Source organism: Erpetoichthys calabaricus, chromosome 13, assembly GCF_900747795.2.
Source record: "Erpetoichthys calabaricus chromosome 13, fErpCal1.3, whole genome shotgun sequence".
Lineage (NCBI taxonomy): Eukaryota > Metazoa > Chordata > Cladistia > Polypteriformes > Polypteridae > Erpetoichthys > Erpetoichthys calabaricus.
The window spans coordinates 131311989-131456167 of NC_041406.2; the positions used below are offsets into that span (position 1 = coordinate 131311989).

The 144179-nt window shown below is 40.6% G+C and overlaps 1 long non-coding RNA gene and 1 pseudogene across 1 annotated transcript; both read left to right on the forward strand.

The window, feature by feature from the left end:
* Nucleotides 1–55382: 55382 nt before the first annotated feature.
* LOC114663839 (lanosterol 14-alpha demethylase-like) lies at nucleotides 55383–115920 on the forward strand (annotated as a pseudogene).
* A 16620-nt stretch (nucleotides 115921–132540) lies between these two features.
* On the forward strand, nucleotides 132541–143017 carry LOC127529994 (uncharacterized). Its single transcript, XR_007936559.1, has 2 exons — nucleotides 132541–132646; nucleotides 142774–143017. It is a non-coding gene; the product is annotated as an uncharacterized LOC127529994 (long non-coding RNA).
* The last annotated feature ends 1162 nt before the right edge of the window (nucleotides 143018–144179 follow it).

The window sequence follows — 144179 nt, forward strand, 5'->3', positions numbered from 1 at the left end:
TTGTGCCTCCTCCAGACCTCGAGGGGGTGACCGCCCTGGGGGCCACGGGTACAGAGCTGGGAAGCTCGACCCTGTAGGGGCCTGTGGTCATCGCCAGGGGAACCCCAATACCTGGAGGACCCTGGACCTCAGCACTTCTGCCACACCAGGAAGTGCTGGGGGGAAGAGGAACAGGGACACCCGGAGTGCTTCCGGGGATACAGCCGGCACTTCCGCCACACTGGGGCGTGTCGTTGGGAGATTGCCGGGGACGCACCTGGAGCACATCCGGGTGCTTATTTAAAGGGGCCACCTCCCTTCAGAGAATGACTTGAGTCGGGAGCGTAGAGAGGACGAGGTCTCTGGAGGAGAGAAGTAGCCAGTTTGAATAGAAGAGAGAGAAGACATTGTGTTGGCCTGGACTGTGAGGTATTGGGGTCAGTGAGTGACTTGTTATATTATGGAGTACCTCAATAAATGTGTGTGGGGTAATACAAATGTGTCTGCCTATCTGTGTCCAGGTCAAGTTCCACAATGGCACCCAACATGGGGCGATCCATCTGTTCCAAGACAGGGACCCCAAAACAAATATTTTGTGGACGGCCTGGAGCAGCAGGCACCCCCACACACGTTCTGAGGGTGCGGAGTGCTCACGGCCCCGAGACAACAAAAAAAACCCCAGATCGCCACCGGGAAGTGGTCAGATTCCTACCTGGTGCAGGAAAACATCGATGGGCATTGGAGGAGTGCAGCAGGCTCCTGTGAGTGTGCTGCCACTAAAGGCGTCTGGGATGGCGAGGCGTATCGGAAGACCATGCCGAGGCAGGCGCATCGGTCAGACAGGATCTGGAAAATACGGTCCCTGCGTGCCGGCAGCCAGCCCGGGAGGGCTGAGCTTGTTTTGTGTTTTGCAGGCAGGGGCTGCCGGGTCCACATGGATGGCAAACGCACGCCGAACCGCGGCGCTTTGTGGACGCAGCAGCAGCCGGGAGAACTGCCGGGAAGGAGACACTGCAACTGGAAGAGCCAGCATGTCGCCGCACCAGGAGGAGAAGATCCAAGATGGCCGTGAACCGGAAGTCCCTCCTTGAGACAGGCGCAGGGTTGGACAGTGTGTCTTGTGTGCCCATTGATGCAGGTGCTGAGTGCCCTCCGTACTGAGTTACAGGAGCTGAAGGGGAAGGCAGTCGCGTCGGTGATGTCACTGAAAACAACTGAACGACGCTACACTGGATTCTTTGGCCGGACAGGTACTGCGGAGACAGTGAGTGAGGCCGACTCCGTAAAGCATAAAGGAGAGCCCACCAAAAAGGCCCGTGATTCATGTGATTGGAACCAAGTAGGGGGTTCTCCGACACTGCATGCGACGGTGAGTGCTGTGTGCGAGGTGAGGGGAAAGACAGCGAGAGGGTTGGCAGGATGCGGGCTGATGAGTGCCTTGGGTCGTAGCGCCCTACGCCCCAAGCCCGCAGCAGTCTCACATCGCACGATAGGGAAGCAAACCAGACAGGGTCTGTACCTTTCCCGTAGGCAGACTCAAACCATTATAGCATCCCCGAAAAAAGGGGGGAATCGAGGGGAGAATGCCGGTTACTCCGAAAAGAGAGGCCGTCCTCTGTAGAGGCAGAGAGAAGCCCTGGAGTCAGCGGGGAAAACGACAGTGAGAGCGGACCCGTCGGGTCCAGTCAGATGAGCACGGAACCCGTGGAGGAGGTACCAAGAGAGCAAGTCGCGGGGTGCCGGATCAGGCCCCGGACATGCAGTAGGACCTTCTCCGTTGGGGACCTGCCCTCATAGAACGGGACGCTTCACTAGAGGATTCTTTGCTGGCAATGGGGCGTTGCTAAAATATTCAGTTAAAAGAACACACTTTTACTCAAATGAATTGAGTCCAAATATCTTTTAAAATTCTGCTAGTGCTGTTAGGGCTGTAGGCACAGAATTTTGTGGGTCTGATATATACAGTACCATATCAACCGCATATAGTGATATTTTCTGTTAAAGTCCTTCTCTAACAATCCCCTTTATCTCTGATGCAGGTTGAAAGTAAACAGCCAATGGCTCAATTGGGATTGCAAATAGCAGTGGTGACAAGGGGCATCCTTGTCTAGTACCGCATTCTAGTTTGAAGTAGTCTGAAATGTTGAGACAAACTGAAGCTTCTCGGCCAAACTAAAATTTATGGAAAGTGGTGAACAGGTAATCAAATTCAACCATATCAAATGCTTTTTCTGTTTCCAAAGGTATGATCTCTGGAGTGTTAGGCTTTATGAATATATTGCATTAAATAGGTATCGAAGGTTGGAAGCCAAATGTCTACCTTTAATAAATCTGGTTTGGTCTTGTGATATTACTGAACGGAGCACTTTCTCAGTCCTTCTAGCTATGGCTTTAGAGAGTATCTTAACATCATTATTCAGAAGTGAGATTGGTCTGTATGATGCACATTGAAATAAGTCCTTATTTTTCTTAGGAAAAATGGTAATTTTTGGCAAAGTTTGAGGTAGAATGTTATTGTCTCCAGCTTCCAGAAATCTTGCTAATAAGAGGGGAGCTAACTTAACTGATTTTTTTTTTATAAAATTCAGCAGGGCAGCCGTCAGAACCTGCTGCTTTCCCACTCTGAAGTGAGTTTATAGCGTCTAGTAATTCTGATAATGTCAGAGGTTTATCCAATTGCTATGGTATCTGTAATGTATCAAAAAATGCCTTAGATTGTGTCTTGTGTTCATTAAACTGAAAAGAATATAAGGACTTATAATAGTCTCTAAATGTGTGCATTATATTTTCATGGCCAATGATTTTATCTAAAAATAAGGAAACTTGAATTACTGTTTTTTAAGAATATGTTTTTTGGCTCTGTCACTAAATTTGCTTCTGCAGGGCAGAGGAGCATATATTCATAGGCTTAAAATCTAGCAGTGAAATTGTATTCTCCACTGCAACAGTACAGATGATTAAAAAAAAGTACATTTAAACTACAAAACTGGATCCAGATCACATGTTGTTGGTTGCATTTGATCTAAAGTTGATTATGGTATAAAAGCTTATTATCCAGACCAAATATGTAGTACAGAGCCAGTTTAGTCTAATATGGTAGCCTATCTGTAAATGCACTCCTGAATCATACATCAGAATGTCCTTCAAACTCCCACAGATTCCAGTTTAGCATTGTAGGGTAATTACCTGTATTTATAATAGTACAAATATTTCTCATAACTTTCAATAATATAGACTTGAAATGAGCACAAATTACAAATCGATCATATCCTCTTTGAAATGTAAGTAAACTGTCTAAATCAGCTAAATGTAGCGTTGGAAGATTTTGGATAGCTCTTTGTTTGCTCTGCCTCATTTCGCCACAATTTTCTATAGGGTCCCCATGTCAGACTTGCTTTTCTGATTAAAGACCTGGTGCAGCACATTGAATTGTATTGCCTTTGTACACACAGCCACATGGTTAGTGTGCTTGAACAGTTCTTGCTGACTTGCTGACAGTCACATCCCTTTTTGCAATAAAATATTAACTACAACGTACAATCTTGTCTTCATTAAACAATAATTTGGCTACCAGTGGACCAATTTATTTTTTTTTTGCTGAAATTTGGAACATCTATTCCTCAAGAATATTTTTGAGGAAACTTCCATTTCTGTTGTGGTATGTTGATTATAATACACCATACAAAGTTTTAAACTTTCAAAATCTCCAATTGAAACACATTGGAAAATTTGCAAACTTTGGCTTGAAATAAAGATTAGTGTACTGTGTTGAATTTACCTTTAGAGAAGTAATTTCAATTTATATTTTGTATATTTTGACGATTCTAAATTGGCCCTAGTGTGTGCTTGGTCTGTGGGTGTGTTTGTGTGTGTCCTGCGGTGGGTTGGCACCCTGCCCGGGATTGGTTCCTGCCTTTTGCCCAGTGTTGGCTGGGATTGGCTCCAGCAGACCTCCGTGACCCTGTGTTCGGATTCAGTGGGTTGGAAAATGGATGGATGGATGGATTTTGTATATTTTCCTCTTGGGCGGCATGGTGGTGCAGCGGTAGCACTGCTGCCTCGCAGTTAGGCGACCTGGGTTCGCTTCCCGGGTCATCCCTGTGTGAAGTTTGCATGTTCTCCCGTGTCTGAGTGGGTTTCCTTCGGGTACTCCGGTTTCCTCCCACAGTCCAAAGACATACAGGTTAGGTCCATTGGCGATCCTAAATTGTCCCTAGTGTGTGCTTGGTGTGTGGGTGTGTGTGTGCGCCCTGTGGTGGGCTGGTGACCTGCCCGGGGTTTGTTTCCTGCCTTGCGCCCTGTGTCTGGCTCCGGCAGACTCCTGTGACCCTGTAGTTAGGATATAGCAGGTTGGATAATGGATGTATATTTTCCTCTTTTATTCGTCTGACATTTGCTTCTCATGGCTAAGCGGATCCAAATCTGTTAACTCAGTCATTGATTGAACCTGAATGTTATGCCTATGGCATGCTTATATTTTGTAACTTGTTTATTTTATGGATTCTCATGTATACTCTGCTATATCCCATGGTAAGATTTGAATGAATGCAATGTGGAAATGCTAAAAATCTGGAGAATTTCTTTAGTTCTGTTCCTCCAAAAAGACATCTAAAGTGTGTCTAGTGATATCAGCAAATGCTTATTTAGCAGCAAGGAACCATTTTCTCTACGTAGTTTGAAGTCACAGGACTTGTGAAGTTGGTTTCTTAGTCAGAGCTAATGCATAATTAGTATCTTCAGGACAGAAAGGAACAATGTTACCTAGTGCAATTACTGAGTTGACCACATCTGTAAAAGTTTTAATATTCATAGATCATATAAATGGAATGATGAAAATAATTAAGACATGAATGTGCAACAGGCCACTCAGTGAACCATCTCAAGTTTATTATTGAATGGCACTGTCCAATTAAAATCATTTTAACTACCTAGTTTTGCTGTCTGCTCTCTTACATTTCTGCATTTTTCTGAGTATATTGCATATTCTTCGGCATTGTGATGACATTATAATTTTGGTATTTTAGTCAAATGTTTCTCTAAGGTCCATCAGAGCAATTTCTAAGGAATATGGTAAATAAGAGTGTAGCATTACACTCTGAAAGAATGAACTTTTTTTTCCATTTTCACATACTGAGATTCATCAGCTTGTGCTTTTACAAATAATGCTAATTATTTCTATTTTTTTGACCTATGCTATATTACTGCGTTCATTTTCACCACTTTCCTTAAGTCATTTTGTACAGAGTGCATATGAATTATTGTGGTTTTGTGTTCTCCTAAGCCTTATTGACGCTGCAGTTGATGCAGCACCCGAAGCATGTTTGTCTATACTGAGCATGAATAATTAAAATTCAAGCGGCAAAAAAAAATAGATAATAATTAAGCTAGGAGCTTATTTGTCTTGGGCTCACTTTCTGTTACTAACCCATGGCGTTGCTTCCTGATTTCACCCTACCTTGGCACTGAATCTTTTAATTTTATTCCAAAATATTCCTAGCAAGCATGGTGTTCTGTATCCAGTCAATTTGCTAATATCCTAAAATGCTATCTTTTCTTGAATAATTTGAAATTTTTATTGTTTAAACTGATCTCTTTTCCAATAAACTTTCTCATGGATGTGTAGTTTTCACTGGTCTGTTACCACCACTTGTTGTGTACTGTGACAGATTAAGGTCTCTCTCGACCCCTTGAATCCTCAGACCACTCTTCAGACACCAGGAAAAAGTCCAATAATTATTTATTCTGACACTAATAAAGTGCACAAAGCACCTACACTCCAAAATATTCATATAATAAATCATTAATCAATCACTACAATAAACAATCCTCCACTCCCAGACGCATTGCCACCCTTTCACCCAGCTCAGCTCACGCGTCTGGGTTTCCCACAGTCTTTTATAGTCCATGACCCGGAAGTGCTCCTGAACCCTTGTCCATGTGACTCGTTAGCACTTCCGGGTCGGATGAAAACTCTCCTTCTTCATCCCGGAAGTATGTCGTTTCCTCTGTCGCGGTAATTAAGACACACTTCTGGGTTATAGGGCACATGTAAGTCCTTGAGCCTCCCTGCAGCGTCCTCGGGTGTTCCCCACGGTGTCCAGCAGGGTTGGGAATAAAAACTCCATTGTCCAGGATTCCCTACTGGTCTTTGGGGCACTTCCATGCTACAGGGAGGGCTCCATCTAGCGGCCTGGGGGTATTGGCCGGGATGAACGACCAGCCATCTCCCACAGTACTTTTCATTTATTAGTAGTTATCATTAGTCCTTTGCACCTCTTCTTAAACTGCTTTTCAGTTTGATATTTTATATTACTGTGAAAGGTTTGTATGAATTTCTTCTGCCTTTGAAACTTTACACTTAGAAGTTGTTTGCCACATGTAACACTTATTCTATTGCAGTATCTTACAGAAAATTATACATTTGTGTGCATATTATTATAAACATGTCATTGAAAATTAAAAAGCATATATAGTTAAGGAAAAGTGTTCTTGAGGTTATGTATTTTTATTATAAAATGTATACATGTTTAGGTTAGGTTTAGGTTTAGGTTTATTTGTCATATATAGGTTAACACAGGGTGAACATACAATGAAATGTGTATGACGAGAAAAAAAACAAGTCACTCAGCCTAGATCCAATAAAGCTTAAAAAAAGATTACAAGTTAAAAATAGACAAGTCATATAAAATAAAATGTGTATGTTTTAAAAGAAGTTATAGAGCAATATGAGTTGAATGAGCAGCAAGTACAAATGACAGTTATTGCACAGATAATGTTTTATAAGTGCAGATGCATATTCCATAAAGTGCAGATGCATGTTCCAGTCAGTATTCAGAGTGTGTGCAGGTACAGTTTGTGTGTGAGTAGTGCAATGTAGATGTAATGTAAGTGTGTGTAAGTGTTCAGGTGTTGCTGTTGAGGAGTCGAATGGCCTGGTGGTAAAAGCTGTTCTTAAGTCTTGTAGTCCGAGCAGCCAGACTCCTGTATCGTCTGCCGGACGGTAACAAGGAGAACAGCTGGCGTGCTGGATGGCTGTGGTCCTTTATGATGCTGCTTGTCTTACGCAAGCACCGATGGAGGTAAATGTCTTCAATGGCAGGAAGACTCTTGCCCGTGATGTGCTCTGCTGCCTTCACCACTCTCTGTAGTGATTTCCGGCTGCTGGCAGAGCAGCTCCCATACCAGACGGTAATGCAGCCCGTTAGCAGACTCTCGACCACACTCCTGTAAAAGTTTGAGGTGATGTTGGCATTCATGCCAAACTTCCTCAGCCTCCTCAGGAAGTAGAGCCGCTGGCGAGCTTTCTTGACCACAGTGTCTATGTGAAGGGTCCACGAGAGATCCTTGGTGATGTTTACTCCGAGGTGATGTTTATAGTAATTTGCTGTCTTAGACTTATGCTACTTCCCTGCCTGAATGATTATGGAGCTAGTAAACCCATACAGTTCTGCTTGATGTCATCCCTCTTTGCACTGTTTTATCCTGTGGTGTTAATAAGTGGTATAATATTGAAATTGGAAGCTATGAAATTTTAGTGTGCTCTGTAATTCTTTTCTTTGTGCACTTCTATTAGACATTTCATTGTGTTGCAAAAACAAGACTACCTTGTTGTTGACACTTGACTTAAAAGTTAAAAATCAATGATTAAATAAAGTCTGAGATTAATCAGAATACAAGTCATATTGTAATCAGCCATAGCCAGGAATATGTGAACATTTCTTGACTGTCAAAGTGTCATTAATTTATTCAGATTGTGCTTTCTATCAAGGACTTGTTTTTCATTCAGCATTATTTCTTTCAGAACCAATTAATGAACATGTCATGCATTCAGTGTTTCTCATTTTTTAGATCTCCTTAAGGAGACAGAAGTTAATAAAGGAAAAGGTGGAAGTACAGCTTCAAACAGAAAAGGAGCACAGTGATCTTCTAAAATAAAAACAGAAGAAAAGGATAACAAACTTGTAGAACTACAGTAGGACAAGATTGCAGAAGTCTCTGACTTGATGCGGCACATACAGAACATTTTGGAATGTAAGGACTTAATTCACAATTTGTATTTTCTTAGTAAGTGCACTTAACTGAAAAAATATGATTTTATTATTTTCTGCTAACAAAATACTATAATCTTGGTAGCAATATTTATTCCCTATTATTGGCATGATATGACACTTTTATTTCTCTTTACGAATACATATAATTTATGAAAGAAAAAGTATATTGACTGGAAAAATATATTTTATACTGTTACAATAAGTGACCAACCAAAATTGATTTTTTTGGTTGAATTACTTAAAACTAAAAAATTTATATGCTAAAATAGTAATGTATCTGGAGCAAATTAGATGTTTTCACCCTTTACTCTTTTATTACATTTCAAGTGTAATTATTCCACCTTGCACATTCCACATACAGTAATTCATTTGTAAAGTGAAAAATGTAGAAATACCTTTTTTGCTTGTAAATAAGAGAAAAGAATTGTAAGTGTGCAAGGCAATCAGAAATGAATGATATCTGCAACTATCACCTAGATATGTACTTCATAAAATAATTAAAAGGGCAGGTTACACAAAGAAATAATGCTGTCATGTAAATATTCATGTAGCCTTTATTGTTATTGGAAAAGATAAACAGTTTACACCAAAATCACACATCTAACACTTAGCTACCCATATTTTGAATGACACCATGCTGTTAACAAAAAATGATACTTTGTCATGGATCAAGTTCAAGATTAACAGAGAAGATACAGAACATGTTAGAACATTTATATATTTGGGAAATACAGTAACAGAAATATGAGACAGAAATAAAAATGGAGAAACCTAGCGTAAGAATTTCCAAATGTTTTTATCTGCTCAACTTTATTATATGAATGTGTGCATCTTGGACACAAACCTCAAGAAAACATCAAGATAGAAACATTTCAAATGTGAGGGTGTAGCAACTTGATGAGGATACTTTGGATGGTGAAATTGGGAAGCTCTAAATCAATAAATGAAAAAAATATGTAATACAATCAAGAAGAAGAAAGTTGTATATTTTGGACATCTTGTAAGGTAATAAAACATGCACAGGACATTGCTTGGAGGACTTATAGGATACAAATAAGAATAAAATGGATGGGGAACATCAGAAAATGCACTGATATCAAAAAAATGTAAAACATTTCTAAGGAAAGCCGAAGACTATAAGCACTGAAGAAACACATTGTAAACAAGTTACAGAAACTCATGCTTGCAAAGTTTTGTTCAGTTTTTTTTGTACAAAGTGGAAATACATTTGGATTACAATTTAATGTTTGTTTTTGAAGTTTAAAATGAAGCAATCAGAAAATAACACACCACATGATCAGGGCCGGATTTTCCTATAGGCTAACTAGGCTTCAGCCTAGGGCCTCAAGATCAAGAGGGGCCTACATTCAAATTGTTAGCAAAATTTTATTATCTCTCATGTAATTTACAAACTTAAAAATGGAAGGTGAAAGGGCCTCATAAGTGGAATAGCCTAGGGCCTCTTTTCATATAAATCCGGCCCTGCACATGATCATCTCTTATACATTTTCTGTTTGTAAAATTCCAGCAATCTGTTTTTGAACCTGCTTAGTCTATTTCTGGTTTACAGAATGTATACATTTTAATTTAACTGGATATTTTAAGAAAAAACATTTTCGTTTCTGTAGAAATAGCACATAGATTGAAAAAAAAATGTATATGTTAGGGCTGGGCGATTAACCAATAAAGATAACTATCGTGAAATAACTTTTCCTCATTATAAATATAAGACATGGTTGATATAATTCAATAGAACTCATTCCATCCATATTTTGATAGACAAAATGGAAAGCCAATGATAATGAGAATAGTGCCATGCCGAAACAATCATGTGGCTGGAGTAGAGTTACAGCCATGTCAGGTTAGGTTGCAGCAATGAGCACAGGAGCAGCAGCACACATGGCATTTAATATTTGGACTACATTATTCGTTAACACCATTACGTCAAGAGTGGGAGCAGGATGAAAGAGAAATTGACGACAGAAAATGTTAACGAAAACTCATAAAAAAATCTGTGTTACCAAAGAAGACAACCCCAAATGACACAGCCCAAGGCTACAAGGACGTTGTTGAAAAGGGTCCGAGGAATTCAGTAGTATGGAGATATTTTGGCTATTTAAAGTCCAAGAAGTAGAATAATGTGCAAGTTTCGAATTTTCAAATTTTATTTTATTTAGAGGTGACAAACAAATTTAGTGTGTTGTCCTGTAAAACTTAGTCAGAATTGAGACTTTATTTTGGATAACCTATTTTATTTATTTTGACCAATGAATTTAGTTTTGCATTTTGTTTGTGCTCTCCTGTAACACGTGAAGCTTTTCACTGGTCATAATTAAGATTTTAGTTTATTAAAGATACCTATTTATTTGAAATACAGATATACGAAGGTCTTTCAAAAAGTGTCTGCACCTTTATATTTTCACTGGAAACAGTGAAGGCGGGAGGACTAGTAAATTGTCGTGTCTGAGAGTGTCATGTGACTAGTTCTGTCTGGCAAGCTGGCTGCCCTTGCAGTTTAGTATAAGAGTTGTCCCAGTGTGGCTGCGAAACTTATAAATTGCACCAAAGAGGGACAGTGTTCTGTCATACACTTTTAGTGGGCAGAAGGTGTGCCGGGAGCACAAATTCATCTCCGCATGTCTGCTCAGTATGGGGATAAATCGTCTATGAGTGGACTGAAATGTTCGAAAATGGCTGTACTAGTGTGACGGATGCAGAGCGCTCCAGAGGTCCAGCTACAGCCACGACCATGAGGAATGAAGAAAGAACCCTGAAGTGAAAGCAGCAGTGCATCAGTGGCTACATGCTTGACCAAAAACATTTTTTGCTGATGGCATTAAAAAGTTGGTATGACACTGGAAAAATTGCCTCGCAAAGGAACATGACTATGTAGAAAAGTGATGCAATTTGTTTTTGAAATTCTTAATAAATAGAGTTAAAAGCGTGGAAACTTTTTGAACATCCCTCGTATAATGTGCTACAGTACATTTATCATGTTCAACATCTGACAGAAAATAAATGTTTAAACCAAAATTAACCTTATCTTCACATCTCAGTTAAGAGTAAAAAGGAACCTTTAAGCTTATATACTGTATAATATAGAGATAGAGATATATATTGATAGTGACTGATATGAAAAATTTATCATGATAAGATTTTTTTTTCCATATCGCCCAGCCCTAATCTCAGTGATTTGGTATTCATAAATACATTTGGTTCATACTTCCATAGCCTAAAACTTAATTATTTCAGTATTTAGTAAAGATTTACCTAAACAATAACTTCATTAAGTTAATGTGCGTCTCTTATTTAGTTATTGTTATTTTTATAAAGGTTTGTTTTTGGTTTCTTTAAGACTGAGATTCTCAAGAAACTGCTCCAGCATAAAACAGATCAATGCAGTAAACTTCTTCTGAATGACCAGTTTCAGAAGGACATTCAAGAACATGATGAAGAGATTGACCAAATGAGTAATAGAATAACAAATGAAAAATGCTTTGATCAACAGTTTTGAAATGCTTCAGAAGGTTTCACTTTTATAGCAAATTCTTAAACTGTGTCAATATTTCTATCTGTCATGAATGTAAATCCTAAATTGTATCGAACTCAAAAATTAAAAAAAACTCCAAAAGCATTATATGTAGATGTGGCCCTATATTAATACTTTAGTAGCTTATAGACTGTTCTATGATTTATGGCAAGGATTTGATTGAGAATTAGATAATTTTGCTTGTAACTCTTATCCACTCTGATTTTTGTGATGTTAGTTTAAATGTTTAATCTTGGCTTGATGTTACATAGTAAAGCTGGTGGATAATGCATAGCAGCTGTCACAAATAATTTAAAAATGTCTTTTTGGGTCACAGTTGCATTTGTGCATGTCCCTATTTTATACAGTTTCTGTAACTGCCTTCAGAATGTTTGAATTGGTGTAATAATTCCATGAAAAACAGTGGTCTAGATTAAATTGTTGGACTAAAAATCAAGGATGTCAAGGACACAGTTCCAGTCCCTACCAGAGCTCTAAGTGCATTCATGAAGCAGTTGTTACATTTTTGTTCTCATAATTATATGAGATAATCTAGCAACCTTGAGGGGATCCCGCAAACCCTCAGCATGTCCCATAGGGCAGCTCGATCAACTGAGTCGAACGCTTTGTGAAAATCAACAAAGGCTGCAAGGAAACTCTGCCGATATTCGCATTTGCGCTCCATGAGAACCTTCAGTGCCAGGATGCGGTCGATGGTACACTTCTTAGGTGTTAAACCAGACTGTTCCGGTCGCTGGTAGGTGAGCAAGTGATCACGGATCCTATTGAGGATGACCCTAGCAAGGACCTTACCCAGCACCGAGAGCAGTGTTATCCCCATGTAGTTGCTGCAATCCAGGCGATCACCCTTCCTTTTCCAGATAGGGACAACAAATCCAGTTTTCCAGTCAGTTGGGATGATGCCAGTCTCCCAAATGGAAGCAAAGATTGCTTGCAATGCCAGGAGGACAGCCTTACCACCAGCCTGGAGAAGTTCAACCCGGATACCAGAAATCCCTGCAGCCTTTCCCCCCCCCCTCAGCTGGTTCACCACCTGTGCAATCTCAGTGAGATTGGGTGGTTCACAGCTAATTGGATGATCAGCCTCAAGGACTGTGGACCCATAGATATCCAACATCCTAGCCGGAGGATCAGCTTTGAACAACTGCTCAAAGTAGCCAGGCCAGCGGGTCACAACAGTAGTGTCATCCGTAAGGACCATTCCATTAGCCTCCCTGACTGTGGCTCTCCGAGGAACAGATTTAGATGTGCGTAATGCTTCAATGCCTCTGTAAGCAGGACGTGGGTCACTAGGCCACAGATGGTGTCTTACTTGCTAATTGATTCCTCTAATAAATGCCTCTTTATCTGCCCTCAGAGCCCTCACAGCCATCCTTCTCAGTTCCCGGTACGACCAGAGTTGCCATTGAGCCGTGTGCTGCGATTCCTCTCGATGATATCCAGGGTGCCCTGCGAGATGAAACATCTCCTTCTGGGAACACCGGTAACACCAACACAACCCTCAGCAACCTTCAGGGTCTTGTCACGGAAGGTCTCCCACATCACATTAGGATCGGCAGTCGTACCCAAATCTGCAAGTTCCTCACACAAACTGCGTGCAAACTCATTAGAAACAGCCTGGTCTTGGAGTCTGGCCAAGTCCAGGCTCATTTTCCTAGTATGTGGATAACATTTCCAGTTTAGAGCATTCATTTGCCTTTAATGAAGATTCTGCTTACAAGGTGAAAGTATGGGAAGAGGTCCTTCAAGAGAAGAAACTGTAACACTGTTAGTAATCCAGGCAGAAGTAAATGCAGTTGAGGAAAGTGCTAATTCTCATATAACCAACTTGGAAGCTAAATTGGAAGAGCTTGAATTTGCTTTTCAGAAAAAGGATACCGAACTGAATCTATACTGCACAACAGAAAAACATGTTGAAGACGATAATATTACAGCAATTATCAAAGTATTCAAAGTATTATTGAACTAGAAGAAACATTAAACCAGAGTACACTGTTTCCATCTCTAAACCAAGCATCACATAGCACTTTAAAGAATCAATCAAATATAAACACCAAAGAGCTTTATGACAAACTGGGAAAAAAATGCTAGAAATAGTATCAATAGAAATGCAAGCAGTTGCTGAAAGCAACTTGGTTGTAGATGGAGACTAACTAAACTGGACGACAATCAAGAATTGCAGGGGCAGTTATTCTTCAGTACTAAAAAAGACATACTGTAGAAGAATATGAGAAGTTAGCCAAGCTGACTATCGTCTTAGAAGTGATGAGAAAGCCTGTTGTGAAAAAAGAAAAAATGCAACCAGTTATGGGGAATGTAAAGGCACAGATATTTTATAGTATACTATGTACAGCATTATCATTATGTTGAAGAAATACAGATATTTTTCATCCATATAAAGAGACACTATTTTCAATATTGATGAGTTAAGATTGTGGGAATATGCTCTGTCTTGAATGAGTAAAGTCTAGACTCAACAAAGATTAGCTCAGTAAATGAATAGAAACAGAGTGTCAAGGGACCAGAAACCAGAAACAATGTATAATTGTCTTATTTTACATTATCCTGGGAATGCCATACTCTGTAACTGGAGCACATTATAGTTGCAAATGACTTCAGTCAGAGGTACAAATTTGTAGACAATGAGGTACTCTAATGCATGTTTTTTAAACTAATAAGTTTGATAAAGTAATATCACGTTTTTTATTGAATTGTAAATAATGTATTAGACTTGTGAATATTCTGTATAATGTTATATTTTTCTGGATAACTAGCAGGCTAAATTGAAAACATGCAGTTAAATCTCTAGCTGCAACTACAGAAGAACATCTGAATTCCCATGGAAAGCAAACAGAAGATTTTAAATGTTATTTAAAGGAACAGTATGGGCCCAAAAATAAATTTTGAAATCATTAAGCTTTGTTAAACAAATCTACATCTTGCCTGAAGAAGGGGCCTGAGTTGCCTCGAAAGCTTGCATATTGTAATCTTTCTAGTTAGCCAATAAAAGGTGTCATTTTGCTTGGCTTTTCTCTACATTAAACAAAAAAGAAATAAATGAATTCTGTACTTATTGTATGCAAAATAGGCAAAGAATACTCATTACAATTAAGGCCATGTCTACACAGGCATTGAAGTCTTGGTTAAATAAATGCACTCTGAGTGACCTAGGCGTTTAAGTTGCGTTTTGTACTGGCACTTAATTGATGTCAATATGATATTTCATTTGTGTTTTTTTGCCTCTGGTAAACAAGTAGATATTGCTGCAGCAATCAGAGACATTATGAGTGGATGGAAAACATCACCGCCACTACTGGGTTCACCCTCTGACTTCACAGTGTGGGTGTAATCTATGAAGAAATGTGAAATGCTGGTACAACACCACATTACACACTGGTTAACCAATATGCGAGTCAATGTTAAGCAAGCATACAAACAGTACTCGCTTATGCACCCTCCCACCAGCATTAATAATCCATAGTAGCTAAACTTGCGTCATTACAACAAACCTACAAACTGTTTCGAGCTCTTCATTATTATAATTATTATTTTGAGGATAATGTGTGTAAATATGTGTATGTGTATATTGTGGATACCAGGGGTGTGTACAAACACACTAACCCGACACAGACAGGCAGACAGACACAAGTTCCAGTCCAGCACACAGGCTTTTTTACAAATGGGGAGCTCTATTCCCCTGCTCCCCACAGCACAGTACATAAGCACCTCAGTACACAGTACAAGGCACACTTCTTCTTCTTCTTCTTCTCTTCTTCTTTTTGCCTCCACTCTTCCAGGCAAGCTTTGTCCACCTCCTCCCGACTCTGGCTCCCAATTAGGGGCTGCTGGCTCATTTTATAAGGTATCCAGGTGTGGCAGAAGAGCTGCTCCAAAGGGCTGAGCAGCAGCTGCACCCCTCCCTGTTGGCACCCTGTTGGTATATATATATATATATATACTATAAAAAAAAAATCCTGGAAAGCAAAAGCAAGGCTACGATACGTGATCTTCTCGGAAGACATTCAAAAGAACCGCGAGACAAAAGAGACTTGCCACAGTGCATCATCCAGGGGGAGATGTGTTTCCCATGCTTGCTCCCCTGGTCCATATGCTGCAGGGGCGTCCCGGCCAGGCTTGGGCCCCGGCCATCCGTCACATTGTGTATATATGTGTGTATATACTGTATGTATATATTGTAAAAAGGAACAGACTCAACACATGTAAAAAGGATTGGGGCAGCCACCCATATAATATACCTGGCTGCAAATGGATTTTTGAAATAGCACAGAGCTGTTTACAATACTGAGCCCAAAACAGAACTGACGAGGGTTGGTAAAGATGGCGGCTTTAAGGGATCAGACCGGAAGTGATGTAGGGGAACTGGAAGTGATATCCTTCTGATGTCAGCCTGTGCGCCAGAAATGACGTTCTTCTGGACACCGGAAACGGAAGTGACCTTCTTCTGGGTGCCGAAACTGGCATCGTCAGCACTGAATCAGATAGGTTTTCCCACAGCTGGTCTGTAGAGATAATCAGAGAAAGCTTAGTGCACCCTGCCACCTCCTGGCCTGTTGTGGAATTACCTTTGCTTGGTCCATACAACATCCCCGTACTCTCACATGTCAGAGGGGGACATTTTTTTTTGTGCAATGGGTGGTTCCATTAGGCACCCATTGTTGGGACTGGGGGGTGAGAAGTTAAAAGGCTGTCTGCAGGATGTATTTATTTGCTGTACTGCAAAGGAGTCACCACTTTGAAGTTTATGACTGGTTGAGATTTACAAACAATACCACGTGTGATAACAGAACTGCTGCTTCCTTGGAGGATCCTGGATAATCCAGTTACTGATTGTGTCAGGATTGTTTGTGTAAGTATTTGCTGTCTTGCACAGGAGTCGCCGCTTTGAAGTCTGGCCTTGGAGGATGTCTGTATTTACCTGACTTGGAAATATTGGGTTCTAATCAGCATATTTGTACTTATTCATGATTGGTAACAACTCCTTTTTTTAACTTGTGTTTTCATTAATTGTTAAACCCAGAAAATGCAGATGTACCATTGTTTAATCTGATTGTCCAGAACTGATAATGGCAGGGACTGAAGTAGATAAAAACTCCTGGCAGCAGAAGGCAGGGGGGACAGTTCACAGAAAACGCTGCCAAGGCACTCGGACAGAGCACAGGGGCTTGCAGGCAGACAAAGGTACCAGGCTGGCACGACGTAAGGCACAAGGACAGCAACACTTCCAGGGAGGAAGAGACAGTTCCACAAAGAGACCCCGGATGTGGGTTCAGCGAGAGAGGGAATCCGCATGAAAGGACCAAGTGAAGCTGACAGTCGAGAAATGAGGCGTGCCTAGGTCCCAGCAACACAAGGAGCCCAGAGTGAAAGAAAAAGGAACAACGAAGAGATGCTGACAGGGATTCAACAATTTGACACTTCTGTAGGGGAACGAGTGTCCAGGTAACAGAGTGCATCCATGGATAGTTGAACAATTAAGTGTTGCGGTAACACAGTGCACAAACTGGACTCTGCACCACTAAAGGTTGTATCCTGCAATTCTTATTTTTAACGGACTTTTAGAGGGTGAACTGTGTATTTTCCTTTTTAAAAAAGGGGAAATTGATTCCTGATATGTTTAGTTTTTGTTATGTTCGTTTATCTTTTTAATGTACCTTATATTGTTTTGTGTAATAGAACTTACTGTTGCTTTTTTCTAAATTACTGTTGTGTCTTTCATTGTGTGTTTACTCACCGCCCAATTTAAAGAAACCTGTGTGCTATTATTGGTAAATTTCAGGAGTTCCCAGTCTCTTAATAAAACTGGGTGGCGTAGTCGGATATTTTAATGGTGTCTAAGTTAGATTACCTATAAGTGTGACCAGACACCTGTGACACACATGTATATATTTGTATGTATATATATGTATATATATATATATATGTGTGTGTATATATATATATATATATATATATATATATATATATATATATATATATATATATATATATTGTAACATATAGTGGTGTGATCCACCTCTTGAACCCTTAGGTACCACTCTGAACACCAGGTGAAAGTATAATAATTCTTTATTTTATACTTAAACCGTGCACAAAGCACTCTCCACACCACACTACTCATAAACACAATTCTCTCAATAAACAATACTCTCTCCTCCTCGCCCAGACACTTGCCACCCTACCTCCCAGCTCAGCTCAGTGTCTGGGCTTTCCCACAGTCCTTTTATATGCCCAGACCCGGAAGTGGTTCCTGGCCAAACCCACAAGTCCTTATTCCCTCCGGGTCAGGGTAAACAGTCCTTTCTTCAGCCCGGGAGCATGTCGTTCCTTCCTGTCACGTGACTGTGATGTACTCCCGGGTTATAGGGCACATAAGAGCCCACAAGCCCCCCTACAGCGACTCCCGGTGGTCCCCAAGATATCCAGCAGGGCTGTGTATACAAACTACATAGTCCATGAGGCCCTGCTGGAACTCGGGGCACGATCATGCTGTCCGGAGGGCTCCTCCTGGCGGCCTGGGGGTGGCAACCGGAGTCTGTAGCCGGTCGTCCATCACAGTTCCCCCCCCTTAGCGACGACAACTGGGGCGGAGCGTCGATCCCCACGACGGACGTCCTCCTCCAGAAGGACGCGTTATCCGGACCTTGGCTAGGTTGTCGAGATCCCCCAGCGAACCTTGGGGGAACAGTGTATCTGCTATCCCACCGCTCCCCTGTCCTCCGGGGACAACTTCGCCAGACGTGGCCCGGTTGCCGACAGTTATAGCACCGCCGACGTCCTCCTGGTGGCCTCTCTTCCCGAGACCTGAAACATCTCGGGAATTCGGTCAGCTCCACCCTTTCCTCCGCTAAGGAGGGTTTTACGGCTGCTTTGCTGCTCTCTGCCCGTTTCTTTACTTTGTCAGGAGACCCGCGTTTTATTTCGGGGATCTCCTGCTTTCTCTGGGGCTTGTGCACAGCGTGAGGCTCTCTATGGAGAAGAGAGAACCTCTTTGCTGTTTGCACGCCCGTTGTCCTGTACTGTTTCGGAGGTGGCGTCATTAGTACAGCATCACTCCGGGTAACAGCACTGTTTAGCTGTACCGGGGAGATCGGCACTTCCCCTGCCCCTCTGGTAACTAACGACAACGCCCTTATTTCATCGGTCGGGGTCTGGAGTGGCGACTCGCTCCGGAAGGCCACGTCACACGCATGCCTCGGAACGATCGCTTCCTCCCCCGACCAATCAGTCATTGTGCCACACTCCAGTGTCGGGTTCACAGTGCTTTGGCAGCCACTACTTATTAAACGCTGTGCCGGCTCACACTGCGTCCCCTTATGATATACGGTACAGAGGGCACCTACCTGCACCGCCACATTAATCGAGGTCGGGGCTTCTTGGCCTAATTGCCACAGGTATCCCATTAGTCCCTGCAACGGCGCTTCGGCTGTAGCTCCCATCTCCTCCACACGCTCCTTTAGACTCTGGAAGAAAGTACATAGGGGCTCGAGATATTTCTCGAGCTCCTGCAAGTCTATAAAGTTAGTTATTTCGGCCGGAGGCAAGGTTACTTCCTTGTTTTCCTCACCCTCCGGCCGGGAGCCAATGAGCACGTCCGCTCCTGGCACGTGCTCTGCTGGGGCGCGCAAAGGCTTCTGGGAAATGGAGTCCGTAGAGGAACGGTTGGCTACTCCGAGCCGACTGGGATCTGCCTTTTTTCCTTTAACGGCAGATCCTTCAGTCACATGCCGCTCCTCTTTTCCTTTATTTAAAGTTGGCGCTGCTTCGCTCGCCGCCCCCTTCCCCTTCCCCTTCAGGGAGCTCCGACTTGTCGGGGAACCACTGACCTCACCAAAGGCTCCAAATTGACCTTCTTCCCGGTTGCCATCGCGCGAGGTCACATGGACGTTGTCAGCGTATGGGCTTCCCCTCTGCGGACTCCTAGACTGGCTCACCTTCTTCTTATCGCGGCCATCTTGCCTAGGTATGAGGCGGGCGTGCTCTTTGTTCGCTTCATGCAGACAGGCCTCTGCAAAACAAGAAGTAAATGTTCCCGGCGTTTCGGGCATTTTTCCAGCACATACCTCGGAACGTAGGCAATCTCGCTCCAACTCTCTGTAGTAATCTTCGGGAGTTGCCATCCGGCAACGTTCCGGCTGCCGCCCTGCTCGGGTTTGCTCGGCCTTAAACTGCTCCCAGTCTTCCTCACTGCCTGTCAGGTAAGTCCACAGCGTCTCCACCCCATCTGGGACTGAAGTCTTCTGGGTAGTTCCAGTCTTCTTCCCAGATTTCTTCCCCATTGTTGTCTGCTGTAGAGGACAGCTCACAGCTGCAGCGCTCTTTGTCGCGGGTGGGGTTTTCACCTCCGCGGTTTCAAGAGGGACCTTCCTAGGGTTCTCTGCTACAACACAATTTATATTTAACGCAGATCCTCTGCCAACGGACGGCCAGAGAATCCTGCCGACTACGCCAGTGTAACAGATAGTGGTGTGGTCCACCTCTTGAACCCTCAGGTACCACTCTGAACACCAGATGAAAGTATAATACTTCTTTATTTTATACTTAAACTGTGCACAAAGCACTCTCCACACCGCACTACTCATAAACACAATTCTCTCAATAAACAATACTCTCTCCTTCTCGCCCAGACACTTGCCACCCTACCTCTCAGCTCAGCTCAGTGTCTGGGCTTTCCCACAGTCCTTTTATATGCCCTGACCCGGAAGTGGTTCCTGGCCAAACCCACAAGACCTTATTCCCTCCGGGTCAGGGTAAACAGTCCTTTCTTCAGCCCGGGAGCACGTTGTTCCTTCCTGTCACGTGACTGTGACGTACTCCCGGGTTATAGGGCACATAAGAGCCCACGAGCCCCCCTACAGCGACTCCCAGTGGTCCTCAAGGTATCCAGCAGGGCTGTGTATACAAACTACATAGTCCATGAGGCCCTGCTTGAACTCGGGGCACAATCATGCTGTCCGGAGGGCTCCTCCTGGCGGCCTGGGGGTGGCGACCGGAGTCTGTAGCCGGTCGTCCATCACAATATATGTATATATATATATATATATATATATATATATATATATATATATATATATACTATACAGTATATTGTGATATGGACGCTGTATAGCACCCAACCCAACACAGACTCACACTGAGACATGTGTAAAACACCAAGAACTTTTATTTTTCTTCACCTGTGGGCGCACGTCTTCCCCGTGACCCACAGGCAATACACAGTCCCAAGCACACAAATAACAAAAGCACTTTCTCTTCCTCCTTGGCAGCAGCACCACCACCACTCCTACTCCCACTCCCACCCCTCCTCCCCCTCCTCCTCCTCCTCCTCCCAAGCAACCTGTCCTACTTCACTCGACTCTGGCCCTTGAGTAGTGTCTGCAGGCTCCTTTTGTAGCCCTCCCGGAAGTGCTCCAGGTGGTAATTGGCCTAATTAGGCTGCACTTCTGGGTGTGGCTGCATTCCAGCCCACAGAGGCTCGTTAAGCCATGCAGCTCCTCCGGGGGGTGTCCACAGAGTCCAACAGGTCTGAATCCTGAAGTCCCACACTTGTGGCCCCAATATAACCCAGGAGGGCTGCCACCACACATTCCAGGGAACATAGAGTGCATCCCATGGCTGCTCCCCCGGATCCAGTGTTGAAGGCCCGTCACAATATGTATGTATATATATACACATAAGTATGGGACATAGACATAAATGCAATACAGATGTTTTCTTCAAGCTCATTGAGATTTCGACAGAAACTGACACCAAGAAAAAGGTGCATGCAACATTTTTTGTGATGCAATCTGAACGCACATCCAACTGAATGCAAGTGCTGAAAGCCCATGTGGACGGTCTGATTTGCTACAAAGAGCAGAAAAACGCTCGGCATTTAATCCACGCTCATCTGACGCTACACATGGCAGAAAAACGCTAAGTTTCTACTTCCATGTTGACATGGTCTAACTGCTTATGGTACAAGTTAAAAGTCAACACTCATACACATGCATATTATGTGAGTGTGACCATGTACTTCTATTTTAACAAGGTTTAGGGCATACTTAATTGGTTTGCGTGCATGCAATATTGGTTTCTTTCATATGAACTATATTGGTTCGTGTTCATATATTATCGGTTTGTGATTGAACTATATCCATTTATATATGCATACCACTGGCTTGCATATGAACTATACTGATTTGCATGTGTATATCACTGGTTCCTATATGTTTGTTATTGGTTTGTGAGTGAACTGTGTTGGTTTACGCTCGTATGCTATCGGTTTGCCAATGCACTATATTGGTTTCATGCACATTATATACTGGTTTCATGTGGGTAACATGTCAGTTTTGTGCTTGAACTCTATTGGTTTTATGTGTGTGCTATGTCAGTTTTTCGTACGAAACATACTGGTTACATGTACACATCCGATCGCAGCTTTGTGTATGAACTCTCTTATCGGTTCCGTGTATGAACGATATTGGTTGTTCATGTGATCTTCCGCAGAAATGGGACGGACAAGAAACAGGAAATCAAGGGCTGGTAGATTCGTGAAATGTGAAGAGAAGTGGGTAGGAGACGGATATCCGTTAAAATGGCACAATATATATATATATTTTTTCTTCTGCAGAGTACGTTTGCTTAAGAACTTGGTGATAATTATTACTTTTTAACGGAATCTACCCTTGAGTCTGAAATGAACACAAGCCTGAAGTTAAGTACGCATTTGGCTGTCTTGTTATTCTCTCCCAGCTACATGCTTGCTTGCAAGCCCTGACTGTACTTTTTCACACAGCTTTTGCAAACCAGTTACTTTTTCTAAAGGCAAAATATTCTATATTTACGACTGATGCGTTTATCCAACATACAACATTTAAATACCACTGGTTATGTTTATTTTGCCCAGCAACCCTGCACTGCAGCACACAGACAGTGAAGTGACTTGCTCATGGTCGCACAGTGTCTGTCTCAGGACTTGAACCTATAAACACAGGGTTGAATGTGCAAAGCTGTAACCACAATGCTTGCCCATCTACAACGTGTATATTAGTTGACATAATACAAATGTGTCCATTCTTTAGAAAAAGCTAAATATTCCACAATTAGGACCTGCATGAGTGACTTACGTCATATTGGGCCACCTCACCTTTCACAGTTTTGTGACCAGACAGATGCAGCCGAGTTTTGCCCTACCCAGTGCAGGTACCCGAATGAAACTGACAAAGTATTCCCACTCCAATATCTGATAAGTGGGATTTACTGTGATATTTACTGGACATTGTAAAGGATTAAATCATGTTGGGCCACCTTCATTTTCACAGTTTTGTGACAAAACAAACAGATTCCTTTGTGAAATTAAAGTTAACTTTAACATTTTCGACCCGTGCAGGTCTAAAATGTGGAATGTTTATTTTTTTAAATAATAGATCAGTTTGTAATGTGCAGATTAATGTTCAAGCTGTAGAATATTTTGCCTTGTTGTTAAACTAGAATTAGAAGCTGGTTTGCAAAGGCTGTGTGAATAAGTAGCTGACTGGAAGCATATACTGTGTGCAGCTAGGAGTAAGTAAAAAGCCAGTTGAATGTTTACCTAACTTCAGTCCCAAAGTTCATTTCAGAATTAAGGGAAAATACTATGAAAACAAATTACCACCAACCCCTTTTACAAACATACAGTGACGTGCAAAAGTATTCAATCCCTCTAAAAGTCATCCTAATTTTCTGCATGACAAAAGCTTTGTCCACATATTTATCCATTCAGTATTTTTAATTTGAACTGTTATGCTGTAACAAAACATTTCCATAATCCAAATAAAACATTTTCTTTTGATATTTTACAGAAGAAGAATAACTTGACGTTAGTGTTTGCTTAGTGTTTGTGTAGGACTACTGGAGAGATTTGTTTCTAAATTTTCAGTCTGTGGGAGACATCAGTGATGATGGTCGACAAGGGTCTCATTCAGTTCTGCTTTCTTAATGTTATTTAGGTAGGTTGAACTCATTCACACACTATAGGAACTTTTTGCGTAATTACATTCGAATTCCAGACTATTACAAGTAGCCTTTACACTTTCTTTAGTTTTTATGAACTGTGTACCCTTGGCAGCTTTCCTTTTTTGGATATGTATTTGTATGTTTTGAGCTGTACCTATTGACAAGAAAGGCAGTGATGATTTGAAGGGTTCACAGCTGGATGGGGACCTATCAAAATTTGAGTGAAATAAATTAATTACAGGACTTTAAATTCAGTTGGGGATTGGTAGTAGGCTATTCTGCACATTATTTAGTAAGCAATCTCTTGCTTCTTGGAAGAATAATCAATGTCTTTGTAAAATTAATGTTGAAATAATTATGCCTAATTTGTTATTTAGAAATGTTTTTTTTTAATTGTCTTCATTTTGTTAAGTTCTCATGTGTATAAAGGATTTCACCTATGGAACATGCAGCTACTGTCTGATTGATTGTTCTGCAAGCATATGTATCTGCAGCCAGAAGCCAAATGTCAAGTGCGTTAGGATATACTGTATGTGATTGGTTGGATAAAGTTTTCAATAAAAAGTTTGTCACTCATGAAATTGTCAAAATTAAAGCTCGTCATTAATCCTCTGAAGTTTTCACAGCTTATACTAAATATAATAGGGAAAATATATAATTTAAATATTTAATTTAAACACAATCGACAGGATACACTCCAAGAAGAGTTAAACCATGTTCCCATAACAAAGACTTAGACCAGGAACAGCTAGCCTAAGGGCATGTTGAATTCAAGCTGTCATTTTTTTAAACTTGACTTCATCCATCCCAGTAAACTTCTGCTTTCCTTTTCAGCTTGAAGATGTAATACACTTAGCAGACAGTTCTTCAGATTCATAAGCTGACAGTTGAAATGCAGGCCATCCTTCCCATTAAAGGGGAACAACATTTAAATTACTTGAGTGATTTGCACCGTGAGCCTGAGCTGCCAGGTGGCCAAGACCTCTGGTGTGAAGTTTCTAGTTTTTACACATGAATCAAAAGATCATACAAGAATAAAGGCAAAAAAAATCCAATATATGTGTTTATTTATTTTAGCATACTCTTTACACAGGCGAATTCTGGGCTAGGATTTCAAGAGGAGTGCAAAGTTAGAAAAACAGATAGAGAAAAGTAAAATTAAACACATAGAAGGACAAACAGCAGGAAGGTGAGAGGGAGAACAGTACAGGAGCTTAAGGGGAGAAGGTGTAAAATAGCTGTAGCAGTTCTATAATCTATTTTCTTTGGCTAATTTTTTTAGTTTTACCATTTAAGTCATTTAATTTTAACTAAATAAAGAAAAGGTTAAGGCAGTTTTAGTAATACTAAATCAAATTTTAATAATGATGCCAGTCCTGTTGGATACTGAACTTTTTAGATGATGGCTTGGAGGAGCCAGTCGTCTGAGGGCTACATCTGCAGGAGATGCCAGCTGATGTAGCACCTTGAGCTCAGGGTCGCTGAACTGGAGGAGGATTTGGATGGCCTGCGTTGTAGTAGAGAATTGGCCCAGGACTCCTTTAGAGAAATAGTGTGCACCCCTTAGGTGGCGCGGGAGGGGATTCTAAACCAGGCAGGTCATGGTCACTAGGGGTAAGGTAAAGGGAGCACACAGTCTGGGAGCATCAACCCCAGAATTAGAAGTGTCAAACCATTTTCAGGTCCTTGCAGAGTTGGATGGTGTCTGTGATGATTCTGAGATGGTAGGCAGGGATGAGGAGCCCCAACAGGCCTCCTCAAAACCCATTCCTAGAATCAGAAAGGTAGTGATATTTGGGGACTCAATCATTAGAAGGATTAAAGTGCAAATTTGCTCCAGAGACAGAGAGTTTTGCACGGTGTGTTGCCTTCCGGGTGCACAGGTAGGGGACCACCCTGGAAGGGTGGATAGGCTGTTGGCCAGAGCGAGGGGGAATCCAGTTGTCATTTTCAATGTTTGAACAAATGACATACATAAGGGTAGTCTGTTAGTTCAGCGATCCAAATCCAATGCGTTAGTTACCACCCTGAGGAGCAGAACTGACAGGGTAGTCAGGCAAGTGAGTTGGAACTGCATGTATCAGAGCATAATTATGATATTATAGCAATAATGGAACCTGGCTAAATAACAAAGATAGGGATTAGTGTAACATAGAGGGATACACATTTTTGAGAAAGAATAGACAGAACAGGAAAGGAGGTGGAGTTGCTGTCAAACAGAATTTAAATGTAAGTCCTCTTCAGTTGGACAATGAGCCCCATCTTAGTGAGGACATGTGGCTTTGCCAAGAAAGCATTAGGGAAAGAGGTCTTATTTTAGGAGTGTGTTATAGACCACCCAATGCAGACAGTAATTTCAACATGCATATTTTCAGTAATATTAAAAAGGTAGGTTTACAGGGGATATTATAGTCATGGGGGACTTTCATTATCCAAACTGGGATAACCTTTCAAATGGAGAAGCATACAGTAAGAGCTGGAGTTTTTAGAAGTAATCAGTGACTGTTTTGTAACACAGTATGTTAAAGCACCAACGCGGGGTGAAGCCTGCCTGCATTTAGTATTTTGTAATAATCAAGATAGAATTGAGGGTATAAAGGTGACTGAACCACTAGGGTTAAGTGACCATAATATAATACAGTTCTCAGTGTTTTTGTAAGAGTTTGGATGCAAAGACTAAAATTGTTAAGTTAATCTTTGATAGGGCAAATTTTGAGCAGATGCGGCAAAGTCTAGGGAGGATAAACTGGGATAAGCTTATAAGTGTGATGACAGTCGAGGAGCAGTGGAACAGGTTTAAAAATGCTTTACATGCAATGCAGGACAGGTACAGAACTAAATTTGGAATTAATAGGAAATTTTAAAAAAGACAACAGTGGGTTAATAAAGAGTTAAAAAAAAGAAGCTGCAAATGACAAAAACCAGCTTTATAAGGTGTAATATGAGCGCTATATAGCGCCCGACCCGGCACAGACTCAGGCAGAGGCATGTACTTAATTAAAACAGTTTTTATTCTTCTTCAGCCGTGGGGCACGCCTTCCCCGTGTCCCACAGGCCCAACACAGTCCCAAACACTCACTGCAAACACAAACCACACTTCTTCTCTCCACCTCAGCACCACCACTCCTCCTCAGGCTTAGTCCTCCTCCTCCCGACTCTGGCTCTCAAGTGATGGTGGCTGGCCCTTTTTCTGCCCCATCCAGAAGCGTTCCAGGTGCTTGGCCACCTGGTCCTAATTGCCCTTCCGGGTGGGGCTGATGATATGACCAGCCAGGCTGCTGACTCCATGCAGCTCCCCCTGGCGGCCATCCAAGCCCCCAACCAGGCTGTGGAGGACTCCATGTCCCATGGAGCCATGCGCCAGGCTGGGGAATCATCATCCGCCAGGGAGGCTGCCACCAAGCGTCCCAGGGGAGGTATTGAGCTGCCTGTGGTGGCTCCCCCGGAACAGATGCAGCAGAGGCATCCCTGCCGGGCATGGAACTCGGCTGTCCTTTACAAAGGCATCTAAGATAACTCCAAAGTAAATCATAGGGCGTATGAGAACATGAGGGCAATCATTAAGAAGGATATTAGGGAGGCTAAAAAACAGTTGGAGAGGAATATAGCAGATAAGACAAAAGACAACCCTAAGAGATTCTTTCAGTATTTTAATAGTAAAAGAACAATCAAGGAGGAGATGAAGTGCATCAGAAATAGTAAAGGAGAGTTAAAGGATATAGACAGTGAAATAGTGGACACTCTAAACCTGCGTTTTTCTGAGGTCTTCACAAGTGAGCATGTGGATAACCTCCCAGTGGTAAATGGGACTACTAAGGAGGTACTGAAGGATTTGGAAATTGTAGATGGAGAAGTACTGTTCAGATTAAATAGGCTGCAATCAAGCAAATGATCAGGACCAGATAATAGTTCCCTTCACATTTTTAAGGAGACTAGCAAGTGCATATATAAACCCTTGATTCATATTTTTAGTAAGTCACCACAAAAGATTCCAAAGGACTGGAAAATGACAAATATTATCCCGTTATATAAATTGGGTGACTGGGTGACTGGGAAGATCCAAGCAACCGTAGGCCACTAAGCGTAATGTGCATCACAGGAAAATTAATGTAAGGAATTATTAAGGATAAGATTGAGCAACACCTGGCAAGTACAGGAGTTTTTCTGAACAGTCAACATGGGTTCAGAAGGGGGAGGTCGTGTTTTACTACCATGCTGGAATTCTATGAGGAAGCAACAAAAGGATGTGATCAAGGTGGAGCATCCATCCATCCATCCATCCATTATCCAACCTGCTATATCCTAACTACAGGGTCACGGGGGTCTGCTGGAGCCAATCCCAGCCAACACAGGGCGCAAGGCAGGAAACAAACCCAGGGAGAGCACCAGCCCACCGCAGGGCGCATGCACACACACACCCCAAGCACACACTAGGGACAATTTAGAATCGCCAATGCACCTAACCTGAATGTCTTTGGACTGTGGGAGGAAGCCAGAGTACCCAGAGGAAACCCACGCAGACATGGGGAGAACATGCAAACTCCACACAGTGAGGACCTGAGAAGCGAACCCGGGTCAAGGTGGAGCATATGATGTTATTTATCTTGACTTTCAGAAAACTTTTAATAAGGTGCCACATGAGAGGTTAGGCATCAAATTAAAAGAAATGAGAGTTCACGGTGTTGTATTTAGATGTTTGCAGAATTGGCTCAGACACAGGAAGCACAGGGTTATGGTGCAGGGAACCTTATCAAAATTGGCTGATGTTAAGAGTGGTGTTCCACAGGGGTCAGTGCTAGAGCCACTGCTATTTTTAACATATACTGCTCAAAAAATATTAAAGGAATACTTTTTAATGAGATTATAGCATCAACTCCATGAAACTTCTAGTATATTGATCTGGTCAGTTAAGTAGTAGAGCGGGTCGTTAATCAGTTTCAGCTGCTTTGGTGTTAATGAACTTAACAACAGGTGCACTAGAGGGGCAACAATGAGGCAACCCCCAAAACAGGAATGGTTTAACAGATGGAGGCCACTGACATTTTTCCCTCATTATCTTTTCTCACTGTTTTTTCACTAATTTTGCATTTAGCTATGGTCAGTGGCATTACTGGTAGCACGAGGCAATACCTGGTCCCTACAGAGGTTGCACAGGTAGTCCATCTTCTTCAGAATGGCACATCAATACGTACCATTGCCAGAAGGTTTGCTGTGTCTCCCAGCACAGTCTCAAGGGCATGGGTGAGATTCCAGGAGACAGGCAGTTATTCTCAGAGAGCTGGACAGGGCTGTAGAAGGTCCTTAACCCATCAGCAGGACCGGTATCTGCTCCTTTGGGCAAGGATGAGCACAACCAGAGCCCTACAAAATGACCTCCAGCAGGCCACTTGTGTGAATGTCTCTGACCAAATATTGGTCTGAGGGCCCAATGTCCTCTAGTGGGCACCTATGCTCACTGCCCGGCACCATGAGCTTGATTGGCATTTGCCATAGAATACCAGGATTGGCAGGTCCACCACTGGCATCCTGTCCTTTTCACAGATGAGAGCAGGTTCATCCTGAGCACATGTGACAGACGAGAAAGGGCTTGGAGACGCCATGGAGAACGTTATGCTGCCTGTAACATCGTTCAGCATGACTGGTTTGGTGGTGAGTCAGTGATGGCCCGGGGAGGCATATCCATGGAGGGACGCACAGACCTCTACAGACTAGATATCAGCACCATGACTGCCATTATGTATTGGGATGAAATCCTTGGACCCATTGTCAGATCCTATGCTGATGCAGTGGGTCCTGGGTTTTTCCTGGTGCATGACAATGCCCAACCTCATGTGGTGAGAGTTTGCAGGCAGTTCCTGGAAGATGAAGGAATTGATACTATTGACTGGCCCCCACATTATGTTTCAGTCCATCCGACACCACCAGGTTGCACCTCAGACTGCCCAGGAGCTCAGTGATGCCCTGGTCCAGATCTGGGAGGAGATCCCCCAGGACACCATCCGTCGTCTCATTAGGAGCATGCCCTGTTGTTGTCAGGCATGCATACAAGCACGTGGGGGCCATACAAACTACTGAGTATGATTTTGAGTTGCTGCAATAAAATTTCAGCAAAATGGATTAGCCTGTCGCATCATTTTTTCACTTTGATTTTCGGGGTTTCTCTGAATTCAGCCCTCTGTAGGTTGATAATTTTCATTTCCATCAAATGATGTGGTATCCTTTTGTTCCTAACACATTACCCAGACCATATCAGTATAGATATCCAGCATGTTTTTTTTCCCTTTGAGATCTGATGTGTTTTCAAAGTGTTCCTTTAATTATTTGAGCAGTTTATATAAATGATTTAGATAGGAATATAAGTAACAAGCTGGTCAAGTTTGCAGATGATACAAACATTGGTGGATTGGCAGATAATTTGGAATCCATTAAATCATTGCAGATGGACTTGGACTGCATAAAGACTTGGGCAGATTTTTGGCAGATGAAATTGAATGTCAGTAAATGTAAAGTACTACACATAGGAAGTAAAAATGTTAGGTTTGAATACACAATGAGAGGACTGAAATTCAAGAGTACACCTTATAAGAAGGATTTAGAAGTCAGTGGACTCTAAGCTATCAACTTCTAGACAGTGTTCAGAAGCCATTAAGAAGGCAAACAGAATGTTAGGTTATATAGTGCGATGTGTGGAGTACAAGGAGGTTATACTCAATCTTCATAATGCACTGATGAGGCCTCATCTTGAGTACTGTGTGCAGTTTTGGTCTTCAGGCTACGAAAGGGACATAGCAGCACTAGAAAAGCTCCAGAGAAGAGCGACTAGGCTGATTCCAGGGCTAAAGGGAGTGAATTATGAAGAAAGATTAAAAGAGCTGAGCCTTTTCGGTTTAAGCAAAAGGAGATTAAGAGGTGACATGATTGAAGTGTTTAAAATTATGAAGGGAATTAGTACAGTGGATCAAGACTGTTATTTTAAAATGAGTTCATCAAGAACACAGGGACACAGTTGGAAACTTGTTAAGGGTAAATTTCACACAAACATTAGGAAGTTTTCCTTTACACAGAGAACCATAGACCCTTGAAATAAGCTACCAAGTATTGTGGTTGACAGTAAGACTTTAGGGACTTTCAAAACTAGATGATGATTTTTAGAAGAATTAAGTGGATAGGACTGGCAACCTTTGTTGAGCTGAATGGCCTGTTCTCATCTAGAGTGTTCTAATGTAAAATCAGGATGTAATGATGAACAGTACTCAAGGAAAATTTTGAAGAAAATTGGCTGGAAAGAAGGCTATCTCAGCCTATAAATAAAGAGTTTGTAGGATTCTTTACCCTGTGATAGCACAATTCAACTTTACATTATTTTATGAACTTTTAGAAGTGACTTTTGGTTTTAGCAACAGTTCATGGCAGTCTCAAAGAAAATGTGTACAATGGCCAACTTATTGTCAAGTTACTCCAGTTCAGAGGAGCATTCAGCAATTAAACAGCCTAAAATAGTAGTACTAGGCACAATGCAGGAATATCACAGCCGTGATATTAACCAAATTAGCATGGGTTTGAGAATGTGGAAGTAAAACTGGAGTATCCAGAAAAAAAGGACAGAGACACAGGGAGAACATACAAACACCACATAGACAATCCAGTGCTGGACTTGAACCAATTGTGATGAATCTGTGGTAGTGCTAATCAATGTGTGTTGTGGTACCACCTAAGTTAAGGTTATATTAACTTTTTCTTTTTACTAAACTAGGGGGCTTTGCCCCCTGCTCGCTTCGCTCACCCACCAACCCAAACGCCTGCGCTACGCGATGTTGTGAAGAGGGCGGCTGAACGCACCCCAAGGAGATGCGGTTGCTCCTCCGAAACCCCTCTTAAACAGTGATACAATGGGAAACAAATAGTTTTTTTTTTTTACCTCCTCTTTGCTCGATCAGCTGTTGGCTTGCTGCTGCTGCCGTGCTGCGTGATCTGCATCTCGTGCGGCGCTTCAAACGTTGAAAAGCCTGTACAGCAGCTGTCCTTTTGTCTCACTGCCTTGCCTCTCACCTCCCCCAGACATCCTCAAACACTATTCAATCTCTTTTTGCTGTTCCGTTATTTCATCGAGTAGTATTTTCCATTTGTTTGTGCTAATGCGATTTTTTTTGAGACTTTCGAATTTTCCTACTTCCATTATCTCTAACCTGCTCTGCATGTGTATTGCACCAATGTTTTTGAATTCTTTACGACATTCTACTTTGTCATCTACTCTTTGTCTTTTTCCGGCCACGGGCGTGGTTAAATCTCTTGGCACAAAGTCTCATCTCGTGGGACGCGAAAATGTCTTTCTGAGAAGGTCACGTCTCGTCTCTCTGAACAGGTTTCATCTCGTCCCAAGTTTTTTTTTATATAATAGGGAGATATTGCAAATGTCTTAAATTAAGAACATTCACACTTACAGCCTTCTGTTCACTGCACAGTATGGAATGGACACAAAAAAATTAAATATTAATTTATCTTGATAGATTTTATTTTACATTATAAATTTCTTATATTGCTTTACTGAAGCATTTCTTTTCCTTTGCATGTCTGTTCTTTGGTTGAATATGAGTGGAAATTTCTGCATGCAGAATTAAACAATCATTTGTTTAAAGTTAAAAGAACTGGAATAACAAACTATTTAAAATCCTTGTTGATAACTTCATCTACTCAAAGATGTATTAACAATTGTAAATATCATTATTAATAATAATACTTTTTATTTATATAGCACCTTTATTTTAAAATGTCTGAAAGGTTAATAGCAGAGTGATTTTGAAACTGTGGGTTTTTGATCCACCCAACACAATTTCATTTAAGTCTGAAATCCCTCCTTGTGTTTAATTTCAAAAATGAATTTCAAGCCCTGAGTTAATTTAATGTATACTGATGTGTGTGTGTGTGTATATATATATATACTGTATACAGTATATGGGAGCCCACAGCAATATTCTTTCAGGGGACCGATTATTCATACCTGTGTCCCTGTTTCTGTGTGTGCTCTTGTTGGGGTTTTGGTGAGAAGATTAGTAACACCTGTAAATATTTGAATATTTTATTCTTTGCAGAGGGAGTTAGAGACTATGGTCAGAATGTGGAATAACCATCGGATCAGGCCAGGTGGGAGAGGTCGTGATTTCTGTCATGGCAGGCCTTTCCTCGTGTACCAAGCACCAGAACTTTACCAGGCACAGGACTACCTCCATTTAGTTGACTATGACAGACTTAATATAATTGTAGAATGGGGTTTGCATTTGGAAAATTGGTACTCGTTGTGATGCAGATCTTCATGAACTTCATGACCATGGTGTTTTGCTAATGGAGAAATTCCATCTTGAAGCTGGTCACACTGCTGTTGAGGCTGTACAGACAACTTAGGCCCTTGGTAAGAGAACAATTGTCAATATCGTACTCACACCAACATACACACTAATTTTATGTCCATAATGTATCTTGGATTCACAGTTTTGTTTATTTAAGTCTGTTTCTTTTCAGAGTATATGTTTCCTTTTGTTTTTATATTATTTTTGTGTTTTGCTTGTTATGTTTTAACCTTTTCTATTGATAGATATAGTGATAAATGGCTTAAGCTTGAAAGATTTTTCATGCTGAACATAAGTGTAGTGTATTTTGGGAAAGCTGAAAAGTGAAGCGGGACCTTAGCATGATTTGCACAGCCAGAATGTTTACAAGTTTGAGTAGCTTTTTGGAGTGAACATTTGCTTACGTGATAACTCTGGTAGTGGAATCAAAGCCAGGCGAGTATGTTTATTTCAGTGTCTGTTTTCCTTTTATTAGAACTCTTTTCAGTTTGGTTTTAGTTTGATTGCCAGTTTCTGTTAAAAATGGAGTGTTTAGTTCAGTTGCTTTCTGACACTTTTGTAAAGAGCCCAACTCATGGAGATTTAAATGAAGCTTGCTGTTTGAGTAACTGCTGGATGCCTGCTAAGGAGCTCTATCTCTAGTAAGACATCTTTTTTTTTAATTTTTGACTTAAGGCAAATATAATTAATAACTAAGGAACTGGGCCATCTGCAAACTGTCATCTGGGACTGAATGAAGACTGCATGAACCCATCCAAATTGTATAATTTTTGCATTGCTTATGTAATGGGCTAGAATTCAGTATTCTAAAGAAAATTACATTTCGGTGTGTTGCTTAGTGTAATGGGCTATAAACCAGTGTTTTAAAGAAAAGGCAGAATTTCTAGAAAATTCTGCTACAGGTTATTGCTGATAGCTATCTACAGGACATAAATATTTACCTGTCTTGCTAAAGAGTCACCTGCTTTGAATAGTCAGACTGCTTTGATTTACAGTGCATCCGGAAAGTATTCACAGCGCATCACTTTTTCCACATTTTGTTATGTTACAGCCTTATTCCAAAATGGATTAAATTCATTTTTTTCCTCAGAATTCTACACACAACACCCCATAATGACAATGTGAAAAAAGTTTACTTGAAGTTTTTACAAATTTATTAAAAATAAAAAAATTGAGAAAGCACATGTACATAAGTATTCACAGCCTTTGCCATGAAGCTCAAAATTGAGCTCAGGTGCCTCCTGTTTCCTCTGATCATCCTTGAGATGTTTCTGCAGCTTCATTGGAGTCCACCTGTGGTAAATTCAGTTGATTGGACATGATTTGGAAAGGCACACACCTGTCTATAGAAGGTCCCACAGTTGACAGTTCATGTCAGAGCACAAACCAAGCATGAAGTCAAAGGAATTGTCTGTAGACCTCCGAGACAGGATTGTCTCGAGGCACAAATCTGGGGAAGGTTACAGAAAAATTTCTGCTGCTTTGAAGGTCCCAATGAGCACAGTGGCCTCCATCAACCGTAAGTGGAAGAAGTTCGAAACCACCAGGACTCTTCCTAGAGCTGTCCGGCCATCTAAACTGAGCGATCGGGGGAGAACGGCCTTAGTCAGGGAGGTGACCAAGAACCCGATGGTCACTCTGTCAGAGCTCCAGAGGTCCTCTGTGGAGAGAGGAGAATCTTCCAGAAGGACAACCATCTCTGCAGCAATCCACCAAGCAGGCCTGTATGGTAGAGTGGCCAGACAGAAGCCACTCCTTAGTAAAAGGCACATGGCAGCCCGTCTGGAGTTTGCCAAAAGGCACCTGAAGGACTCTCAGACCATGAGAAAGAAAATTCTCTGGTCTGATGAGACAAAGCTTGAACCCTTAGGTGTGAATGCCAGGCGTCACGTTTGAAGGAAACCAGGCACCATTCATCACCAGGCCAATACCATCCCTACAGTGAAGCATGGTGGTGGCAGCATCATGCTGTGGGGATGTTTTTCAGTGGCAGGAACTGGGAGACTAGTCAGGATAAAGGGAAAGATGACTGCAGCAATGTACAGAGACATCCTGGATGAAAACCTGCTCCAGAGCGCTCTTGACCTTAGACTGGGGTGACGGTTCATCTTTCAGCAGGACAACGACCCTAAGCACACAGCCAAGATATCAAAGGAGTGGCTTCAGGACAACTCTGTGAATGTCCTTGAGTGGCCCAGCCAGAGCCCAGACTTGAATCCGATTGAACATCTCTGGAGAGATCTTAAAATGGCTGTGCACCGACGCTTCCCATCCAACCAGATGGAGCTTGAGAGGTGCTGCAAAGAGGAATGGGGAAAACTGGCCAAGGATAGGTGTGCCAAGCTTGTGGCATCATATTCAAAAAGACTTGAGGCTGTAATTGCTGCCAAAGGTGCATCGACAAAATATTGAGCAAAGGCTGTGAATACTTATGTACATGGGATTTCTCAGTGTTTTTATTTTTAATAAATTTGCAAAAACCTCAAGTAAACTTTTTTCACGTTATCATTATGGAGTGTTGTGTGTAGAATTCTGAGGAAAAAATGAATTTAATCCATTTTGGAATAAGGCTGTAACATAACAAAATGTGAAAAAAGTGATGCGCTGTGAATACTTTCCGGATGCACTGTAGTATCTCATCTACACACAATGTGGGGATACAGAACTGTCTGCTTCCTTGGAAAATTAACAAGTTCTGGGGACATTGGTTTCTAATCAAGTACTCAAAGTAAATGTGTTTACACTATTTGTTATACAGAGGAAATTGGCTTGCACCATTGTTTTCACTGATTACCGTGTTGATCTATGCAGAAATTGAAGCATACAGTGGTGTGAAAAACTATTTGCCCCCTTCCTGATTTCTTATTCTTTTGCATGTTTGTCACACAAAATGTTTCTGATCATCAAACACATTTAACCATTAGTCAAATATAACACAAGTAAACACAAAATGCAGTTTTTAAATGATGGTTTTTATTATTTAGGGAGAAAAAAAATCCAAACCTACATGGCCCTGTGTGAAAAAGTAATTGCCCCCTTGTTAAAAAATAACCTAACTGTGGTGTATCACACCTGAGTTCAATTTCCGTAGCCACCCCCAGGCCTGATTACTGCCACACCTGTTTCAATCAAGAAATCACTTAAATAGGAGCTGCCTGACACAGAGAAGTAGACCAAAAGCACCTCAAAAGCTAGACATCATGCCAAGATCCAAAGAAATTCAGGAACAAATGAGAACAGAAGTAATTGAGATCTATCAGTCTGGTAAAGGTTATAAAGCCATTTCTAAAGCTTTGGGACTCCAGCGAACCACAGTGACAGCCATTATCCACAAATGGCAAAAACATGGAACAGTGGTGAACCTTCCCAGGAGTGGCCGGCCGACCAAAATTACCCCAAGAGCGCAGAGACGACTCATCCGAGAGATCACAAAAGACCCCAGGACAACGTCTAAAGAACTGCAGGCCTCACTTGCTTCAATTAAGGTCAGTGTTCACGACTCCACCATAAGAAAGAGACTGGGCAAAAACGGCCTGCATGGCAGATTTCCAAGACGCAAACCACTGTTAAGCAAAAAGAACATTAGGGCTCGTCTCAATTTTGCTAAGAAACATCTCAATGATTGCCAAGACTTTTGGGAAAATACCTTGTGGACTGATGAGTCAAAAGTTGAACTTTTTGAAAGGCAAATGTCCCGTTACATCTGGCGTAAAAGGAACACAGCATTTCAGAAAAAGAACATCATACCAACAGTAAAATATGGTGGTGGTAGTGTGATGGTCTGGGGTTGTTTTGCTGCTTCAGGACCTGGAAGGCTTGCTGTGATAGATGGAACCATGAATTCTACTGTCTACCAAAAAATCCTGAAGGAGAATGTCCGGCCATCTGTTCATCAACTCAAGCTGAAGCGATCTTGGGTGCTGCAACAGGACAATGACCCAAAACACACCAGCAAATCCACCTCTGAATGGCTGAAGAAAAACAAAATGAAGACTTTGGAGTGGCCTAGTCAAAGTCCTGACCTGAATCCAATTGAGATGCTATGGCATGACCTTAAAAAGGCGGTTCATGCTAGAAAACCCTCAAATAAAGCTGAATTACAACAATTTTGCAAAGATGAGTGGGCCAAAATTCCTCCAGAGCGCTGTAATAGACTCATTGCAAGTTATCGCAAACGCTTGATTGCAGTTATTGCTGCTAAGGGTGGCCCAACCAGTTATTAGGTTCAGGGGGCAATTACTTTTTCACACAGGGCCATGTAGGTTTGGATTTTTTTTTCTCCCTAAATAATCAAAACCACCATTTACAAACTGCATTTTGTGTTTACTTGTGTTATATTTGACTAATGGTTAAATGTGTTTGATGATCAGAAACATTTTGTGTGACAAACATGCAAAAGAATAAGAAATCAGGAAGGGGGCAAATAGTTTTTCACACCACTGTATATATATATTTCTGGGAAAAGGAGAATAAAAAAAGAAGAGAACAGAGAAATATGGTCTGAGACTCTGGACTGCTGTCTGTTTCTTTTATGCTTTACACCATATCGCTGTGGCTACACCCTGTAGCAACAGTGGCTTGTACCTGGCCCAGGTTTCTTCCATTTTTCCCTACTAAGTTTTTTTGGGAGTTTTTCCTTGTCTTCTTAGAGAGTCAAGGCTGGGGGGCTGTCAAGAGGCAGGGCCTGTTAAAGCCCATTGCGGCACTTCCTGTGTGACTTTGGGCTATACAAAAATAAACTGTATTGTATTGTATTGTATATTGGTTGTCATTATTCATTATGCAAATTAAATCATTTTTAAGTAAAAACTTAAATCAGTGTCTTTGTCCAATTGCTATTAGCAGGCTGAGTGCTTCAGTTGATTATTCCTTAGCTGCGGTCCCTTAAGGGTACAAAGGACACTTCTTGGAAGCCTTGTATTGGTGGTTGAATTTAAAGGTTCTGCAAAGCAGTCTGCCATGGTGGTCTCTAGAGATGAAATTGAAGCCAACAGGTAAGAGGTTACAGGTATCAGCTACATAGCTGCTTGGCATTTCTTCCAAGGTCCCAATCAGAAAAGAACCTCAGACTTTAGTTAGTACCTTTCATGTTAGGTGCATGTCACAGGTGATCTTATAACACAATAAGGCCCTAAAATGGTTTCCTTTTTTCCCTTCTGCATTTAGGGGGTGTCAGTGACACTCACCCCTGGTGGATGGGAAGGGGGAGCTTAATATTCAGCAAACTTGTCTTTCTGATGTCTGAGGAAGTGTCAGCAGTGCGGCCCAAGTGCAGAAATAAGTTATCTTACTTTATTTTTTTATATACTTCACTTTTTTTCTACCTCTTTTGTTTTTTTCTTTGTTGTGCCCCATTACTCAATCAACATGTAAAAACATATCTACAGTACTAGACAACTGCTCATTGGAAAAGGTTTGGAGGTTAAGGCATAGAATTTTTTGACATTTTTAATTCTAATTATTATGAAGATTTTGAAATCTGTTGTAAAAGGCGCTATATAGCGTCAGACCCGGCACGGACTGAGGCAGAGGCACATACTTAAATAATACACTTTTTTATTTTTCTTTAGCCATGGGGCACGCCTTCCTCGTGTCCCACAGGCCCAACACAGTCCCAAAAACACTCACAATAACGATAATATTGCTTCTGGCTCCACCACTCCTCCTCAGGCTTAGTCCTCCTCCTCCCGACTCTGGCTCTCCTGAGTGGTGGTGGCTGGCCTTTTTTATACCCCACCCGGAAGCATTCCAGGTGCTTGATCACCTGGCCCTAATTGCATTTCCGGGTGGGGTGCAGACTCCATGCAGCTCCCCCTGGCGGCCATCCGAGCCCCCAACCAGGCTGTGGAGGACTCCATCTCCCATGGAGCCATGCGCCAGGTTGGGGAATCATCATCTTCAGGGAGGATGCTACCAAGCATCCCGGGGGAGGTATTGAGCTGTCCATGGTAGCTCCCCCGGAACAGATGCAGTAGGGGCGTCCCTGCCAGGCATGGGACCCGGCTGTCCTTCACACTGTATATTCTTACCCAATTATTCAGGGAAGTAAGATGTCTGAAAATTGTGCTTAATTTTTGTAATAAAAAAACAAAAAAATGCAAATGTAAAACTAGAAAAATATTTTCTCCTCAAATCTTGTTTTCTTCATTATATTACATCATGTCACATAAAAGACCTACAGAAAAGAAAAGCTGGCAAATGTGAAACATGAATACACATTGAAAAATTAAAGCTCATTTTCCAACAGTGCCTATGGACAACATTCAAACATCAAGCAGCAGAAATACAAATGGACGGAATCCACATGAACATCATGAAGCATTTTTATGTTAGGACTTCATAATTATATCATTCATGTTGTTCTATAAGACCTTTAGTGTAAATTAAAAACAAATTGCTTCATCTGTAAAGGTAGCAAAATGCAATATGTGACAAAGTAATGAATTAAAGACAAGTGCCAAGAGGAAATCAAACACTACACATTCAATACTTATTCATTTGTGTACGCTCAGTTCATGGGATAGATTGTTATCTCAGCACTGACGGAAAACACGGAACACATAAAATGAGATTATATAAACAACCCTTAACCTGAAAATTGCTCCAGGAGTGCAGTACGATAGCAGTCCCTGCGATCTGACCTCCAAAGGTCATGTCAACAGACTATTAATCCCTGAGGGGGAAATTATGTATATCAAAATAAAAAAATATATATAAAAAACTGAAACACTGTGTGTAGAAACCTCAGAAGTAAAAAGAGGTATCCTCATTTTTATTTTTTCATTTCAAAGTCAAATTGCAATAGTAGCAATTGAGACTTCACTGCTTCATAATGTGTGTAGGTCAGTTTATTATAATTATACAAACAAATAAATGAAAAATTATTTCTGGAATTTTCATTCATTTATTATGCATAGGTGCAGCCTGTTTACTTAGAAACAAAATCTTACCTTCAGGCCGCCCATCTGACTAATTATTCATTTTTCTGAAGAGACAAGTTCCCTTATTTGTAATGGAAATTCTTTGAAATCGTTATTTGAAAGTTTCAGTTCTTTCAGATTTCCTAGCTTTTGTATGCCAGCTGGAATATCTGACACAGAATTGTCAGTAAAGTCGAGTACCAATGAACTGTTCAGGTGGCATAGTGAAGCCAATTCTCGAGATTTTTGGGCAAATTTCATTATGTGCCAGAGAAAGGAATCTGACACTCTCGTGAAACATAAACATTTCTTTAGGAATTTCTTTTTAGAGACTTTCCATCTAAATTAACAGTAGCATTGGTGATCTGGCAGAGTTCTTCATTCATCATGGGTGACTTTAACTGGAAAAATTCCAACTTCAAATTCTCATTAGTAAATCTGGGAAAACAGAAAATATGTCAATAACACAATTGCTTCAAAGGTTTTTAAGGTTAATTCTACAAGGATTTATCAAAATATTTTGAACCCGAACCTGAAAGTGGTATTCTATACTGAAATTTGGTAAGCAACCAAAGATTAGCTCCAATGTACAAAAATACAGTATATGAAGTACATGACATGTTTGTGGTTAATAGTTTTACGGCATTTATTTCTGGAGTCAATGCAGATGGCAAAAACCATAAAATCAAGTAACAGGGTATTTTTGAATTTCTAATGCTATAGAACAATACACCTTTAGAGATCGAGTCTAATTGAGTCATCGACACCAGCACCAGCCCCTTCATATAATATGTCAAGATATGGCCTGCAAAACTTTGTCATGGCAGGACAGCTCTTGAAAATGATCAAAGGTCTAACTGGCTTTTGACACTGAGATACAGTAAATAGACAGACAGACAGACAGACAGACAGACAGACAGACAGACAGACAGACAGACAGATAGATAGATAGATAGATAGATAGATAGATAGATAGATAGATAGATAGATAGATAGATAGATAGATAGATAGATAGATAGATAGATAGATAGATAGATAGATAGATAGATAGATAGATACTTTATTAATCCCAAGGGGAAATTCACATACTCCAGCAGCAGCATACTGATAAAGAAAATATTAAAGAGTGATAACAATACAGGTATACAGAGAGACAATAACTTTGAATAATGTTAACGTTTACCCCCCCCCCGGGTGGTATTGAAGAGTCGCATAGTGTGGGGGAGAAACGATCTCCTTAGTCTGTCAGTGATTTATGATTTATGTCTGGCACCTGACGACAGAAGAAAATGTTACCACCATGGAGAATGAAACCCAATGAAACCCTTCTGTCTTGTTCCTGCTGACCTTCATTCCTCTCCTCACTAGAGCATATCTCCACCTCTCCAGGGTCTCCTCAACCCGCTCGATACTCTCACTACAGATCACAATGTCGTTAGCAAACATCATAGTCCATGGGGAGTCCTGTCTAATCTCATCTGTCAACCTGTCCATCACCATTGCAAATAAGAAAGGGCTCAGAGCCGATCCCTGATGTAATCCTACCTCTGCCTTAAATGCAGACCTCAACACTATCACACTTCTCTCATACATATCCTGCACCACTAATGGTTTTGTTATTTACTAGAATATTAGAATATACAGTGTCACACACGAGCGATTAGGAATCAGCTAAAGGACCCGACGAGCAGCGCAAAACCGCAAGGCAAGGGATGGCCGCTCTCTCATTATTTCAACAGGAAAAACAAAACAAACATCATACCACACAATAAGGCACTTTTCACATTCTGAAGGTATTTATTTCATAATTCGTTCCCTTTAAAGTTACACAGTATGAGCGTCATTTAGTGCAGTCACAGGCTTTGGGTAAAAACTATTTTTTAATTTATTTGTCCTTGTTTTTATTGTCTTGAAGTGCATGCCCAATGGGCAGCAATTCAAGCAGAGAGTGACCAGGGTGAGATAGATTTTATGCTCTGGGCCTTTTTCAGTCAGAGGGAACTATGAAGATCTTCTAAGGATGGGAGAGGACATCCAATGTTCTTCTGGGCAGTGGTGGTGATGACCCTCTGGAGCGCTTTCCTCTTTGATGCTGTGCACCTGGTAAACCACACACAGATGCAATAAGTCAATATGCTCTCTATGGAGCAAAAGTAGATGGACATGAGCAATTTTTGGGTGAAATGGTCCTTCCTGAGTATCCTCAGGAAGTAAAGTCTCTGCTGTGCCTTCTTTACCAGCTCTGTAGTATTAGGAATCATTTAGTCTATCAGACTTATTTACTTAGTCAAGACCTCAAATATAAAAAATATATCAGCAATTAATTACTACTTTTATTTGGAGCTCAGAAGACAAATTAACAAGAGAGACTCCAATAAGTCAAGTCCTCGCTCATAATAATAAAGCGAAATTGAACTACTTTAAAAACAGAAGTAAGCTGCTCCTTTTTTGTGATTTAAACATTAAATCCAAAATATAATTCAGGTGGATTATAAAAAGAAAAAACAATTTTTCCAGATTACTTACACGTGTTGGCTTGTAAGTTGAATTTTGTTTTTCAAAGCTTAGGCCATTCACAGAACTGTATTTGTTTTGCTACCCTCTGTCTCCCCTCTTATGTCTGCTGTCGTTTTGTTATTGCCACGTGACATACTGAGACTGCTTCAGCAGAAACTTGCAGAGAACATGTATAAAATGAAAATGTGAAAGACCAATAAATAAGAATCCTTATTATGGCGGATGTACGTTATCTTGAGAGTCGAAGCCATACAGATTTATTCACAAGTAATCAGGCTTTAAATCTTTGATGTTTATTAAGAATGATAAACAAAGCATGTGAATGAATTTAAATTCTCCCACTGATGTGTATGCAGTGTAAAGAAATGTTTCAGAGAAATGTAAAATACTGTATAAATATAACTACACATGTTAAACATAAATTCATAGGTCCAAAGTAAATACTGGGGGCTGCACTGGGCTGCAGAGAGCAGCCCCATTTCTTCACGGATCCAGCATCCTGAGTTCAACTCCCATTCACTGTCCTTATCTTGGTGGAATTTACACATTCTGTCAGTGTCTGCAAAGATTTTATAGAAAAGCACACATCAGGTAATCTGCAAATCCAGTTGGGCACTGTTTGAATTTGAATGTGGGTTTGTGTGTGAGTGGGCCCTGCCTTGTGATGGCGCCTTGTCCAGGGTTTCGTCCAGTGCTGCCAAGCCCTTTGCAACTACGAACTCAGGCATAAAAGTGTTGTTATATTAAAATTACAAATTCAGAGACTGCCTTGACTTAAGTATGTAGTTGGCCATTCCACTGCTTTAACTTGGAACATGGCAGTCAGCTGTTTTACTGGGGTAACCCCAAAATCCTTGTTTTTGCTGATGTTTTTGCTTTTAATGTAATGTTACCAAGATTGGCTCTGGCCTCTCACAATAATAAATACAATAAGCACATTTAAGAAGGTTATTTTATGTTATAAAGTAGTATTTACATCAACTAGATGCTGTTAGCAATACAGGTACTCGTCGACGTACGACCTATGCAAGTTACGACTGTTCGACTTTATGACGCATTTGACAGTTTCCCCCGCCAGCTGTTGGCAGCGCTAGTTTCCCGCACTCTCAAGTCTCGCTACACAGCAGTAAAAATATACGCAGCAGTGTTGCCCCACGTGTGTTTGTGTCTTGTTGTTTTGGCAATTTTTGATAATAATATAACCCTAACATGTCTACCAAGAGGAAATTGTCTCTGTGCACTCCTCAGCCTGACAAAAAGAAAGGCCATTGATCTAGACACCAAAATGATGATAATAAAACAGTATGAAGGAGGAAAGAAAGTGAATGCGATCGCATGTGATATGAAGTTATCACACTCTACTGTGTCAACTATTTTAAAGGACAAAAATAGAATTCGTGAAGCTGTGAAAGATTCTGCATCTTTGCGATCAACAGTGATTACGAAGCAACGTACCAGGCCCATCCATGAAATGGAGAAATTGTTAAACATCTGGATGGAAGATTAGATTCAAAAGCGGACGCCGTTAAGCCTCTTTACAGTACAGTCGAAGGCTAGAAGCCTGTTTGCGACTTTAAAGGAACGTGCCGGAGAAAACTACGGTCAACAATTTGTGGCAAGTACTGGTTGGTTTAAGAGGTTTAAGAAAAGATTCCAGTTGCATAATGTTCGAGTGACTGGAGAAGCAGTAAGTGTGGATGAGGAAGGAGCTAGTAAGTTTGTCGATAGTTTAAACAAAATAATTAAGGCTGAGGGTTATCTCTCAGAGCAGATTTTTAATGTGGATGAAACAGGGTTATATTGGAAGCAGATGCCAGGACGCACTTACATCCACAAAGAAGCCAAAAGCATGCCAGGATTTAAAGCACACAAGGATAGACTGACTCTGCTGCTTGGCGTGAATATCGTGGGGTTCAAGCTGAAGCCCTTCTTAATTTATCATTCCGAAAATCCACGTGCATTTAAGAATGTGAACAAGCACACTTTGCCAGTTTATTATAGGTCAAACCGTAAAGCCTAGATGAACCAGGCTTTATTTGAGGATTGGTTCAGTAATTGTTTTATTCATCAAGTGCGTGAGTACTGTTTAGAGAGAGGAATTCCCTTCAAAATTTTACTGTTGCTCGATAATGCGCCTGGACATCCACGTCACTTAGCTGATCTCTATCCCAATGTGAAAGTGTTTTTTTTGCCCCCAAACACTAATCCACTTATTCAACCAATGGACCAAGGTGTGATTGCTACATTAAAGGCAAACTATCTCAGAACCACCTTCACCCAAGCCATAGCTGCAGTAGATGCCGACCCGGAACTATCACTACGCGACTTTTGGAAACAGTATAATATTCTTAAGTGTATAAAGAATCTTGCTACCGCGTGGGACTCTGTGACAGAAAAGTGTATGAATGGCGTATGGAAGAAGTGTGTTAAGCGTTATGTAAATACTTTTGCTGGATTTAACAGTGAACAAGAAATTGATGAGATTCGTGAAGAAATAGTGAAACTGTCAAAAGACCTTTCATTGGAATGTGAAATGGAAGATGTTGAGGAGTTGCTAGACCGGGAATCAGGTGAACTTACGAATGAAGAGCTGATAGAATTGGAAGAAGAAAGAGTGGCGGAAGAAGAAACAAGAGAATTGGAGAAAGACGAAGAGGAGGAGGTGCCACAATGAATGTTCACCACAAAGGGATTGTCAGAAGGTTTATCTCTACTGAATAAACTCCTCGCTCATTTTGAAAAAATGGACCCAAATATTGAACGATTTGCGAGGATGGAATGGATGGCACGCAACACTTTTCATCCTTATTGCGAAATTTATGAAGAGAAAAAAAAAAACAATTCAGACGAGGCTCACTATGTTTGTGAAAAGAGCAACTCCTCCCATCACCCCGTCCGCAGCATCGCCTGATGAAGGCAATATCGACAACCCACAGCCAAGCACCAGTGGTGCCAGGAATTAAATGTACAGTACAGTATTTCTTATTTTGTATGTTTTCCACATATTAAACAAATTGTATTGTAGTATGCTGTGTTTGTCTTAGAAAGTAAGAAAACGTTGATAAAATATTACTTTAAGATGATTACAATATCATTACCCAGTCTAATATTCTTACCTTAATTTAACATAGGCCGACTTACGTCCAGATCAACTTACAGCCAGCCAGTCGGAACCAATCGCGGTCGTAAGTCGACGAGTACCTGTATTCCGATCTCTTCACAAACTACAGTATTTTTTAAAAATTAAATACAGTGCTACAAATGTTAATATTTTGGATAATTCAAAAAATAATGATGTGTAACCTTATCATTTCACAAAACAAGAGTTATAGATGTAAATATTAAGTCAGTTTCTTTTCCTGATTATTACATAAACCAATCTCTACTTCAGTGACAGCAATTAAATGGAATAATAAATCATTTATAATAAAGACCTGCTCATCCATTTCAAACTCATTTTGTAGACTCTGGTGTGGAAGTTAGCAGTAAAGAACATAATACACTTACTCAATTTGGATAGGCTGCATAAAGACAGTCACGGCATCCAGTCAGCCTGTCTGCATGTCTATGAGGTGTCGGACAAACTACAAGCAAAAAGTCAGAGATATATATGTATAATGGAAAAACATGCAAAGTTGAAAGGAAGGGCACTGCTGACTGGCACCAACCACGATGAGTCGCCCCACGGGAGAAAGACTTTCCAAGACTAAGGTTAAGCTTATGAAACCCTTTCTGGACAAATTCAGAACCATAAAGACAGTTGCATGGAGCTTCCACCTGCAGCTGAAGTCACTTCAGTACACATGTACTGTGTCAGCGTGCCTGTGTCGATCAAACACAGGAAGCTCTGCAGCTTACTTGTGACTTTACGCTGTAGGAAGATACATAAATTAATTAAGGTAAATAACATTTGATCGGCTTTTATATAAGTAACACTGGGGCGCTTCACTTGCCAACCACACAAACCCCCCTCCCCCCCCCCAAAGTATTACGCTCCATCCACTTTCCGTCTCTGCCGCTTGTGTATGTGGATTTCACTTTCACTAAACAACAAATCTTTTAAATCTCGTGGATACGCCTCTTCATTGGGAGGAGCACTACTTTTGCCTGATGGCAACATGAATTAGACGATCTAGAAGTCTCCGACTTAAAGTTTAAATCCGAACAATATATTCGATCGCTTTTCACTGTTCCTATATTCACCGAGTAATAATTTCTCTTTGTTTGCGCTAATGCGATCTTTACTATCATTTTTTTGAGACTTTCAAATTTTAGTACTTTCAGTATCTCTAACCTGCTCTGCATGTGTATCATGCCAACGTTTTTGAATTTCTTTACGACATTCTACTTTGTCATCTACTCTTTATCTTTCATTTCCGGCCCCGGGCATGGTTAAATCTCTTGGCACAAAGTCTCATCTCGCGGGACGTGTAAGTATCTTTCTGAAAAAGGCACGTCTCATCTGGTCCGAGGATTTTTTTTATTATAATAGAGAGATGTAAATGTTTTTATATAAAGACCATCACAAAACATAATCACAAAGAGGACTTTGCCCGATACCTTGGCGAGCTCTGTAAGCCATGCTGCTTCGTTGTAGGACAGGTGTGGGACAGACTGACTGGCAGGATGGCACTGGACCTCATCCTGTATCCAAACGGTGCCATCTTTCGCCTTTACGCCTGGTGCACCTGCGTTGTTTTTATATGTGAGTGGACGTTTCTTGTGGGGAGGGCTTTTGTTCACTTTCTCCGATGTAGAAGGCTCATCCTCATCTGAGTTCACCTCTGTTATAGCACGTCTTTATTTGAAAACAGCAGTGTCAGATCAGGGGGAGCGTGAATGTGACTGAGAGAATAAAACTCAATAAAAAAAAAACACTAACCTTTACAAGTACCATAAATTTGCACCGGCTGTTATAGACTCAAATCAAATGTATGTTTTTATTGTATAATAGTAACAATAAGAGCAGCTCACAACTCAAAACGTTCATTTTGGTACGCGGCAAAGCTTGAACCTGCGACTTGTTAATTATGAATCAGCAGTTCTTACCGCTGCACAACCAAAGCAGTTGTGACAATGAAGTACACTAACCCGATTTCTTTTTCTTCGATTATAGTCTTGAGTAAAAGCGCACTTGTTCTGTTATATTTGTACCTTTTGTGAAAGTGCTTATTTGATATTTGGACTTCAGTCTTCACACATTATACACTTCATGTCAAAATGTTATCGTTAGTAATAAAACATGAAAAAAGTTTGTCTTTTGGGTATTTGTTCAATATTTCTTGCATTTCCTGTAATCCTACACTTACATAGATCTTTGTAGACATGGAACACACGTGAAATGCATGTGTTCCAAGTAACGATATATTATTTAGCCTATACAGCTCCCGGTACTTCACTCCCAGATAAACAAGTCTTGGGATTAGGTTTTTACATATTTTAGTTGTGGAGAATGCAGTATTTACATATTTTGCATTTGCATTTGTGCACACTGTACATACCCTTTCCCGGAACTAGGGGCCTGAGCTACCGTGAAAACTTGCACATTGTAATATTTTTAGTTAGTCAACAAAAGTTGTCATTTTGCAGACTTTTCACTGCAATCATAAAGGCTAACACCCTACTACTATAAATTTGACCTTCAAAGCTGATTCTCAAACAATTCAGTTATGTTGCATCTTAGAGATCATAGCTCAGGTCTGGGTGAACACTGCTGGCTGCAGATTTATACTGCCTCTTGTTTCCTAATAATGGAATCATTCCTACTTCTCATTGAACCTAGTTTGAGTTTGCTGACCTCTAATGCTCATAGTCCTTAGTCACAGCGAAACTGGAAAGTGTGATGTACTTTTGTAAGATGTTCAGAATGATTTATTTTGAATGTGGTAGCTTACAACACTTCAGTATTTTTATTTTTTTAATTCACTTATTTCTGTGAATTATATATTGTAACAATTGACAAAACACAGCGCAGACAAGGCAAAACTAACTGTGAATGTTTAAGAGGACCATCTACTTCAGAATAAAATCCACATACGGGACTATTAGGAAGCAACACACACATAATAGTTACATTATTTTTGGTTTAACTCAACAAAGATAAAAAAACAGTGACTCAGTGGGATGGAACACGCTGCAAGTTTAAATTAAATTTAAAATTAATTGCAAGAACTGGTGGGAATGAAAACCCGTGTCCATCTGGCCATTAAATATATACTGTGTGACTCAGCAGCAATAATCTGAAAAGAGCTAAAAATCACAGATTTTTTTAGAAAATGCAACCATGATCATCTTGTGCTCAAAGCACCAGTTTATTGTATCAGATTTCTATCCATCCATCCATTTTCCAACCCGCTGAATCCAAACACAGGGTCACGGGGGTCTGCTGGAGCCAATCCCAGCCAACACAGGGCACAAGGCAGGAACCAATCCTGGGCAGGGTGCCAACCCACCGCAGTCAGATTTCTATGCTAACTTTAATTCAGTTTTCTGAGATGATGTGGATTAATTCTTTACTTGGATTTCTGGTGTATTCTTTCCACTGTCTTATTTAGTATAACCTTATTGAACTGCTCTGCAACAGTTTGTGACATCTTCAAGAGTTCTTAGCTCTGTACATTTGATGATGATAATTTTCTGTAAGACTACTGTGTTATGAAGCACAAATTAACTGATTCATCTACCACATGAAGTGCAGAATGTAATAAACAAGAACTCAGGTAAGGGAGGTGGTCATTATCAAGAAGATTAATATCAAAGGTTTGATTTCATGGGTGGCAGGCATAAAGTCATCTGAATGAGCAAAGATTTATCTTAATTACTGAAGTAAAAACCTTGAATTTATTTACTCTCTCTCTCTCTCTCTCTGTCTGTTCAGGGTTCACTGTTATTTGTGCAGGAAAATGAAAATAATAAATTAAAATAAAAATACTGGTTGTGGCATTCTACGGGAATACTCTGTGGAAAGCCATTCTTGCAAGCGACATTGAAAAGGGAAAAAAGAGAAAAGATAATTTCCTAACTAATGGTGAAAATCAAATCTTCAGATGGGGGGAAAAAGGAATAAAATGAGTTAAAAAGAAAAAGTAAATAAAAGAAGTGTCAAACCAGTTGGTTGTTCAGTATGGAAACCCTAAAGTGCACTGGAGGCGTTTCTAGGCTTTCCAGGTAATTTGCAGATATTAGGGTTTTAGCCCCCTCTAAGATTTGCGAGCGTTCTTACAAGTATAAAAAATTGAGGAGTGCTGCCCTGCATTTTTCTTTGATAATCTTGACTAAAACGGGGTTAGAATTATACATACATACCCTTTGATAAGCAGAGCCTACTCAACACTGGACTTAATCATTTTGTGAATTCTATCTAAATGTTGCATTTGTGGTGTATAGCCGCATATTTTTCACAGTTTTAACTTGTAATTAATTTGTTTCTGTTGGCTTCCCGCTAGGCCCATCGTTGTCACCCCAAGTGCACATAGACATGCTGTGTGTATATTATAACGGATTTAGCGGATACCTGACGGTCACTTGCATTCGTTATTCTTTCTGCGGCATATTTAGTACATGTTAAAATTAGGGAACATTCATACCGATGCTTTTCGAAATGATCTGATTCCGTTTTGCTACTGCGAGGTTAATTCGTGATATTGCGTTAATGGAATTAAAAAATGCATTCACTTCGGACTTTGTGCTACAAGCGCTAGGACCTTCTATTTAACACCTTAGATGTACTACCTGATAGTAAGGCGTCCTCAGTCAGTTAAACAGTAAGAAACATTCGTTATAGTTAACAGGTGTAAGCAAACATCCAGTACACGAGAACGGAGTGAGCAGAATCAAAAGGAAATCCTCCTGCGACTGATTGAGCGGCACTAGCAATGCGGAGATGACTTTAATAATTGGGCCCCTGTAAGCTGCGCCAATGGCACGTACGCTCCGACAACATCAGGTGAAAAATTTGTTCAGCGCACTGCAACCATTCAGAGTGCTGCCATACTAGACGCCTAGACACACTGTGACACACATGCACACACACACTGGCGCGATTGGAGAATAACAGCTTCTGTGCCGAGCTGGCATCACACATGCTTTAAACCCCACCACTCGACCCTGTATGTTTCTTTTCATTCTCTACGACCCACTCAGCCGAAAGAACGGGAGAACCGCACCAGCGCGATTGGGAGTGAACATTAAGGAGCTCAAACCCAGCTTGAAGTGGGCAAGTCCCTTATTGAGAATTTGGCAATATGACTTCTCGGTCCTTCTAACGAGTGGTTTCATCCAGTTCTGTCCAAGACTGCATTCAAGGATTTCCATCTGCACGACAAAGACTTTGTAGGTATCTGTCAGACAAGCTGCATGTCTTGCGTAATATGCGCTTCAGCAGTGGCTGTGGTTTTCCTTAAATATCCACCGGTCTGATCAGCATCTATCTATCTATCTATCTATCTATCTATCTATCTATCTATCTATCTATCTATCTATCTATCTATCTATCTATCTATCTATCTATCACTGGCTGACCCACTCTGTTTATCAAATACAAAGTTTATCTTTGGCACTAACCTGTCTAGTTTAGAATATAATATATGCTAAAATATACAATTATTTATCATTAATGTGTATTATTAATGTCATTAATTAATATACATCACCTTGTTTTGCATGACTTCAATTATATATGCTGAACATATTATTATTATTATTATTATACATATATTATTGTGAATTTCCCCTTGGGATTAATAAAGTATCTATCTATCTATCTATCTATCTATCTATCTATCTGTCTATCTATCACTGGCTGACCCACTCTGTTTATCAAATACAAAGTTTATCTTTGGCACTAACCTGTCTAGTTTAGAATATAATATATGCTAAAATATACAATTATTTATCATTGTGTATTATTAATGTCATTAATTAATATACATCACCTTGTTTTGCATGACTTCAATTATATATGCTGAGCATATTATTATTATTATTATTATTATTATTATTATTATTATTATACATATATTATTGTGAATTTCCCCTTGGGATTAATAAAGTATCTATCTATCTATCTATCTATCTATCTATCTATCTATCTATCTATCACTGGCTGACCCACTCTGTTTATCAAATACAAAGTTTATCTTTGGCACTAACCTGTCTAGTTTAGAATATAATATATGCTAAAATATACAATTATTTATCATTAATGTGTATTATTAATGTCATTAATTAATATACATCACCTTGTTTTGCATGACTTCAATTATATATGCTGAGCATATTATTATTATTATTATTATTATTATTATTATTATTATTATACATATATTATTGTGAATTTCCCCTTGGGATTAATAAAGTATATATCTATCTATCTATCTATCTATCTATCTATCTATCTATCTATCTATCTATCTATCTATCTATTGACTTTACTGTTCATACAGCAACTGTAAAACACACTGACATCAGTAGAGCAAAGACATGCTGTCAAGTCAGCAGGTGACTCTTTTTTGGTCATCTTTGTGGATTTATGTGTGTGCCCTGAGATGGACTGGTGTTCTATCCAGATATGTTCCTGCATTGTACTTGTTGATGGTGTGTGGGAGGTAATTTCTGCAAAAGTGAAAATAATAAATTAAAAATGCATTCTCTCCTTTGCAATTTCATTTTCAAAGTCTGTATGCTAAAATGCTGCAAAAATTAAAATAAAAATGAAATAACCCTATTTGCAATTTCATTTTCAGCCTGAACCGCAATAAGCTGCAAAAATGAAAAGTAAAACGCAAATAAAAACTGGTGCCACCTGCTACTCATTGAATTTTCATTTTCCACTTGGCATTTTCATTTTCAAGATCTCAACATGCAAATAGTGAGGGTCAATGGGCAGGACACAATAGATTACTTCTCACTTTGGCTGTGTTTAATTCATGTAATTGTGATCTTCTCACCCCTGAGCTTCACAGCAAAACTGTCTCACAAAATCCAAAGACCACTCATAATTGTAGTTCTGAAGAAATTAATGTGCAATTTAATTACAATATTTAACATGACAGAAATTAGCCTTTATTACATCATAGTTTACATTTATTTACACTGTAGTGGAAACAAAATGCTTTGCATTTTTGTAGTATTATATTGTACCATCGGCCCAATAGTATTGTAATGACTGTTCGGCAGAAGTGCTGGAGAACCGCAAGGTTGTAATAACACTGTAATTTGGAGTGCAGTTTGCAGCAGCAGTACAGGGATGGAGACATCTGAGAGGCTGACATCTGGGCTGCCCCACCATCACTTCTCCATCTGCATTTTTCCAGGTGTGAGAAGCAGGGCTGGGAAATCGAGGTACAAAGCCCCTGCCCATTGACCCGCGCTATTTGCATGTTGAGAGTACGTTTTACTTTTCATTTTTGCAGCTTCATTGTGGTTCAGGCTGCACTTTTCAGAAATATGTTTTAGATCATTTTTGTCCACAATACTTCGGTTCCAACACTTTAAAACAGCAAACAGGGAAATCAAAAAAGGTATTACAGTACTAACACCACACCCAGTTAGCCAACTCCGTTTGTAATAAGCCACTCTCGCTCATCTGTAGTTATGTAACATTAAAGGCTGGTGTGAACTTTGAACCATTGGACATAGTGGGTCGATGATTGTCCAGTCACATTAGATTAAAACAACCTAAAACTAATTTTCTGCCAATAAATGTGGAAGCGTCAAGGGCACAGAGAGCTGCATCCCTGGAAAAATCTGAAAGCAATCAATTAAAGGGGAGCCTCAGGTCACCTGCTTGCGAAAAGATCACAGACTTACATAGACTCTTATTTGGCTGGCGTCCTTCACTCCGGAAATATTAGTATTCACACAGAATTGTTTTGGTTTTTTTTAATTCACACAGAAGTTAAACAAATAGGAACCAATTTTAAATGGATGTTGACATGTGCTGACACCAGGCACATTGTGCAAATAAACACATTAACATCATGATAATTTCACATTAAATAAATTAATTTAAATTGAGTTTTAAAATATTTGGGGTCACCCCAGCATCCCACATTACAAACTGCCACTACTTATGCTACACAACATTGCTCAAGTTCAAGTTTATTGTTATGCATATTGTACAGAGGACACATGCAGATTAAAATGAAATTCAATAGGCTAAACACATACAATTAAGGTACTAGTTAAAAAAATAAATAGATTAAATCAGTAAATGCAGATCTTTTCTTTAAAAACTCCTAGCTTCCATAATCCAAATGTTCTGTCCATTGTAATGCAGGGTGGCTATGGCAAATAGCTGCCTTTACTATCTGTTCATTTGTGGTTGGTGACTTTGTAAAGTTCTCTAATGGTCTTAACCCTGTGAGATTCTATTTAAAGCCAAAAGACAGAACAAAATTCTGTGCCTTATTCACAAAATTAAAAGTGAAGGCTGATTTTAGTAAATGTATATACACTCCGTAAATGTTAATAAACAAAATAGAAAATGTAATTAGATTGAATGGAAACTGTAGCATTTTACATCAGTTCCTTGTAGACTGATACTCTGACACACTGAAACATTGACCATTGTTGGAGGTTTCTCCAACTTTAAGAAGGTAACCAATTGTTTATATAGTAAGAGACCATTTTGAAAGGGGCTTTGTAAAAAGGGTTCTATTCATTAAGGGCGCGCACAAAAAGGCGAGCTTCAAAAGGGCGACCTCAATTGGGCGCAGCGAATAAAGGCAAACGCAACAAAATTATTACAGAAAATTTATTAGATAAAGGCAATGATTGAACGTATAAAAAAGGCAAAAGCAAGAATAGTAAAACATTCGCTCAATTGAGGTCGCCCTTTTGAAGCTCGCCTTTTTGTGCGCGCCCTTATTGAAGGATACCTGTAAAAAGATCTCTCTTCATAAATATGTGACTGCATCATCTGTGCACACTGAGAAGCATTAGGTCCTGTCCTCTGGAGTGGAGTACCAGATTATTTGAGAGAGAGAAGGGGAAACATGGAGAAAGACCTCATCTTCTGCTAACACAGAGAAAGTGACTATGAAGGACCTATAAGAGGCCAGAAAATCTACAGAGCAACAGGTGGCTGCTTTGGAAAATGTTGCCTCTTAAGAGTGTGGCCAAGGAGTACTGACAGGTGGCCAGCACCTTCCTATAATGCCCACTCATGAACCCCACCCCATGGACTGCATTGCATTTTTAATAAAACAGGCATCAGGAGATCAGCTTTGTAAAAAAATTCCTTTATAAAGTTACACAGAGCTAAAATAAGTATTAATACCAATACAGGGAACTGTAGCCTAGGGTCTCAGTAGCCAAAGAGGGCTGCCTCTGGCCCCATAAGTGATTCTGAAGCTTTTTTTTTGTTTTTGTTCTTTATTTCGCCTTATACAATTTCTTGTATTAGGAATTTGTTAGTTTTCGCATACCCGTTGGGGTCAGAGCGCAGGGTCAGCCATTGTACAGCGCCCTGGAGCAATTACAGGTTAAGGGTCTTGCTCAAGGGCCCAGCAGCGTAGGATCTCTTTTGGCAGTGACGGGGATTCAAACCGGCAACCTTCGGAATACCAGCGCAGATCCTTAGCCTCAGAGCCACCACTCCGCCCTAAAGCTTGGCTTGAAAGTGACCCCAGAAGCAGCTTTATTAGGTCCTTACAACTGAGGCTATACCATATGAGTTTAGAGTCAGGAAAAGTTGGTGCTAAAGGGGAGACAGACAGACCTGAGGAAGGCAGGAGTAGAGCAAACAATGCATGCAAGGGAGAGACGATTGATTTATCTAGAGGTAGTTAAGAGGATGAAGTCACCTAACTGGACAGACACATTTGAATTTAGGCCAGGGTAGGCAGGTGGGGGTTATTTAAGTGCCTTATTTAAAAAAAATAAAAGACTTTTGAATCATTCTGTGTTATTTTGGATTATTAGAGACCACAGGATCAGTTATAGTTTCATATCAGGATTAATCTGAATTGGGAAAAATAGTGTTAGGCACTTGCACAGTTTTGTCTAATGCATTCAAATTTCTAAATGCTTAATTTAATTGACTGCCTTGAAAACTCTTGTCAAGAGGTGAAGCTGTAATTTGCGTAACAGTTCATTTTGAGATTCAGTAATACAATTACTTCATAAAATAAATGCTTAAAAGCAGCACTTAAAGTCAGACTGAAGGATTTGTTTTTCTTTATAGTACAGCCCTGTCGTTAGCTTCACCAAGGTGGGCAAGACATTTACATATCTAATCACAAGGTATGCTGCCACCTTACTATGCAAAAGCAAAAAATGAGGATCTCAAAACCGAAGAAGTCCTTATAACACCTTTGTTTGGAAGAGGAGTTGCTTATGATGTCCCCAACCATATATGTGCAAAGGACTTCGTGTGTTTATCAAATCAGAGTGCCTTCTAACAGTTTATAGATTATGGGCAATCAATATATTGTTCTATGATGGTTCTAAATGTAAAAGGGCGAAACGTATTTTCAATCGTGAGAAATCTGACCACTAAATTTGAAACATGGGTTGTCTCTGCTGCTCTAAATGGATGCAATGTTAACAGCCTGAGTAGGGTAAACCAGAAGCCTTTTTCCCCAGCTAACGATGCAGGCACTTCATGGGAGATCTCAGAGTTAATCCTTCTAAATTACCAGGGACATCCTTAAGTCAGTAATTCCTAGTACCTCTACTTGGGGGTATTCTGATTTGGTGCTCCAGTTACTTATAACATCAATATGCAGGAACAGCATCTTGTCTTTTGGCATCTTCATCCCAAGTCTACAGCAGTTCTGTCTTCTAGGGCTGCGCTGTGATGTCTATGTGCAGAGTGTTTTGAAATTCACCTGCTTAAGTACTTCTTGGTAATGAAAATGGTCTTATTTAGCAGGTGCACAATATTATTTTTTGACTCTCAGCAGTAGTACTTTCTCCAAGTGTTGTCATTGTATTCCAAGCACAGAAAGGGAAGGACTCAAAAAGGGCATTAACATGTTATACTTTATAGTAAGATTTGTCTATATATATATATATATATATACTGTATATATATATATATATATATATATATATATATATATATATACTGTATATATATATATATATATATATATATATATATATATATATATATATATATATATATATATATATAAATGGATGGATGGGGCAGCACTCCCCCCTCCTACCGGCACCCCATGACTTGCCTTTTCGGCACCCCCTCCACAGGTTTCATGCCCTTCTGCTCAAAACAGACGGGCCCACTCGTTTGTCCGACACCACCGCCGACTCTGGGGCTTCCCTCTGCCTCCGCAGAGGATGGCCATTCTCCGGACGTGAGCATCCTGCCTCATGTCCTCCCTTATCGGAGGAACCGGCATTCTCCCCTCGATTCCTCCCTTTGCTCTTGGACGCCATGATGGTTTGGATCTGTGCATGGCAAATGCACGGATCCAATCCCGTCTGTGTTCCTACAGAGCGACGTTAGACCGCCACGGGCTCGGGGCGTAGGGCGCTAGGACCCAAGGCACTCATCAGCCCCCGTCCTGCCAGCCCTCTCGGTCTTTCTCCTCTCACCTTGCGCACAGCTCTCAGCGCTGTGTCCACTGTTGGAGAACCCCCTACTTTTCGGGCCTTTTCGGTGGGCTCTCCTTTATGCTTTACGGGGTTGACTTTACTCACCGTCCCCGCCGTACCATTCCGGCCAAAGAATCCAGCGTCGCACCATCCTGTCGCGGCTCGCAGCAACTCCACTGACGCGACCGCCTTCCTCTCCAGCTTCAGCAACTCTGCACGGAGGGCACTCAGCACCTGTAACAATGGCAAGCACAGAAAGCCAGCTGGTGATTGACTTACCTGGCTCTCAGTCAAAACATCCAACTGCTTCCTGAGGGGCCGTTCCTCCGGCCCAATTGGGTCTCGCCCCGACACGAGACGGACATTCCTTGGTCCGCCTCTATCCAATCATTGGTGGGCACACAAGACATACCGTCCAATCCCACGCCTGTCACAGGGAGGGAGTTCCGGTCAGTGGCCATTTTGCTCTCCCTCCTGGTGTGGCGACGAGCCTCCAGGCAGCTCCACAGCTGCCACAGCTTTCTGAGCAACAGCGACTCCTCTCCAGCAGCTCTCCCTGCTGCCGCCGCGTCAAAGAAGTGTCATAGATCGACATGCGCTTGCCACTGATGTGGATCCGGGCAGCCCCTGACTGCTAAACACAAAACACACGTAGCCCGGCAGGACCAATTGACGGCAAACAGGGAACTTACCTCCCGGGTCCTGTCTGTCCGAGGAGACATCCTCAGCGTGGCCTCGCTAGGCGACATGCTGTCCCAGGCACCTCCAGCGATGGCGCGCTCGTAGGAGCCCGCTGCCCTCTTGCTCCGACCGTTGTCTTCTCTCACCAGAGGAAGATGGCCCTTCTGTGGACCGGTGGCGATCCATGGGGTCAGTTGCTCCCGTGGGGTTCTGCGCGTGCCACTCCCGTGGCACGTGTGTGGGCTCCGCTGCTGCGCCTGGCCATCCACAGAATGATTTCTTAAAACAGGTCCCCACCTTGAAACAGGCGGAGCATCCTGCCAACTATGCCACTGTGGAACCTGGCCCGGACACAGACAGATCAACATCGTTTTTAAGGTCACCACACACGTTTATTTACAATATTTACACAGTTCAATCATTATATTCCCCCGGATGTGCTCCAGGTGTGTTCCGGCAGTCTTCCACCGACACGTCCCAGTGTGGCGGAAGTGACGGCTGCATCCCAGGAAGCACTCCGGGTGTCCCTGGTCCTCTTCACCCCAACACTTCCAGGTGTGGCGGAAGTGCTGAGGTCCAGGGCTCCAAAGGCATAGGTGCTCCCCCTGGCGGTGACCACGGGCCCCTACAGGGTTGAGCTTCAAAGCTCTGTACCCGTGGGCCCCAAAGGTATATATATATATATATATATATATATATATATACAGTATATATATATATATATATATATATATATATATATACACACAGGTAAAATTCCGTTACAATGAATATCTTTACAATAAAATTTTCATTACAGCGAAGTATTTTTATGGTCCCGACAGCTTCCCCATATGACACGAGTCTATAGAAATCTCGTTACTATGAAGTACATTCAGCAGATTTTGTACTTTCATTATAATGAAGTGCACAAAAGACCTTGAAATGCTTGAATGACTCACCCACAGAGCAGTTAGTTCTGTGGCCACAGCTCAGTTGTGCACAATAATCCCCAAACAGAAACACTGTCATTTTTTTTTTCTTCGAACTTTCCTCGTACTGTTTTATTTATTTATTTTATTTTTTTGCATTTTTTGTTTCCTGTGGTTTTCAGTGATACCTTTTAGTTATTGCTCGTCAACATTTGAAAAACATCCATTGGAATTTAACTCATTGTCACCCTCCTATAGAAATGGCAGACACGAAAAAACAATAACAGTTCATATTAGAAAAAAACTTTAACTTTTTGCAGCTCTTGATTGTGGCAAAAAGAAAAAAGACATTGCCAGTGAATTCAGAATTTCGCTATTGCTGTCGACACTGTCAACTTTCTTGAAAGACAGAGCAAAAAAAGTAGAAAAATCTCGGGTTGCAAACGTATGTGAACTGCTGCATTTGAAGACGTCGAAAAAGCCGTTTTTATGTGGTTCAGTGATGCTTGTTAAAGAAACATTCCTATTAATGCGGCACTCATTCAAGAGAATGTGAGGACCTCCCACAACTGGACAGCAAGCCAAAGAGCTTCCCGGAGTGCGATCTCCGCTTCTGTACGGGGCAATAGCAGATATGCTGCGTCTCTCCGCCAAAGTAAACAGTGTCACGCTTGGGTCACAGATTTGCACAGAAACACAGAAGATTGTAGAGACAGAAACTTTATTCAAACACTGCAAACAAACATGTCTCTTTTTCAAAAGTTTAAACCTGCTCCTTGACAAGACGGTGATGACAAATCCATCTCACAATTAAGAGAATGCAAACAAATCTTCCTCTTCAAGGGAGTGCACGTCAGGAGCAGGGAAGGACTGAGATAGAGAAAGGCAAACAAACAATCCGCAACGGACAGGTGCTTTTGGACTTTTAAGTCTGCGAAGTACCGCGCGGATCACGCGATAGATCAGACACAAGTAAACCCAGCAGCAAGGGAGCAATGTGAAGGTAGTCTTTCAGCATCTTTTTTTTAACCTGTAGGGGTGCGATCAGTGCCCCAGCTCACAACAGAAAAGATCTTGAGGAGTAATGCAAGGTTAGGAGCACGTAAATTGTAAATGCAGATACTGTAACAGGATTACTTGATCACTGACCTGGCCACGACTCTGCCTGACTGCTGTGTCTGTGTATAGCAGAGTGGCAGATCATGCTACAATAAATAACTGTGCTGCTCCTGTTTCAAGCTGAATAAAGCTGGTTTTGCTAAAGTAATGAGACTAAGCCTCGTGTTTTGGGATGCAAGACAGGGACTTATAGTGCGACCACAATCTTTTATGATTTGCTTCTGTGGTGCTTCATTAAAGCGCTGTGAGCCTCCTATTACCCTCCCCCAGCAACGGACAAACAATCTTCCACAGACTCCGCAATCGCGCTTCAGGACGCACTTCAGTGTGTCATTCCCGTTGGGTGGGGAGTTGGGGGGGGTCTCAAAAGAGTTCAGAAACCTCACGATATGAAGAAGAAATAATGATTCGGTTCCTGATTGATAACTGTGCAGCCCACAACATGCTTACACATTTAGATAATGTTCGAGTTGAATTCCTCCCACCCAATTGCACAGCAGCACTCCAGCCATTGGTTTTGGGCATCATTTGCACCCTGAAAGTGTATTATCGCAAGGAAATGCTGAGAAAAATTCTCGTCAACATAACTTGTAGGCAGGAGGAGATTAAAATTAACGCAAAAGAAGCTATTGAAATGATTGCAAACACCTGGATACAAGTTAAAGAAAGCACTATAGTAACAAATACAGAATCTCATTACAACAAACTTTTCGTTACAACGAAATATTTTTTAGGTCCCTGTGAGTTCGTTGTAATGGAATTTTACCTGTATATATATAATGTCACAGACGTGTGCTTGGAAGGCAGCTCAAGGGTCTAACTAAGATCAGCTTGCCAGTACAGAAATGGATCAAGTGTACTAACATCTCTTCTCCCACTCTTGCAGGTCTTCCGAAGGAGATGACCAGGCTTAACCCTACCCTTCTTCCTGCTCTGGACCTGCTTGATGACCTCACTTCCACCTCACCCTTGGATGTCACTCCTCTTCCTGCTTCTTGGATATATAGACTGTTGTGTCTTACACATTCTACCTTATATAAAATTGAGAAACGCTGTATCATAACCGCTTTCCATGTTTTTCTTTTTATTTACTTGTTGTATAACTAAGAAAACATTTCAATGCGCATACACACACATAATGGTTAACAGTATACATACACCACAAAAAAGTAGATCCACTAACACAATGTACATAACATAGACCACCTCCACCATTCTTCCAGCAGTTTTGTTTTGGTAAGACTCAGTCTCTGAGACTACTTGTGGAATAACCACCATTTTTTCCACAGCTTTACAATATATGGGGTGGGGTGGATTGCAAATAAATTTGCAAAAATCCCAAGTAAACTTTTTTCATGTTGTCATTATGGGGTGTTGTGTGTAGAATTCTGAGGGAAAAAATGAATTTAATCCATTTTGGAATAAAGCTGTAACATAACAAAATGTGGAAAAAGTGATGCGCTGTGAATACTTTCCGGATGCACTGTAGGTGGGAAGCTGAAATTTCACGTGCTCATTCCTTGCACTGTACTTACAAAAGTTAAGAATGTTTCATGTGCTATTGCAACACCCAAGGGGGAGAAACGGGTGTATCCTCTAAACTGTATATACAGTATAGATATGGGAAACCTGTCCTCACTATTTCTGCGACTTCCAATAAACGTAGGAAACCCAAATTTCCCATACTCGTCCTTTACACTGTACTTACAAACATTAAGATTCCATGCTCATCCTTTACACTGTACTTACAAATGTTAAGTGTGTTTCATTTTGTGCCGTGCCCTGTAATGAACTTTCAAAAATAACGTCTTCTTTTTGCCGGTTCTCACCATAATGCTGTAAGGAACTTTTGGAACTGACCTCTCCTTTTGGCAGTTTCATTCCTTATTTCCGTTAATAGAGCATTTATTTCATGGCAGAGATGCACAAGGGCCGCCCCCGGTCCCCCTTCCTTTTTCTGCACGGCCACCGTCCGCGCATCTACCATTTGGTTGGCTCCCTACCTATATACATTAACGACATCCCGCGCTCATGTGCCTCCTCACTCACTTCCTTACTTTCCTCAGCTGTCCTTCGTGTTCACTGCTCCATTCTTCTTTAGTCCACCGCTTCAAACCTGTTATTGTTCGCCTTGCTTCATGTCTTCCTACTGGTGACTCCTGCCTTTTCATTTAGTTTCTTCTCACTCTTAATCCTCTGGGCATGCCTCCGCATACTCTGCTTTTGAAGGTTGGCGCACCAATTATGTTACTACAAAACTTAGAACCAACAAAACTTTGTAACGGCACCAGGCTTCAGATCAAAACTCTGCACAAGGACATCATTGAGGCAACTGTCTTCACTGGAACTGGCTCAGGGGAGACTATATTTATTCTTTGCATCCAATGTTTCCTTTTCTTTTTCATAATTTCTTTAACACACTACTTCTCCACTGCGAAGTGCAGGTATTTTGCTAGTGTGTAATAAAGTGGAATGACACAGGGAAAAAGTATTGAACACATGAAGAAAAGAAGGTGCAAAAATGCATGGAAAGCTTAAAAACCAGCTGAAATCTGTCAGTATTTAGAAAGCAATCCTGGTCCCTATCAGTGCAAATTAATATCAGCTGGTTTAGTCCTAATTGATGGCCTATAAAAAGGTTTCTCATTACCAAGGTGTCACACATGAAGCATGTCATGATGGATAAAAGCAAAGAGCTCTCTCAGGACCTTCGCAACCTTATTGTTGCAAATCATACTGATGGCGTTAGTTACAGATGTATTTTTAAACTTCAAAATGTTTTAGTGAGCACTGTCTCGTCTGCCTGCAGGCTGTGCTTGACAGTTTGAGGTTGGTGGGGTTGATGGCTAACCCCAAGAAGTGCAGACTGGGTATGTCAAAAACCCATTATTTGGGATTTTCCATGGGGGTCTGCTCAAGCCTCAAATGGACAAGATGGGGGAGATGCTTGTGTATCCATGTCCCGAAACACAGAGGCAGGTTCGTGCCTTCCTTGGGCTCACAGGGGCCACCCCCCCTCAATAACTTGACAAGGGCAAAATGAACCGTAGTGTTGTCTGGACCAATGCCTGTGACAAAGCCACTTTATCCTCATTCCCAGTTCTGTGAAATCCGGACTTTTCAAAAGAATTTATTCTGCAGAAGGATGCAAGTGTTTTCAGTTTAGGTACGATGCTTTCACAATGTTTTGAGGAGGAAGAACACCCCATCACATTTCTCAGTAGGAAACTGCTTCCCTGGGAGCACAATTACTCAGCCATTGGGAAGGAATATTTAGAGATTAAGTGGCAGTAGAGGCCCTCTGATACTACTTGTGGGGGTGGTGGTTTACCCTGGTGACTGACCACGCCCCACTCCAGTGGCCCTAGAAACAAAAGGATACGAATGCCCAGCTCACTCGGTGGTTTATTGGTTTCCAGACATTTGCTTTTGATATTCGCTGGGGACTGTGCACATCAGTGCTGATATTCTCTCACACCTGGCCGAGCCCGGCTTAGACGGTTGCTTTGCCCACACCAGTGTGGACAAACCTAAGGTGGGGTGGGGGTGTGAGATTTCTGAACTCTTTTGAGACCCTCTCCAACGGGACGACATGACGAAATGCAATTGCCATGTCTGTTAAGGGCTGTTTTTCCTACGCCGAAACAACTGCAGGTTTGACGTGTCACATAAACAACTACAAGCTGACCACTGCTGCACAAACAGCACCTGTCACCCAATGGTTGATGCAGGGAACATTTTAACTTGGCCATTGACCTGGCCCCAACCAGGCCCGTTTGCTGTGTCTATGTATAGCAGAGTAGTAGATCCTGCTACAATAAATACCCTTGCTGTTCCTGTTTCGAGTTGAATTAAGCTGGATTTGCTAAAGTACTGACACTCATCCTTGTCTCTGGGGTGCAAGATAGCGACTCATGCATCACTATATATATAAACCTTCGCGGAGTCCATTAAAGGAACCTGCCAGTACCCCTTTGTCATGTTCAGCATGGTCAAATATTGAGCTTGTCCAAACCTTTCGAGGAGGTCGTCCACTCGTGGCATTGGATAAGCATCAAACTGGGAGACTTGATTAAGTCGATGTAAGTCGTTGCAAAACCTTCAACTCCCATCAGGCTTAGCGACCAATACAATGGGACTGGACCAGGGACTATGACTTTCCTCGATTATTCCTAGTTCCAGCATGTGCTTGATCTCAAGCTTCAGCTATTTTTGCCTCGGGAAGAGAATACGGACGTTCTCGGACTATAACCCCGGGCTCTGTCACAATGTTATGCTCAATCAGAGAGGTCCTTCCGGGTTTTTCAAGAGCTACCTCCGGGACGGACAGGATAACTGTTTCCAGCTCCTGTTGCTGTCTGGGACTTAAATCCACACTGAATTTAAGGCTACCCGTGTGAGCAAAGAGTGAGCAGGGCTGACCGGATGAGGGATAGGGATCCCTGTCCTCCACAGTTTCAGCAGATTTACATGATGAACCTGCTCCCTCGGCCGACGATTGGGTTGACTCACCAAATAGTCAACGAGTCCTTTCCTCTCCTTAACTTCGTAGGGACATTGCCAATGGGCAAGTACAGTAACTTAGAGTGGGAAGTAGGTACTAGGACCATGACGCGATCTCCCTGGCGGAACTCCCGGAGAGACGTGCCACGGTTGCAATATCGGACCTGTGCTGCTTGTGCCTCTTCCATGTTACTTTTAAGGAGGGGCTGAATTTTACCAAATCTATCGCATAATTGTGCGATATATTCCAATATGTTTGTATAGGGAAGAGCCTCTTCTTCCCATCCTTCTTTTAAGATATCTAATATGCCCCAGGGTTGTCGCCCATTCAATCATTTAAAAGGGGAGAACCCCATGGAGGCTTGTGGGTCTTCCCGATAGGCAAAAAGTACGAGGGGGAGGAGCTGATCCCCGTTCCTTCCATCCTCATTGACCACCTTACGAAGCATTTGTTTGAGAGTCTGATTGAATCTCTCTACCAAACTGTCAGTTTGAGGATGATATACCGTGGTCTTTAGATGCTTTATTTTAAGTAACTTGGCAGTCTCCTTGAAACTCTCCGAGGTAAAAGGTGTCCCTTGGTCCGTCAGGACTTCCTTAGGGATGCCGGCATGCACAAAGACCCCTACTAATTCCCATGCAATGGCTTTAGAAGTAGCTGAGCGCAACGGAACAGCTTCGGGTATTTGGTAGCATAATCCACAAGGACTAAAATGTAATTGTGTCCTTGGGCTGAGGGCTCTAGGGGTCTGACTAAATCGACCTTAATTCTGTGAAAGGGAACATCAATTAGGGGAACAGGAACGAGAGGAGCACGGTCCTCCCTAGCAATTTGTCACAATTAACACTCTGGGCAGGAAGTGCAAAAGTGAAGAACCTCCTCATTGATTCCTGGCCAATAAAAGCAGAACGTGATTCACTCCAGGGTTTTCTCGGTGCCCAAATGGCCACCTAGGAGGTGGGCGTGTGCTAACTCACAGACCTGCCGCTGGGAGGTCCGCGGGATTAGCAGTAGCCTCCATTCCTGCCCGTCATGCTCTGCTATGTGATATAGAAGGTCATTTTCTAACACAAAGTGAGACCCTGTGGCATTGACTGGTGAGTGCACTGGCCATTGACCAGGACCACTGCATTTCTGGCAAACTTAAAGGAATCGTCATTCCACTGGTCCCTTTTAAAAGAAGCTGACGTTTCTCTAAATTGAAACTGCAAAAGGGAGAGAGGGTCTGGGCTGACCTCAAGGGGCGTGGTTTCCTTCTGTTCCGTCTCGGCGCTGATGGATGACGTATTGGCATGCGATGGTCCGAGAGTTACCACGTCACTCAGGGAGGCCGCTTTGTCTCTCTCCGCCGACTGGTTACACGGCGTGGAGGCAGCTTGAGACGGCTCAACCCCATCTACAACTAGGCCTAAGTTAAACCCAGGAGTGGTATGTGTCTCCTGGAGCTCTATGAGCTCTGCCATGTTCTTAAACTGTTTACCCCAGACTGGCTGGGTGAAGCCACGTGGTAGTACATTCAGGAGCAGGTAGCAGGCCACCTGCTGTATTATTTGGTAGGGCTTGTTCTCCTGTGGCCGTAGCCACTGGTCTACCCATGCCCATACGGACCAGGCTTGTTGAGGAGTTGGCCGCTCTTGGTCCAACCTCCAGTTTCTTACTCTAGTCACCTGCCAGTCTGGATCATCCCTGTGGAAATCGGGGCTCTGACTTCACAGGGAGGCGGGCACTCTCCTCTGAGAGAGCATAATAAGCCCCTTTTGCCACCCCCCTCCGGAGCAGCCCAATTCTGTGAGCCCCTCCCACACACTCCCAGGTCTGCCTAGTAAAGCATGCCGGGAGCAGAGCTCGTACCAGGTCTCTCCGAACCACGGGACACCCTCCCCGCCTGAAAACTTGGCCCCGGTATGCTCCCACCTGGGTACATTGTAGGCCTGGTCCCCTTCTCTTCCGAGACCTTTCCATCCTGCCAGCTACACCACTGTCACAAACACCACAAAGAGACATAGCAAGGTTTGGGGCAGCCACCTGTATATTTGGTTTTCTGGCTGCAAATTGACATAAATGATAGCACTGCTGTGTACGTGTACAAAACCGAGCCCAAAACAGAACTGAGGGAATAGAGAAAAGGTGGAGGCTTTTGAAGTGGAAGACAGGAAGTGAGGTCAAAGGGGTTGGGCTCATAAGGGTCTTCAACCATAGGCTCGAGCCCGGACGTGACATCACAGGGGCTGGAGCCGGCAAGGTCTTTTTCCATAGGCTCGGACCTGGAAGTGACGTCAAGAGGGCCAGGTGGAATCATCCATGAATGGTCTGCAGGAAAGGGAGAAAAAGAGTCAGTGCACTCTGCCACATCCTTGTCTGATTCGGAAATTGCCCTTACTCAAGTCCTTTAGCTGCATCCCATGCGCACGTGTATGACAATATATATATATATATATCCATCCATCCATTTTCCAACCCGCTGAATCCGAACACAGGGTCACGGGGGTCTGCTGGAGCCAATCCCAGCCAACACAGGGCACAAGGCAGGGAACCAATCCTGGGCAGGGTGCCAACCCAATGCAGGACACACACAAACACACCCACACACCAAGCACACACTAGGGCCTAACCTGCATGTCTTTGGACTGTGGGAGGAAACCGGAGCGCCCGCAGGAAACCCACGCAGACACGGGGAGAACATGCAAACTCCACGCAGGGAGGACCCGGGAAGCGAACCCAGGTCCCCAGATCTCCCAACTGCGAGGCAGCAGCGCTACCCACTGTGCCACCGTGCCGCCCTTATATATATATATATATATATATATATATATATATATATATATATATATATATATATATATATATATATATATATATATATATATATATATATATATATATACACTCTATATATGTAAAATCCTAAGCCTAAAAGTACAATGATTTTAAGTCACGTTTTTATGTCACTTTTTTGTCACGCTTTAAATCAGGCTTATTTTTAAACCTACATATATATGTTCGGTATCATTCTTTTCAGAATTTATCGAACTTTAATGTGATGTTGTTAGATTTTCAGATTCTTATTCCATTTTTAAATTATAAATTAAAATATCAAGAAAGTCGTGGGGTGGCATACAAGGCCGCAACTGGAGGTTGGGCTCTGAAGGCGCCAGGGGTGTTTGTACCATAGCTTTAAATACAATTGATTTCTCTAATGGAGCAGATCAGCTGCGGGATAGATGGGGGCCCAGTTCCTGTCCCCGGGTTTGGAGAGTGACATGAATAGTGGGCGGAGCCTCCTAGTATATATATATATATATATATATATATATATATATATATATATATATATATATTTTTATGTATATATATATTTACAGTGTATTTATATATATATATATATATATATATATATATATATATATATATATATATATATATATATATATATATTTATAAATATTGGGTTGATTAGATTGGGAAAAACAGTCATATGCAAAAGTTTGGGAACCCATCTTAATTCTTTGGATTTTTGTTTATCATTGGCTGAGGTTTCAAAGTAGCAACTTTCTTTTAATATATGACATGCTTTATGGAAACAGTAGTATTTCAGCAGTGACATTAAGTTTATTGGATTAACAGAAAATATGCAATATGCATCATAACAAAATTAGACAGGTGCATAAATTTGGGCAGCCAAACAGAGATATTACATCAATACTTAGTTGAGCCTCCTTTTGCAAATATAACAGCTTCTAGATGCCTCCTATAGCCTTTGATGAGTGTGTGGATTCTGGATGGAGGTATTTTTGACCATTCTTCCCTTCAACATTTTTACAGTTCAGTTAAATTTGATGGCTGCCGAGCATGGACAGCCTGCTTCAAATCATCCCATAGATTTTCGATGATGTTCAAGTCAGGGGACTGTGATGGCCATTCCAGACCATTGTACTTCTCCCTCTGCATGAATGCCTTTGTAGATTTCGAACTGTGTTTTGGGTCATTGTCTTGTTGGAATATCCAACCCCTGCATAATTTCAACTTTGTGACTGTTGTTTGAACATTATCCTGAAGTATTTGTTGATATTGGGTTGAATTCATCCGACCCTCGACTTTAACAAGGGCTCCAGTCACTGAACTAGCCACACAGCCCCACAGCATGATGGAACCTCCACCAAATTTGACAGTAGGTAGCAGGTGTTTCTCTTGGAATGCGGTGTTCTTCTTTCGCAATGCAAAGCGCTTTTTGTTATAACCAAATAACTCAATTTTTGTCTCATCATTCCAAAGCACTTTGTTCCAAAATGAATCTAGCTTGTCTAAATGAGCATTTGCATACAACAAGCGACTCTGTTTGTGGCGTGAGTGCTGAAAGGGCTTCTTTCTCATCACCCTGCCATACAGATGTTCTTTGTGCAAATTGCGTTGAATTGTAGAACGATGTACAGATACACTATCTGCAGCAAGATGTTCTTGCAGGTCTTTGGAGGTGATCTGTTGGTTGTCACAACCATTCTCACAATCCTATGCATATGCCGCTCCTGTATTTTTCTTGGCCTGCCGGACCTGGGTTTAACAGCAACTGTGCCTGTGGCCTTCCATTTCCTGATTACATTCCTTCCAGTTGAAACTGACAGTTTAAACCTCTGGGATAGCTTTTTGTAGCCTTCCCCTAAACCATGAGACTGAACAATCTTTGTTTTCAGATCTTTTGAGAGTTGCTTTCAGGATCCCATGCTGTCACTCTTCAGAGGAGAGTCAAAAGGAAGCACAACTTGCAATTGACCACCTTAAATACCTTTTCTCATGATTGGACACACCTGTCTATGAAGTTCAAGGCTTAATGAGCTAATCCAACCAATTTAGTGTTGCAAGTTATCAGTATTGAGCAGTTACAGGCATCCAAATCAGCAAAATTACAAGGGTACCCAAATTTTTGCCAGTTTTTCACATTTGATTTAATTTCATAAAACTAAATACTGCTTCACTAAAAATCTTTGTTTGGAATACACCCCAGTACTCTGATGTTCCTAGGAAATTAAAGACATACCACTGTTATATTTTTTGTTGAAAGTATAGTAAATTATTATGCAGGCAGAGAGGGGTTCCCAAACTTTTTCATATGACTGTATATCCTCCCCTGTAAGGATGGGAAGACTAGCCAACCACTGGGTTTGCAAATTTGAGGCTTAGATTTAGATAGGTTAAATAACCCAGCCGCAGGGGATGCACAAGCCAATGTGTTTCTTCATGCCGGTCCCAAGCCCAGATAAATGGGGAGGGTTACGTCAGGAAGGGCATCCGGTGTAAAAATTTGCCAAATTAATATGCGGACAACAATACAAATTTCCACACCAGTACTGTTAGCCAACAGGGTGCTGTTGGAAATTGGGTTACTGTTGGCCGAAGAAGGAGAAGAAGAGGGTGAAGACGCGTCCGGAGGCAGCAGGAGAGGAGGAAGGTAAAGAGAGTGGAACTGAGGGTAGGAACTTTGAATGTTGGCAGTATGACTAGTTAGGGGAGAGATTTAGCAGATATGATGGAGAGAAGGAAGGCTGATATATTGTGCGTGCAAGAGACTAAATGGAAGGGGAGTAAGGCCATGTGGATCGGAGGTGGATTCAAATTGTTCTATGGTGTGGATGGGAGGAGAAATGGGGTAGGAGTTATTCTGAAGGAACAGTATGTCAAGAGTGTTTTGGAGGTGAAAAGAGTGTCAGGCAGAGTAATGATTATGAAGCTGGAAATTGGAGATGTGATGATTAATGTTGTTAGTGCATATGCCCCGCAAGTTGTGTGTGCAATGGATGAGAAAGAAGATTTTTGGAGTGAGTTGGAAGAAGTGATGAGCAGTGTACCCAAGGGACAGAAAGTGGTGATTGGAGCGGATTTCAATGGACATTTTGGTGAAAGGAACAGAGGAGACGAGGAGGTGATGGGTCGGTATGGTGTCAAGGAGAGGAACGAAGAAGGTCAGATGATAGTGGATTTTGCCAAAAGGGTGGACATGGCTGTGGTGAATATGTATTTTAAGAAGAGGGATTAACATAGGGTGATGTACAAGAGTGGAGGAAGATGCACACAGCTGGATTACATCCTATGCAGAAGAGTCAATCTGAAGGAGATTGAAGACTGCAAAGTGGTGGCAGGGGAAAGTGTAGTTAAGCAGCATAGGATGGTGGTCTGCAGGATGACGTTGGAGATCAAGAAGAGGAAGAGAGTGAGGGCAGATCCAAGGATCAAATGGTGGAAGTTGAAAAAGGAAGACTGCAAGGTTGAGTTTAGGGAGGAGGTGAGACAGGCACAGGTTGGCAGTGAAGAGTTACCAGACAGTTGGGCAACTACAGCAGATTTAGTAAGTGTGACAGCAAGAAGGGTGCTTGGCATTACACCTGGACAGAGGAAGGAGGAAAAGGAAACCTGGTGGTGGAATGAGGAAGTACAGGAGAGTATACAGAGGAAGAGGATGGTGAAGAAGAAGTGGGATAGTCAGAGAAATGTGGAAAGTAGACAAGAGTACAAGGAGATAAGGCACAAGGTGAAGAGAGAGGTGGCGAAGGCTAAAGAAAAGGTATATGATTAGTTATGTCAGAGGCTGGACACTAAGGAGGGAGTAAAGGACCTGTACCGATTGGCTAGACAGAGGGATCGAGCTGGGAAAAATGTGCAGCAGGTTAGGGTGATAAAGGATAAAGATGGAAACATACTCACAAGCGAGGAGATTGTGTTGAGCAGATGGAAAGAGTACTTTGAGAGGTTGATAAATGAAGTGAATGAGAGAGAGAGAGAAGGTTGGATGATGTGGAGATAGTGAAAAAGGAAGTGCAACGGATTAGCAAGGAGGAAGTAAGGACAACTAAGAACAGGATGAAAAATGGAAAGGCCGTTGGTCCAGATGCCATACCTGTGGAAGCATGGAGGTGTTTAGGAGAGATGGCGGTAGAGTTTTTAACTAGATTGTTTAATGGAATCTTGGAAAGTGAGGGGATGCCTGAGGAGTGGAGAAGAAGTGTACTGGTGCCAATATTTAAGAATAAGGGGGATGTGCAGGACTATAGTAACTACAGGGGAAAAAAATTGATGAGCCACATCATGAAGTTATGGAATAGAGTAGTGGAAGCTAGGTTAAGAAGTGAGGAAATGATTAGTGAGCAGCATTATGGTTTCATGCCAAGAAAGAGCACCACAAATGTGATGAGGAAAGTGTGACAGTGGTGAGGTCTGCGGTAGTAGTGACGGATGCATTCAAGGTAGAGGTGGGATTACATCCGGGATCGGCTCTAAGCCCTTTCTTATTTCCAATGGTGATGGACAGGTTGACAGACGAGATTAGACAGCAGTCCCTGTGGACTATGATGTTTTGCTGATGACATTGTGATTTGTAGCGATAGTAGGGAGCAGGTTGAGGAGTCCCTGGAAAGGTGGAGATATGCTCTAGAGAGGAGCAGAATGAACGTCAGTAGGAACAAGACAGCATACATGTGTGTAAATGAGAGGGAGGTCAGTGGAATGGTGAAGATGCAGGGAGTAGAGTTGGTGAAGGTGGATGAATTTAAATACTTGGGATCAACAGTACAGAGTAATGGGGATTATGGAAGAGAGGTGGAAAAGAGAGTGCAGGCAGGGTGGAATGGGTGGAGAAGAGTGTCAGGAGTAATTTGTGACAGACGGGTATCAGCAAGAGTGAAAGGGAAGGTCTACATGATGGTAGTGAGACCAATAAATGTTATATAGGTTGGAGACGGTGGCACTGACTAGAAAGCTGGAGACAGAGCTGGAGGTGGCAGAGTTAAAGATGCTAAGATTTGCATTGGGTGTGACGAGGCTGGCTAGGATTAGAAATTAGTACATTAGAGGGTCAGTTGGACTGTTGGGAGACAAAGTCAGAGAGGCGAGATTGTGTTGGTTTGGTCATGTGCAGAGGAGAGATGCTGGGTATATTGGGAGAAGGATGTTAAGGACAGAGCTGGCCTAAGAAGAGGTTTATGGATGTGGTGAGAGAAGACATGCAGCTGATGGGTGTTAAAGAACAAGATGCAGGGGACAGAAAGATATGGAAGAAGATGATCCACGGTGGCAACCCCTAATGGGAGCAGCGGAAAGAAGAAGAGTTTTAAATAGTTTAAATATATTATTCTACTGCAAGCCTCAAATAGCACAAATATGTCATTTTTTGTTTTACAATAAAATTGAGTCACTTTTTTTCTAGATTAAAAAACATTTTAATGCAATAAAATAATTTTGTAAAAAGAGTATTACCTTTTTCAAAAAGATATTTAATTACTGAACATTTTTTGTAGCTCCCTTCTTTAAAATAATGAGGCTGAATTATTTACAATATATAACACTCTTTGGTCAGAGGTTTGGTCAGATGGAGAAGAATAAGACCAAGTCCACCTCATATACTATGAACTACAGGGGCCTCAAGATACATCAGATACGGCAAGAGCTTCGAACCCTCAAGAAGCAGTACAAGACAGCTGCTGATGAGGAAAAGCGGGCATTGGCAGAACTGCAGAACATCCTGTGGAAGAAGCTGATGACCCTTCACAGAGCAGAGTGGCACAGGAGGCGGGGAAGAGAGAGAGCGAGGACGCGGGCGGCCTTTCTTGCCAATCCCTTTGGTTTTACGAAACAACTGCTAGGGGATAAGTGCAGTGGTCGTCTTCAGTGTTCATCGGAGGAAGTGAAGTGCTTCCTCCAGGACACATTGAGCAAGCCTAGGAGGGATCAAGATCTCGATGCCAATAAAGCCCTCATCAACCTTGCCCTCCCAATAGCAACGTTCAAGCTGGGTGAGCCGAGCCTGAAGGAGGTTGACGAGTTCATCAAGGCAGCCTGATCAGTCTCCACTCCAGGCCTGAGCGGCATACCCTACCTCACCTGCGCTTCTCCGGCGCCTATGGAAGATCTTGAAGGTGATTTGGTGAAGAGGGAAAGTCGCTGACCAGTGGAGGTGTGCTGAGGGAGTTTGGGTCCCTAAAGAGGAGAATTCTGGGAACATCAACCAGTTTCCCGAATGATCTCCCCGCTGAGTGTAGAAGGAAAGGTGTTTTTCAACTGCTTTAGTTTATTAATGTTTGAGGGCCTAAATGAATGCAGCGTCCTCTTAAGCATGTGCCACAGTATCACAATTGAGTTTAGGTTTGTACTTTGACTTGGCCGTTCGTTCTTTGTTCAGCCATATTTCCTATGAGGTTACTGTGGTGATATCATTGTTTCACTTTCACAAAACAAATTTTCATTGATAATAACAACTAAATTCCACCACTTTGGTCTCAGGTGTCTTGGAGGCATTGTGCTAGGGGCCTTTTAGTTCTTTCAGGTGCAGCTGTGAATGTCTAAGCCAAGCTGTCATGTTATTTTGTGAGAGAAGAGGCATTCCCATGGTTACCCTTCCATGACAGCCATACTTGATTAGAATTTTAACAGAGAGGTGAATCATGAACTGTAAAATTTATCTGGAGGTAGCTGTTTGTTTTAAAAAACAATTTTGATCTGCATCACATGGTCTGCTTTTGTTTACATTTGCTGGGATGCTCACTTCTGGCATAGGTGTCAGCTGGCTTGAATATTCACTATTGTTTGGAAATTGTCTTATAACCCTTTCCAGACAGATAAGCAGCAATAAACCACAAAATTGAGTAGTCCCAACTGATCTGCCAAAGGTGGCTCTACTTCCTGACTGTCATATAATTAATTACACTTGACAAGCAGCCCCTGGTCTAACTACTTTCATGATTGGCATGGCTTCTGCATGTATTTTGAATACATAATAACAAAGGAAAATGTGTTATGTTGCTTGCCACCTGAGGTTAGACTTTCTAATTATAAACATAGTGAGAATTAAATGATTATTGATTATGTTCTAGTATATAAAGCCATAGAACATAGAACTGATTGAGGGTGGTGTCCTTACTTTCAACATTACTAAATGTCTCTTCACAGTGCCAAACTAGAGTCAAGCTCAACAGGGTCTTCTTTCCCCGCTGATTCTGCCAAGCCCATTCCCTTGGCTGTGGTTTCGCTATATAGTAGGTAGGGACAGTGGGAATCTCGTTCATCCATTCATGCGCATCACTAATTAGATGACGAGGCATTTGGCTAGTTAAGAGCCTCGTGGTGAGGCGTATTCCCAGTTTTATGTTGCTCGTCAACCGTGCCCCTTGGGTCGACTTTCTTGCCCATCTGCCTTGTCCTATTACGTCATCCAGATGACCATAGCATGCTCCGCTCAGGGCCTTTCCAAACCTTCAGTCAGACCACTGAGGGGGAGAATCATCACGAGAATCCCTTTGGTAACGCAGCCTGGGAGGCTATCAATGGAACGCAGCCCGGTAGGCTATCTTTGGAACGCAGTCAGGGAGGCTGTCTAAGGTACTCAGCTTGGCAGGCCCCAATTTAACATGGTACTATTCATGGCCCAATCCCCTAGATTGCAGTGGTAATTTTATCTGGGTGAGCATGGGAGGTTGTAAGGACATTATATGGAAGGTGAGAATGAAGGGTGGAAAACTGCTCTTTTCGGCGTGTTGGTGTAGGTAACGACAGATGGAAAGATGGTTATGTGTGAATAGTATATTAAGGAGAGTTTAGGTGTGAAAGGTAGTGGTTTTATGCTCCTTGGTAGGCTTGTGAGGCCTGATAGAGGTTAACTGTATGTGTTTTAACGGGATGAAAAGCTATATAAATTGGCGCACCAAGTTTACAATTTTGGTGTTATTAGGACATGGAAGATTGCTCATTTCGATATGTGTGTTAAAGACGAGTTTTATGGTTGATTGTATATGTTACAGAACGATAATGGCTAACTGTATAACTAGTGATCACACTATTTTATTTTAATTTTATCACATACTGTATGTTAGGACGTAGCAGTTAACGGGATTGGGGTGATCACGAAGCATGTAATGGCAAATCTACCGACGGAAGTGCCTGTTTGATCCTAACCACAGCTTTTCTACATGATTTATGGCAGGGTTGGGTGAGATTCTACCAACAATTCGTGTAGAATGCTCACAAGAGTCCTCTAAGAAGTGGTCTTCGGCTTGATGAGACCTTGTCTTCAGACAATCCTCTTGGACTTCATCCTGGATCACTTGATTGAAGACTTCTTATGACATAGTCTTTATTAGTCCAAGTTACAAAGAACAGCAATGATTTTAACATAGTATTTTGAGGATAGAGTAGACTACAGATCTTTCTTGTTAAAATAACTTTATTAAGTCATTGCTTTATTTATGTTTACAAATATTACATTTTTCGATAACAGATATATATTTATAGGACAATATGAAGTTAATATGGAGATTCCAGGTTAACGCCACTGACAAAAGGGAGCCCAAAGCAAGGCTTTAGGTCACATCAGTATGCCGTCAATTCTGTATGTTTCTCCTCGTTTATACACAGAAGCCAACTGTGTTTGCCCAGCCGAGCCGAGAACTCTGCAATGATTTCGCTAGATAGTAGGTAGGGCAGAAAAGGTACTTGGCTGGGATCTAACCATTCATAGTTACTCCCGCCGTTTACCCGCGCTTCATTGAATTTCTTCACTTTGACATTCAGAGCACTGGGCAGAAATCACATCACGTCAACACCACTCTCCGGCCCTCGCGATGCTTTGTTTTTATTAAACAGTCTGATTCCCCTGGTCCGCACCAGTTCTAAGCCGGCTGCTAGGCGCCGGCCGAGGCCACGCGCCGGCCCCCGCCCCACCGCGTGACGGGGAGAGGAGGTAGGGCGTCGGAGGCAGGCCGAAACGCGCCGCAGCTGGGGCGATCCACAGGAAGGGCCTGGCGCGCATCCAGTCGCGGCACGCGCCCAGCCCCGCTTCGCACCCCAGCCCGACCGACCCAGCCCTTAGAGCCAATCCTTATCCCGAAGTTACAGATCCGGCTTGCCGACTTCCCTTACCTACATTGTTCTAACATGCCAGAGGCTGTTCATGTTGGAGACATGCGGCAGATATGGGTACGGCCTGGCGTGAGATTTACACCATCTCCCCCGGATTTTCAAGGGCCGGCGAGAGCTCTCCGGACGCCGCCAGAAGCGCGACGCTTTCCAAGGCGCGGGCCCCTCTCTCGGGACAAACCCATTCCAGGGTGTCCCTGCCCTTCAACGAGAAAAGAGAACTCTCCCCGGGGCTCCCGCCGGCTTCTCCGGGATCGCTTGCATCACCGCACTAGATGCCCCCCCTCCCTTTCGATGGGCCCGGGGGCGCCCCACAATTCGGAAAGGCGCTTGCCCATCCCTTAGGACCGACTGACCCATGTTCAACTGCTGTTCACATGGAACCCTGCTCCACTTCGGCCTTCAAAGCGCTCATTTGAATACTTGCTACTACCACCAAGATCTGCATCCGCGGCGGCTCCACCCGGGCCCTCGCCCTAGGCTTCGGCGCGCACCGCGGCGGCCCTCCTACTGTTGCGGCTTAGCCCTCGCGGCCACCAGTGCCGGCGACGGCCGGGTATGGGCCCGACGCTCCAGCCCCATCCATTTTCAGGGCTGGTTGTTTCGGCAGGTGAGTTTTTACACACTCCTTAGCGGGTTCCGACTTCCATGGCCACCATCCTGCTGTCCGTATCAACCAACGCCTTTTCTGGGATCTGATGAGCGTCGGCATCGGGCACCTTAACCCAACGTTTCCCATTTGTTTAATGGGAATTAATGAATCATCTGAATTTATTTTATTATGTGCACATATTCCTTAATAAAAAAAAATCATTCTAATCTCCACATTTTTGAGGCTTACAGAGTTTTATAACAGTTTAATTCAAACAGCTGTTAACAGTTTATAACATTTCTTAATTATGCTATTAGCAATAAAAAATTACTTGAAGTACCAAGATTTTTGAAATAGGTTATAACCAATTTCTTTGATTTTATATCAAGTTAAAAATACTTGATATATTGTTCAAAAAGTTGTTCATGATTTCAGAATTATAATATAAAATATTGTGACACGTGAGTCCCCCAAAAGCGAGACTGAGTCTCAGTACTTTAGTAAAACCAGCCTTATTCAACTTGAAACAGGAACAGCACGGTTATTTATTGTAACGGGATCTACCACTCTCCTATACGCAGACACAGCAAATGGGCAGGGTCAGGACATGGTCAGTGGCCAAGTTATACTGTTCCCTGAATTTATAATGTTCCCTGCATCCCAGAAGTGTTTTGAAATCTCACATCCACCCCCATAGCTTTGTCCACACCGTTGTGGGCAAAGCGACCATCTAAGCCGGACTTGGCCAGACGGGAGAGAACGCCAGCATTGGTTTTTGCGGTTCTGGGACGGTGGCGAACATCCAAAGCAAATGCCTGTAAACTAATGAACCATTGATTGACCGGGGGTTCATATCCTTCTGTTTGTACAGACACTGAAGCAGGGCGTGGTCAGTCACCAGGGTAAACCGCCACCCCCAGAGGTAGTAACAGAGGGCCTCCACTGTCCACTTAATTGCTAAACACTCCTTTTCAATGGTCAAACAATTATGCTCCCTGGTCAGCAGTTTCCTGCTGAGAAATGTGATGAAGTGTTCTTCCCCCTCAAAACATTGTGAGAGTACTGCTCCTAAACCAAAACAGCTTGCATCCGTTTGCAGAATAAATTCCTTCAAAAAGTCCAGAATGCGCAGAACCGGGAATGAGGAAAAAGAGGTTTTATGTCTGAGAAGGCTCTGTCACAGGCATCAGTCCAGACAATACTACAATTCTTTATCAAATCTGTGAGGGGGGAGACCCAATGCACAAAATTTGGAATTAACCGCCTGTAGTACCCCGCAAGTCTAAGGAAGACATGAACCTGCTTCTGTGTTTCGGGACATGGATACACAAGCACCTACCCCACCTTTTCCATATGAGGCCTGAGTAAACCTCAAATGGAAAAGATAATGGGTTTCCGACAGCTTGCACTTCTTAAGGTTAGCCGTCAACCCTGCCAGCTGCACACTGTCAAGCACTGCCAGAAGGCAGACGAGATGAGATCCCCAGTCATTACTGAAAATGACTACATCGTCAGGATAGGCTCCAGGGTACGCAGAATGGGGACACAGGATCTGCTCCATCATCTACTGAAAGGTTTACAGTGCTCCATGGAGAACGAAAGAGAACGTCGTAAATTCAAACAACCCATTCAGAGTGGCGAGCACGGTCTCGCAACTGAACTCCTCCAAGGGCACTTACCAATAACCATTCGTGAGGTCTAGGGTGGAAATATATGAGGCCTGCCCGAACTTCTCCAACAGCTCATCCACACGTGGCATCAAGTATACATCAAACTTGGAAACATTATTCAAATGCCTAAAATCAAACTGTCGGATTTTGAGACAAGTACAATAGGGCTCCGCACATCGTGTTTTGCTTGGACGAATCACACCTAAGTTGAGCATCTGCCAAACCTCTTCATGCATCACCTTCCTTGTTGCCTCTGGCAGGCAATAAGGGGGCACCTGTACAGTAACACTGGGCAGAGTTATGAACTTGTGTTCTGCAACTTTTGTCCAGCCAGGCATGGCTGAAAAGATGTCTGAATTCCTCTTGATCAGTGATAGCAATTCTGCTTTCTGAATGTTAGTTAAATCGTCCCCAATAGTGACTTTCGATCTGGGGGACCACTGCAGACATGACCTGGACTTTGTGGCGGTCGTGCCACTCCTTTAAAAGATTAATATGCAACATTTGTACCGGTTTCATTCGCCCGGGAATCCTGACTTTATAATTCACTGGGGACATACCCTCTTCTATCACTGCCGGCCCTTGCCATTCAGCCCAAAATTTATGCAGATCCAACGAGATCAACACCAGTACACGATCCCCCTTCTTAAACTCACGAAGTTTACTTGTCTTGTCATAATTACATTTTTCCACCATAAAAGAGGACAATCTGGAGATCTGTTCTTGCAGCGAAATGACTCAGTTGACAAATCTCCCCTCGCGGGGTGCCTTGTGAGTCCCCATCCATTATTCCCTAAAAATGTCTAAACACCCTGCATTGTCTGTGGCCAAATAGTAGTTTGAAAGGACTCAACCTGGTATATGCTTGGGGGTACTCTCAAACAGCTAACAGGAGGAAAGACATTACTGTATCTCAAGTGGTCGGGTTGTCATGGGCCACCCGCCGAATCATCTGTTTTAGGCTTTTATTAAATCTTTCAGTCAGGCCATTCATCTGCGGATGATAAACCGTGGAGTGTAACTGCTTAATTGCAATACTTTTTCAGAGTTGCTTCATGATGCAAGACATAAAGGGTGTGCCCTGATCAGTCAAAATCTCATGAGGGATACCAATATGCATGAACATTTCTGAGAGTGCTTTTAAAATAGTCCGGGCATCCCCCCACAGCAGCACAGCTACTTCTGGGTATCTTGTGGTGTAATTGACTAACATCAGCATATACTGAAAGCCACTTTTACTCTTGGGAAGCAGGCCAACAATATCCAATCCCACCTTTTCAAAGGGGACATCTAAAATAGGCATCGGTACAAGGGGTGCACTGGCAGGTCTGTGACTGGAAACTATTTGACAGTTGGGACAGGCCTTACAGAATTGCTCCACATCCCGGCCATATTCACCCAATAAAAGCATTTCAAAATGCGTTCCCTTGCCTTTTTGCCGAGGTCACCCCCCAAAATGTGACTGTGAGCAATTTTTAAAACCTTTTCCCTATGCCCACTTGGCACCACCAGCTGTTCAATACGTCCATCACACATGCAATCTGAAATCACCCGATACAGGAAACCATCCTTAATTAAAAAATGTGGTGTTTTAAAGTTTGGGTTCCCTCTGTCCAGATAGTAAGAGTCATTTTCGACGTGGGCTTATTTGAATGTGAAATCCAAGTTGCTATTGGCTAGTTGCAGGCGAGCAAACTCCGTCTGAATGTCAGTCATGGCTTCCTCTGTGCAGCGTCACACTTACCTCCCGCTGTTATTTTGTTTTCGTCTGGCTCCGTATTTTGTGTCCAGTCTGGGGAGGTTGTTGGCATGCATGGTAAAGTCTGCAAGATGTCTCGGGTCCTCACTTAAGGATTCGTCGCCCACCTCACTGGATAACTCCGGTTCAATTAAAAACCCGGTTCCTTGACTGACATTGTCTGCAGTGAGCCCCTCTCTATCCACTACAAGGGGGGGCACTCTGCAGGTGGCCAAGACCCGTGGGAAGAGGGCATTCCTTTTTCCTATTAAGAGTGGATAGGGTGAGGTGTCTGATACTGCAGTTCAAACCTTAAAGTTCTTCCCCTTAAATTTCAGAGGGAGTAATGTAGTCTTGCATGTTTTTAATTTCCTCATGGACACAGCGGATGTTCACTTGGTCTGTAGTCTTATAAGGGGTTTGCTTACTAAGTCACAGTGGACTACGCAGAGGTCACTACCAGAGTACAACAGTGCCGGGAATTCCTGTCCGGCCAATGTAATAGAGACTTTAAAATTGTCCTCCTTTAACATTTTGGGGAAAAACTTGCAAGCCACATACCTGGGCCAGACTGATGGCTATGGTTTGTGCAGGTGGGAGGTGGTACTCCCAAGCCAGATGTTCCAGTTAATCACAGCAAAAACAACTGCATTCAGTCCACACTATGGTGTTCCTACGATGGCATCTTTCACCCATGGCACCAGTGACTCTAGAAGTCTGTGCTGGCTGGATAAAAATTGGGGTCAAGCCTGGGTATCCCCATTGTTTTCAGGTGGCTTTTGCGCTCTCCAGTCTGTGAGTCAGGTCTAGCAGTGAGTGGACATTGTTTCGGAGCATTTCATCAAAAAGGCTCTCGTCTATCCCTGACAGGACTGTATCAATAGCGAGCTTTTCCACAATGCGCTCGAAAGTGTCTCTGCGAATCCAGCTTTGAATCAAGTCTACTACGCCCTGGATCTGTCCTCATATAGGGCAGTCTGCATCAATATGCCACAGATGAAACTGACGCCCCTTGACCATTGGACTCATAGCCGTGTGGAGGAGTATGTATTGCTTCTGGATGTCATAATCATCAAGCCTTTTGGGAGTGAGGAGACATATAGGGCCTCCCCAGTTACAAACGGGGCCATAATAGCAGGCAAGGTTCCCCTGTCCCAGTGCATCAATGTTGCTGTGCGCTCGAAGCAGAATAGAAAACACTCTGGGTTGTCTGAGGGAGCCATCTTCACTAGCACATCCCTGGGGAGCATGAAGACCGGAGCACCTGCAGGACCCTCATTTTGCTCAACTCTTATCGGAATATTATATGCCTCTTGGGGTTCCATTGGTACAAAACCCCACTCCTGGAATCATGTAACACTTGAGTCGCTGTCTTGCACCCCAAAAACGAAGCTGAGTCTCAGTACTTTAGCAAAACCAGCTTTATTCAACTGGAAACAGGAACAGCAGGGTTATTTATTGTAATGAGATCTACCACTCTCCTATACACAGACACAGAAAACGGGCAGGGTGGGGGACAGGTCACTGGCCAAGTTACTAACTCCTACTCTCTCTTCTGTTTCTTTTCCCGGTTTTCTGTGGTAGCAACCTGCACCACCTTCACCTAATCAAAGCACCATGATGTTCCTACATTGATGGATTAAAAGCCAAAAGTCTACATGACCATCATCATCAAGTCCTTCCATGAGAACCCTAAGTAAAAAGAGAACTGTTCATTTATGTTAGGTAGAATGCCCAGAGGGGGCTGGGCGGTCTCATGGTTTGGAACCCCTGCAGATTTAATTTTTTTCTCCAGCCGTCTGGATTTTTTTTTTGTTTTTTTCTGTCCTCTCTGGCCATCGGACCTTACTCTTATTCTATGTTAATTAGTGTTGTCTTATTTTAATTCTTACTTTGTCTTTCTTCTCTCTTTTTTCTTCATCATGTAAAGCACTTTGAGCTACATTATATGTATGAAAATGTGCTATATAAATAAATGTTGTTGTTGTTCCCTGCATCATCCATTGCTGACAGGAGTTTATCATGCAGCAGTAGTTGGCTTGTAGTTGTTTCCGTTGCATTGTGCTGTGTTTCTGCAAACCTGAGATTACCTCTGCGACGGACAAGCAGTCCTCCACAGATGCGGTAATCGCGCTTTTGGTGTGGGGTTCAGAAATCTCACAATATATTTTATAAAGTCACAGATTTACCATCAGATTTCTATCCCATAATTACTCATTACTGCTAGCCAAGGTGCAAACTGATCTTGTTGCTTACTATTTCAAAAGAAGTTTATATGCCCAAAGTGTTTCTGTCTTGAATAATAACTGATCATTAACATAGAACAACAATAATAAATACTAATCAGTTGAGGCTAAGTAATTTTCTTGAGAGTAATCAACTTTTTTTTGGTCTTTTCTGCCATCTGCAGATCCGTTAGTTAATCACAATGTTATGCCAACTATGCTACATGGATAAAAAAGAAACACATCACATATTTAAAACAAATGTTAACTATAATACGTATTTAGCGTCCTAGACTGTCTGTCTGAGTGATCCTGCTACTGATCTAATATTCTATTTAAGGCTGTGCCATACGATACGATTTTTTCAGCAATCTTCAGTTGCAGGGTTCATTTGCATTATCTTAGGAATTCAGAAAAAGTTGTGCAGCATTCCTGTGACCGTCGGTCATTTAGTTCGACATTCCTAGCAACTCAGTCTGCAACACACCCCAACAAAATCAAACAAGTTTAATTTCAATTTAAGTCGTAGGGACAGGCTGTTTGTGTGCAAGAGCTGACAAGTAATGAGAGATCACATGGAAGTACAATGCATGCAATGCCTCTGCAAGGAAGCAGGAGAAAAATGTGTTTTGGGCTTTGCAGCTGGAATTTAGGCTCGTCTCTGTAGTGCCTCGTATTTTATATACCATGACAGAATGGAAAAAAGAAATAGGAAAAAAAGGCCAACATTGTGGCTGAACTCGGCATATCTGGAAAACATTCCTAGAGTACAGTCGTATAGTTTGCCAGCCTTCGTGATTCCTAGTGGTGTAATATGACATCCTCATGCAACCGTATCCCCAACTACAGTCTTCAAGTTTGGGACATCCCCACTCTGAGTAGAAGTCATGTAAATTCATGCCTGCTCCTGTTATACTTCTTCATTCCATATTTTAATTCCTTATTCTCATGCTACCACTTTCACTTAAGAATGGTACCACTTGTCTTGCATTCTATGAGGGCTGCATTGGCCAGTCTTTACAATATGAAAGTGTTTATGGCTATATTTAATAAGCATGCAAGGAATATTTGCCACGTAATATTCTGAATCATCTTCTTTCCCTCTGGAGTTCCCCTTATCTGGGTGTCAATGAAGTAAAGGTGTATCTCTCTTTTCCAATGGATTTTATTTATGGCCATCTCCCTAATGAACTCAGTCACCTGCATGCCCTTCTCTACCACATTGTTTCAATTGTTTCTTGGTCACCTTCTCCTTCCTTTCTTTTGGTAATGCCATTTTTAATATTCTCTTCACACACGGTTTTCCTCTTATCTCCGTAAGTGATTTGTTTGGTAATATTTTCCAGATCCTTTTGGAGCAAAAGAAGATGCTGAAGACAGGTGTGAATGTTGCTCAGTTTAAGCAACATGTAGAAATGATTGAAGATAAAACCAAAAAATATTTTGAATTACGGGGAGACAGTGGAAAAAGAAGTAAGAAACAAGCAATGTGCTATATGGCATAGAAATAACTCTTTATGGAGAAATGTGTTGTCTGTTGTGGAAGAAAAAATAGACTTAGGGTTTGTCACATAGTCATTTAAGCGTAATATAGTTACTGTGCATAAAGTATTCTGGTATACTTTTTAATATTAAAATATAGTGTCCATATTAGAAGTATAAAAAAGGTTAATAAATATCAGAAACCTGTTCTAGCATATCAGGAAACCAGATAAAGGTCAGGTGAACAACATACACAAGGATGTACCAGAAGAAGATTGATGTAATACAGAAAATGTACTAAAAGATGACTAAGAGATCAGCAGACATGCTGTAAACAATAAGTCTGGACAATTGTCATATACAGAGATTTCAAGGGTAATAGCTGAACAATATAGATATGAGAAAAACAAGAGTGTGGCACAACAGAGTTATTTCAGTAATTCATTGGGTGTAAATTAGTAAATGTCAGGTGCTGTTTATGCTTTGATCAGCACTGTTATGTAAATTCAATTGTTTACAAAATGGCCCTCTGCCCTTATTATTTTGACCATTTTGACCATTCTGTGACAGACTGCTGTGGTGGATGCTCCCTCTTCAGAATATGCTGTAAGAGTAAATAAAGGACGCAATGGACAAGTTTTCTCCTGCCAGGTTCTGAAAGATGTTTTATGAAACTTGTCCTAGTGGAGGATAAGTTTCTTTTGTTAATTGATATGTTTAATTTCTACCACACTGTTTTAGTCAGCCTGGGTTTATTATACTCTGAATTTGCTCTATTTATCTACATAACATAACTATCTCAAGCCCACTTAAATCAGTTCAGGGTTGTCGGGTGACAGAGGTGATACTGGTAGCATTCAGCACTAGGATGAAAACGATCCTGGACAGGATGCAAGTCCATCACATGACACACTCAGATAGAACCAAGGTAGAGTTGCCCGTTAACATAACGAGCAGATTTTTGAAGGCATGGGAGGAAAACCCATGTGGACACAGGGGCAATGGGTGGTTACGGCAGAGTCACACCCCGTAAGACAGCAGTGTGCCACCTGCAGTTATGTGAACATATTAAATGCTAATACTGTAGTCTGTTACTGTCAGAGATGGCAGGCTTCATCTGACACTAGGGATAGACTTAAGTTATCAGTAAATCAATAATTAATAAATACAATCTTTTTTAAATTCAAGTTTAGATTAATAACTCTGTCATTGAAACTTCAGTTTCACAGAGAGACATTGAAAATGAAATGTTACCTTTCTGCTGTCTGCCAGAAAGTTTGAGTGATTTGAATCTCCCTACTCTGCTACTCATAACAATCCATTTGTCAGCAAATGTATGTTTTATCTGTTTAAAAACTAGTGAGTTGTGTTTTCATAAACCTTTCCATATATTGTCAGGGAGTGTATTTTGAAGGTTTCAGGCTATTCCAGCAGTTACAGAAGGAATGCTACTCTGTAGCTGTACAAATAGCTGACCCTGCGCTCTGACCTCAAAAACTGTATGTCTCTGGAGAGTAAGTTTGGGTAAGCAAAAAATGACAAATTCCTAATACAATAAATTGTATATGATGATTAAAGGATTAAAAATCACTAAAAAACTCCTGATGTTGATGGAGCTTTTGGTTATAAATGAATTGAACAAGAAATAAATCACTTTTGGAGTCTGTCAGCTAATCCGTTTAGTTAATCCCTAGTCGTGACCTGATCTTCTTCTTCTTTCGGCTGCTCCTGTTAGGGGCTGCCACAGCGGATCATCTTCTTCCATATCTTTCTGTCCTCTGCATCTTATTCTGTTACACCCATCACCTGCATGTCCTCTCTCACCATATCCATAAACCTTCTCTTAGGCCTTCCTGTTTTTCTCTTCCCTGGCAGCTCTATCCTTGACACCCTTCTCCCAATATACCCAGCATCTCTCCTCTGCACATGTCCAAACCAACGTAATCTCGCCTCTCTGACTTTGTCTCCCAACTGTCCAACTTGAGCTGACCCTCTAATGCACTCGTTTCTAATCCTATCCATCCTTGTCACACCCAATGCATATCTTAGCATCTTTAACTCTGCTACCTCTAGCTCTGTCTCCAGCTTTCTGGTCAGTGCCACCGTCTCAGAATGAGAGGACCTTAGTGGGCAGGTCAATAACAGAATTTGATATTCAATCCTGTAAGACAAAGGGAGCAGTGAAGGGGCAGCAGGATGGCTGTGATGTTCTCGCTGTTGTTGGTTCGTGTCAGGACTCTTGCAGTTGAGTTTTGAATCAACTGCAGCTGTGATATTATATTATTATAAAATTAAGATAACTTAATTATTATATTATAAATTAAGGCATGAGGGTTGCCCTGGACATGACATAAGCTACATAGGGTCTCATTCCGATACCTAATGGCAGTCAAGATGCCGTTGTCTAGCCTGTAGAGGTCTGTGCGTCCCTCCATATGCCTCCCCAGACCATCACTGACCCACCACCAAACCGGTCATGTTGAACAATGTTACAGGCAGCATAACATTCTCCACGGCTTCTCCAGACCCTTTCACGTCTGTCACATGTACTCAGGGTGAACCTGCTCTCATCTGTGAAAAGCACAGGGCACCAGTGGTGGACCTGCCAATTCTGGTATTCTATGTCAAATGCCAATCAAGCTCCACGGGGTACACTAGAGGACATCGAGCCCTCTGGCCACCCTCATGCAGTCTGTTTCTTTTTGTCAGAGGTTAGAGACATTCACAGCAGTGGCCTGCCTGCTGGAGGTCATTTTGTAGGCTCTGCCAGTGCTCATCCTGTTCCTCCAGTCCTGCTGATGGGTTAAGGACCTTCTCTGGCCCTGTCCAGCTCTCCTGGAGTAACTGCCTGTCTCTTGGAATCTCCTCAATGCCCTTGAGACTGTGCTGGGAGACACAGCAAACCTTCTGGCAATGGCACGTGTTGATGTGCCATCCTGGAGAAGTTGGACTACCTGTGCCAGCTCTGTTGGGTCCAGGTATCGCCTCAGTAGTGACACTGACTGTAGCCAAATACAAAATGAGTGACAAAACAGATGAGGAGGGAAAAATATCAGTGGGCTCCACCTGTTACACCATTCATTCCTGTTTTGGGGATCGTCTCATTGTTGCCCCTCTAGTGCACCAAAGCACCTGAAACTGATAAACAAGCCCCTCTGCTACTTAGCTGACCAGATCAATAGCCCACAAGTTTCATTGACTTGATGCTATACTCTCATTAAAAAAGTGTTCTTTTAATTTTTTTGAGCACTGTATTTTAATGTAATATTGTGGTTTTATAAGGCACTACACACATTACTGAAATACACTCAATGATAGTTTAGATAGCCCCCCACACTTCACAAATGCAGTAGTTTACAAACATTGTATTATAATTTTTATTGAGAAGCATGAAAAATAATTGTGTTGAATCTCAACTTATGATTCCATTTTTGCTACATATGTACTATTGAGGGACTTTTTTTTTTAAATCAGATGGTCACTTTATTTTAACAAGCAATGTAAATATCCTGTTTACTCCTGGCCCTCAGATCACATTCTATTTGTTTATCAAGCAGAACTGAATATTTTCATTTTCTACACAATACTGTAGTAACTGTACAGTTCACACAGTGAGACAAACACACACTCACTATGTATGCACACTACAGGTGCCGTCATTGGTTCCCCTGGTGGACTGTTGAGTCGACACAATGGCTGTACATGCTGGCGTCTTTGGCACATGTTGTCCCAGTAGCATGTGAGGTGTCACCAATAATTTACCCTGCTCCTCAAGAAGTCTCTGTCTCCTTCTCCCTGTTCCAGTCTCGGTTCAAGGTTGTCGAGATGACAAAAGTATTTTTTTCTGAGATGTTCAATATGTTGAAAAAATTGCCTGTGGCCAGCATCCAGCGTAATGTTTAGTCTAAATTCTCCATTCCTCTTTTTGTAGCATTATAGTCCATTATCATTTCTGGCTATGGCATCTCCTATCCCTGTGCAGATCAAATTGTGCATCAAGGATGTGTCATTTGTTTAGATAAACTTTAATGTCTTCACTGGCCTATTCTGTGTGGCCAGCAGTTGAGATGGGAGCTCTGGCTTATTTTTCCTTATTGTGCTAAGCATTGTTACCTTCCTCTTGAGGAGCTACTGTCCCAGTTTGTGTAAAAGTTATTGCATATGGCGTTGTGGCCATGCAGCTTATGTCAAGTCCAAGGTAACCCTCACACCTTAATTTCTCACTGGAGTTCCTCCATCTGACTTCCCTTTGTTAATTAAATGACATCTTCTGCTCTTCTGTATCTCTGTGCTTCCCCTTGAACAAGTTATTCGTAGCTTTGGTCTGGGTTATCATTTTTATGCAGATGATGGTTAGATCTATTTCAGTGTTAAAAGTGACTCTTCATCACAGATTTCTCAGTTCACAACTTGCCTCAGTGAAATTAAAGTAAAATTAAAACCTGAACAGAGCAAAACTCTTTAAAATGAAATTGTAACATAACTGAACTCCTTCAAAGTTGCACTAAAGTGCAACTTAACAAAACAAGCTCATCTTCAACCATTCTTGGTGAAGATCGCATCAGACCTTCTTTTACTGCAAAGAATCTCGGTGTCACGTTGATTCCTCCTTTTCTTATTTCACCATGTAAACCATATTAAGAAACGTTCTTACTTCCACCTGTGTCAGATTTCTTATATTTGCTCTTTCCTCTCCTTTTCTAATGCGGAGAAACTTGTCCCTGCTTTTATCACATGTTGCATTGATTATTGTAAGTCACTACTACTTCACTGCTCTCTGTGCCTTACAGGATTGAATATCAAATTCTGTTATTGACCTGCCCACTAAGGTCCTTTCATTTTGTGCCCCCCACTAACCTGCACTCTGTGGGTGACAGCAGGGCCTTCAGCTGTATATAGCGCCCTGACTGTGGAATGTCCTCCCAAATTTAATGACATCAGCTGACTCCATTCATTTGTTTTAACTCATTTGTTTAGGAAGACATTAAACTGACCTGACATTCTGCCCCTTCTTTCAGTTTACCCCTATATCTGTCCAGGTACTCAGGGTTTGAATTTTTATCACAATTTATGTTATTTGTTCAAGATTTTTTGTAGTATTATATGTTGTTTTTTTTTGTTTTTTTTTTTTTATTTTTATTTTATTAATTTTCATTGTAATCATTCCATACAAATAGATCAATTTATAACCCAACAAATTTGAAGACTAATCAAACCCCACCCCTGAGAAGGAGAGCTTAGCTAAAGGAGAATTGCTTAAGGCTTTTTAATAAGGCAACATTAAACAAAAGAAAGGGAGAAGTAAATATCTATGTAAATAAGAGATGGAGAAGGGAGTTAAATGCGATAATAGTTATTTCTCTTATTCTAAAATAATATTGATTAAATCCTGCCATGTTTTGAAAAAATTTTGTACAGATCCTCTAACTGAAAATTTGATTTTTTCCAATTTCAAATAATATAAAACATTGGTTTCCCACTGACTTATAAGAGGAGAATTAGGATTCTTCCAATTTAACAAAATAAGTCTGCGTGCCAAAAGTGTAGTGAATGCAATCACCGTTTGCTTGTCCTTCTCCAATTCAAGTCCATCTGGAAGAACACCAAACACAGCTGTTAATGGGTTAGGAGGGATTGTGATACCAAGGCTGTCTGAGAGGCACTTAAAAATTTTGGTCCAAAATGATGTTAGTTTGGTGCAGGCCCAAAACATGTGACCCAGTGAGGCAGGAGCTTGGTTGCAGCACTCGCAGGTTGGATCTTGACCTGGAAACATTTTGGACAGTTTTAAGCGAGACAGATGGGCTTGATATATAATTTTTAGTTGAATAATTCTATGCTTTGCGCATATAGAACTCGAGTGAATTCTCTGCTTTGCTACCTTCCACTCCTTTTCTGATATATTGATTAAGAGATCTTCTTCCCAGTGTCCTCTTGGATCTTTGAAAGGTAGGGATTCTAATAAGATTTTATATATTGCAGAAATAGTGTTTGTTTCCTCGAAATTGAGCAGTATTTTTTTCCAGCATTGTGGAGGGTGCAAGGTGGGGGAAACCGGGCAATTTCTGTTTAACAAAATTTCTAATTTGAAGATAGGAAAAGAAATGTGTAGCTGGGAGGTTGAATTTTGAACGTAATTGTTCAAAAGATGTAAATATGTTGTCTATATAAAGATCTCTGAGCATTTTAATCCCAAAACTTTTCCAGGTATTAAAAACTGGATATACTTACGAAGGTTGAAAGAGGTGGTTCTCTTGCAGAGGTGCCACTGATAAAAGATTTTCCATCTTAAAATGCTTTCTAATTTGGTTCCATATTCTGAGTGAGTAAAGCACAATTGGGTTATTAGTATATTTGCGATAACTTGCATTTATTGGAGAGCAGAGCAGGGAATATAAAGAAGTACTACAGGATTTTACTTCTATTGCAGACCAAGCCTGTGTATGTTCATTTATTTGTGTCCAGGTTTTTATGGCTTGTATGTTTGCTGCCCAGTAATAAAACTGAAAATTAGGTAAAGCCATGCCACCTTCTGCCTGAGGTCTTTGTAGGGTCGCTCTTCGGATACGTGGGTGTTTTGAGTTCCAAATGAATGCAGTTATTGTTGAATCTAACTGTTTAAAAAATGATTTATTGATATATATTGGAATGTTTTGAAATAAAAAGAGAAGTTTAGGAAGGATATTCATATTAACAATGTTAATTCTTCCGGCTAGAGTGAGATGAAGGGTTGACCATCTATGCAAGTCTTGCTTAATTTTTTCCATACAGACGCCAAAATTTTGTTGACAAAGAGCTTTATGTTTCCTTGTGATATTTACCCCTAGGTATTTAAACTGATCTGCTATGGTAAAAGGTAGGGTGTTTAATCTAATATTACATGCTTGTGAATTCACTGGAAAGAGTATACTTTTATTCAGATTAATTCTAAGACCAGATATCTTTTGAAATTCTGTTAGTGCTGTTAAAACAGCAGGGACAGTGTTTTCTGGGTCCGATATATATAAGACCATATCATCTGCATATAGAGAAATTTTCTGTTCCAGTCCTTCTCTGACAATCCCCTTTATCTGATAAGAATTTCGGCAGTAAACCGCCCGTGGTTCAATAGTTATTGCAAACAACAGTGGCGACAAGGGACATCCTTGTCTGGTACCACGTTCTAGTTTAAAGTGGTCTGAGCAAATGTTATTAATACAAACTGAAGCTTCTGGATTGGTATACAGTAGTTTGATCTAAGCACAAATATTCGGGCCAAACCCAAATTTCTCCAATGCAGTGAAAAGGTAATTCCATTCAATCATATCAAATGCTTTTTCTGCGTCTAATGATAGTAATATCTCTGGGGTGTTTGATTTTGCTGGTGAATATATAACATTAAACAAGCGTCGGAGATTTGAAGATAGGTGTCGGCCTTTAATAAATCCAGTTTGATCTTGTGATATTACCGAGGGCAGCACTTTCTCCATCCTTCTAGCTAGGATTTTTGAGAGTATCTTAACATCATTATTCAGGAGTGAAATTGGTCTGTATGATGCACATTGTAACAAGTCCTTATTTTGTATAGGAAAGACGGTGATTAATGCTTGTCGAAATGTTTGAGGTAGTATTTGGTTGTCTCTAGCTTCTGTAAATGTTGCCAATAAGAGGGGAGCTAGCTGAGTGGAGAATTTCTTATAAAATTCTACGGGGTAACCATTAGGGCCTGATGATTTCCCGCTTTGTAGTGACTTTATAGCGTCTAGTAATTCTGTTTGCGTTAGAGGTTTATCCAGTTCCTCAGCACTTAAAGCATCTATTTGTGGTATCTGTGAAGTATCCAGAAATGCATTAGATTGTGTGTTGTCTTCTTTGGGCTCAGTGGAATATAAAGACTTATAGTAATCTCTAAATGTGTGCATTATTTTATTATGGTTGATGATTTCTTCTCCATTCTTGATGGTGATTACTGGTATTGCATTGTGAACTTCTTGTTTATGAATTTGTTGAGCTAAAAGCTTATTAGCTTTTTCTCCGTGTTCATAGTAATGCTGTCTAGACTTATAAATAAGTTGTTCAGTTTCTTTAGTTGTTATGATGTTAAGTTCTGTATGTAGGGCCTGCCTTTTCCTGTGGAGAACTTCATTTGGACGCCTGGCTTGTTCTTCATCTATTCTAGTAATTTCATTTCTTAGCTCTGACACTTTCTTGGTTTCTAATTTATTTCTGTGGGAAAGATATGAAATAATCTGTCCTCTTAAGAAGGCCTTTAGAGTTTCCCAGAGTGTTCCTGCAGAAACCTCTGTGGACGTGTTTGTCTCTAGGAAGAAGCTTATTTGTTTGGATATAAATTCTGTGCAGTTCTCGTCTGCCAATAAAAGAGGGTTAAGACGCCATCTGCGAGGTGAGTGTGAGGGGCTTATTGATTTTAGCTCTAATACTAGAGGGGCATGGTCAGAGATAACAATTGTGTCATATTTGCATGATTTAATTGTAGGCAAGAAATTATTATCTATAAAAAAATTATTCTTGAGTAGCTATAATGCACTGGTGAGTAGAACGAATATGTTCTTGAGTTTGGGTTAAGAAACCTCCAGGGGTCTGATAAGTTGTGATCATTTAGAAACTGTGTAATTATCTTTGCAGTATTAGATGTCTTCCCCCCTGTCACAGGAGTCCTATCTAAGAGTGGATTTAAAACACAATTAAAGTCCCCAGCCATTATAATTTTATGAGTGTTCACATTGGGAATGGATGCAAATAGATTTTGCATGAATTCCTTATCATCAACATTGGGTGCATAAACATTTATCAAAATCATTTTACTGTTATATAAGTTGCCCATTACCATCACATATCTCCCTTCAGGGTCCGACACTACATCTGATGCTACAAATGGAACTGTTCTATGTATGAGAATTCCCACCCCTCTAGTTTTCTTTATAAAGCTAGAATGGAACATTTGGCCAGTCCAGTCTTTTTGTAATCTGAACTGATCCTTGGTTAGTAAGTGGGTCTCCTGTAAAAATACTATTTTAGCGTTTAAGCCTGTTAGGTGAGAGGCATACTTTCTTTCTCTTTAATTCGTGATTCAGCCTTTAACATTCCAGCTCACAAAGTTAACTGTCCCATCATGGAGACATTGATTCTGAGTTTTTAATGTCATTTTATAGTTTTAATTGGTAATATGGCAGTTTTAATCTTAGTTTCAAGATTCCCCATGAGTTATTGCATTTTAGCCTATTGTTGCATTGATGTTTATAATTATAAGAATTACAAGAATAGATTAGATATAACCTGCTCTCCTTCTCTCCCCCCCTTTATCCCCCCACCTCCCCATTTTGCCTCCCCACATGAGGCTAGATCCCACTTCGCGATGTTCCAGTCCTCTGACTTACGAAGAGACAGAGCACGTCCAAAACAAAACAAACCCCACCATGCCAGCCGGCGGTACAGAATTAAAAACAGAGATATCTTTTGCAGTTAAATTCTTAATACTATCTGCCGAAAATGTTCTCATTAACAATATTTAAGCTTGAAATAATCTTCAGCGCTTTTAAGTTAAGATATTAAGATTAAAAAAAAAATAAATAAAAAAAATAACCCTGGGAATGATTTTAAAAACTAGTCTAGGATAAACCTGGTAATTCCTACTGTAATAGTATAATGGTAATAGTATAAATAGTAAGGAAAAGCAATAAATCAAGGGTATGACGTTAAACAGTCTACTTTAAGGTATAGTAAAATAAAAATAAAAAAAAAAGAAAGAAAAAAAAAAACGAATCCTACTTTAATTACTTCCACATTTTCACACTCACGTCTATAACTCTATAACTCTGATTAAAACATAAACATATAAGTCCAGATAAAGAAAAGGAAAAAAGAAAAAAAGAAAAAAAAAGGGATGTATAATTATAATACCAGTCTCTTTAAACATGGATCCAGAGAGCAGATCATAGGTCCTTCCCGTGCCTTGATAGAATACGGCTCCTTATTAACTCCTTATTAATTTTCAAAAAAGTGTCGGAAACAGCTTCTTTAGTTCCTTTTCAGCTTCTTCTTTGCTTATGAAAATATAATGTTGATCTTGAACTTCCACTTTCAGTTTGGCGGGACACAAGAGGCTGTATTTGATATCGGCTTCCCGTAGCAACTTTTTAATGTCAATGTAGGATCTGCGTTTTGCAGGCTGTTGATGGTGAGAAGTCGGGGAAAAATACGAATAAGAATTATTTTCGAATATAATCTCTTGCTTGCGTCTGAGAAGTGCCATCACATCAAGCTTACATCGTAGTCGCTCGAAGCGGACAATAAAAGACCTAGGTTTAAAGGTGCTTGGTCTGTTTGTGCGATAAGCCGTGGCTATCTCAATGTCGAGTTTAAAGTCATCTCCAATTATTTTAGACAGTAATTCTACTGCAAATTTCACTGGGCTTGAGCTTGAGCTTCTCGTTTCTCAGGTATACCCTCAATTCTTATATTATTCTTCTGCACCCATCCTCCAGGGCTGCAAGTCTGTCTCCAAGTTTTTTGCATTCCGAGTTCACAGCTGTGTCTTTTTCATCGGCGTTAGACGCCAGTTGTTCCGCTGTTTCAACACGAGTCCCTGCTTAACGTCTTCCAGCTGATCTGAAACGTCATTAATATGGTCAGCAAGCATTTTCAGTTTTGGAATTAGTTTCTTCGATGTGTTCCACTAATTTCTCCAACATGCCTTTAAAGTTCACGTCAAAACGTTTAAATAGACGCGTTTCCTTATCTTTGTTATCCTCCTTGAGCTCAATGGTCACCTTCTTAAGATCATTCATGTTATCTTTCTTAAGCTCATTCTTAAGCTCATTCATGGCCGTAACCATGGCGGTGGCCAGTGTAGCGATCATCTCTTTCAGTTCGGACAGTTTGCTTCGGCTTTCGTGCTCCGCGAGTGGAAATGCAGCTCCTGTTACAGCAGGCGCTGCAGGCTCGCGATGAGTAGATGAGAGCACATCCTGTAGGGCCCTTTCTAGCCTCGAGTGATCCTCAGAAATCGGCGATCCATCGCGACCTGTATCACTTGCAATTAATATATAGCATAATTCAGTGTAGAATATGTATTGCCGTTTTCTTCACATACATGTTTAAAAATATTAGATTGGCTTAAATGTTTATTCTAAATTGGTTTAGAACAATATTGCACACATGCATAGTACATTTTAAAAAATTTTATCACTTTTATTATTAACGTTTTACTAAACTGTAACGTGGTGCAAACATTACAATTATATTGTCTACGTCGTTTCATGAATGTAAACGAAAAACTATTTTCAATTAACACAGATCTTGATGATTTTAATTTTGTCGACATGCTAAATGGTTCTCACAGACCTGAACACAACGTAAATGTTAATAGTGTATTTCACAGAAACGATCCATATCGTTTAGTTTGATGTATGACACGACGTGATGGCAGAAACCCTCTGAACTTCACAATGATGCGTATTATTTGGTTTCTAAACAGGTCTTTGACCCGACTTTACTTTCCAGGCTTTGCCGAGACCCTACAGAAACCTTCCAAAAGTAATTTTACGAAGTCAGTCCTGAAACGAAGGTGATGCCACTTCTGGTCTAAAACTGCGGGTCTATAACTGTGGTGACGTATGGTGCTGTGGCTCTGCAGGTGGATGCTACTCTTCCACCCTGCCTGCACTCTCTTTTTCACCTTTCTTCCACAATCCCTATTGCTCTGTACTGTTGATCCCAAGTATTTAAACTCATCCATCTTCACCAACTCTACTCCCTGCAATCTGCACCATTCCATTGACCTCCCTCTCATTTACACACATGTATTCTATCTTGTTCCTACTGACCTTCATTCCTCTCCTCTCTAGAGCATATCTCCATCTCTCCAGGGTCTCCTCAACCTGCTCCCTACTATCGCTACAGATCGCAATTTCATCAGCAAACTTCATAGTCCAAGGGGACTCCTGTCTAATCTCATCTGTCAACCTGTCCATCACCATTGCAAATAAGAAAGGGTTCAGAGCCAATCCCTGATGTAATCCCACCTCCACCTCGAATGCATCCATCACTACTACCGCAGACCTCACCACTGTAACACTTCCCTCATACATATCCTGTACAACTCTTACGTACTTCTTTGCCACTCCCAACTTCTTTATACAATACCACAGTTTGTCTCCAGTCACCCTGTCATATGCTTTCTCCAGGTCCACAAAGACACAATGCAACTCCTTCTGGCCTTCTCTATACTTCTCCATCAACACCCTCAGAACAAACATTGCATCTGTTGTGGTCTTTCTTGGCATGAAACCATACTGCTGCTCACTAATCATCACCTCACTTCTTAACCTAGCTTCCACTATTCTTTCCCATAACTTCATCATGTGGCTCATCAATTTTATCCCCCTGTAGTTACTATAGTCCTGCACATCCCCCTTATTCTTAAATATCGGCACCAGTACACTTCTTCTCCAATCCTCAGGCATCCTCTCACTTTCCAAGATTCCATTAAACAATCTGGTTAAAAACTCCACTGCCATCTCTCCTAAACACATCCCATGCTTTCACAGATATGTCATCTGGACCAACGGCCTCTCCATTTTTCATCCTCTTCATAGCTGTCCTTACTTCCTCCTTGCTAATATGTTGTACTTCCAGATTTACTATCTCCACATTATCCAACCTCTTCTCTCTCTTGTTCTATTCATTCATCAGCCTCTCAAAGTACCCTTTCCATCTGCTCAACACACTCTCCTCGCTTGTGAGTACATTTCCATCTTTATCCTTTATCACCCTAACCTGCTGCAGATCTTTCACCGCTCAGTCCCTCTGTCTAACTAATTGGTACAGGTCCTTTTCTCCTTTCTTAGTGTCCAACCTCTCATACAACTCATTCATACGCTTTTTCTTTAGCCTTCGCCACCTCTCTCTTCACCTTGTGCCTTATCTCCTTGTACTCTTTACTACTTTCTGCACCTCTCTGACTATCCCACTACTTCTTTGCCATCCTCTTCCTCTGTATACTCTCCTGTACTTCCCCATTCCACCACCAGGTTTCCCTTTCCTCCTTCCTCTGTCCAGATGTCACGCCAAGCACCCTTCTTACTGTCACCCTTACTACATCTCCTGTAGTTTCCCAACTGTCTGGTAACTCTTCATTACCACCCGGTGCCTGTCTCACCTTCTCCCTAAACTCAACCTTGCAGTCTTCCTGCCCACCCATCACCTTCTCGTCTCCTCTGTTCCCTTCACCAACATGTCCAAATCCGCTGCAATCACCACTTTCTGTCCCTTGGGTACACTGTCCATCACTTCTTCCAACTCACTCCAAAAATCTTTTTTCTCATCCATTGCACACCCAACTTGCGGGGCATATGCACTAACAACATTCATCATCACACCTCCAATTTCCAGCTCCATAATTATTACTCTGTCTGACACTCTTTTCACCTCCAAAACACTCTTGACATACTGTTCCTTCAGAATAACTCCTACCCCATTTCTCCTCCTATCCACACCATGATAGAACAATTTGAATCCACCTCTGATCCACCTGGCACAATATATCAACTTTCCTTCTCTCCAGCATATCTGCTAACTCTCTCCCCTTACCAGTCATACTGCCAACATTCAGAGTTCCTATCCTCAGTTCCACTTTCTTTACCTTCCTCATCTCCTCCTGCCTCCGGACATGTCTCTGCCTCTTCTTATTCTTCGGCCAACAGTAGCCCAATTTCCACCAGCACCCTGTTGGCTAACAGTACTGGTGGCGGTCGTTGTTAACCCGGGGCTCGACTGATCTGGTATGGAAATTTGTATTGTTGTCCCCATATTGATTTGGCAAAATTTTACACTTGGTGCCCTTCCTGATGCAACTCTCCACATTTATCCGGGCTTGGGACTGGCACAAAGAAACACACTGGTTTGTGCATCCCCTGTGGCTGGGTTAATCATGACCTGATCTATGCTCCTTTAATACTACACCCAGGCCTTAACATACTGTATGTTGAAGTTTTGTTTAATATATTTTTAAATAAACTGTGCTGACATAAAGCAGTAAGAAATCAGGACTGTTTCTGGAAAAGTATTAATCTAAAGAACACATGCGTGATTTGCTTTAATTGAAAATTAGAATTTAAGGTGACATCTTTATTTTAATGAATTTTCACAAGGTCTTTATTAAACAAGTAATCAGTGACTGTTTTGTATCAACTTAAAACAAAATCAGTCAAATGTATATAAGGAAAAGCTGTTCTAGACAGTTGCGTGGTTGTATGTGGCTGCCCATGTTATGTGATCTCTGATGTGTACACTCACACTTTTATACACAATGTACTCATACCAGCTCACATTAAAAAGTTTACACTATACAGTGTTTCATCTGAAGATTGGGTGATAGAATGAAAAGTGATGCTGTACTGTATCAATTATTTACTGACTGCTTAATTGTGACAAGGCATGTAAGCCTGGGGTGCGTAACTGTGGATAAATGAAAATTATGAGTAGATATGCCTGTTTCAGTAGTAATGTTCAAGTATGCTGTGGCATTCAGACATATGTTCATTCATATCAGGGATCTCGTTTACACCAAGAAACGCACATTCCCCCACTGTCAGCCTGCAGAGCTGACACCTTGTCTGCTGCTCATGCAGCTCTCTCCCCAGCCTGGTGTTAAATCATGCTTTAGTGGAACTGTTTTTCATCATGTTGGTCATGGTGTGTCAAATTTTATTTCTTTATAATATTTACTGTTTTTGGGCAAATCAAGTTGATCTAATTATTTATCATAGGATGACCTACCATAAAAAGTTAATTTAAATAACAAACCTATTAATATTTTGTAGTACAAAGGCCTACACAAAGTCAAACATCTTCTTATAAATCATTATTATTGTCATTTTTTTTGACTTGCAGACCTATTTGAAGCACTTTCTGAACTGATCGTTCTGACAGCTAGCAGATGTTAGCATGGGAAGGAAATACAAAGCCTTTCGAATGAGAAGATAGCTCAGTTGTATGCTGATCTGGGTGGAGGCTTCAGTCATGCAGCTTGACTTCTGGCTGGATGGCTCCCATTGCCAAGTTTCAGGTAAGCAAAATGGACATTGTTCCAAACACACACTGACTCACACTGGATCAACTTGGGCTACACTTAACTACCACTCTGATGTGAACAAAAAGTAAGTTTTTCCAAGCACATTACACTAATTGAATGTATAAGTAAACACCCAATGATATGACTGGATGCAGGCCGCTTTTGTGTGTGGTACAGTATTCTAATATCCCATATCTTATTTGAGTTGTATGTACAAGGGAAGTGTGACAGTGGTGAGGTCTGTGGTAGGAGTGACGGATGCATTCAAGGTGGAGGTGGGATTACATCAGGGATCAGCTCTGAACCCTTTCTCATTTGTAATGGTGATGGACAGGTTGACAGACGAGATTAGACAGGACTCCTTGTGGACTATGATGTTTGCTGATGACATTGTGATCTGTAGCAATAGCAGGGAGCAAGTTGAGGAGACCCTGGAGAGGTGGAGATATGTTCTGGAGAGGAAAGGAATGAAGGTCAGTAGGAACAAGACAGAATACATGTGTGTAAATGAGAGGGAGGTCAGTGGAATGATGAGGATGCAAGGAGTAGAGTTGGCGAAAGTGGATGAATTTAAATACTTGGGATCAACAGTACAGAGTGATGGGGACTGTGAAAGAGAGGTGAAGAAGAGAGTGCAGACAGGGTGGAATGGGTGGAGAAGAGTGGCAGGAGTGATTTCTGACAGACAGATATCAGCAAAAGTGAAAGGAAAGATCTACAGGACAGTAGTGAGAACAGCTATGTTATATGTGTTGGAGACGGTGGCACTGACCAGAAAGCAGGAGACACAGCTGGAGATGGCAGAGTTAAAGATGTTAAGATTTGCACTGGGTGTGACAAGGATGGATAGGATTAGAAATGAGTACATTAGAGGGTCAGCTCAAGTTGGGAGACAAAGTCAGAGAGGCGAGATTGCATTGGTTTGGATATGTTAAGGATGGAGCTGCCAGGAAAAAGCAAAAGAGGAAGGCCTTAGAGAAGGTTTATGAATGTGGTGAGGGAGGACATGCAGGTGGTGGGTGTAACAGAGCAAGATGCAGAGGACAGAAAGATATGGAAAAAGATGATCCACTGTGGCGACCACTAACGGGAGCAGCCAAAAGAAGAAGAAGTAGTCAGATCTGACATTTTCTCAAGTATTGATTCTGTCATTTTTGTGCATCATGGCAGATAAATGAAATGGTCAGTGGTGTAGCAAGGAAATAACATTTTTAATAAATTTCTGTAATACACCATGATTAGAAAATTAGCACTGCTTGCTAAAATGTAAGGAATTAAAGAGCAGCAGCAGAGAAAACATAACAAGATCCATGTTTATGCATTACTTGTGTAAGAGCCATTTGCTAGATATTTAAGTTATACAAATGTTTCCCTAAATATTAGTGCATAGTCTATGGGAGGTTCCTACAACCTCCATATACTGTATTTTGAATAGAATTGGTGTATTCTAAATAAAATATTAGAATAAAATATTTAGTGAAAATTCAAAGCAAATAGTCCACACAAGAATAAAGAAAAAGGTTGTTACACATGTAGAATAAAAGGCAAATATTAGAAAAATGTATCTTCTCTAAACTTAACTTTTCTTGTCAAACTTTAGTTGTTTCAATACTTAAAAATGCTTTACTTCTTCTTCTTTAAAAGAATAGCTTTGCACATTCAATACAGCTTGTTGTCTTTCATGTTACTTGGCATGTAAGACACACAACGCATGTTCCAAGTAAACCAAATTCTTATAATGTTCCAGATGAACCAGATGTGAAAAATGAAAAACCATATGATGCAAGTATTCGCAATTTTTCGTATAGAAATGAAAGTAAATTTGAGCCTTGCCAACAGCATTATGAACAGCAGAATGAACATCAAAATAAGGCACAAGTACCTCATGTGTCGTATAAACAAATCCCAGTATTTGATGATTTTATTGGAGCATTTGACCATGCTATCGATTGGTGATGGAGAATCCTTGGGTTAAATTGGAATTCTTATCACAATTTACTAAAGGTTCACCCCACGAAATTGTCGAAAGTTGTAAATACTTGTCACTGGCCGAAGGTTACAAAACGGCCAGTTAGACTTAATGGAAACAACTACGGATAGCAGATGCATTCATGAGGAAAGCCAAAGGGTGGCCGCAAGTAAAGCCAAACCTTTGAAAAGGTCTGATGGATTATGTGGTCTTTCTTGGTGGATGTATGAACATTATGTCCAACTTAAAGGACGGACATGAATTTGAAAGTAGTGATAATCTTCATACTATAATCTCCAAGCTTCCACATGACCTACAAGGACCGTGGCAACACATACCTCGGAGTATCGAAACTATGGAAGGCAGATGAGCACGACTCGTCGATCTAGTGGACTTTCTGGAATAAAAGGCAATAATAGCTTTGGATCCTGTGTATGGCACAGCCTCTCAAAGCCATACTTTTAATAAGAAAAAGGACAAGACTGATCAAGGGAAGTTTCCTCCGAAAGGTGGCCGGAGAAAAAGCAGACTTGCTACAAAGTTTGCTGTTGCTGCAGAAAAAAAGAATACAGACACCTCAGTCAAAAAGGCGGAGACCGGCTGGTCGTGCATGCAGTAAGGACTGTCTTTTTTGCATGAAAGTCACAATCTTGTTGAATGCAGTGCAATCCAGAAACTAACATACAAAAGTAGAATTGACTTTTTGAAATCCAAGGGCTTATGCTTTAAGTGCCTTAAGCAAGGACATCTTAGCAAAAACTGTTTAGAAAAAATTAAATGCCAAATATGTTCTCATTTACATCCAGTCATTCTGCATATGAGCAAGAAAACAGATACTGACGATAAAGCCACGCCTCTTAAAAATGAGAACTCTAAGTCCGAAAAGACGAACATTTCTTATTCAGATATTTCTGTGGAACCACCAGAGACTTGTATGGCTACTGGGGCTGGTAAAGAGGGTATCTTAGCTGTGATTCCAGTTAAAGTTAAGTCTAAAATGAGTGAAAATTGTGTAGAGACATATGCTCTAATAGACTCTGGCAGCACAGCTACATTTTGCACAGAAGGCTCACAAGAGCAGTTAAATCTTTCTGGAAGAAAGATTCAAGCCTACATTAACACTGAAGTTATCAAAATGTTCAGTTTTATCAGAGTTGCAAGTCTGTGGGGTAGATGAAAGCAAATTTTTTGAATTGCCAGAGGTGTACACACTGAGCTTTATACCAGTGAAAAGGGAGAACATCCCTATGCAAGAAGATATCATGAAACGGTCTTATCTCAAAGATGTGCATCTACCCCAGATTAAGGCTGAAGTAGGTTTGTTAATAGGTTCAAATGTCCATAAAGTCATGGAGCCATGGCAAACAATACTCAGTGAAGGTGAAGGTCCTTATGCTGTGAAGACGGTCCTTGGATGGATTGTTAACAACCTAATAAAGGGGACAGACAATGAAAGAGTGCAAAGTTACTCAGTAAATCGTGTGTCAATAATGGAGATAGAACAAATGTTACTCTAGCAATACAATTCAGACTTTCCAGAGCGCAGTTGTGAGGAGAAGGAGGAAATGTCACAGGAGGACATTAAGTTCATGCGCATAGCCTCAGATTCTGCCAAGTTAGTGGATGGACACTTAAAGTGCCAAACAATTGTTGCATTGCAGAACAACATGCTATTGGACTCAAAAAAAAACTTACAAAGTCTCAAACATTCCATGAGGATTACAAAATTTTCATGAAGGACATTTTAGACAAAGGATACGCTATTAAGGTACCCACTGAACAGCTGTCACTCAAAAGGGAGAGAGTGTGGTACAAGAAGTGGTATCCTGTCTATGGACTGTTCAATATACTATCCACTTGGATTTTTAGCACCAGTTATATTGCCTGCTAAACTTATTTTAAGAGAACTGTGTAAAGAGAAATATGTGTGGGATGAAGAATTGGAGGTTAAGTATGTCCAGCAATGGAAAAAATTGATGGATGATTTGCAGCTACTTGTGGATTACAATGTAAACAGGTGCATTAAACAAAAAAATGGACAAGATGCTTAAACAAAAACTACAGATTCCTCTGCAAGAGTCAATCTTTTGGACTGACAGCACCACTATATTAAGGTACATTTCAAATGAAAGTGCACGCTGCAAAACTTTTGTTGCCAACAGAGTTATAGTGATAAGGGAGCACTCCCAGCCTTTGCAATGGAGGTACGTCTCATCTGCACAAAATCCAGCAGACCAGACATCAAGAGGATTGAACATAGTGTGGGGTACAGCCTGGACACAGAAAGGTAGACATGATGTTTCACCACACACACATTTATTTACACTATTTACAATAATGATAAAGTGCAGAAACCCAGTGCCATGGCACCAATCACCCGTTAAGTCCTGGCCTTTCACAATGCCTTTCACCGTCTCTGGTCCACCTCTACTCCTCTCCTCCAAGCTCTGTCCTCTTCCACCCGACTCCAGCCATCGAATGGAGGGAGGCGGCCCCTTTTATGCACACTCGGATGGGCTCCAGGTGCTTCACGACACTCCTCCGCCGACACTCCCCTGTGTGGCAGAAGTGCAGGCTACGCACCCAGAAGGACTCCGGGTGTCCCCGATCCTCTTCCCCCCAGCACTTCCGGGTGTGGCGTAAGTGTTGAGGTCCAGGGCTCCCAAGGCATCAGGGTGCCCCCTGGCGGTGACCACGGGCCCCTACAGGGTTGGGCTTCCAAGCCCTGCACCTGTGGTCCCCAACACAACCAGGGTGCTCGCCCCCTCGTGGTCTGGAGGAGGCACAAGCCCTTCTCCGGTCCTCCTGGGCGTCCTGGCTGCGTACCACCCCCAGCTGTGTGCCACAGTAGAAAGTTTCACCAATAGAAAGACTTGGATCCAAATCCTGAAGCCAGAACATGAGTGACTGAAAAGACTTGATCAAATGAATGACTCACTCACCAAAAAATGCTCTCATGTTACTCTTTTTGCTTTGCAGCAAATTCATAAAGAAACTGGACAGTGTGGGCTTACTTACAAGTTGCTACACCTCGTAACTCCTGGGTAATGGGTCGAGTCATCAAGACAATGCCAGATGCAAAAGGTACAGTCAGAAGAGTTTGTGTGCAAACTAAAACCAGCACACTGGACAGACCTGTGAACAAACTGTGCCTACTCCAGCAAGCAGCAATTAATTGAAATGATTCATTTTCAATTTTGCATACTTGTGCAATTTGCATAATTGTGTTTGTGCTTTTAAAGTAGAATTTAAGTTTACGTTTAAGTTTTAAATTGTTAGCATAAACAATTAAGGGGTGGATGTGTAAGAGCCATTTGCTAGTTATTTAAGTTATATACTGTAAACACTTAGGCTATATATTAAATACTACAGATCTTCACCAATTCTAAGTTAGGCATCAATACCTGGTATTGATAATCTTATAAATTAAAATAATTTAATATTAGGAGTCCTCAAACCTTGTAATTAAAGAATATGGTGTATAAAATGAGTGAATAATAGCGAGTCACACTGTATATGTTAAGTGAAAGCACCTTTAGTATCTCCGAAGTCTGTGGTACATTTTACAACTTCTAATTGGAGAGGATGTCTAACTTGATGTCCTGTGGATCCTTCGTCCTCCAAAGGTGTCAGACTGTGTATCCAGCAGGGGGCGCCCTTACTCCCCTGGGATGTGTTTCTTGATGTAGAACTAACTGGATCCAATACCATCCATTTTGAAACCATAGTAGAAAATAATTACAAGAGAGAGAGATATGGTACAAAAAGAGATATATGTATTTAACTTACTTTAAAAGGTAACATTCATTCCCAGAATGTAATGCATAATCTTGTATACATACATATCCAGTCTGGAGTGAAGCAAAAGTACATCACAGCCAAGTAGGAGAATGCTGACACACAGATTTCCCATCCAGCAAGGAATGTTGGTGGCATAGGGAGATGCCTCATCATTATAAACACTCATATAATTACATATTCATAGAATTCATGTCAGATATGGGCAACTACCAGAAGAACTGGTAACAATACCTTCACCTGTTCTCATCATTTATCACAGACTCTGGGTTTTTTTAACCATATTGGTCAAGCAGAAATCAGCTCTTTTTAAAATAACCTGCTTGTGTGCCCTTCACTATTTCTGCCCATTTCCCTAACCTGACTTACAGCTGCATTGGTCCATCTCTCTGGCAGTCTCTCTCTCAGCTGAATTTCAAATCTTTGAAATAAATTTCACAAAATACATTGGCACTAATAACTTTCTTGCTACAGACTGCACATTAAGAAATTGCAGTGGACGACCGATTAGATAACTTTGATTTTCTAGCAGAGCTTCAAATTTCCAGAATGTTGCAAGCTCACCCCTTTTCCTCACAAGTCAATAATGTGCTGTCTGACAGAGCAAGTGCTGTACGAAAAGTTGAAAGGTACAGCGAGGTCAGCCACAATCTCACACCTTTTGTTTTTTGTATGTTCTGTTAAGATCCAAGATCTTAGTTCAGACAGTTGCGCAGTTGATTTATTAAAGAGTTGCAGACAGGAATATAAACCTGAGTATCATCAGCATAGCAGTGAAAAGAAATGTTACATTTCCTAAAAATAGCTCCAACAGGGTGAAGGTACAGTATATAGAGAATAAAACAGGACCCAAAATGGATCCCTGAGGAACACCATATTTAAGAGGAGCAGCAGACGAAAAAGAGGAATTTAAAGTCACTGAAAAGTGTCTACCAGTTAAATACGACTTGAACCAGTTAAGAGCAGCCCCTTTAAACCCAACAAGATGTTCAAGCCACAACAGCAATATCTCATAGTGTCAAAGGCAGTGGACAGGTCAAGGAGGACAAGGACTGCAGCGCCACCTGAGTCAGTAATAATAGAGATGTCATTGAATACTTTCAGGAGGACTGTCTCAACACCATGATAACGCCTAAAGCCAGATTGGTAGATCTCAAATAAATTATTGGAGTTAAGGTGATCAACCATTTGATTATAAATAATTATTTCTAATATTTTAGCCAGAAATGGCAGTTGTGAAATTGGGCGAAAATTGGCTAACTTTTTTACACAGGGACACACCGCAGCATGTTTAAACAATGAGGGCACAGATCCCTCACTAATAGAATCATGTGAATTTCCCCTTGGGATTAATAAAGTATCTATCTATCTATCTATCTATCTATCTATCTATCTATCTATCTATCTATCTATCTATCTATCTATCTATCTATCTATCTATCATTGATAATGGCTAGTAAAGATGGACCCAAAACATCAAAGGTTTCCACTACGAGGTGTGGTGGTACTATATCAAGAGGACAGAAAGCTGGTTTAAGGGTGTCAATAGTTTTTTTTAACTGTGAAAGTGAGACAAGATCAAAAGATTCCAAGACAATGCCCTGTTTAACAGTACAAAGTTGATAGCCAGTTTGAACAATGCCACAGCGGATAGTATCAATTTTGCTGACAAAGAATGAAAGAAACTGCTCGCATGAATGAACAGTACTATTTAATCCCATCATAGAATGAGGGTGAATGGCCACATTAATTGAATTAAAATGCAGACAATGAAATAATAATCGAGACAATGAGACAATCACACTGTCTGCACGTGCCTACTAGACAACACATGAACGGCTGACCACCTCACATCAACCTGGAGACGAGCCATCTTTTCCACCAGATTGCTTGCACCCAGTATAAGCGTGACTAATTATCTGTTTATTAATAAGTAACACTTTTTTCTGAGCCATGGACTCTCTATACCACACTGGGTGTCTTATAGTAGTACAAGTCGTGCCCTTTGCATCTCTATTAACTGTCATTGATTGTTCATTTTTATTTCGAATAAATGACTAGATATGTAGGTTTACAGATTAAAGATCAACTTGCTTGACCTCTGTCTTAAAGAAACATTAAGGATCCAACTGCTTATGAAGAGAATGATGAGGAAGGCAAAGATGCCTCAGGTGTGAAAACTATAGTAGTCATAAACTCAAATTCAGTTGCACTTTTTCTGTTCAGTCTACTCAGAAAATTTCATTTTCCAGAAATATTACTGAAATAAAACATATTATGAACAGAAGATTTTCAAAATTGGTTAGCATTGCTGTCCTACATATCCTTAGTTCATGTACAGCCCCTGGTCACTAGCTGCATACTCTCAACATATTTAGAGTTTGTTCAGGTTATTGTTATTGTTTTTTTTTTTTTTTAATCTCAATGATGTGCATTTTAGGTTGACTTACGACCTTAAATTGCCAGTTCAGGAGCAAGTGTGTACTGTGCCATACTGGTGCCATCCATGGCCAAATCCTGCTTTGCTCACAGTAGTGTTGAGATTGAGTGATCTTAGAGTAAGTGTTCAACCACAAGCCTCCTACATCAACTATTTTTGTTTTGTTTTTGTAAAAATCCAAGTTGCTGGCTCAGTTCCTGATGTCAACACATGCTCTCATCTCCTCTGGAATGAACAATAAAACAATTATAAGAGGACACCATAATAAACAAAGGTTACTGCATCTCCTTACAGGTGGTTGAAGGCTATAATATTCCTCCTGGTCATCAGGTGTGCGTATCTCCAAGTCAACCTTTGGCTGCAGGATACCTGGATTCAGAGATTAGACTTCAACCCCAATTGATACCTTAATGAAAACCCTGCTACTGAGGAGAAGTTTGCATATGTACCCTTTGGTGCTTGTAAGTATTTTACTGTGTTCAATTTCCTTAATGCCATGGACATACATGTTAGAAACTGCATAAGAGCAGCATGCGGATTTGGATGTTTACCTCATCAATGATTGGTGGTGGAGGTGAACAACATTTTACATTTTAGTTTTTATTTTGTTTTATAAAATTAATTTTCATTTTGTTCTAGTTTTCAGTGGAGTCAACAATTTTTATTTTTATTTAGTTCTGTGTTTAAAATTTTAGTTTTTATTTTATTCAGTTCTGGCCTTTTTATATTACTGATGAACGCCTGTAGTGCAGGTGCACAGACGAGGTCCTCGGCACTATGAGGGGCACCAGCAAGACTGTATGTTAACGATTTCTGCTGCCAGTACTGAAGCAGTGACATGCGGTGGGGTTCGTGAGGAACTGACTCCTTCAGAATCACATTTACAAATATATGAACCCATATCATATTCACTATTCGATTGGCAGCATGCACATTGACTACTGGTTATGTTTCATATCTCATCAGCATTCTTTACGCAACAATTTATAATCACTCAATACAAATGAAAGTATAGAGTGATGTAATTGAATTATTTGGTTGTTTTTAAAAGATTTTAATTCTAATGCTTTAATCAATTTTAATAGAGACTGTTCAACAAAAGGATGACAAGAAAAGCAAACAAATTTTTTATTTAATGTCAAAATTTAGTCTTTAAATATTGGATTTTTTTTCTTAGTCTGATCCCATTTTTTATAAAATTGAAAACTGTTTACAATCTTACCTTTATTTGTAAATGAAGTCCATGTGCCTTTCCTTCTCCATGAAAATCTCCGTCACTTTCTTGTAAAAGTCCTCCTTGTTTTCCTTTAGTTTTAAAAGTCTTAATCTTCCATTTTGAAGTTGGAAGAAAAAATAAAAATAAACGGACTGCTGCAGTGCACTTGACTTTCTGATATCGCTAACTTATTGGTGCCTCTGCGTAGTAGAACAGCAGCAACAAGCACCCGTTGGGTTCACATCCACCCCCTCCAGTACGGCACTGTACTGTCTGCCTTATCTTGTGCCTTTTCACTGCGGTTTTATGTCAGATCAGCAAGACTAGATATGTCACACACATTCATTGAAGATACACAGCACATCACTTTTTCCACATTTTGTTATGTTACAGCCTTATTCCAAAAGAGATTAAATTCATTTTTTTCCTACACACAACACCCCATAATGACAACGTGAAAAAAGTTTACTTGAGGTTTTTGCAAATTTATTAAAAATAAAAAAATTGAGAAAGCACATGTACATAAGTATTCACAGCCTTTGCCGTGAAGCTCGAAACTGAGCTCAGGTGCATCCTATTTTCCCTGATCATCCTTGAGATGTTTCTGGAGCTTAATTGGAGTCCACCTGTGGTAAATTCAGTTGATTGGACATGATTTGGAAAGGCACACACCTGTCCATATAAGGTCCCACAGTTGACAGTTCATGTCAGAGCACAAACCAAGTATGAAGTCAAAGGAATTGTCTGTAGAACTCCGAGACAGAATTGTCTCGAGGCACATATCTGGGGAAGGTTACAGAAAAATTTCTGCTGCTTTGAAGGTCCCAATGAGCACAGTGGCCTCCATCATCCGTAAGTGGAAGAAGTTCGAAACCACCAGGACCCTTCCTAGAGCTGGCCGGCCATCTAAACTGAGCGATCGGGGGAGAAGGGCCTTAGTCAGGGAGGTGACCAAGAACCCGATGGTCATTCTGTCAGAGCTCCAGAGGTCCTCTGTGGAGAGAGGAGAACCTTCCAGAAGGACAACCATCTCTGCAGCAATCCACCAATCAGGCCTGTATGGTAGAATGGCCAGACGGAAGCCACTCCTCAGTAAAAGGCACATGGCAGCCCGCCTGGAGTTTGCCAAAAGGACTCTCAGACCATGAGAAAGAAAATTCTCTGGTCTGATGAGACAAAGATTGAACTCTTTGGTGTGAATGCCAGGCGTCACGTTTGGAGGAAACCTGGCACCATCTCTACAGTGAAGCATGGTGGTGGCAGCATCATGCTGTGGGGATGTTTTTCAGCGGCAGGGACTGGGAGACTTTTTTATTTTTAATAAATTTGCAAAAACCTCAAGTAAACTTTTTTCACGTTGTCATTATGAGGTGTTGTGTGCAGAATTCTGAGGAAAAAAATTAATTTAATCCATTTTGGAATAAGGCTGTAATGTAACAAAAGGTGGAAAAAATAATGCGCTGTGAATACTTTCTGGATGCACTGTATTAGCCAGACTGTGGAAAGTCAGGGTGTATAATAAACGTGTCTGCAAACATTATATTGGCGACACACAGAGAGGCAGCAACAGGCATGTGCCAATTGCATGCATCAACCTAGTGTGTGAGGGACAGCGCAATCCGAGCTGAGGCCCCGCTTGTCGCTACCACACCTCGCGTTTATCCCTTGTATTTGATCAGGAAATGCACAAATTCAACGGTTTTTGATGGTAAAAAATATAAAAATTATTGGAATCATACAGAAAACAAATTTATAGCACAGACCAGTGGACAAATTTATTTTATGCTATTATTAGTTTTTGTTTTACTTTTCATGCCTCCCCTGATCGCACGTCTCTGTACTGAGGTGCGGCCATGGTGCCAGAGACGTGCTGGACTTCCACTAAGAACTGAACCAGTTGGACCTGCACTGAAACTCCGAGACTCTTTTCTTGTTCTCGCACGCTACATTTGCTTTTATTATCATCTGCGCTGTAATTAAAGTATTTCCACAGATTACTTTCTTGCTTTCTACCCGAAAATAACTGTGCAAAAATCGCCATCGGCAACCACACGTGCTTACTGCTTCAACATGACAAGCCAAATGTGCTCAACAAACAAACAACAGTCCTTTACGGAAGTGACGATAGTAAGCCCAAGGTACAAGATCACCGCATAGTGAACAGCGCAACTTAACTGAACGCTCAGGGCAACTGAACCGGACTGAACAAAAATGTTGTTGCTGTATTTTTCATTTTAACTCAATTTTCGTTCTCATTTTAGTTCGTTCACATATCACTAATTTTTATTTTTATTTAGTTTTAGTTTCTCTGTTTGCCTTAATTTCAGTTCTCGATCTTGTAAAACAAAAAACAATATTTTTAGTTCTAGTTCTCGTTTTTGCTATGAAAATATCACTGGCTACCCTGCTGTCATTATTTGTGCTTTAAGGAACAACTATGTGGTAGACCTTTCAGTATTGTGCCCATCTTTAACGTTTTGTTCCTTGCAGTGTCATTCATGATGAATTGACTGAGGTTTGAAAAGAACAGTAAACTAATTTATCTGCACCTCCTCTTCCATCATTGTTGTCAACATCACTCTTTTCTTTAGGTGATCTGAATGAAACACAAAGTCACTTTTGAATTCAGTGGCTTAATTCAATATTGTAGGTCTTCCTCCAGCATTGCTACTCTTTATTAGTGTATCATTGTTCGTGCACATGGGAGTACAAAGCATAAAGGCACACTTGAAGCAGATTAGGCCTTCATACTTTCCAGGATTCAATCCTTATCTGTGTATAGATATGGAGCTGATCCTGCAGAAGTAGAAGTCTTGCTCTAACAGTGCCACTTTTTAATGCTAACTCAGTACACATGGCATAAGGAAATATAATTTGAGTGTGTAGATGGTGTCGGCACTTAAGGACATTGTAAATCACAGCAAATGTGTACTAAAATCAGATTATTTTAGGGTAAACTGACTTCTCTGCTGCTGTGACACATTCAACAGAGGTTTGTGCAGAGCATCATTTGTAACAAACCATGGTAGAATGTTACCATTAAGGAAACTGAACTGTAGAGACAAAAGTAGGATAATATGTCACCCGGTGTGCCCAGGGTAAAAATCAAAACACCACCCACGACAGCCACTGCCAGCAGCCAAGCAAACAGGAAACCTCAAGAAAAGTGCACAAGGAATCAGTGATAAAATGTTTTACTTCTAGTTTACTTTTGTTGTCACAAACATACTGTATCTCAAACACCGAGGGCACATTTTGTTAAATTGAAGCTTTTGTCGCTTCAAAGTGGATGTATTCAGCAAGTTTTAAGGCTTTTGTTTTCATATTTAGACCCTGGCCCAATTAACCTCCTTTTTAAAAAACAAGAACCACCTAACTATTTAAAAAATTAAAGATGCTTTGCTTTAAAAGATAATTTAATGTGACAAATTAATATATACAGTAATCCCTCCTCCATCGCGGGGGTTGCGTTCCAGAACCCCCCGCGAAAGGTGAAAATCCGCTAAGTAGAAACCATATGTTCATATGGTTATTTTTATATATTTTAAGCCCTTATAAACTCTCCCACACTATTATAAACATTTCACACACAATTATACAGCATAAACCCTTTGTATTATCTTAGATATTAGGTAAGATTCATTGAAATTATGTATGTAAAGACAGTTTACATACTGTAAAACCTAAATATTATTTTAAAGATATCGAGTGTCTCCGATATCACATATGTTACAGCCATTACGACAGACAGGCCACCAGCAATAAATACGTACAATGCAAGAAAAATTGTATACAGTAAAATGGGTGTACAGTGACACTAAACTATGTACATGTAATAAGTACTGTACGTAGATAATTAATTATGGTTACTCACCAACAATGACACGACGGCTTGTCCGATAACGATGAGTTTAATTTTACTGCACAACAAAGGATAGCGTTACAGCTCTTCTAAAGGAGCCTCTTCAGGCGACTGTTTAGCACCGCAGTTGTTCTTCTTCCAGCACTCTTCAATCCAAATCCCTAAAGCAGATTCCATCCAGACTACTGCCTTATCACGTCCACTTGCAACTCGTTTTGTGCCCTGGTTAAAGGACACTGCGGCCGTAGATCTTATATGCTTTTCCTTCTTTTTAAATAAAAAGAATCGTGGACTCATTGATGCTGTAATGGTGTCCTGCAGCAGTGTAGCGGTTCCCTTCCTTCAACATATCCAAAACTTTTACCTTTTCTGCAATCATTTGCATCTTCTGTTGGCGCTTGGACACGGCCCCTGAAGCAGTAGCAGGAGCATGTTAATGCTGAATGAGTGAGATGAGACTTCCTGGTTAATGCAGCACTCTGTTGCTGAGCCAATCAGCAGCACACAGGAACTTAACTGCGTGCTCTGATTGGGTAGCTTCTCAGCCATCCGCCAATAGCATCTCTTGTATGAAATCAACAGGGCAAACCAACTGAGGAAGCAAGTACCAGAAGTAAAAAGACCCATTGTCCACAGAAACCCGCGAAGCAGCAAAAAATCCGTGTTATATATTTAGATATGCTTACATATAAAATCCGCGATAGAGTGAAGCCGCGAAAGTCGAAGTGCGATATAGCGAGGGATTACTGTACCATGATTTTGAAGAAAAAACATCAACTAGAAAAATACCAGACTTATCCCTTAAGATTTACTTGATTTAAGATCCTTATGTTGATGAAAATGTGTACAGTGTGTGTGTGTGTGTGTGTGTTTTCAAACTCAAAACACTGATCCAAAGACAAAAGTTCCTTTAGAAGTACTTCTCCTTCTCTTCAGTGTTTATGTGTCTTTTGCCGTGTTCACATTTAATAGGAATTTTTGGAGTTACCATGGAGTGCCATAATAAATGCAAGATTGCTGTTGATTTGATACTTGGGCTGCACAACAATTAACAAAGAATATCAAAACTTTTTGAAAATGAAAAAAAAAAAACAGCATCAAGCATGTATCACATTGCTCCAAATAAAATCCAACCATCAAAATACTGTTTCTTCCTGAGATGGTTATTTTTTTAATTTTATACTGTATATGTCACATCTCAGCTTAATTGTGTTAGTTAGTCCTGTTTTCTACAAATTGTTCTATCGGGAGCTACTGTGTTAGAAATCAAACATATTAATAAAAGAATTCAACTCATCTTCTACTAGGACAAGTTTGATAAAAAAATTTTCAAATCAGAAACAAGGCAGGAGAAAAAATGTCCATTGTGTCTTTTAATTACTCTTACAGAACATGCTGAAGAGGGAGCATTCATCACAGCATTCTGTTACAATACGATCAAAAAATAAAGGCAAAGGTCAGTTTTTTAAACAATTGAATTTACATTCCAGTGCCAATCAATGCATACATTTACGCTGATTGGTTCGTTGTCTTACACCAAAATGACGTATTGAAATAAAAGTCTATTTTATCATACTCTTGTTCTTCTTTTAGGGCTAGCTATTACCCTTAAAATCTCTGTGAATATGACAACTGTCCAGTCTTGCTGTTTACAGTACATCTGCTGATTCTTGGTCATCTCCCACTACATTTTGTATATTACATCAACCTTCCTCCTAATATTCTTGTCTTTGATGTTCACTTGGCCTTTACTTGGTTTTCTGATATGCATGAACAGGTTTCTGACATTTATTAAACACGTATGCTATTTCTTTAAGATGAATGCTATGTTAACTTAAATTATTCTCTCACACTACTGCTTTGGAAGACATTTACATAACAATTCTGACTGACTGACTCATAGTTCTGGCGGCCTATGACTGCTTGGATAGGCTCCAGCTGCCCTGGATAGGTGGGTTAAGGAGATGGATGGATGGGTGACTCATATTTATAATCTGTGTTACAGGACATGAATGCAGAATTAGTATTTCCTCTCCCCACACAATTATGATGGTTCTACAATGGCACCTCTTTTGTTTTATTAAAACAATCCAGTTTCTTTTTTTCCTGCTTGTAACACAATGTGATTAATCTTTGCTAATAATGTACAGTGGGTGGATATTTTTTTCTCTTACTATTTCCTTGAGGAATCAGGGACAGCCTGGAGTGCATCATAAAGTGTTCTTTCTTTTTTTTTTCTTCAAATCAGTGGCCATATTTATTAATGACAGAACTACATTATGGTTACTGAACGATCCCAGTTTACCAGTATTCATCAACATTATCAACAGATATACCTTATTACATCTGAAAACCCTTTGCGTTCTGATCTTTTTTTTTTTTTTTGCTTTATTATAAACATGCAGATTTCCTAACCCTGGACTTTTTGTTCCCCTTTTATGGTTTTATTCTGTATATATTCACACCATTCAGAAGAAGACATTTTGGTCACAATTCAATTTATATATCCATTATAAAACAGATATTAAGAGAGTCCATAAATGTTTTATTAACTTACCTATTAAAATTAAAAACATAAAGACACATGAAATTATTTTTTGTCACATATCATTGTTTTATATGCTTTTAAAAGGTGTATACCATAATATGTTTTCGAGTGGTGCCTAGTAGGAAGAGTTAGCTCTACAAATGACTGAAGGGTCAATGCTGGGAATCACACTGGAAAGGTCATTGCACTTACAGTGCTGCTTTAAAGCCACGCAAAAAAATTCAACACAGTAACAAAGAAAGCCAGTCACGACTCAAAGAATTATCTTCTGCTTTGTATTAATGGACCTTTCGTAAAATCCAGGCCAGTCATTGCTGGCAGAACTTAATTTGCGTAATGGCAGGGTGCATGCTCACATAGTGTGAAGAAATATGTGGAGAGCAGGAAGTCCCATGTGCTCCACCATGCCCATAGTCCAGTGGTGAGGAGCATGCAAGAGTATGGTAATTCTTTCTGTAACTTTAAGATAGCTTTGTTGTGGTCTAATTAGACAATTAGCATCTAGCTAGATGCTTAACCACCCTTCACAGAAAAATAAAGGAACTTAGAGGTTTCTCTCACTAAAACTCAAGAAATGCTTTCTTACAGATTTAAATAAAACAAAAAACAGAAAGCAATGCAATGCTGTTAACAGTGATAATGATAAGCTGAAATAAAAACATTCATCAACTAATGTCATTTATGTGTTTTGTTACATAAACAATAAGAACACTGATTTATTTCATTTTAGATGTTTTCTTAGCACATTTTTAATGATTAGTTTGAGTCTTCATATTAAACAAAACACAAATGTGATGCAGTCTGAGTGACAGATATTTACTACCACGCTAAAAGGTGAGCAGCATTTCAAGAGCCTCCATCTGGAATAATTTTACTAATTTAAAGCTCATGGCGGTGGATATTTTATAGTAGCCTAAAGCATATTTTGAATTGTTTCACTGTTTTTTCCTGTCTAGGTTATCATCGCTGCATTGGTGAGAACTTTGCCAACATACAGATCAAGGCAGTTCGGTCAACACTGCTTCGTTTGTACAAGTTTGATCTGCTCAATGGCTACTTTCCCACTGCAGTTTCACACGCCCCACAATAACATCATCATATACAAGTGGTGAATGCACTGAAGAGTCACACATAAAGGACTTGATGTTTTTGTGCAAATTTTTTCTCATTACTTGAAAGTCTCTTTTTGTATGACATTTGATTTTTTGTGGATAATGTATTGTAGAGTAATTTCAGAGCCCACATAGAAAGAATCTTTAGTTGCAAATGTAAAAATTATGTAAACAACCCTACCCCACACCCAGTAAAAATGCAAGAAATTAAAAAGTTTAAAATAGTTTGCACCAGTAAAAAAATTCTGAACTTTATTCTGTAAGTAAAATGTATTTAAAAAGTCTCATTTTGGCTTTACCACATTAGAGCTTTTTTGAAAGGTTTTTGAAACTACAATATCTCATTTTTTTTCTTTGAGCAATGCTGACGCCGCTAGATCTACACTTGAATCACTTTTGTCAGAAATGTTTATACAGTAAATTCACTAACATAGACTTGGATCTCAAATCACTCTTAACACTTTAACAGCAATATAGGAGCAAAACCTGATAGGATAAAAGGAACTATGAAAATTTTCTTGTAATATCCTACTAAAGAATTGTTTTGCTTATTCCATATTCTACAACTCAGTGGAAAAGTGATGTTTTACAGTTATTTGAAAGTGGAAAAAATCGCTTTCTTTATACAAGGATTTGTTCAGAACTTGTACAAATCTCATTGCTTTGATTCTAAAGAAGCACATCGTCCTGTGCTGAACCTTTTCATTTGATTTGCTCTTCTATTCTGTGTGCAGCACCACTTTTCATGGCTCTCTCATCAGATGCCTTTGAGCCATCTGAGGGTAGACTGCGAAGTTTCATGGATTGTATTTAGTAAACACAATTATACTTCACCAGTAACGGCATACTGCACGATAACGTGCAGTGAATACACTTGACTTGAGCATTCCTAGTTTTCATACTCTTTCTCTGTCTCTGTTTAGCATTCGTTGCTCAGAGGTTGATGCGCTTGCTGCTTCCTGAGCAGCTTTTCTTTTCTCCACCCTAGTGGCCCGCTGCTTCTCTTCTTTCATCTGCATCTTTTCGCGTTAAAACCGATTAAGTTAGTTTTTGTGTTGCAGTTACTTAGTACGTTTTCTTTAATTTTTCACTTAAGCTGCCACTTAAGTCTTCAATCTGCCTCAAGAATAATTAGCGAAGGTGGTGGGGAATGAGAAAGGCGCCCATACGCATGCGCCGCACGGCCGCCCTGCTGCGCAGTGCCAAGAGTTGATTCAACAATAAAATAAAATAAAAATAAAAAGAGTAATACAAATCATCACCCAGAAAGCGGATAGTAGACATCACGTAGTATATGTGTACCAAATTTCACGTCAATAGGTGAAACGGTTTGCAAGCTACAGGCGATTTAAAATCCTGGACAGACAAACGAACAGCCACGATAGCGTATTATATAAGAAGATATGCTATTTTTTTCATTGGACTGTGTTTTGTTCTTTAAATAAATTGACTCATTAATTAAAAAAACTGCTTGGGTGAAAGAATAGGCACTTGAATAAAGCCCAGTCAGACACTGACTCCATATAGAAGATGCACTGTGTAAGCTACTGTGGCTGTGTTTAAACGACAGCCAGCACAGCATCGTGAAATGAAGACACATGCCGCATTATACTTACAAAGGAATGCATTCTGATAGAAAAGTATATATTAAAAGATATTTTTTTAACAATAAAAAATATTAAAATATTGATGCAGTCTGCTGTTATTTACAGTATTATGCAAAACTGTTAACAGCTCAGTTGCCAATATATGATGTCGCTATAATGGAAAGATCCCTATTGTTTACAAATGCTAGTTATGGCCATTCACCATTGGCATGGTTACAGTGAAATCAGACAGCTTTCACACCTCTTCACTTTCTGTGTTGTGGATATAATTTTAAATGGACAAATTTGTCATTTTTCCCTTCTATTTACACACAATAACCCAATAATGTCTAAGTGAAAACAGGTTTGCAGATTTATTACAATGCAAAAACGGAAATCTTTTGTTCATATAAGTATTCAGACCCTTCACTGTGTCCCTCCAAACTGCAGTTAGGTGTTTCCTGTTTGTTTTTATTCTCCTTGAGATGTGTCTGGAACTTGAGTCCACCTAGGGCAAATTGAATTGACTGGTCATTGTTTAGAAAGCCATATACCTGAGGTACAAAAAATCATACTGCATATCCAGACAAAAACCAAGCCATGAAGTCCGATGAACTCTCTGTAATCCTTCATGATAAAACTGAAAAAAAAACATTTCTAAAGCTCATGAAGCATGTGAAGCTTCCTTCCGATAGTGCCGAAGACAGGTTCAAAGATTCAAACCAATGACACTCACATTCCCTTATTGATCACATAGTTTGAATCAAACTGGTGTCATTAAACTGCTGTAATTACAGTAATGTACATGTTAGTGTGGACAACAATTCTCTACAATGAAGTAATGTTTAAATGTGCTATTCTAAAGATGTAATTTGTTGCCATTATGAGTATTGATTCTTTGCTCTTTCATTTAAATATGCCCCCTAAACACTTGAATTTAATTTCAAACTCAGCTTAATACATTACCTGAAAAACGAATGTAAAGGTAAACCCGTATACTGTACAGTACTACTGTACTGCTATGTCTCCCGCAGTGCTAGAATGTAAAATACCAATGTTACTGCTACACGTACTGTAATTCATGCAAGCGCATTTTCATTGCCTTTAGGCCAGGGGTGGGCAGATTCAGTCCTGGAGGGCCGCAGGGTTTGCAGGTTTTTGTTCCAACCCAGTTGCTTAATTAAAATACAATCCTTGTCAATTATGTAATTTCATGGCTTGCTAGTGCTTTAACTCTGCCATGTCAGGTCATTCTCATATCCTAGATTTTTTTTCCTTTCTAAGGATATCATCCACATGATTTGAAGTCTAAAACAGACGAGTTATTCTCAGTGCTTTACTTTTTTCTCTTCACTTTCCTTCCAAGTATTTAATTAAACCCAACAGTGCATGATAAATACACACAGGTGTAAATGGAAACAAGCTAAATAGAGAAATGCTGGTTTCTTTTGTAATTTGCATCTTATTGCTAATAAGGAGCAATTCAAAACCGAGACTACAGCTGTTTAAGACTAAAATAAGCAATAAGGGTTCAAAATCTTAACAAGCAAGACGACTAAAGTGAAGCAGAAGTGTTACTTGAGCAATAAGTGCTTCTTATTAAGCAATTGGGTTGGAGCAAAAACCTGCAGCTACTGCAGCCCTCCAGGACTGAATCTGCCCACGCCTGGTTTAGGCAATTCATACACTCTCTGCACAGTAACAAGTGAGTTTGCTGAACACTTTTAAAACAGATCTACAGTATTATAGGAATGTTAAAGTCATTTCACATTATGGAACTTTTCCAGCAATTTTTGGTTGTAGTCTTCATTAACATAATTCTTAGTAAGTCAGGAGCAGTCAGCATGTGCTTCCTTGAAGTCAGTCGCGTAATGTGACATTCCCAATGACTCACTCCAATAAAATCAAGAGTTTGATTTGGTCTTTAGTTGTAGGATGGGCACTGTGTGCCTGAGAGCAGATGAGGAAGAAAAAACATTATTAACTGTAATGATAAGTATTTAACTCAAGGACTGTATTTTGTATTAATCATGCTGCAGACAGCTATATGATTTTTACTTCTATATGAATTTGTTCTTCATTTAGGTAGAAAAAGAATTAAGCTTGTGCAAAGTTTAAGGGACTAACTTGCATTCTTTTACGAGAAAATGTTGACCTCTTTATACTAACAGAACACCCTGTGATATTATAAATCAATGTGAAAGTTTTTGAATTCCTGCTTAAAATTATTTGAGCCTATTTCTTAAAACTGTGAGTGCTCTGATAATCTCTTTATCTGAAAGAAGCAAGGTACACATTCCAATTCAGGGAGTAGTAAACTATTATAATTTATGTATAACATCAAAGTGAACTGCCATGTATAATTTTTTTTAATACATGAAGAAGGTATATAGAGGGAGGCCCCACATTAGGCTCCAGGCTGCTGGCAGGCTGATAGTCTGTAGCCTCCTCTCACTATTGTCATCTTTCATTTCATCCGGTGTTGTTTCCATTGATTTTGCTGAGTGGAGTTGTTTGTGTTTATATGTTTGATGTAATATCGCCGTAGGGGTTCTGGGGTGGTATTATTGGTTTCATTTATATGATTTAATTGCATTACATTCTTTAATTATTGTTATTTCCCAGTGTGCTGTATTTTTGTCTCTGTTGTGAGTGTGTGCGGGTCGAGCCAAGGCTGGGAACGTCCCTGGGATCCACTATAAAAAATAAATAAATCACCATCATCTTGACAGTGTGAATCTTAGCGGCACCTGACTGCTACACTCTTTCTCTGTATGCTTAGAATTAGTTTGCTCAGAGGTTGATGTGCTTGCTGCTCCTGAGCAGCTCTTCATTTTTCCACCCTAGTGGCCCGCTTCTTCTCTTCTTTCGTCTGTATTTTTTCGTGTCAAAACTAATTAAGTCAGTGTTTGTGTTGCAATTACTTAGTATGTTTTTCTTAATTTTTCACTTAAGCTGGCATTTAAGTATTCAATCTCCCTCAAGAATGATTTAAGATATGAAGAGACAGGGGAAGTGATGGTGAAAGTGGTAGAGAATGAGAACGGCGCCCAAAAGCATGCGGCGCACGGCTGCCCTGTTGGCCGCTGCCAAGAGCTGATTCTACAATAAAATAAAAAAAAATAAAAAGAGGAATATCCTTGGAGGTCAATCATCACCCCGAAAACTGATAGTAGACGTCACGTAGTATATGTGTACCAAATTTCAGGTCAATAGTTCATACGGTTTGTGAGCTACAGGTAATTTATAAATCCTGAACAGACAAAAGGACAGCCACAGTAGCGTATTATAAAAGAAGATGTTTACACTACTTACCTGCCGTTTTGCACTGTTTCTTATAGTCCTTAATTTATAGTCTGCATTTGTTACACTCTCCCTGATGTCCCCCCTCCCACAAAGTCCTTTTTTGCTAGATATATTTTCATATTTAGGTATAGGTATTTGTATACTTGTATTCTTATATTTGGTATATATGTGCAGTTATATGTATAGATATTGTACAAAAATCCCTGCTTTATGCTGAACCTAGGCAACACACGCCCCACAACACTATTGCGCACGCAAGGCGTTTTGTTCCTGAATTGTAACATGCTCACAGTCTCTGCCTGCTTGTTTGTGTTTTTTCAAGTTATACTTTGCTGCTACCTTTTGTAACTGTGTGTTATGCGTTACTGACAAAGTAAGTTTTCTTTTTTGCAGTGTTCAATGTAGCTTAATATCTTAGCTAATATTACAACTTATATTAATGTTTAGTGCAAATATACAAAAGCACTATTATGGCTATGTTTGCTGTTTATGAATGAACATGTTGTTAAATTTGTGCACTGTTGACCTTTAAGGAGAGATATGCTGTACTTCACTCCAAGACATTAAAATATGTTGATTTTCTCAGTATTAAATGTAAAGTTTGTTTTTGTAAACGAATGTTGTCTTGGGCATTACACTGTCCCTTTAAGTCTGGTTAATAGTGCCACCTACTGGTTTGAATAAACAACACGTAAAGTTGAGGAATTGATGTTTAACATTGCTCTTCTTGAATACTATGTAATAATGTTCCAGTTTGACATTTAATTAGTTATGTTCATATATGTATTCCATTTGTATTTGTGTACTTATTGTATTAATTTATTTCTGTTTAGATACCACACATACACTTACTGTATGTATACACATCTATTAAAGTACTTGAAGGGTGTTATCTACTATCTGGTGTAGCTGCGTTTCTTTCTAGCCAAAGAATTAGGCCAGCAAGTGTACAGTCAGCACAGTAACGTACAACTGTCCCTCACAAAGTGGTCTTTCGTGCTGGATCGTACATAAGCTGTGCTATGGCTACATCTACAGATTTTTACAGGGAGACACAGATAACAAATTCTCATATGGGAGCTATTTCATGCAGGTTCCTAATGTGAAGAGGGAGAGCATAAATTTCTTAGAGTCACATTGGAGAGCTCTGAGTAATGAGATGAGGGAGCTTCAGATTGTTATGGAAAGTGTTACGCAGGTAACTGAGGATTGCTTCCATTCCGAGAGTCCTGTGCCCCATTATCCACAACATACGGCACAGTCAATTTATCAGCCATCTCTTTACGCCAGTATAGCAGCCCTGTCAGGTTCACAATCTTATGGACAGTTAACTAGATTCTCTAGATCATATACTTGGCCACTGCCAGCTCCAGTGCAGCCACAGTTCCAGCTAGCTCCAAAGCAGCCACAGTTCCAGCCTGCTCCTGCGCCAGCTCCAGTGCACCCCCAGTTCCAGCCAGCTCCTGTGCAGACATTGTTTCAACCGCTGCCACAGTCCTTAATTCCTAATTTAATTCCACATCAGCACTACCGAAGGCAGTCTCCTCTACACATTTACACCCCTACTAATCCTAATGTGCCTGGATTAATGGAAATGGCAATTTCATCATATAGCATACCAAAACCAAAGTTAGCAGCCTTTTCTTCAGGCAAAAAGAGTGACTTTCTCATGCTTAAGAAAGGATTAGACAGTATCCTTGGCCCTCATCGCCATTTAACTGAAGATTATAAGTACCAAATATTGCTGGATCATCTAGAGCTACCCACTGCTTATCAGATTGCTAAAAGGTATGTCCATCACCCATTCCCATACACTAGTGCAATGCAAGCTTTAGAGCAAAGATATGGTCAACCAAGACAGTTAGTTCAACGTGAATTAAAGTCAATTCTGAACACTCCAGCCCTACGGCCAGGTGATGATCAAGGCTTTGAGGACTTTGCTACTGCTGTCAACACTTTGGTGGGCATTCTTAACACTATGGATGGGCCTGCTAGAGCTGAACTACAGTGTGGATCTCATGTAGATACATTGCTAGCTAAACTGCTTGTGAACTATATAGACTAATTTATAGAATACTGCTTTAATAAACACATTATGTGTGGCAGTGCCAGAACATACTGTAGACTCTACCAGATCTTGCTGAGTGGCTTGACCAGAAAGCTCAGACCATACAGATATCCAGATGTGCATCGGAAGCAGTTAAAGGACAGCCCTACCGAAGAGAACAGAAGCTCTTCAAGTCTACAAAGACCAAGACAGCCACAGTTCTTATAGGAAATGAGCAGCACATGCCTTTTGTTTCAATATCCTATGCTCCACCAACTGACACTAAAGTAACAAGTTGAGCTAAAAAGTGGGACCGTTTTAAACCATTTTGCCTTTATTGCAATAACCGTGAACATTACCTCAATGCTTATGAAACTTTCAGCAAATTGAGCCACACAGAAAAGGTGAAATGGGTTAAGGAACAAGATCGATGTTGGAGGAGCAGCTGAGGTCACAAACAGGATAGTTGTACACTTAAGAAGCCCTATTCAACATGCGGAGGCCAATATTTACCTGTACTTCATGACACTGCTTCTGCTACAGAGAATCAGAGCATCCTTACAGTAAGTACATCATCACCTTGTATTAATGTCGATCAAATCAGCCACTTAGGCAGGGTGATGCTAAAGGTAATCCCTGTACGGCTATGGAGTAGATCAAGAATATTAGATACACATGCTGTGTTAGATGATGGATCTGAGAGGACAATTATTCTGCCAGTAGCTGCCAAGCATCTTGGACTGAAAGGAGCTGAGAAGTTCTTGTCACTGAGAACAATAAGACATGATATTATTCAATTGAAAGGTGCTGCTGTCTTCAAGATATCTGCCCAAGCAGACTCGAAAGTAAAATATTGTATTCAAAGAGCTTTCACTGCCAATGAACTGAACCTGGCTGAGCAATATTGCCCCACTGAAGTATTGATAAGAAAGTATAAACACTTAAGAGAATGTCCCTCTTGGGTCACAGAATTGCACAGAAACACAGATTGTAGAGACAGGAACTTTATTCAAACAAACATATGTCTCTTTCAGAAGTAAAATGAGCTCCGTGTGAAGACAGAGGGGACAGTTCCATCTCTCAATTAAGCAAATAGAAGAACATCTTCCTCTTCATAGTCCTGCGCGTCGGGAGCGGGACCCCCAACAGGAGCAGAGGATGTCTGGGGGAAGAGAGAGAGACAAAGCAATGAGCAAACAGGACAAGTGCTGCACAGGCTTTTAAACATACGAAGCGCTGTGCAAGAAGCAGATCACATGACACAGCTGCAGCAGCTAACGGAGCAAAGAGGAGGTAAACTGTATTTGTTTCCATTGTATCAGCGTTTAAGAGGGGGTTTCGGAGGAGCAACCGCGACTTCTAGGGGTGCGTTCAGCCCCCTTCTTCACAAGATATACAAATCCATGGTTTCAGTAGAGTTCAACCCCTGCTTCTCATAGGGTCAGATTACCCTCAGCTGATTACTTCTACCACTCCAGTTCGGATGGGACCTCCTGGGGGCCCTGTAGCAGTACAGACACTACTAGGCTGGACAGTCCAAGGGCCCACAACCTTTTTGCAACACCCTTCAAATGAAAGTTCTTGTCTCCACACCACATTACTCTCTCCCACTCAAGAACTACATCATCATATGGAGAGGATATATTGCCACACAGTAATGAAAGGGAGATCACCCACTCGAAGCAGGACAAAACAACTTGTATCGTAGTCAATGACGTGAGTCGCTATGCAACACCACTCGTGTGGAAGAAAGATTCTACCCTCCTTCATGCACCACCTTCTTCAGTTATGGCTCTTTTAAGAGCCACAGAGCTCCACCTACTCAATACTCCAGAACTGGCGGCTGTGTATAACAAAGAAATACACAAGCTTATAGAGGAAGGTCTTGTGGTGAAGATACAAAGGGAAGAAGCTGAGAGGTCTCAATCATGGTACGTTCCCCACCATATTGTACAGCACAATGGCAAGGCCAAGCTCGTGTTCAACTGCTCTTACAGCTACCAGCAAATTAATCTAAATGAGAACCTTTTGCCTGGACCAACATTAGGTCCATCACTACTTGGAAGTACTGCTCAGGTTCCAAGAACACAACATTGCAATAAGTGGAGATATACGGGCAATGTTTCACCAGGTCTGGTTACTTCCAGAAGATCAACATTTTAATGTATTCTTGTAGAGTAAAACTAATATTTAGGTCTGAGATATCATGAAAACAATGTATGTTGTTTGTGCCGATAATAAGTCTCTTGAAGTGCTGAGAGAGTGACAGACTGTGTTATTCCTAAGGCACCTGTGTGGTTTAAAATGCCAGAGGTTAACCATCTGTGTGTGTGTCATTCAGAAGCCACTGTTATGGTTAGGGTCTGTGTGGACGTAATTCTCATGAAGTGCTAGGAGAGTGACAATTTGTGTTATTCATAAGACACTTGTGTGGTTTAAAGTGCTAGAGATTAACCAGCTGTGTGTTTGTCATTCATAAGGCACTGTTGCGTTTCCTTGTGTATGCATATATCTATGTATGCGTGTGTTAATCATAAGGTGCAAGAGTAGACAAACACGGTAACGAACTTGACGAGTACACTTACCCTTGAAGAAAACAGGTAAAGGGTAAGTAGAGAGAAATACTACGATAATACAGCTTCTAACTGTGAAGAGGTTTTAAATGTGTCTAACGATATTTAATTGTAGCTTTGCTAGTCTTGTTGCTGTTATTGATTTTCTTGAGTGGGTTAGAATCACTTTCAGATTGCAAGTTGTATTCACAGTACATTAAAAAACAAAAGTCACTGAGTGCCTTATAGAATATGATCTGAAAATTAGAACTGGATGTACCTTTAAACACTCTGTGCTATCAATCAGACGTTTCACAAAAATGCTACAAAGAAAAAATTATGCGTACATCACTGTCTGCAGACAAAATAAAGCAGACTTTTGTCATGCTACATGGAGGTAGAGAAAACATTACCAAGTGGGTTAGACACTTGGCAGAAACATTATAATCATATTTAAAGTGTAGGTAAATGTTTTTTATTGTATTTAATTACTATTTAAATTAAATTCATGCACTTTTACACAGTGAGTGTCTAAAATGAGGGGTGGGGGTCTAACATTACCTTTGTGCACTTCTCACTGCCCACATATTTCCTTTGACTTCATGCCACCATGTATATTTTATGCTATGCTCTTTTGTTCAGCTACCATGTAGATGTCCTTTACCTCACAGAGGTCCTCTGGCTAAGCAGAGAAATCGCATGGAAAAATTTCTTGATTTATGATCAGAAATCATGAGTATTGTGGTTTGAACTCTGAAATTTTGACATAAAGAGACCTGGCTTAGATAATTGACTGTGGTTGCAAAATAGGCTACAAGACAAAAAATTAATATTTCATAGAGTGAGTGACCAACAAAAGAGACTACCTTCTGTCAGTAGGTGAAGGCATACTCTTCTGGAGCCAAAAACTTCACCTCCTATTTCCCAGTGCAGAATCAATCAATCAAATGCAGTAATTGAAGGAAGTGTGGGATGGGATGAAGATCATCACTGGCTGCAGCTCGAAGCAGGGTACCACCATCGAGAGAGACGTGAAGAGAGCAAACCAAATGAACAACTTCTTTAACAGGTTTGACCACCCTAACCCACTCTCACTCTCACCTCGGAGTACTGCACCCTCCACACATCCTTCTGCTGATACCAGCATAGGAGAGACATCCCCACCCATAATTACAACAGCTCAAGTGAGTTGAGAGCTGAGGAGACTTCGTGCCAGCAAAGCAGCAGGTCCAGCTGGAGTATCGCCACGACTGCTGAAGGTCTGTTCATCAGAGCTGGGGGGTCCTCTACAGCGCATCTTCAACCTGAGCCTGGAACAGGGGAGAGTCCCGAGGCTTTGGAAAACATCTTGTATCACCCCAGTCCCAAAGGTATCACGTCCTAGTGAGCTGAATGACTTTCGGCCTGTTGCTCTGACATCACATGTAATGAAGACCATGGAGAGGCTGCTGCTTCACCACCTTAGGCCACAGGTTCAACACGGCCTTGACCCTCTGCAGTTTGCATATCAGGAGAAGGTGGGAGCGGAGGATGCCATCATCTATATGCTACACCGATCTCTCTCTCACTTGGACAGAGGCAGTGGTGCTGTAAGAATTCTGTTTCTAGACTTCTCTAGCGCCTTCAACACAATCCAACCTCTGCTCCTTAGGGACAAGCTGACAGAGATGGGATTAGATTCATACCTAGTGGCATGGATCGTGGACTATCTTAAAGACAGACCTCAGTATGTGCGTCTTGGGAACTGCACGTCTGACATTGTGGTCAGCAACACAGGAGCGCCACAAGAGACTGTACTTTCTACGGTCCTGTTTCAGCCTATATACATCGGACTTCCAATACAACTCAGAGTCCTGCCATGTGCAAAAGTTCGCTGATGACACTGCTATCGTGGGCTGTATCAGGAATGGGCTGGAGGAGGAGTATAGGGACCTAATCAATTACTTTGTTAAATGGTGCGACTCAAACCACCTACAACTGAACACCAGCAAAACCAAGGAGTTGGTGGTGGATTTTAGGAGGCCCAGACCCCTCATAGACCCCGTGATCATCAAAGGTGACTGTGTGCAGATGGTGCAGACCTATAAATATCTGGGAGTGCAGCTAGATGATATATTATTATTATGTGAATTTCCCCCTGGGATTAATAAAGTATCTATCTATCTATCTATTAGACTGGACTGCCAATACTGATGCGCTGTGCAAGAAAGGACAGAGCCAACTATACTTCCTTAGAAGGCTGGCGTCCTTCAACATCTGCAATAAGATGCTGCAGATGTTCTATCAGACAGTTGTGGCGAGCGCCCTCTTCTACGCGGTGGTGTGCTGGGGAGGCAGCATTAAGAGGAAAGACGCCTCACGCCAGGACAAACTGGTGAGGAAGGCAGGCTCTATTGTTGGCATGGAGCTGGACAGTTTAACATCTGTGGCAGAGCGAAGGGCACTCAGCAGGCTCCTATCAATTATGGAGAATCCACTGCATCCACTAAATAGTATCATCTCCAGACAGAAGAGCAGCTTCAGCGACAGACTGCTGTCAATGTCCTGCTCCACTGACAGATTGAGGAGATCGTTCCTCCCCCAAACTATGCGACTCTTCAATTCCACCCGGGGGTGTAAACGTTAACATTTAACATTATACAAAGTTATTGTCTGTTTTTCACCTGCATTATTATCATTCTTTAATATTATTTATTGTATCATTATGCTGCTGCTGGAGAATGTGAATTTCCTATTGGGATTAATAAAGTATCTATTTATCTATCTATCTAATTGTTGTCAGTTGTCAGACTACACAATGCCACTTTTGAACTGTTTGAAGACACTTTCTCTGTTAGTGTAGATAGTGTGTCTAATCACTTACAGATGTAACTTATTGACTGTCCTTGAACAGTCCGCTAAAGCTGTAATTCTGGTGTGCAAAAGGAGACGAAGCCAGGATCAGACAGATTCTTTGAGAAATACTTTGTTCATTTTCACAGACATCTACCCTCTTAAAGAAGATGATACGAATTTTGAGCAGTACATACGGACACAAGATACCGTTATTCACTATGAAAATTAAATCGAAGCACAGATCTACACTAAGGGATGCTCACCATGCAGAAGTTTTGGGGCTTCAGGTATAAACGATGCGTACTCACAAACATGTTCTGTACCCCATTTCCACACACTCTTTGAGATGTATAAAAACTAAACTTGGCGTAAAGCCATGCACAATTTCACCGAAGCCCCTCACCTTGCAAACACAATTGACAGCTCGGTTATGCAAACTGATGGCACCCAGCGTCAAAGCAGTGCTACTGTTTTTGTGGTCTCCCGTTTTTCAGATTCGCATCAATGACTCAGGATTTATCACGTTTATCGAAATTAATTGTATCTTGTTTACAAATTTAAGGCACTTGATTGTAATCATTCTGTAACAATACAGTATAAAGGTGCACGCAATGGCCAAACTATTTCAACTAATATAGATGCTTTAGGGTTGTTACTCTCAGTGCACTACTCAGAGTATGTTAACCCACTGTGTCTGTTTGTGGGATCACAGCCATACAGTAGCTGATTGGAAAGCCCTGGAGGATATTTAGAGTACACGCTGCAGCCTCAGGAAAGACAAAAGCCTTTGCATGGATTCCACTCAGCCATGCAGAGTGTATTTGAACTTCTCTCATCCGGCAAACGCTTCATAGCTTTTCATGCACAGACCTCAAGGCTCAGAAACAGTTCAATCTCTATCAAGTGCTCCCGGTAGAACAGTTTCAACTTATAATTACAATTACCTCACTATTAACTCTACAACTGTAATATTACACAACCCGAGCCACTTTATGAGCCATGTGCACCATCTGCACTATATTTTTATGTTGTACTAGTGTACTTATTCTTTCATAGGGTATATTTTTCATTGTTTTTATTATTTTAAAGGAAAATAAATTTATGGAGGATTTGTATATTGAATCTCATTGTACTGTACAATGAAAATGATGGAATTCGACAGAAAAGAATGTGTTTTTATAGGTGATGAAGACTGGCTATAAAGTCAATTTAGGTTTCTAAGAGCTATCTTCTTGGAGCTGTGAGCTGTTTGAATACTAGGATGTATACTTGACATTTTTTGATGAAATGCATTTAAGTATGTATATTACATTTTACAGATAAATTATTAACTACATTTAAATAATGTGTACTGTTAATAATTAAACATGTGGGGACACGGTAGCACAGCAGTAGTGATGAGCTGGCGCCCTATCCAGGGATTGATCCTCCCTCGTGTTGTACGCTTCCTGGGACTGCCGCGACCCTGGATAGATAAATGGATGGAATAATTCAACATGTATTACCAAGATTTTTCAATGTTCCTTAACAATCTTGAAATCTGCGTTCTAAGCTTACGGCTGGGTATACATTTAGTACAGAGCTTATATTGTGGCAATTGGTTATGTGGAGAGAAAAAAATGGAAGGACAGGATTTGGGGGTTGGTACGTTTGAAAGACACAGTACTGCTGCAATAAATCATTTCATCCAGGGTTGTGTGCGTCCCAGCAAATATCTTGCTGGAAGCAGGACAAGTCCCTGGACGGGAGAGGCAAGAGCAATTCTGGATGGGGTGGAGGTAGGAATTATTCTGGATGGGGTGGGGAGGCAGAAACAATACCTGGACAGAGGAGGCAGGAACAATTCTTGGACGAGGCGCTACCTAATCGCTACCACTGCCCCACTGTGTTCCCATGTTTAGTACGTACTTTAATGCATTTATTTATGAAAATGATAAAGTACACATCTTAGTATTTTAAAATGTTGAGAGAGCTGTAATATATTAAATGTAATGTATTCTGTGTGGCGATCAGTGCCTTTACGCTCCTGTGTGTGAAAGAGAAAGACCGTTTAAGAAGTACATTGTGATTCACACACATACAATATAAAGCAGTTAACGTGCTGCTTTAGTTATGATGGGATTTGAGAAATTCTAGTAAATTAAACATTGATTTTAAGATGAAGGTTACACTGTTTTACTTTAATGACAAAATATACCACCAGATTAAAGTGAAAATTTTCAGATTAAAGTCAACAATTTTATCTCTTTCTTCTTCATTGTCGCTATTTTTTTTTTTTTTGTGCCCTAATACGCTTCCGTACGATACCCATACGGTGGGTCTTCTTTGACATCCTACCACTTCTTTTTTTTTTTTATTTCGGGCACTGTGCAACTTTCTGAACTTGAACTTTTGAGTGTCATTCCATTACGTTCCTTTTGTTGATCATGCTACTGACTACGCCACCACAAAGTATGTTTTAACTCACCTCAGCTTCACTGAGTAGGACCTCCAGTTGGCATTTGCTGAAAATCTCCTTGTTTACACATGCATCTGCCATTGACTTTTAACAAAATACTGAATGGAAGGGGATATTTATATTGATTTTCATATTCAGATATGTAAAATTCTGGGAGGAGTCGGGATAGGGCTATAAGGCATGTGCGTTAAATTTCACGTTTGTTGGGATTTATAAAGGGGAAGTGTGTGGAACTTGGCGTACACACAGTTTTATGCATCTGGAATTTTTTGTGCATATGCACGCTTCTGCTTTTGTCCGTATGACATGTTTCAGTGTGAATTCTATGCACGTTGTTATACTTGAAGCCCCTGGTGATTACTGCTGCAGCCTTTCAACCAAGTATTCTAAATTTGACTGAACAGAAGCATAGGCAACTATCTGGAAAAACTTCATTGTATAATTAACTACTCACAAAGGATGTTAATTGTCTATGGAAACATTATTACTAATAGTACTATACTGTATAATGCATGAATATTACTTTGCATGGAATAGAGGAAGGTAACAATTGTGCTTTATTCATAACATTCTGTTTTATCTGCTATATCTGTTATATTAGTGGTGATTAGTAAAATAACTGCGTTGGCTCTCATACTCTATATGAGTATTGTGGCTTGAACTCCGAAATTTTGACATAGAGAGACCTGGCATACTCCTCTGGAGCCAAAATCTTCACCTCCTATTTCCCAGTGCAGTATCAATCAATCAGATGCAGAAGGTTAATGCCCATTATGAGGGCAACAGTATCCTAATTCCTATTTCTGGTAGTACCCCTGGAAGCCAAAAGTTCTGGACTACATATTCTTAAATTGCTGAAGCTTGTAAATCATGAGATAGTCAAATTTTATATTATTTGTTCAATGTTTGCTATGGTGATTTATTTTATAAATACAAAATGATCTTCTATAGGGTAAAAATTCATCAATAAAATTAAGTACTAATTTACAGTACCTTTAGAAGTTCCCTTTGGAGATTTTGTAGCTTGATATATGTTCCCTAAGAAAACATAATTAAACATTATGCAGTACATGTCTCAAAATAGATTAGGTTTGTTCTAAAAAGCATACATTACAAAATTTAAATTGCAAAATTTGCTATCACAGAAAAGGCAAAACAACAACATTACTGAAAATGTATGATAGATTTATAATATTCTTTTAGGGTAACAAGTCCATGAAAGCAATTGCGCAGCATTTTAAAAAATTACAAGCTACAATATTTGTACAGTAATAGATTTTACTTGTCTGGACTGTTAATGATAAAGTAACTCTGAAGTGGTTAGATAGTTCTAAAATATACTTTCTGAAGCAGAATAAGTATAAACCGAAGATACTAGTTTAGGAGACAAACCTCATGCCATCTGTGAAGCATGTTGGTAAAATGCTATTATTTGGAGTTACTTTGCTGACTCAGGGCCTAGGCAGCTTCATCAAGTCAACTGTGAATTCTGCCTCATATCAACATATGCTTCAGGAGCTTGTGAGGCTATCTATTGGAAAGTTAAATTTGAATCACAAAAAGACCCTTCAGTACAATAATGATCTGAAGCACACTAGCAAATCCACTAAGGAATGGCTCCAAAAATAAGAAATGGATGGTTATGGGCTGGCCTAGTGAAAGCCCTGATTTGAATCCCATTGAAATGTTGTGGGAGCATTTGAAACGGGCAGAACCTCCAAGAAAACCTGCTAATATCTTGTAACTGAAGCAATTTTGCAGGTGGAGTGATCAAAAATTTCACTCAGTCGATGTCACTGAAACAGTTGGGCAGTTATGCAAAATGCCTACAAGAAGTCATCCCTACTAATTGGGCAATACCAAATTCTGACATGAAGGGTGTGCTTGCTTTTTTCCTCAGCAGATCCACAGTAGATCATTACATCTACGAATATTTCTGTTAAATAAACAACTTAAAAGGCAAATTTTCTGTGCGTTTTATTCAAGTATATCACCTTTATCGTAGGTACAGTTTGCATGTTCAAATATGTAGAGAAAGTCAAGAGTCTCCATTGGGAATACTTACTTTTTCAAATGACTGTACGTACCATTTAGTGCCTTAGGAAGATAAAAGTGACTAATTGAAGACCTCACCTGTCTAGTACAGACATTTCTGTAACGGTACAGGACCAGTGACACATCAGTAGATCTGGGGACAGTCAATAACAAGAACAAATATTTTAAAATACAAATAGTGTGTGTGTGTTTTATGTATATACTTGCAAATACTATTATTATTATATTATTACATACTATTATTATTATATTGTATATACTTGTATATATACCGTTCTGAAGACACATGGAAGTAAGAATTTCATTGTGCTACGTACTGTACACATAACAAACTTGAAAACTAACAATATTAAGCACAGCTTGGAGCAAAATTCTGCAAATGATTGGACCCAATCAATCTATATATATAATTCACTAAGCCGGAAGACAAGTAGCCACCCATGGAAAGCACACCGGAAGGGGCGTGGATTCACTAAGCCGCCGACAAGTAAGACACCCATGGCGCACGCAGGAAGGAGCCACGCCCACCAACTCTAAGACCATTGGATACGACGACAACTCGCAGAGCCACGCCCACCAACTGGGACGTGACGCCTCGGAAAACATGCCGTCATTTCTGTTTGTCTGTGCCACAGTCCACATGCAGCTCTGAGCCACGTTGACTTTTCATTAGTCAACCTCAGTGGAACCTTGGTTCACACAGAGGCAGCGCCAGAGAGAGACAGAGGCACACACAGGCAGCCCGAGAGAGAGAGACAGAGGCACACACAGGCAGCGCGACAGAGAGAGCCGCGCAATCCTTTAAAACTGAGGTTAAAACACAATGAAGGAAGCAGTCTTTAAAAACCAATAAGCCCTGTGCCTCTTTTTCATTAGCGTCTCACCTGCCTCACTGCCCTGCAACAGTCAAGACGCTTTCTCAGCAGCTGACCTTCTCTGTGCCTGACTCCACTACTGTCAGTCACCTGATTAAAAATGGTGAACTGCTGCAATGTTACTATCTTGGTTGGCTTTTAAATAAAGTTCGGATTTGTTCAAATGTTCCTTTTTTTCCCCCCTGTGCTTAAAACTCATTTAAAAAAAAAGTGTTTATACAACTGCTGCAATGTTACAGAGAGAGAGAGGGCTCGCGTGCTTCTGAGAGACAGAGGGGGAGGGGGCTCGCGTGCTGCTGAGAAAGAGGGGGGGGGGGGGGGGGGCTGGGAAGGCTCCTGTGCTGCTGAGAGAGAGCCTGCGCCATCTGAGCAAAGACAATTTCCTATTAGATTTGCCTTTGCAATGACAATTAATAAGGCACAGGGCCAAACTTTCAAAAAGATATGCATGTATCTGCCAAAACCAGTTTTCAGTCACGGACAGTTGTATGTTGCTCTCTCCAGAGTTCCACCTTTTCATTCACTTACTGGTATGCCTGCAGGAACACGTGCAGCGAGTGAGAGAGAGTGAGCGACACACACACGCATACAGGTGCGCGAGAGAGAGAGCGCTGGACGCATAAGAATAATAATACTTCATTACATTGATATACCGGTGTTTTCAGTATTCAAAGCGCTATCCACACAGGGAGAAACCAGGAAGCGAACCCAAAATCTTCCACAGTCTCCTTACTGCAAAACAGCAGCACTACCACTGCGCTACAAGGCAGTTAAAGAATGCACCGGCCTCGATTTTGTTTTCACAGTTTTTTCACTGTTTTTGTTTACAGCGATTAGATCGTAATGTGTGCATTGTTGCAATGTTACTTTTCTTGGTGGCTTATTACATTACGAATGTTTCACATGTTAATTTTTTTTCCTGTGCTTAAAAGACATTACAAAAGTGTTTCTCAACTGTGACTCTGGAACAACTCAGTACGCAAGCTATGTTAAGCGTCAACAACGAAGACTCGCTACACCTTAATGAACAAGTGCTGAAACTTATCCCTACCGATGAAGTAACTTTCACCAGCGTGGCCTCCATCGTCACAGACGATCCCGCTTTCAGTCATGGCCAATTGTATGTTGCTCTCTCCAGAGGTTCATCTTTTCATTCACTCACAGTGGTATCCACAAACCCACCCCATTTGGACAACTGTGTCGTTCAGCAAGTGTTCACCCATCAATACATAATTATGCGGTGTATGTTACGCCGCGGGTTGGCTAGTAATATCTATTTTATATGGCGTTATCTTCAACCATTGGCTCAGCCCCAACTAAACATCAAAAACAAATGATAACCGTTACAAAGTTAGGGCACCGTAACAGTAGTCCAACCCGGTAACAAACTTGACGAGTATACTTACCCTTGAAGACAACAGGTAAAGGGTAAGTAGAGGGAAATACTATGATAATACAGATTCTTACTGTGAAGAGGTTCATATGTGTCTAAAGATATCTTTGCAGCAATGCAGCTTTGGTAGTCTTGTTGCTATTAATTGATTTTAAGTGCTTTGGAATCACTTTCAGATTGCAAGCTGTATTCAAGGTACATTAAAAAACAAAAGTCACAGAGTGCTTTCTAGAGTATGATCTCAAAATTGGAACTGGATGTACCACTAAACACTCTGTCCTATCAATCAGAAATATCTCAAAAATGCTACAAAGAAAAACTTACGCGTACATCACTGTCTGGGGACAAATTAAAGCAGATTTTTGTCACGCTACATGGAGGTAGAGAAAATATTACGACGAGTTCTTGCCACTTAGCAGAAACATTATAATATTTAAAGTGTAGGTAAACCTTTTTTATTGTATTTAGTTGCTATTTACATTAAATTCATGCACTGTTTCACAGTGAGTGTCTGAAATGAGGGGTGGGGGTATAACATTACCTTTGTGCACTTGTCCCTGCCCGCGTCTTTCCTTTGACTTTGTCACCATGTATATTTATGCCACCCTCTTTTGTTGAGATACCATTGAGATGTCCTTTACCTTACAGAGGTGCTATGGCTAAGCAGAGAAAACGCATGGAAAAGTTTCTTGATTTAAGATCAGAAATCAAAATAGTTATGGAAAAGGGCAGAATAGATTTTTAAGGAAATTTGAAGATAACAACTGGTTGATGCATTTCTACTTCCTTGTGTAAATAACACAGGGAATGAATGTATTTCATCTTAAGTTGCAAGGTCCATATCAGCTGATTGCAGCAATATACAGCACTGTGAAATTATTCATCATTAAAATAAAACTTTGGAGAAGACAACTTTCAGGAAATAACTTTTCTCAATTGCCAACATGCCTATCCTTGTTAGATAATATTACTAGTTATTGGGTAAAGAAGGTATACTGCTACCATAGAAGTGGTAGCACTATACCCTTTGACCCACTGTTGTCAGAATATACAATGTCACTGTTAAACTGTTTGAAGACACTTTCTCTGTCAGTGTAGTGTTTCTAATCAGCTACAGATGGAACTTATTGACTGTCCTTGAACAGTCAGCTAAAGCTGTAATTCTGGGGTGCAAAAGGAGACCAAGCCAGGATCAGACAGATTCTTTGAGAAATACTTTGTTCATTTTCACAGACATCTACCCTCTTAAAGAAGATGACACATCTTTTGAGCAGTACACATGCACACAAGGTACGGTTTTCCACTATGAAAATTAAATCGAAGCACAGATCTACACTAAGGGATGCTCACCATGTACAAGTTCTGGGGCCTCATGTATAAACGGTGCATACTCACAAAAATTTTGCATATCCCAATTTCCACGCACTCTTTGAGATGTATAAAAACTAAACTTGGCGTAACGCCATACACAATTTCACCGAAGCCCCTCACCTTGCAAACACACTTGTCGGCTCGGTTATGCAAACTGATGGCACCCAGCGTCAAAGCAGTGCTACTGTTTGTGTGGTCTCCCGTTTTTCAGATTCGCATCAATGACTCAGGATTTATCACGTTTATCGAAATTGTATACTGTTTATAAATTTAAGGCACTTGATTGTAATCATTCTGTAACAATACGGCATAATGGTACACGCAATGGCCAAACTATTTCAACTACTATAGCTGTTTTAGGGTTGTTACTCTCAGTGCACTACTCAGAGTATGCTAACCCACTGTGTCTGTTTGTGGAATCACAGCCATGCAGTAGCTGATTGGAAAGCCCAGGAGGATATTTAGAGTACACGCTGCAGCCTCAGGAAAGACAAAGGCCTTTGCATGGATTCCACTCAGCCATGCAGAGTGTATTTAAACTTCTCTCATCCGGCAAACGCTTCATAGCTTTTCCTGCACGGACCTCAAGGCTCAGAAACAGTTCAATCTGTCTATCAAGTGCTCCCGGTAGAACAGTTTCAACTTATAATTACAATTACCTCACTATTAATTCTATAACTGTAATATTACACAACCGAGCCACTTTATGAGCCATGTGTACTATCTGCACTATATTTTTATGTTGTACTATTGTACTTATTCTTTCATATGGTAAATTTTTCATTGTTTTTAGTATTATTATTTTATAGGAAAATAAATTTATGGAGGATTTGTATATTGAATCTCATTGTACTGTACAATGAAAATGAAGGAATTCAACAGAAGAGCACGTTTTTATAGGTGATGAAGACTGGCTATAAAGTCAATTTAGGTTTCTAAGAGATATCTTCTTGGAGCTGTGAGCTGTTTGAATACTAGGATGTATACTTGATATTTTTTGATGAAATGCATTAAAGTATGTATATTTTACAGATAAATTATTAACTACATTTAAATAATGTGTATTGTTAATAATTAAACATGTGGGGACACGGTGGCACAGCAGTACTGATGAGCTGGCGCCCAATCCAGGGATTGATCCTCCCTCATGTTGTACGCTTCCTGGGACTGCCGCGACCCTGGATAGATAAATGGATGGAATAATTCAACATGTATTACCAAGATTTTTCAATGTTCCTTAACAGTCTTGAAATCTGCGTTCTAAGCTTACGGCTGGGTATACATTTAGTACAGAGCTTATATTGTGGCGATTGGTTATGTGGAGAGAAAAAAATGGAAGGACAGGATTTGGGGGTTGGTACGTGTAATAAAAAGGTTTTCTCTGTAACAGGAGAAGGGATGAAATAAAAGAGTAAGAGGGGGTTGGTCACTTCAGTGCAAAACCAGCTACAAAGATTGGAATGTCTGGGATGATAGCGAAAGAATGTGCAAAAACCTGTTTCTCGTAAAGGGTTTCAGAATGTTTTAGGGAAAAGGTTAAATTAATGCAAGATGTTTTTCTGTAAGTTGTTTTGATGTCTCTAAGAAGGATTGTTTTAGGCTTAGTAGAGATAAAACCATAAATGTCCCGTGGGAAGAGGTGTGCAGAAACTGATCACTTCTGTATACACTGCTTACACGTAAGCCGTTTTGGGCAAGGACACTCAATTAGTATATAAGGGAAGGTTCCGCCCTCAGTTTCTTTGGAAGCTCAACACCGCCCGGTATTGGACCAGGCTCACGAGTTGATCCTCTGACGAGACTGACACGCGGGCTCCCTCAGTCTACTGGTCTAGGATGATGGCTCTGGGTCTTTTGATATTACTTTAAGTATAGTATAATTCATATATCTGTATTACTGTAAGTCAATAGTATAATTTACATATATCTGTATTACTGTAAGTCAATAGTACAATTCCTATATTTGTATATTTATTACTATTATATTGTATGTAACTGATACTATATTTGAACAAGTAAACAATTGAAGTATTGGACCTTTCCTCTCTGATTCCTGCCTGCTTATTTTCTCTTAAAACCTTGGAACCATTTTCCCAAAAATAAAACAGTACGTTTGAAAGACACAGTACTGCTGCAATAAATTATGTCATCCAGGGTCGTGTGCATCCCAGCAAATATCTTGCTGGAAGCAGGACAAATCCCTGCAGCCTTTCAACCAAGTATTCCAAATTTGACTGAACAGAAACATAGGCAACTATCTGGAAAAACATTGTATAATTAACTACTCGCAAAGGATGTTAATTGTCTATGGAAACATATTATTACTAATAGTACTATACTGTATAATGTATGAATATTACTTTGCATGGAATAGAGGAAGGTAACAATTGTGCTTTATTCATAACATTCTGTTTTATCTGCTATATCTATACTAATAAAAGGCAAAGCCCTCACTGAGTGACTGACTGACTGACTCACTCATCACTAATTGTCCAACTTCCCGTGTAGGTGGAAGGCTGAAATTTGGCAGGCTCATTCCTTACAGCTTACTTACAAAAGTTAGGCAGGTTTCATTTCGAAATTCTACGCGTAATGGTCATAACTGGAACCTCTTTTTTGTCCATCTATACTGTAATGGAGGAGGCGGAGTCGCGTATCGCGTCATCACGCCTCCTACGTAATCACGTGAACTGAAAACAAGGAAGAGATTTACAGCACGACTCAAACGCGGGAACGAAGGTAAATGACGTTAATTGTTGAGTGTCTTTTAATACTGTGTAAGCATACATATTAAGACATGTGCAATTAAATGTGTGCATTTAAGGGGTGATTTCTCAGGCTTAAAAGCTTGCCTTTTATTAAAAAGGTAAATGCAAACTGTTTTCATTCTGAAGGGCACAAACCACATTAGATTTCAGCTGTTAAACGCGCAAAAATGTCGGTACACCAGATAAATAAGCGCAACATATTATCAGTTGTATTGTATGCTTACAATACATATAGAAATGTGTTAATCGTTAACTAATAGTATGGGATGGTGTTTTTCGACTCGCGCCTTGATTTAAACAATTGCATGTCTTGGTGGGTTTGTGTAGCTTATTGTCAATATCTTTACACCTCTTTTTAAGACTTATTGACTGAAACGGGCTTTCACGAAAAAAGTTAGGGCTTTGCTACAGGATACACCCTCCAAGTGTAAGTAAAAATAAAGGTATATATTTCTGTTTTATTTAAACCTTTTAAGTTCGTATGCATAGCCCCATTTGGCTGTTTTAGTTTTTTTTTTTTCTTTCTTCAGTAATATTTAATCTCCTTAAAGAAAAACAACATATGCATTTTACTTTTTTTGTATCTCTTTAGTAATATTTTAGTATAAAAGGATAACCAGTATTTAAACCTTTTATATTACTTTATAAAGTTATTTTACACAATGTTGAAAAATTAATAAGAAAGCTACATATTTTGGCAGCTGCTGCTTTAATTTTCAATGAAATGAAAAAAGCTCTCCAAGAGAAAACCTCAATGAAGAAGAAACAGTTTGCACTATCTAAAAAGGAGAAACCCTCATTTATAAAGATTTACTGCAGATGACTTAACTGAAAATAAATGAGTTCCTATGTGTATAATACATATTTATCTATTTGACTTATGCCTTTATTCCAGCAACTTGCAACATCTGAGGTACAATTTGTTACATTACATTTGTTTTTTGCAGCACAGGCAGGTGAAGTGACTTCCTCAGGGTCACACAGTGGTGTCAGTACCAGGATTTGAACTGACAAGCTCCGGGTTTGCTGAAATATTACTGAAGAAAGAAAAAAAATGTAAACGGGCAAATGGGGCTATGCATACAAATGTTCATCCATCCATTATCCAACCCGCTATATCCTAAATACAGGAGCCAATCCCTGCCAACACAGGTCACAAGGCAGGAAACAAACCCCGGGCAAGGTGCCAGCCCACCGCAGGGCGCACACACCCACACACCACGGACAATTTAGAATCACAAATGCACCTAACCTGCATGTCTTTGGACTGTGGGAAGAAACCGGAGTACCCGGAGGAAACCCAGACAGACACGGGGAGAACATTCAAACTCCACGCAGGGAAGCAAACCCGGGTCTCCTAACTGGCACCTTTCACTGCGCCACCATACCGCCCGCATACAAACTTAAAAGGTTTAAATAAAACAGAAATATATACCTTTATTTTTACTTCCTTAACTTGTGGAGGGTGTATCCTGTAGCAAAGCCCTAACTTTTTTTCATGAAAGCCCCTTTCAGTCAATAAGCCTTAAAAACCGGTGTAAAGCTAAACTTGCAGCACCGCTATTCAATTACACTTGCCTAACGCCTCTCCTAAGGGGAGATACTGTGGGATCTGGGCATCATTCAAAGCACCAATCACAGCCCCGATTAGAAAGCGGGAAGCTGTGATTTGTCATCTCCCTCCCATGTAACAATCACAGCCCGTGTTACAACGCACTATGTATGTATGTGTATATGTATAAATGTGTGTGTGTGTGTGTATGTATGTGTATATATATATATATACATATATATATATATATATATATATATATGTGGATGTGTATATGTATATATAGATATATGTATATATGCATATATACAGTATGTATATGTAGATAGGTATGTATGTAGATATATGTATATATGTATATGTATATATATGTTTACATAACCTCTTTAACACACTACTTCTCCGCTGCGAAGCGCGGGTATTTTGCTAGTCTGTTATATTAGTGGTGATTAGTAGTACTAGGGTGTTGTACCGTGTTAGCCATTATGAATGTAGAGAAAAGCCAAGCAAAATGACACCTTTTATTGGCTAACTAAAAAGATTACAATATGCAAGCTTTCGAGGCAACTCAGGCCCCTTCTTCAGGCAAGATGTAATCATGGTGATTAGTAAAATAACTGTGCTGGCTCTCATACTCTATATGAGTATTGTGGTTTGAACTCAGAAATTTTGACATAGAGAGACCTGATTTAGGTAATTGACTATGGTTGCAAAATAGGCTAGAAGACAAATAACTAATTTTTCATGGAATGAGTGACCAACAAAAGAGACAACCTTCCATCGGTAGGTGAGGGCATACTCCTCTGGAGCCAAAATCTTCACCTCCTATTTCCCAGTGCAGTATCAATCAATCAGATGCAGAAGGTTAATGCCCATCATGAGGATAAGAGTATCCTAATTCCTATTTCTGGTAGTACCCCTGGAAGCCAAAAGTTCTGGACTACATATTCATAAATTGCTGAAGCTTGTAAATCATAAGATAGTCAACTTTTATATTATTTGTTCAATGTTTGCTATGGCGATTTATTTTATAAATACAAAATGATCTTCTATAGGGTAAAAATTCATCAATAAAATTAAGTACTAATTTACAGTACCTTTAGAAGTTCCCTTTGGAGATTTTGTAGCTTGATATATGTTCCCTAAGAAAACATAATTAAACATTTTGCAGTACATGTCTCAAAATAGATTAGGTTTGTTCTAAAAAGCATACATTACAAAATTTAAATTGCAAAATTTGCTATCACAGAAAAGGCAAAACAACAACATTACTGAAAATTTATGGTAGATTTATAATATTCTTTTAGGGTAACACAAGTCCATGAAAGCAATTGCGCAGCATTTTAAAAAATTACAAGCTACAATATTTGTACAGTAATAGATTTTACTTGTCTGGACTGTTAATGATAAAGTAACTTTGAAGTGGTTAGATAGTTCTAAAATATACTTTCTGAAGCAGATTAAGTATAAACCGAAGATACTAGTTTAGGAGACAAACCTCATGCCATCTGTGAAGCATGTTGGTAAAATGCTATTATTTGGAGTTACTTTGCTGACTCAGGGCCTAGGCAGCTTCATCAAGTCAACTGTGAATTCTGCCTCATATCAACATATGCTTCAGGAGCTTGTGAGGCTATCTATTGGAAAGTTAAATTTGAATCACAAAAAGACCCTTCAGTACAATAATGATCTGAAGCACACTAGCAAATCCACTAAGGAATGGCTCCAAAAATAAGAAATGGATGGTTATGGGCTAGCCTAGTGAAAGCCCTGATTTGAATCCCATTGAAATGTTGTGGGAGCGTTTGAAACGGGCAGTACCTGCAAGAAAACCTGCTAACATCTTGCAACTGAAGCAATTTTGCAGGTGGAGTGGTCAAAAATTTCATTGAGTCGATGTCACTGAAACAGTTGGGCAGTTATGCAAAATGCCTACAAGAAGTCATCCCTACTAATTGGGCAATACCAAATTCTGACATCAAGGGTGTGCCTGCTTTTTTCCTCAGCAGATCATTACATCTACGGATATTTCTGTTAAGTAAACAACTTAAAAGGCAAATTTTCTGTGTGTTTTATTCAAGTATATCACCTTTATCGGTAGGTACAGTTTGCATGAAGATCTACTGTTTGCATATTCAAAGATGTAGAAAAAGTCAAGTCTCCATGGGGTATACTTACTTTGTCAAATGACTGTATGTACCATTTAGTGCCTTTGGAAGATAAAGTGACTAATTGAAGACCTCACCTGTCTTATACGGACACTTTTGTAACGGTACAGGACCTGTGATACTTACATCAGTAGATTCGGGGACAGTCAGTAACAAGAACAAATATTTTAAAATAACAAACAGTGTGTGCGTTTATGTATATACTTGCAAATACCATTTTGTATATTGTATATACTTTTATATATACTGTTCTGAAGACACATGGAAGTAAGAATTTCATTGTGCTATGTACACGAAACAATAAACTTGAAAAACTAACAATATTAAGCACAGCTTGGAGCAAAATTCTGCAAATGATTGGAACCAATCAACAATATCTATTTTACATGGATGTTATCATCAACCATTGGTTCAGCCCCAACTGACATCAAATACAAATGACAACCGTTACAAAGTTTCACTGTTAAATGTGTTACTGCTTCTCAGAAAGCTGGTTTCCTCTGACAGTGTTATAGCAGAAGTCTGTTGTGCACTGAGCTGTGCAGAGTGCTGCATTGCTCGAAAAGGTTTGGTAGGTAAGTTTGCAGGATTTCAGTGCCTCTCTTTACTTTTGGTGGGTAATTATATGTGCTGCGTCCATATTTGTAGCACCTACAGTAACTCTTGATAATTCACTTGTACTACATTTAAACCAGTTAGAAAGCATCTAAATGTTATATCAATTTGTGCATTTACAGTATGCCATAGTCGGGAAATACTTCATGTACCAGTTTAGTAATCTTAGTAGGAAATCCTTTCAAGCTTTCGTTACCCAGCTCCTTGCAAACTCTGTTCTTTTAAAAGTCATTAACAAAATGAATAAGTGGATTTTTCAAAGTAATTATTTTTCAGTTGAGATGATCTAATTAAATGTATTAGAATTAATAACCAATATAAATACTGAATAAATCACAAAATATTTTAAATAAATCCAGGTCAAACTTTGTTAAAATTACAAGAGTAAAATAAGCTGTTAACTTTAATTTTATCCATTAGCTGTTTTACATGTGCTCTCCGGTTGTTCAACCTCTGCTTTGTTGCAGCAGCTTCCGATTTCTCCCCATCTTCATGGAAGAAAGTGCCTTCTATTTTGAGATTTCTGAGTTTAATTAAACCTTTGGATATTTACATAAACAAAATAGTATAAAGGCAGCCTGAGGGTTAGTGCCTCACAGTTTCAATATTCTGGGTTCAAATCCTAGACTGAAGAATGTAATAGTGGAATTTATAAAGCCCTCTTACTAACTGTACTCTATATCTAAAGAACAACATCCTGTAACTATATTATTACCAAATATTACTTCAGTTGCCACTGACTTACATGTTACAGGGTATAATAAACAATAGCAATACTTAGCTTCTGTTATGGTGTATAAAATCTACATTTTGCTCAATCCCAACAAGATGAATTCAGATGCAGGACA